Raw genomic sequence first — 144,179 nt, forward strand, 5'->3', positions numbered from 1 at the left:
TATAGCGAAGCTAAACGTATCGTCGGTCTATATTACTATAATACCGAAGGTATCCGGTCCTTCCGTAGTAAATAGTAAGTAGGCGTCGTACGTTAATACGGTTATTCCTAGATTCCGTACGTGGTAATTATGATACGTTTTAAACTAATAAAGTCCTGACTCTGCTAGTCCGTATAGGGGTAATACGATCTAAAGCAGCGTTCCTTCGGGGTTCTGGGTCTTCAGCTCTGCCGGTAAGCGTGCGTAGATTGGTCGGTTTAGCTTATCGTGCGACTGAGTATACGCCTGTGTAATATCGCGTAGCTCGCCTCGTACGTTGAAGTCTCGGATCAGGGTCGGTCCGAGGGCTAAAAGGAGTCTTTGGCTCATCCGCTGGATTATCGGTAACTGGGTCAAAATAGCCTCCTTTTCTGTATCTCCGTAGCCTTGTACTACGAGCCTGGACTTCTCGTACGGCTTCGTAGTTTTACCCTTGATCTCTCGTACGAGCCGTGTTTTGAAGATTTTCCGGCCGGTATGCTTGTTCGGGTCGAATCGAATAAATTCGAAAACCCCTCGTGCGGCGAGATTATTAATCTCCTCTGCGTCGGACTCTTGGAACGGGTATCCGGACGAGATAATAACCCCGTCTTGTCGGAGCTTGACTGCTAGCTCGTAATTCTCTTGTTCCTTTTTGGGTAAGGAATATAGCGGCTCGAGCGTTCCGGAGTAGGTATTTTCTGGGTCGTCCTCGGCCGCGTTGTACGTGAGCTACCGTAATTTCCTCGGCTATCGGTTTAGTATCTGGGGTATCTGCCGGCTGTTCCGGATCTGGTTGTGTATCCGGCTCGTTGCGCGGTTCTTCGGCCTCTTCCCGGTAGTACGGCTTGATTTGGGTCACTCGAAAGGCTTTTGGGCCGTCTGGGGTATCCACTCGGATCGTACGGTCTTCGATAGCTGCTATCTTGTATGGTCCGGTTTATCCTTCTTTTTCCCGCTAGACCAGGACTTTACTCCGGAGCGGGAGTGTTAGGATATCTTAGATAGCTGGTCTATTCCGGGTGTTTAGAGCTCGGTGGATATCGATATTTGTACGTATTTTCCGAAGCATCTTTATTACTTTCTGTACAGCTTCTCCTCGTGCTTGGATCTCCGGTAACGGTGGTGAGTTCCCGTCGATGCGAGGGTATACTCCGAACACGAGTAAGGTAGGTACTAGGCCGTTAGGGCCAGCCGTATCGTTTAAAGCTTTAACTGCCATTTGGAGTATTGTCTCGGCATCTGTACGATAACCGAGATCCTTCTATAAGATATCGAAGGCCCTGCGTAACGGAACGTGCGCTCGTTCGACCTTACCTACTGCCTAGTGGGCTTCGATAAGCATCTACTTATAAGTAATTCCTATTACTCGTACGTGGTCGCGAAACTCTCCTTAGAAGTGCGTGCCCGGATCGTACAGATATAATCAGGGGGTCCCTAGTATACGTATATCCAGCACTTGCAGAGGGCATTCTAGGTGTCTCGTACGCTAAGCGAATGTAGGAATGTAGCCGCTTGGAAGGACGTACTCGAATCGATTACGTAAAGTGCGTTCTGTCCGTTGACGTAGACGACGTCTACGATAATCTCGTAGTTGAAGTCGCATTCGTCCTGTAGCGAGAATTTGAATCTTTGTGGTGCCGGATCGTGCGCCTGGCATTGGGAGCAGAACTTCTAGATCTCGTCGAGAACAGCAGGGTCGACGTCGTCGTGGCCGGCGTTCTTTAGGAGAGTATGGAGCTTCTCCGTGCGAGGGTGTCCAAAACGTCGGTGGAGGTGTCGAAGCTGTCCTTCGGTGAAATGTAACGTCGTTTCCGTACGGCCGGTATTGAAGAACGGGTGTCCCCATTTCCTGATCACAGGGAGTGTCTCGCCGTCCTCTCGTACGATGAGGTTAAGGACATTGTTGTAATACGCTTTAAGCCGGTCGGCGTTATATAGCGAGAGTAGGAAAGGGGTTATAGTATCCAGGATATGGTACCTTGTTACTCCTAATAGGTTCCGTACGTCGATTGTTCTAATCGACGAGATAGGCTTTAAGCTTCCGAACTTGATCTCGGCGCTTCCCGGGGTCCAGTCGATTCGTACGTCTGGGTTCTCTCGTACGTAAGCCTCTACCTAAGGCTTTCCGACTGTTGAAAACAGGGCGGCGCCGGTATCCCAAAGCTCTCTTTAGTAAGTCTGGCTATACGGGCTACTAAGGTTGAATTGGTCGGCCCGTACGGTAGCTTCCGAGTAGATATCCTCGCCAGTAAACCGGTGGTAGAACGCGGCGTCCGTTAGGTAAGTAATGCCTTATCGTGCATCTTCCGGATCGAGGTACTCGTACTCCTCTTCGTCATCTTCTAGCTCTTCCTTATCCTCTTCCCAGTCCCGGACGAACGTTTCGTACTTGTCTTGGGAAAGGGGGCCTTGTCCGACACTATCGCACGCTTGGAGATATTGGTTCCTTGCTCGGGACTGCTCTTCGGCTGGGTGGTTTGTCGACCAACAGCCTTGCTTGTGGCAGATTCGGCAGGTTCCTCGTTCGAACTTCCGGTTCCTGTACGGTAATCTTGGTCGGAAGGTGCCGGCGGGTCGCTGGATCCTTTCCTGTCCTGGTGGTCGGCTATTATACGGTAATCTGCTGCCGTAGGCTGGTCGGTTTCCTTTCGTACGGTTATTTGTGAACCGTCTGTTAGTCAGGTACGTGTCCATAGCCGGGTCTCGATACAGTTCCTCCGTTAAATATCGTTCCGATAGCATCTGGTCCGCTGCTGTACTTAGCGATGCGCGAAGGTCCGAGAATAGCGCTTCACATGTTGGCTTCTGGTGGATGAGGGCTGGTGAAAGTTCCGGAACTCCTCGACAGGCTCTTACGACGGAGGTATGGAGAGCGATCTCTCCTTCGAATCCCTTTCCGAGGGCTCGTTGTGCGAGCTGGAGCTTATTTAGCAGGATTTCTAAGACCTCGATAGGTTGTTTCTCGGCGTTCTCACTTTTTACTCGTGCGAAAGAGGTTATTATCTAATCCGTAAAATATTATGCGTAATTTACTGTCGTACTAAAGTACGAGTCTATTAGATAGTATATCTCGTCCCATTTCTTTTCGGGTCCGATGTAGTTAAGATAGAATGCCTCCGCACGGCCGGAAAGAATGTTTAAAAAGACTGTATGGTATTGGTCTTCTGGTATATCTAGCCGTCGGCATGTTTCGATAAATATCCGTACTCTGTCGCAGAAGATATCGTACGGCTTGCCGGTATAATTCTTTTCCTTCCTCCACACCTTTGAGAAGGTGACGACCTTATTCTGATCGATTTTGCCGTTGTAGATAGCTCGGCTTGGAGGGATATCGTATTTCGTGATGTACGCTGGACCAGATAATCGTGCCGTCTGGTCCGGCGGTATCGGAGTCGGAGAAGGAAAAAGGATAATGTCTTGCGACGCTTGGGTACTTGGGAATCTCAGGGTTGGACGTCGGGCCTGGAGTGTTTGAGACTCCGGGATTGAACGTCGGCCTTAGAGTGCCCTGTGGTATCGCGGACGATTGCTCCGTACGGAGACCGGGTGTCTCTCGCTTAGGCGGCGGTTCTTCGACTGTCTGTTCTCGGGAAGAGTGTGGAACATCCTCTTTTCGGGTTTCCGAAGTCGGTTCTGCCGGTCGGTCTTATTAATATGTAGGATCGGCCGGTAGTACCAGACTTATAAGCTTAGCTTTAAAGGATCCGTCCGTTAATATATCGACTCCGTGTTCTTTAAAGTAATTAAAGAGCTCCTTCTAAAATATACGGTTAACTTAGCCGAACTAGTATTCGGTCTATTTATCGAACTTTATAGTGAACGACTTCTTAAGGGAGGTCCCCTTCATCTTTAATATATAATATTTTAAAAAGTATTATGCGAGGTACGTCGTAAGCAGTTCGGGTATTATTTTTTCGGAAAGTACGTTTAGAGGTTTAAATTCTTAAAAAGCGAGGTTAACGTTTCTTTTCTAAACTGTTAAAAGGATTCTAGTATTTTAGGATATTTTTTCGTACGTAAGCGGTTCGGGGTCTAAAGTCGTCGGTTTATCTGGGTTCGGTACGTCCGAGCTCGATCCCGATTCGCCGACCGCGATTAATTCTATTTAGTAAGGGTTATCGTTTTATAAATTATACGACAGGGTTATTTAAATATATAATTATATATAGCCTAGCTAGTTTCGCATATAATTTAGAACTTGGTCTCCTCCTTATAATATATACTCGGAAAAAGGGGTTCCTCCTCGTACGGTTAATTCAGTTCGGCTCTTCCTCCGAATCTCTAACGGGCGGAAATTCTCGGGGCTTTTTAATACGGTCGCCCTTATATCGGTAGGGGCGTAAAACCGTTTCTTTACTCTTATTAATTTATAATCGCTACGGGTAACTACTAATTAATATTAAATAGGCTTTCGTATATACGGTAATTCCGGTTTTAATCGGGGTTTAATCGTTCTTATTTTATTATTTATATTTATTTTTAGTACGAGCTACGAGGGGTATTATATACCCCTCTTAATAAAATAGGAAAGGGGTTTATACGCGTAAGTACGTGGCACCCCTTTTAGAGTAATATAAATAGCTTCAGTTCTAGCTGTTCTAATAATTTATAACATTTTAAATCGCGCGTTATAGTGTTAACTCGTTAAGTTTATAGCCTATTAAAAAGAGGAAAAAAAAGAAAGAAAATAGTATTATTTAATTAATTATAAATCAAAAGCTGACTAGTTTATATACTGATTTATATGTGGTGCTGTCAAGGGCTATCTAAATTTAGGGGTCGCCGTTGCATGGGGTGACCGTAGCACCGTCAGCTGGCTTATGCCACTATATTGCACGTATATAGCGGAGTTCCACTTTTGCGTGGAATAAAATGCCTTCGAGGGCAAGCTATTGATTGGCGCTGTAATAGTCTAAGAAGGATGCAGCTACATCTTCGCAGTGAGAGAAATGCGAAGGGCCTCATTGGCCTACTAGGCGCGCACCTGGTGTGGCTGTGTATAACAGGCAAACAGGCAACAAGCAACAGATAATCAAACCTTCTTGACCGTCGTTCTCCATGCAGGTTGAGGTAAACTCTGAACGGCGAATGGTCCGACACAAGAAACATTATACTGAATCTTAGCATTCAAATTAATAGGACACGTTATAGCCAGCTTAGAATGGACGGCACTCCGAAGCGTCCTCCTACCCCTCCACCTCTGCCCCCTGCACCACGCCGGCGTCCCATGGCCGAACGCCCATCACACTATATGGCCGATCTTGAAGCCGCAGGCCTGGAGGCTACACAGAAGATCTTGACGGCACCGCACATACCCCGTACCCCACCACAGTATCAGCCCATTCATTAATTCTTCTATGGCACTCTCAAAGACCCCCGCATACTGGCCGAAGTACTCGGGGTGGAGAATGCGCCAGTTCTGCGGCCTGCTAAGATCATCGGCTACCACCTGACGAACTGGGGAGACTACAAGGCTCTTGTAGATGGGGAAGCTTGGGAAGAAGTTGTGGGTTTTGCCTGTGAGATCACCTCGGCTGAGCACGAGCATAAGCTTGCCTACTATGAGATCAGCGCGTACCGGCTTGCTCCGTGTCTCATAGACTTCACCGACGGCCAAGAGCCCGCACAGGTCTGGGGAATACGTTCATGTATGCGGGGGATGCAGTGGCTCTGCAAGAAGGACGGTTTGATAGGAAATTGTGGGAGTGTCAGATGGGGACCAGACTGCCGGCAAATTGGCATGAGAGCAAGGGGCAACGGGACAGTGAACGAACGATGAGTGATGGCTCAAGGAAGCAGCCCCCAAGTAGTATACAGCGTTCACCTAAATCTAAATAGTGCAGCACTGAATACGAAAGAGGCTCCCTCCCCATAAGGCTATTTCTAGCATTCAATTGACACCGGAGAATCGCAATGTGCCGTGCAATAAGTGAACAATCGATCAATGCACATTCACCTCTCCTCCCACTCCAATAATCGCATCAACAAACGCGTCTTCTAGCTTATGATCTTTTCTGCTTCAGCACGACCTCGGTTTCTTTCCAGCAAACACCAACCTTTGAGCTCCCATCTCCCCATCTCACCGCGCTCTAGAAACCTCCATCTTCCTTCATTTAAGCACAATAAAACATCCTCCAAGTCACACGCATCTAGTCCCGCTTGCGCGGTGGACTATCTTTCATCAACGGTCAATTCCCATAACCATTTCACCTTTGCGACCGTTGAAAATGGCCCCCAGTCTGATCGTCACCCTTCGCGTACCTGTGCCGAAGCGCAAGCGAACAGACGAAACAGATCCAGAAGAGTCACCCAAGAGACGGCGTGGAAGGACCAACAGACAACGGGTGCTTGACAGTTCGGACGAGGACAGCGACGGCAACGGCGCCAATGTTGATGATCGCTCTGATCTTAGATCAAACCACGATAGCGATAACACAACAGTCGCAAGTGACGGCAAACTAGATGACAAGGTCGATGGCAAGGACGATACCGACACGACCAGCAATGATGCCACTCACGAAGGCGCTACTGACGAAAATGTTACCAAGAAGGATAATGTTCACGAAGATGCAGCTGCTGTTCACCAAGACGTTGCCCAAGAAGATGTCACCCAACAAGATGCTACCCTCAAAGAGACGACTGATCAAGAGATCAATCACGAAGAGCCCACTCCCGATAATGGCAGCTACGATACCAAGATCGACAGCAAGGAGGAAAGGACCACAGTCGTCATTGATGGCACCCAAGAAGACGTTTGCATGGAGGATGTCGCAGAAGAAGATACCACTCCCAAGCACGCGAACCTTCAGAATGCTGTTCACGATGTTCCCGTTCACGGTCGCGGCATGGCTCCTGAGAATGCGATCCATAAAAACACTGCTCAGAAGGATGGTGGTCATCAAGATATCGCCAATAAGGGTGTCGTCGATGGCGCTTATAAAAATGTCGCCCACAGTGACGATGTCGCCGCTGAGGGTAACAATGTCGCCGCTGATAAGACCGAAGTTGCCGCCAATACAGTGATCACCGCCGAAAGTGAAGCCGTCTCCGCCGAGGATGAGGCTAGCGCCGCTGAGGATGAAGATGGCGCCGTTGATCAAGCTGAAGTCGCCGCCAAAGAATCTGTCGCCGATCAGCCCGTTGCTGACCCATATCTCAACCCCAAGACTGGGGCCATAGCTCATCCAGTTATCCGGAAAGCCTTCCATAACTTCCGCAGGGCCTTCCCCAATGGCCCAGACATTTTCTATCAGCCGTTCACCCGCCACGGCCTTGGGGGTCTTCAGGCCATCACACGGAGCATGGCGGCACAGCATCCCGGTCTGCCTGTGCCCACCTTGGCCGACCTCGCCCATGCCCTAAAGGCATCTTATAAATGCGCCATGACCAGATCCTGGAACTCCCGACAAAAGCAAGCCGTCGAGCTGTTGAGCGACTCGAAACTGGACGGCGCCGGCAACTGGGAGCCGGATTGCTTCAACGATGATACCTCGTGGTTTCTCCAGGACCACCTCGCACTGATCCTCCTCATGTGGGCCAGAGCACGCGCGATAAACGCGACACTCGCCATCTGGACCAACGGCGTGCCCTGGGCCTACAGGCTCTGGGACCGCTTGGACTCGGCGCGAAGGAGAGACTATAAGGCCACCATCACCGTCTGGATATATCACGACGGTCAGCAGTCGTACGCCGGTCTGGGGCCTGTGGGGGGCGGGTGCGTGTCGATCAAGGCGTTGGGGTACACCGATGAAGAAGTGGAAGCCTATGGGCGTATAGTGCAAGGTTCTGGATCCATCACGGCACGGTCCTACGCCAGCTATCTTCACGACAAGCACTCGGCTCCTGCCGACGAGTCGACCCTTGGTGAAGCGTCGACCACCGAGCAGCCGGCTCCTGCTGAAGACCCGACTCCTGCTGAAGACCCGGCCCCTACTGAAGAGCTGGTTCCTGCTGAAGAGCCGGCCCCCGCCGAAGACTCGTCTCCTGCTGAGAAGTCGAACCCTGCTGAGCAGTCGACCCCTGCTGATGAGTCGACCCTTGCTGAAGAGTCGACTACCGCCGAGAATCCGGCTTCGACTGAAGACCCGGCCCCAGCGGAAGAGCTGGCTCCTGCTGACGACTCGTCTCCTACTGCGCAGTCGACCCTTGCCGAGAAGTCTGTCCCTGCGGCACAGCCGGTTCCTGAAGTACCGTCAGTCCCCGCCGAAGAAGAGTCAGCCCCTGCTGATGAAGAGATGGCCAATACTGGAGGAGAGTCGCCCTCAGACGAGAAGCCAGCTCCAGTTGAGAAGTCGTCCCCTGCTGGGCAATCAGCTCCGGCTGAAGTTCCGGTCTCTACACAATATGCAGCTCCTGCTGATCAGTCGTTACCTCCAGAAGACTCAGGCACCACTGAGCCGAGTCAATTCTCTTGACTCTCTGCAACACATCGCCATCACGAGCTCTCTCGATACTACACTGCCGCAAGACTCTGGATAAGGGCGTCAGGAGTAACGAGACACCAGTTGCCGCCACCGTATGCACGTTGCAACACTGATTGGGAAGTTGGGCATGGGGAGACAATTGGATTGATGTGGCGGGCTTGGGAAATGGCCAGGGGCACTTGCTATAATGAGGAAGAATGGAATCCGCAACGACGAACACATGTGCACCTGAGAATAGCTCGATATGGGTGCCCAGGCACACCGATCGCTTGGTCAATGAACGTATAGGCTTTCACATGGCACATCAATCGCTACTAGGTACTGAATTGGACCCTTTGATCATGGACCTTGAGATGTGCCAAAAGACTGAAATCCAGCGAGGCTGGGAGTGAACGAAAGTAGATCTCGTAGGGAACTTGAGCGGCGCTGGGGGTGGCTGGCGACCACTTGCTTTTTGAAACAGCGGTCTGGAGTCATGACTACCACTTTGAACACGCAGTTCCCGATATACCCCTCATATTGACTTCAATTGAGAGAGATATGAGGGTATGGAATCCGCTGTTTGGCTGATATGCCCGAGAAGCTTGACATGCGGCAGCGCAGATGTAATCCGAATGGGTCAAGTGGTCCCAAACTGACTCTGGACTAGAGATTTGACACCGAAGTATGTAGGGAAGGAACACTTAGTCGAGTGGCGCAACCGAAAGTTCTGCCTTGTGCCCGGAAGGACGAGATAGAGATAGCAGGTGGTTGAGAAGACGGGACTCTGAAACCTTGATGATCTCGGATTGCATCACAGAGCCGCCGACTTCGACGGATACTAATTATATTCTTTTGACAGCTCGTTCCTTTTCCATTAGTTGATCGGCTACTTACCTACCTATTGGTCTGCCAGCCCGCAAGTCGCGGAATGTGCAAGAGCCTCTCTCCACTTAGCCTGCCCCTACCAAAGCAGCCACGGCACACAGAAGAAAGACATAACGGCCTAGAACTTCGCCACCAAGGGAGCCACCGCTAACAAATAGCCAGCCGACCGACGAGAACCAATGCCGAGGAAGAATCCCCTAGATAATCACAAGGCATTAATAGCACAAGGAAATCGCGCACCCAAGACACGCCTAGTCTGGCCAGTGGTCGCAAGGCCAGGCTCATTTAGCTCATCCCAACTGGCTGGGAAAAGGTCGCGACGGCTGCGGCCAGGCATGTCGTCAGGCAAGGACCAATACCTGATGGCGGCGACACTCTGGGGTGGATGGCTCATTGGCTGCCCATCAACTTCGATGCGCTCATTCTAGGCGGGCCACGTATTGCAACGCCATGCGAAGACCGCAATGTCTGGCAGGCTGGTTGACTCGGTCGAAGAACCAGAGAAGAGTCTCACTTGGGGCTATGTGAGTGATGTGGGCGATAAGAGCCTAGAGACCTCGGCCGCCACGAACACTGCCTCCGATAAGAGAGTCAGTTTCCCAACCTCGTAGGCTCACTTGATCCGACAGGACATATGGAATAGCCAGCGGATATGAGTGTCCTACATATGAGTTCATCGGCCATAGTGCGCTGAGCAGTTCTCCATGGTTCGTTTGGAACGGGTCAGGCCTAGCCAATGATCAAACGCTTCCATGACACAGCCAAATGAGGGTTCGAAGTCGAATTCGTTCGGGTCACCCATAGATGACGATTGGCGTAGCGTGTCGGACTGAGCAATGACAGGCAATTAAAAGCAGTAAGACGGGGAACATTCATTCCTTCAAGAACGCGAAAAGCGTGTGACCCTGGGCGTGCTTTACGCGTGGAAACATGACGGTCTGGCCCCTGGTCTCCCTTAGAGCGCGACGGGAGCGTAGCCTTTGGTTCTGGTTTAATGGTTGTGGCCCGTCCGTCGACCGCCCCCCTTCTCCGCTCGCTCGCTCATGTCAATGCCTGGCCCCCAAGGAATCGTGACGCGATAATTGGCAATTAATGGCCAAGCCGAGGGAGCGGAACTGAACTGGGAACTTGCTTTGTTCGTTAAGCTGCTCCGAGATTCAGCTATTACTACGACGGATTGGTATATGGACATATAAGACCTGCATGACTCTAGTGAGGGTGAGACTGGACTTGACGCCCTGCCAGCGAATCATGTGCCGTCGAAAGGGAAATGGGCATATGCATGAGGTTCCTGCGCCGTAGCTAGAATTACTACGGCCACCCTGGTTGAAGCAGCGTTCAGCGTTCTTGGCTGCTTGCTTGGTGGTGCTTGGTGGTCCAACAGGCCACGGCAAAGTGCTGCGACACAGCCCGGATTTGCAGATTTGCATGACCAGCGAGTTGCAGCTAGCAAGCCCGGCAGGCCGACACCTCCCCCCACTAACCGCTAACCAGTGCTGTAACTCCACGCTAAAGTGGCACCCCCTTGGCCCTCCCCTAACTGGGCAGAACTGGGGATCCTGACCGCCTGATTGGGTCGAAGATGGGACGGAGAGTGGAAAAACACACATCGTATTGCAAATACACCAACACCACGCGTCTGCTACACGATCCCATTTCTCTGTTCGGGTGTCTCGTCTTGTCACTTCGATTCAACTTTAACCTGCAGGAAGCCGGTTTGAGGCCTGAGCGCATCACACCCATTGCCATTAGTTACCTTCCTTTTCCACGCCACGGTACGACTTGATTGTTACTCCATCTCCCGTCTTTTAGCTGCAATCTGCATATCGCGCGAATCCCTCCCCACCCTTGATTCGCTCAGCTTTTTAATTGACTGCAGCGCCCGTTGTGTCTCTACTCAGTCCCTGTCCTCTGCCTGCTTAACATCCAGCGCCTATTGCAACAGCGTCGGCCTGCTAGACCCGACGTGCAGTTTTCGAGACAGCTACACCTCATTGTGGGCTTTCAATCCAATCTCTCCATCCCGGGCCTCACCTGTCGCGACCACCCCTCCCCTCACCTCACGCCCTCTCTCTCTCTTCTTCCCATCTCTCACTCTCTCCACACACGGGACGGGATCGACTGCTTGCCTGGTTGCAATAAGACCTTGTCATTCCCTCTTCACACCATTTCGCCACTTTTCTCCTGCTGTTTCCCCTCTTACCCTGAAGCTGCTCCGACGTCCATCAATCGAAACAGCACCACAAAGCACGCTGGCATCCCAAGTGACAAAAGATAAACAAACACACGATCAGAGGATTGGAAGTCATTGATCCAACTCGAATCCCGCCGACTACTCACTGCTAAGCCACCAGTTCGTCCGACACCCTGTAAGGATTTGATTGATAGCTTGCTTCTGTTCGATTGAGAGGAGCTTGCAGGCATTATTACACGAGCTTCGTTTGGGAGCTCCATTGGGTATCTGTCTGGTAATTCCTTCTTCTCTCCTCCCAACGGTCGGCGACATAGACAATACGCTCCACAACACAACAACAATCGATCACAACACGACACAATGGCCACTCTATCCCGTCAACCCTTTGCGCCTCTCGACGGCACACGTTTGCAAACACTGACGAGTCTGAAGAACCGACAAAATGGTAAGTCGTTCCAAAAACCAGCCAGCACCTCGCACGTCCCATCCTATACAGGGGCCATTGCCCCTCTCCAGTCAGTCGTATGACCTACAAGCCCATGTCGCACGCAACAATCAAGTTGATGCTTGCAGCTGCACGCACTTAACTCAATCCCGCACCCATGCTCTCTGCGCGATTAATGAGCACAACGTCCCAAACCATGTTCAAAATGATTGTCTTCAATTGCCACGGTTCAACGATACTAAACATCGGATAGCTGTCTCTTCAGCTTCTTCAGGAAAGCGGAAGGCTGCCGATGTGGTCGAAGATAACGACGCCGAAAACGTCGACCCAGTCATTTTCTCGAAGCGAGTTAAGGGCTCCTCCGACACTTCTTTCCCGGCCAAGGACTTCATCAAGCCTGCAACTTTCTTGCTCACCAAGTCGGCTTCGACCAGCAACATTGTTAGCACCCCCAAAGTACCTGCACCTCGTCCTCGTAGTGTCCTGAACCCCAAATCGCCCGCCTCGAGGTTAAACACCGGGATTGCCAAATCCTCTCCACTATCGGCACCGGCCGGTCGATCTCCCACCCGTGGCAAGCGAGCCGGTCTTCTATCGTCGCGTCGCCGCACTGCTGGTCCTTACTCTCGAATCGACCCTCCCAGCTTTGGTCTCGGTGCATCTTCGTCGTCACCTGCTCCTTTCTCTCTGGACGCTGCTCTCAAGGGCACGATCCCAAGCTACACGAGCCGCGAAGCTTCGGCTACTCCTGCCGCGTCGGAGTCTTCCATCGCCCCTGTGTCTTCTACTCGCTCCTCAGACTTTGCCAGCCTTCATGAAGCTGGGCTGAAGTCGTCATGGTTCTTTGAGATCCACGAGGACACAGCCGATCAGGAGATGACCAACCTTTTGCAACACAGCACTTGCACCTTGGACATCAGCTCCGACGAGGAGAGCGAACGCCGTCAGCAGCGAGAGCGTGCAGAGGGCAAGGAGAATGTCCCTCCCGTCGACGATGTGTCTCAGACCACCCGACCTCGTGCTGCGAGACTTGCTGCTGCCGATGCCGACGATATGTTCGTTGAGAAGGAGCGAAGCCCGCTTGGCGAGATGGACGTCAAAGGCTACTTTGCTGATGGCTGCGATGAGACTAGTGTGGTGATCATCCCCGCCGACGAGGAAGAGGAACAGCAGCCAGTCAAGAAGGATCTCGGGTCTGTTCCCGAGATCAAGGTTGACGAGAGCGCAGTTCCTGAGCCTGTCGTCGAGGATGGTGCCAAGTCGCTCGACGAGCTGATGCGAAAGTCTGACGAGCCTGCACCAAGCGCGGCCTTACTCGAACCCATCGAAGGCACTGGCGAGAGCTTCGAGGTGTGGGAGAGCAGCAGTGCGAAAGACGAGACGGAAGCAGTCTCGTCCTGCTGAGGGAAGAGTTCTGAATCTTTGTCATGCGTCTTTATGCCTAGATGACTGGGATGACTTGAGATGATGTCGAATGAGTGATGATGTGAAAGTAATCTGACCTAATACAGTCGCTAATAATGAGTCGGAAGAGCCACGGATGGAAAAGGCGTCTTGAGGAGTTTCTGTTCTGCTAAGCGGCATAGCAACGGCTACGGCAGTTGCTTTTGGGATTACTGTTATTCTGGTGTTTTATCTGTATGGATTCTGTATATACTAGCGGGCCTTTGTTTGGCGTTGGTATCATCTGAGCTTGGTTTTTGTCTGAATAACAACTTGCTGCTTTGGCATCCTTCTACATGGAATTACTTCATCGTGACGCAATGCACTAGACTGAACAGTCCGAATAGTTACCACCATACAGATCCGTTGCTTTGTTCGAGTTGGTCTATCCTTGTGCGCCTCTACCCCTAAAAACAGAGGCAAGTTCTTGCAATGCTCTAGGTCTTATCATTCCAGGTAGTTTGCATGATGGCCCGCTGCATATGCATGTACACAATGCTCTGATACAGAATAAGCGCCATATTGGAATTTAGTTTGCTCAAATCATTCCTTGGTACTGCAAGGGCATCTTTTTGTTTGCGTGCGTTGTGACGCCCAGTCGCATCACCCAAACGCAAGAATCGGGAAGCGGGGGAACGCACGTGATGCAACCACCACTTAACGCGTCGCATCGCGGGAAAGTCGCGATGCCATTTGCCTGTCCCACCTTCAAGCGGCTCTTCAAACCTAGCATTTCAAGCCATTGACAGGCCGAAACGAGTCAGTGAAAGCGAGTGCATACTTTGGCTGTCTCAATACCAACCCTTTTTTTGCTTAGTCTCGCCAATTGTGTCTTTTGACCCTTCTATTGGGGCTGCAACCGCCCGCCCTTGCATTGAGCTGCAGCTATCCAGACTGCACTGCATACGAAGTTAGCTCATCTGAGCCCACCATCATCATCAACCACTGGCATTTCCTGTCTCGTCTGGTCTCTCTCTTGCATATAATGGCCTCAATCAACGATCTGGCCACCGCGGCTACTATAGCCTCCTCGGCCGTGGCACTGCAGTCCTCTCCCACGCAGAAGTCGTCTCAGCCCGCCGCCGCCGCCGGAGGATCCAACAACAGCAATACCCAATCATCCCCGCCCCAAGCAGAGCCGCTCACCCCCCTCTAGAGCTGATACCGCCATGCCACCTACTATGACTACTCCTGGGCCCTCTGGCGGGAAGGATGCGGCTCCTGATACACCGCCTTCCATAACAGTAGCTACCCATCCTCAGACACCAGGCCGACAACAAGAGCCGCAGCAACCACCTCCGCAGCGGCCACAACCTCCGACACAGTCGTCACCCGCAGCAGCCTCAGCAGCAGCATCGGCAGCACCAGCAGCCACCGTAGAACAGCAAACTCCTTCTCAAACCTCACCAAAGCAACAAGCGCCCGCAGCAGCACCGGTGCTAGCCGCCCCGCAGATCTCCCCGCAAGACGCGGCGTCGGCGCAGATCCCTGCACCCCCCGCGCCCGCGCCGGCTTCTGCTAATGCGGCAGACGCCGCCGGTGGAGCCGAGGATGGCGACGCCACGATGCATGACGCCGCCGACGAGGAGAACGCGGATAATGGCGCTGTGGCGGCCAAGGAGAGGCCCAAGCCTGTGCGCGGTGCTTTCATCGTCTTCGAGGGCATGGACCGTGCCGGGAAGACGACGCAGGCTAAGCTTTTGCAGCAGCGGTGCATTGAGGAGGGGCGCGATGTGAAGTTTATGCGGTTTCCTGGTGAGCAGCCTCTTCTTTTCCTCCTTACTTTTCTTTCTTTATTAGTACCTTGGGAAGGCTTGGAGTGTGCGAATAACATGACTGACTGACATGATGTTATAGATCGCACAACACCTATCGGCCAGATGATCGATGCGTATCTCAGGGGCCAGACCGAGATTGAGGACCATGTTATACATCTATTGTTCAGCGCCAACCGCTGGGAGGCATTGTAAGTTTCAAGTCCACAACTTTCTGGCTTCTTCCTCTTCCCCTGGCCGCCATGGAGCATGCATACTCTTGAAGCTTTGCGCCTTTTCCTTTCTTCACTTGACACCGTTCTTTCTACTTGAAAGCTAACCAGAAACTACTAGGAAAACCATCCAAACCACTCTAGCCGCGGGCGTCTCCATCATCTGCGACCGCTACTACCACAGCGGCATCGTCTACAGCGCGGCCAAGCAGAACCCGACGCTGCCCCTCCATTGGGCCAAGGCGCCCGAGGTCGGGCTGCCCCGGCCCGACCTCGTGCTCTTCCTCGACCTCGAGGAGGCCGTCGCGCGCGAGCGCGGCGGTTGGGGCGGCGAGGTCTACGAGAAGGGCGAGATGTGCAGCGGCGCGTGCGCGAGCTGTTCTGGGGGCTGAGCATGGGCGATCTGAGCCACACGTACCGACACCAGCGCCGGGAGTCGGCCTCGGCGGCGGCAGCAGCAGCGGCAGGGAAGGCTAATGGTGGGGCGGCGGCTGATATGGATACTGTGGTGGTGGGCGGAGGCGTAGACAACAGCGGCAGCAACAGCCTCAGTGCAAAGGGGCCGTCGTCGTCGATGATGATGCATGCGCCCGGGGGTGAGAGGGGCGAGTTCCGACAGGAAGAGGAGGATTTGCAGATCGTGGATGCCGACTTGGGCATCGAGGAGCTCGCGGACAAGGTCTGGGGGCATGTGCTGCCGCAGCTCGAGTCGGTGGAGAGGGGGGAGGTTGGGGATGTGGTTCGGGTCGTTCGGTGAGGAGATGAGGTACTACATACAAAAGCACTTGCTTTCATGTTTAAGAAGCAATGAGTAAAGGATAACTTATCTTGCGCCGTGTTGGCGTACCGATAAAAAGAAGCTTAATCACGATACAATGTGAATGATTGTCAGCTAATTCGCTGTACTAGGACTGCAGCAACTTGGTGTAATGAGTCCCCCTTGACTATATTTGCTGTGATGTTCATACCAGGGCCTGCCTGTCAAAGGGATGTTCAGTAGTGGTCACATTGGAGTGTTATTCTTGGTGCGACATGTGTCATTGTCAATTGATCCTCGACTATAAACAAGTAATCGACAGCTTCTTTATTCGTAACTGTCATTCTCCCATAGTTGCATTATCAAAGTATTTCCATCTGTTTGGTGGTTCTTGGTAACCTCACTTCTGTGACATTGCTATGCTAAAACTTCTAGGAAGGGATGTCGTTACCCCTGGTTTCTCTATTACGTTTATGCCTTTGCTGTTAATGATAGCTCGCCTGCTGATTGCATTCTCCATTGGCGACCTCTTTGACCTCTGTAATGTAGTGCGTGTGTCTACATGTTCTTGAATGTAGACAGGTCTTCTTTGTAACACATAGGATAATTGTCTACCACCAGACAAGAAGCACTAAGAGCTGTCATCGAAGGCTAAGGGGCTTGGCGCAAATCGGTAATACACGGGGTAGGCCTAGTCGTTTCAAGAGTCGCTGCTGAGGAACTCGGGCGAGTTGCCCGGATATCTATACACGAGGATCCATTTCTTCAAGGGGGCGATAGGCAGGCCACGACGGTCACATACCCAGGCGGTCGGCGTGAATCTTCTAAGTAACATTCTCGACGACGAGCCTAAGTTCGTTTTTGTGTATTTTCCTATTGTCGCCAGCCCGTAGAAGGTGAACACGCTGTTGGAACAGCTGGAACTGAAGCTGTCCATATTACTTTAAAAGGGGTGCCACGTGCCTACGCGCACGAACCCCTTTCCTGTTTCATCAAGAGGGGCATACGATGCCCCTCGCAGCTCGTACTGAAGTGCGAGTCCATTAGATGGTATATCTCGTCCCATCTCTTTTCGGGTCCGATATGGTTGAGATAGAATGCCTCCGCACGGCCGGAAAGAATGTCTGGGAAGACTGCATGGTATTGGTCTTCTGGTATATCTAGCCGTCGGCATGTTCCGATGAACATCCGTACTCTGTCGCAGAAGATGTCGTACGGCTTGCCGGTATAGTTCTTTTCCTTCCTCCACACCTTCGAGAAGGTGACGACCTTATTTTGATCGATTTTGCCGTTATAGATAGCTCGGCTTGGAGGGATATCGTATTCCGTGACGTACGCTGGACCAGATAATCGTACGGTCTGGTCCGGCGGTACCGGAGTTGGAGAAGGAAAAGGGACGATGTCTTGCGACGTTTGGGTGCTTGGGAATCCAGGGTTGGACGTCGGGCCTGGAGTGTCCCGTGGTGTCGCGGACGATTGCTCCGTACGGAGACCGGGTGTCTCTTGCTTAGGCGGCGGTTGTTCGACTGTCTGTTCTGGGGAAGAGTGTGGAACATCCTCTTTTCGGGTTTCCGAAGTCGGTTCTGCCGGTCGGTCCTGTTGGTGTGCGGGAGCGGCCGGTGGTACTAGTCGTGCGAGCTTGCTCTTAAAGGATCCGCCTATCGGTATATTGACTCCGTTTCCCTCGAGGTAGTAACAGAGCTCTTTCTGGAATGTACGGTTAACTTGACCGAACTGGTATTCGGTCCATCCTTCGAACTCTGCGTTGAACGCCTTCTGGAGGAACGTTCCTTTTATCTTCAGCATACAGTATTCTGAGAAGCATCGTGCGAGGTACGTCGTGAGCAGTTCGGGTGTTATCTCTTCGGAGAGTACTTCTGGAAGTTCGAGTTCCTAGAGAGCGAGGTTGACGTTCCTTTTCCAGACTGCTAAAGGGATCCCGGTATCTTGGGAAACTTCTTCGTACGTGAGTGGTTCGGGGTCTAGGGTTGTCGGTCTATCTGGGTTCGGTGCGTCCGGGCTCGATCCCGATTCGCCGACCGCGATTGACTCCATTTAGCAGGGGTTGTCGTCTTGCAGATCGTACGACAGGGTTGTCTAGGTATATAGTTGCATACAGCCTAGCTGGTCTCGCGTATAATTCGGAACCTGGTCTCCTCCCTATGACATACACTCGGGAAAAGGGGTTCCTCCTCGTACGGTTAATTCAGTTCGGCTCTTCCTTCGAATCTCTAACGGGCGGAAATTCTCGGGGCTCCTTAACACGGTCGCCCTTACGTCGGTAGGGGCGTGGAACCGTCTCTTCACTCTTACCAATCTGTGATCGCCACGGGCAACCACTAATCAGTGTTGAATGGGCTCTCGTACGTACGGTGGTTCCGGTTTTAATCGGGGTTTAATCGTTCTTATTCTATTGTTCATATCTATCTTCAGTACGAGCTACGAGGGGTATCGTATACCCCTCTTGATGAAACAGGAAAGGGGTTCGTGCGCGTAGGCACGTGGCACCCCTTTTAGAGTAATATGGACAGCTTCAGTTCCAGCTGTTCCAACACACGCCCCTTTACTTGCACTTTATCATCATCGCTTTTAAACACACAATCGAACCTTTTCTGTAGAGACTGGCAAAGGACCTCAAAATAAACTATAGCAGAGTGTTGACTAGTACATGACAAGAAGATTCCGTATTCTATATATCTTAGACAACGTTTCATACTGCTGTTGCAAGCAAGACGCTGTCGCCATTGTTTCTTGATGAGCTAAGCCATGAAAAGTTCTCTTGCTTCCAATGTTCCTCCTTAGCATGCCTGTCGCTTGTCTTTCACTGTTGAGGAATTGTTCGGCCCCTCGTCCCTTTGAAATGTCTCAAGAGTACAACTCGTTCACAGGGCCATATAAGCAGCACTCGATCAAACTTGTAGCTAGTGCACTCTCGCAGGAACCGGGATACGGTTAGTTAGTCCTGTTCTGTATATGATGATGACGATGAATGATGCCCATTAAATTAACGACTAAGCAGTCACTTCCTACGGGTCATTTCACTTCGGAATACAGGTTAATAACTTGATTCTCCTCGTAATCTATTTTCTTCTGAAATCTCGCAAGCAATGACTCAGACAGCAGTGTAATGGAGGACGGGCGGCGATCTCAATCCAGTAGTTTGACTATTCCATATAGCCTCGTCCACCCGTCAAGTAATTCTCCAACTTCTGAGCAGCGTCGTCATAAACATCTAAATCAAAACTGTTCCCCTTCATCAAGTCGCCCAATGAGTCCTCCCAACCCTCGCGCTGCCACGACCTCTCTTCTGGCGGGCCCAGATATGGGCTATCGCTGACGACCAATCCAAGGAAGTCCCATACGCCGTCGAATCCGGTCTTCTTCACGTCCTTGCCCTTGCCCTTGCCCTTGTCCATCATTAGTGAACCTCCGTGATGAGGCTGCTGCTGCTGCCGTCCCAGCAGGAAGTCACACTCCTCCCTGAGAGAACAGCGGTGCGCGTTCCGTAGGAGGCGCAGTACTTCTTCCGTCTCGAACCAGGCCGGGTATACTTCGAACAGGGCCAGCACCATATGTTCGTAGGAGCCGTGCGAGTACGCCCCGGGCCGGTAGCTGAGCGTTTCTTCGCGCAGATCGATCAACTCGTGCATGAATACCTCATTGACCGCGTTAACCGCGCGCCCTAAAGCACCGCAGTGCGCCATCAACTTGCTCTCCGTCTGCAACAAGTCGTTGTAGGGCCGGCCCACGAACTTTTTGAGCGACAGCGGGCTCCGCACCGCATTCTTCTCGACCTCCCGCCACAGCTCGACGGGCAGCCGAACGGCCACGACCTTGCGGGCGACCTTGGAGTTACGGATGTCGACGAGCAGCTTCGCCTTGAGCAGCAGCACGGCGCGAGGAAGCCGAGGTTGCCGAAGTACTCGCGGACCATGAACTGGGGGTCCTCGAGGACGTCCTCGTCCTCGAAGTCGAGGAACGCGGGCGCGAGGTTGTCGTCGTCCCAGTCGAAGTCGTCGTTCTGGCCCGACGTCTCCCACCACTTGACGAAGTCGTAAACCTCCTGGTCGCGGTCGAGCCGCAGCATCAGCGCCGGCACGTGGTCGCGCACGCCCATGTTGTCGCTGCGGCAGAGCCGGAGCATGTCCAAGAAGTGGTCGAGCGCCTCCGCGACGCCGTCCGGCGTGCACGCCAGCCGCGCCTCGTCGGCGACGGCGAAGCGCGCCCGCATATAGTCGCGCGTGTTGAGAATGCCCCAGAAGCGGCCCACGTGCGTCGCGAAGGCGTTGGCGGGCGTCATGAAGTCCTCGGTGGCGTGGCGGACGGCGTGGGCTTCCTGCGCGAGTTTGGCGCGCAGCTTGCTCATCCGCTTGCAGAGCTGCTTGTGGCGCGGGCGGTGCGCGACTTGGTGCTCGCCGCTGCAGTAGCGCACGAGGCGGCAGCCCGTGCAGCGCCGGAGGGCGGGGCTTTGGCGGACGGCGTCGCAGGCGTCGCAGGCGGCGCAGCGGTGCTGGAGGGGGCCGCGCGGGCCGTCATAGGCGGGGTGGTTATGAGCCATGGGCAGCTTTTCCGTCTCGTACTTCGTTATACTCACTGCAAAAAGGAGTTGGGGATTGGATGAGTTGCGGTAATATGTACTTAGGTATTTATCAGAAGAAGAAAGGACGGATGGGCAATAGCAAACGTGTTTCAGACCAAACGATACACCTTGGTCCGTGACACGCTTAAGTTACTTGACAGGGGTCTGTCTGTCTGGGGGGTTTTGTGTAGCGCGACAGCGCACAAGCAGCCGACAAGGATCTGAAGACGGGTGGGGACCCCGGGAAGTCAAAACCGACGACATGGACGGCAGGCCCGGTTTGGATCTTGTTGAATAGGACACAACTAACTTACGAGACACCAATAAGGATCAGAATAATTCAATAAGAGGTGCTGTTATTGATTCTTTCTTTCTATCTCTCTATATGTGTCGGAATACTTTACTCCTATAAGGGTTGGGACGGAAAAAAAACGAGAAACTGGGAACCAGACGTGCGAGACCATACGGACCTACGCCATTCGAAAGCGGCGGTTTCGAGCAATCGATTGCGCCTGGTAAGGTGTCTGTATTGTTTCTGGTGGGCGAGATATGGATGAGTGTCAACGGCGGTTGCCCATCGTTTTTTCAGGGCCGTTACGGCTTAAGTAAGCAATCTGGTGGGGAGCTTGAGAAAAATGAAACCCGTAATGATCACTGGAAGACTGCCAGAACGCATTACTGATTCCAGGTTCGTTATTGGGGTACTATTGCCCAGTTGCGATACATAATATGTGCGTCCTCAGGGGGTATCATCCGATGTAAATGACTTAGATACAGTTGCATTAATCTACTATTTGGAGGGATGTTGAAGATCATTGCATGACGAGTGCTACTAGAATGGAAAAGATTAAGTGATTATCATGTGCGCTTCGGTTCAAGTGTTGCTAGGGGTACTCCCGTGTATTGGCGGGTGATTTGGTGACGGACGGGTCATCCTAGAAAGTAGAGCCCTAGCCGTTACTGTGGCAAAATGGGCAAATCCTTGGGCTATGATAGGTCAATAAAGCATAGCAAACATTGTGTGCAGAGGGGAATAGATAAGATCAGGTTTGATTAGGGCTTCTTAGGGTACTTTCCCTTGTCGACTCGGATCTGTACCTGCAACCAATACGAAGGCAAGCACTGTTGACCTATGGATAAGGATGTATCGACGACAGCTACGGGTGTGTCATGCCCTAAACTGTTGTGTCTAGGCAGGGCGAGTGGGGTTTTGACAATTTTAATACGTGGGGGACGCGTCTCCTTGTCCGGGGAAGCGTGTTTGCACCCCCAGATCAGCCATCTCCGGCCTACCGACTACCTGCCTACCTACGGAGGATCAGTAAATTCCCGTCCACGGATGCTGATTCGGCCCCACACGCGCGCACCCGCCTACCCGCCTAATGTGTCGATTTTCTTGGGCGGATAAGCCTTACTGATCTGAGTTCTCTCCTACCTCCTTAAATATCTGCACTTTTCCCCACCAACCTCCTCCACAACCTTTCTTTCCCCAGGTTTTTCATCCTCTCCTTAAACCAACACAACACATCCACTTTGGCTTTGCACACCATTGCCTTCCATCCTCATCGGCTCTTACTACCATTGCCTCCCACCCTTTCCGACTATTGCTACCGTTGCCTTCCATCCCTCCGGCTACTGTTGCTACTTACTCCCCACCCTTCTGGCAATCAATAACTACTCCACATGTTACTTCACCTTCTCACCCGAAGTTATCAAGCAAGATGGCGGCTCAATTGCCTTTCGGCTTTCAGCAACTCTCATTCGAGCTTCAGTATGAAATACTAGGTTATACGAGCCTAGTCGCGCCCTACGAGCGGGTTTACTATACCAACACAGGCTTCTGCGTCTGTGTTTCTCGGCAACTGGCCCGAACAATTGGCCCGGTCAACGCCAGAGAGTTCTTCCTGGCAAGCCGGGCAGTCCAGGAGCTTGCTATAAACGTGTTCTATAGCAAGAATGAGTTTGTGATCGAGGCGGCACCCCCGACTGCTTTCGCCATGGCTCCGGCCCCGCGATTCCTTAGCTCGATTGTCCCACCACAGGGACTCGAATTAATGAAGACCTTGTCGGTGGATACAACGATGAACGACCCGGACTGGCGACGGGTCGCGGGACATGTGGCGCCGAGGATGTGGTCGCTTCGGGTCTTGACGATTGTTGCTAGATACGATGCCGATGACCGCATATATGACTTCGGCAGCATGCCGGTCTTGAATTACCTTCGACGCTTAGTCGAGGAGAAGATCTGGCCTGTAATGGCTTTGGATGATCGCTTTGAGCAGCTGGCTGTGCATTTGCACAGCGGCGCAGGAAGTGCAATCGCCGGCCGGGATCCACGAATGGAGCCCGTTTACTTCCTCGAGCGAGAGGACACGCCCGAGAAGTCGAGCTTCTACAAACGCATCAACAACAACAACAACAACAACGCAAGCAACGGCCTGGTCCGTTTTGCTCAGCGTAATGGCTTTGTTGAAGGCATGGTATATATCCTGAGCCCTAAGCCCTAAGCCCCAACTCACATCCCATCCCATGAACACCACCAACATATTGCAACTTCCTTAAGTCAACCACTCTTAGAAAGCGCGCCACATAATCACTTTCTTGTATGAACTAGACACTAACATCTAGGAAAACAGGTTCGGACTTCAGCTGTCGAGGAGCTCATCGAGGAGCGCCTCTAAGTGCCCCACGGATATGGACGCCTCGTTTCATGCGCACGTTATGCGGAACACAGATACACAAGATATGCTGGTGGAGATACTTGCTGGTCATAATAGGACGTTTATACGAATGTCTGTACCTCTATGGAGCCCGACCTGCACAAAACCATCTCCCAGATTCCCCGCACGCACCCTTTTTGGACTTCGCTGTCATACTCAGCGACACACACCTTTCTTTCTCGCAAACTGATGGGACATCAGAGAGGAAGGCGAAAGCGCAACTGTCGCGCATCTGTATAGATATAGAAAGGATGAGTACTTCAACAATAACAGCTTGACTACGCCGTTGTGCCCGCATCAAATCATCCATTAATGGCTGCTCTCATGTGTCGCTTCTCCGACGTCTATATTAACCGGGACTTTTGTCAACATCTCCACGATATCTCAACATCCAAACCAGCCTATAATCGATGTTGGAGTCCAGCCCTGATCGTCTCTGACTTCAAATATCAGCACCGCTTCTGATCAGAACGCCCACCACATCCGTCTTTTCCACTTCTAGATACTATTATCAGACACCAGCCACAACGGCGTGATTCCATCCATCGTCATCTTTGCGTTCGGGATCGGCACTTTCTGCGATCAACAGCTCGACTGTGTGATTCTGTCCATGTTCAGCAGCAAGAATAATCACTAAGTCGTATCTTTCGTTTATGACATTGACCTTGGCCACCGCTCCCAACCAATAGCTTACCTACATCTTCGTGATGATTCAGTACTGCCTCGTCTAGACAGATTCAGGTACTTGTCGGATTCTAGAATCCACTAGCCAGGCTGTTCCTTACTGCCTTCTTTACAGATAATCACTATGCTGCGACCCCTAATCCAAAGATGTAAGCCATTTGAGGATCCTACGGTCCTCTTCACTGAAGAGGTACTATTACACAATGTTTATTAGACATGATTCCTTATCGTTATCCACAGGATGGAGATAGTACCCCCCTCTCTAAGGTGCTGCTGTGCCTTTCGGTCTTGGGCCACTTCACTTGGTTGAACGTGGCCCCAAGCGGTCCACTGCAAATGCTGCCCCTGCAGCAGCAGCATATTTCTGCCACTCTTTGTTCTTATGTGCGTTCGCATAGTCACAGATACCCCGGATCACGATGCACAGAGCGTCGTCTGAGTCTTTCGATAATCTGCCACGGAAGGGGGCTTCCTTGATGACCTGGTAAGTAGGTGCCATCGTGCCACAACCCTTTCGCGCGAGTTTTTCTTCACGAGTTTTCTGACGTAGCAAAGTTGGCAGCTATCTAGATCTTCTTCATCTTCTTCATTGGCATCCTCTTCACCGCATTGCGAACTTGAGCGCACTACGGCAAGTTCTTGAGCACGGGACAACAAATACTACAGCTTGGATAGATCACTAAATGTGTGTCCATTCCATATCAAAGCGTTACCGCATACGAATCCGCAACCAATCCTCCAAGCAAACGATAATGAATTGAAAGAATCACAGGACTACCCGGAATCAGACCTCGATCCTGGACAGAAAGTCCTGAACAGTGGTAATCACGCTCTTGGTCCAACTGAGATGAGGCGAATGACCGGATGGGCTTCGGTAGAGGATGAACTCCCCCGTCTTTTGGCCTTGTAGTGCGGCCATCGCTTCTTGATACTCCTTGGGTAAGGTCAAGTCGCCCTCTAGGACTAGATAGGCGCAGGGCAAGGCCGCGTAAGCATCGTTGGTGAGTTTCGTCGTCAGGACGGGAGATGCGGTCAATGTGGCCGCCCATTGCTTGGCCTCTTCTTGGTCCATATCGTTGAAGAGGAACTTCTCCGGCTGGACCATGGTACCTAGTCCGGCGAACCCTTGTTTCTATTGATCAAGCAAAGAGTCAGTCTCGAAGAACCATTTCCATTACCGACCAGGTCTCCTGGATGGCATTCAGTCAAGTGTACTTACATGAAACTCCATAAAGGGTGGCACAACGGCAGATCCGTCCTTGGGTTGGAAGAAGCTGTGAACAGACTCGCCCACTGGGATCACGAATGCACCCATGTAGAGAATACCGACGATCCCACCCGGCTGCCCCTTCGCCTTTCGCACGTTGAACTGCAGCTCGGGTCTCGCTGCCTGGGTAGCTACCCAGCCTCCAGAGGAATGCGCAATGAGCAGAACCTTCTTCCCTTCCTTGCATATGACGGGCTCAAGAGCCTCGAGAACTATCGCGGTGTCCTCGTCGCCCTGTGGGTAGCCTCCTACGGGTGGCTCCCGATCGAAGTCGGGTTTGTTGACGTCGCCCACATTCAGCTTACTGAGATCGGCCGTGGGCAGCTGGGGGCAGTAAGCATCCATGCCTTCATCGTTCAAGGCAACAATCAGGCGCGCATAGGGCTTTGGCGAGTGATAGGAGCCGTGGCAGATCACCACGGCGACATTGTTTGGGGAACTCATGTTGATGAGAAGATAGGGGTGTGTAACTCAAAGGGAGACCTTGGAATCTCTCGAAGATACGATAGGCGTCGGGCAATGACTTGGGAGTTGACTGATGTAAAGAAAAGGGAAAGCCAAATGCCTGAGAAGAGTTGCGCTGCTTGGATGTGTTGGGTCAACAACCAACAACCATTGACTCGAGAGCCGGAGGAACCAATAGGAATCTGTCCGCTGCAAGGGGCTCGCTCGGGCGGGGTGTTCAGCATGGGTGGTGCAGTGTTGCTACGCCGCACGCCGTATTGCTACGCTGTATTGGCTGCTGTACCCACATGATTGCCCTGTTGTACACCATTGGCCCGGGTCTGGATTCGTATTTGTGGCAGTGCATCTTACCTGCATCTTCAGCAGATACCTAGTCGTGGCTGTGTTATTCCACAATCGCCGCCCAGCTGACATGACCGACATCTACCCCGACAGCGATGACAAGATGGAGCTTTCCTTGTACTTCCTGCAACACTTTGGAAATCGACGGCGATCTGGCTTCATCACGACTCCTTGGTATATTCTCGTTCTTTTACGCCACACCGCACTGCGCAGGCCTGTGCCGTCAGTGGGTGGTAATCCCGATCAAGCATGGAGGTGATAGCCTCCATCACCACGGTTATAGGCCTCTTTGAATCAGCATGGAAGGTGAAAAGGATGTGGGATGACTTCAAAGATGCCCCGAAAGATGTCCAGAAGATTGTAGCCGAATGTGAGGTCGTTGGGCAAATGCTCAAGGTCCTTAGAAACACGATGCAGGGCAAATTGGGTACCTTGGGCGAGTACAAGCCGGCAGCGCTGGAGGATATCCAACCATTGGTTGACCACGCACTGGGTAACCTGAAAGCAACAGTCAAAGAGACTCGGAAGGAACTCGACAAGGTATCGAAAAGGGCGGGAGGTTCTGTGCGTGATCGAGCAAAGTTCTTCGTGCGGAAGGAATCAACCTTTGAGCCTTTGCTAGATGAGATGAAAGGGCAGGAGGCAAGGATTGGAGTCGTGGTTGCCATCATCAATGGGTGAGTAAGCCGCATCGTTCACTGAAGCGGGAGAAGACGCTGACAGAGGAATAGTGTCAAGCTCGACGAAATCGCGGAATCAAAGCCGAAAAGCGTGGGCAAAGATGGACCTGACGTTCTAACAGCTCCAAAGAAGAGGGTACAGTACCCTACCAAAACACCTAAGGAGCTCGAACAGAATCTCTTGGCGGTGCTCGAAGCGGATGATGCATCCGCACTCGCGGATCTTCTCGAAGCTGGTGCATCGAGCGAATGCATCCTCAACGACCGGCGGGACCGGCCTCTCCATTTAGTGGCACGCAAGGGGAGTCTAAGAGCTCTCCAAGTCTTGCTGGAGCACCATGTATCGGTAGATGAGGCCAACGTCAACAATGCAACCCCCTTGATCGCCGCGCTCGACAACCACCAAGTCGAAACCTCTCTGGCCCTTCTTGCCGCTGGTGCAAGATCTCGCACGCGAACGCGAACGCACAAGACACCACTGCACTATGCTGCATGGGGCAACCTTCTGAAACCGGTTCAGAGGCTCCTGGCTGCTGGTGCGGACGTGAACGCTCGCGATGACCAAGGAAAGACCCCTTTGCACATGGCAGTTCAGCCGGTGAAGAACGGAAAGAGCCTCGGTCTGGACAGCAAGGTGCTCGAAGAGCTCCTGAAGCACGGAGCCGATCCAACACTGGATATGTGGGGGAGCGGCCTTACTTCGTTGCACATCCTTGCGGAAGCAGGGAAGTCAACAGAACTGGAGAGTCTGGCTAGGAAGGCTCGGTCATTGGATCTATTCTTAAGCGCAGGTCACGCACTTCCTTGCGCGACGCCGCTGCTACTCACCGCTTACCACGGCCATCACATCTCCGTGCAGAAGTTGTTGGAATGCCGTGCCAACCCTAATACATCTTTGCCGGCTCAAACGCGGCTACCTACTGCACTCTGGGCAGCGTTTGTTCAAAAGAAGTACGGCTCTGCTCGGAAGCTTTTGGATCAAGGTGCGGACCCGGACTACCGCCTTGGCCAGATGTTCGGGGGCATCTCCCTGTTACACCACGCGGCAAGCATCGGCGACACCAAAGCTATGGACCGTCTGCTAAAGTGCAAGGCATCAGTGGATATCCAGTCCTCCAAGCAGGTCACTCCGCTTATGACAGCGGTGGCAGCGAACCAAGTCGAAGCTGCCAAGCTCTTGGTGGAGAACGGAGCCAGTCTCAATACAGCATACAAACACTACAACAACGCCACGGCGCTGATCCAGGCCGCGAAAGCCGGCAATCTCCCCATGGTGCACCTCCTGTGCCGAAACGGGGCGAACTGGGCACACCGGAGCTCTGGCGATAACATGTCGGCTTTTCTGCAGTCCGTATGCCTTGGGTACGTGGATTGTGCCATATACCTGCTGGCGCTGGGTGCGGAAATCAACGAGGAGGGGGCAGATGGGCGGCGACCACTTCACTACGCCGCAGAAAGGGGCAGGACAGAAGTCGTGCGATGGCTACTTTCGATGGGGGCTGACAAGTCGGCCCAGGCTGGAAGCGCAGGGACGGCGGAAGCGCTTGCCAGGGAGAATAGGCACCATGATGTGGTAGCATTACTTGCGCCCGTTACATAAGATGAGAGACTATAGCGGATTCACTCGACTATGACATTGGTCAGCTATAGGACACAACTTGATCTTGAAAGCATAGCATGTTTCAAATTTCATATAATATAAACTTTCAAGACACGTGGTAACCCTGAAGTCTTCCTTCGTAAGTCTAGATTTAGTTGAACATAGAAGAGCTTCTAACGTTTCTGGGACGATGAGATCACACCAAAGTGCAAAATCGGACTTCGTGTCGGGCGGGATTCACCTGCCTAGGCCAGCAACTCCAAAGGAACGTCTCCCGTTATCGGCAGTCAACCCTTCATTATACTGGCAAAGAATTGGCAAAGTGTTCTCGTTCTGCTAGCTGAAGACGGCATATCGAGAAGGAATCATGATTTCACTGTGAGTACGGGTTGAACAGTCAGACCCCTGTCTTCAGTCCACAGGCGGCGTCGTCGGAGAATCCAGGAGACAGGGGATCCCAAGGACCTTGTTTGTATCAGTGCCACAGTCATTGTCTCGATTCGCACGAGAGGGTGATTTTCCTTCCTTTTCCAGACCCAAGAGACTACTACGGAGAGTCAGGCTTATTGTGTGACGGGTACAGTGGTACGGTGCGACAGGTGCAGGAACACGAAAGCTGCCATGTCTCAAGATCAGGCAATAAGTCCATCTCACTTGCCACAGGCCAGGCTGATGAATATCCTCACGAATGTCAGTACCCTCGCTGGGCAGTCTCCTCTTTCCTTGCCAGTAAGTACTGAGGTTATAAATAACGCTCCAAGTCTCTAGTTATCGATGAAGACCTCCGAAAAACCGGACCCACCCATATTTTATCCCGTGATCCCCTTCTGAAATGCAGAACTACCAGCAGGGGCAGAGCGCCTATGGCGCGATCGACTGCCCTCTTGCGGCACTTTCCCGAGTTTCGCAAGGCCGAGATGGCCGTCTCCAGCGTCATCCTGGGCCTGATCCCCGTCGTCATCTAGCAGCTCGGCGCCACCACCATCGAAATAGGGGCGATTTCGCTGCGCCGGCCGCTCTTGGCCGCCGTCCTTGCTCTGGGGTCGCCCACCGTCATCCCGAAGAGGGCGAGCGACTACACGCCTCAGAGCGTGGGCTGGAATGGCCAAAACAGGCCGGTCACCACCGGCAACAGAGAGGCGATGCGGAAACACAATCTGTGGCACGGCACCCTGCACTATGCCGTGTACCCGATCGCCCTGGCGTCGTTGGGGAATGTGGCCCCTCTGACCTACCAGCTCGGGTACCAGGGCGTCAGCGCCTTTGCTGTCGGGACCACCTTCCTCCCGATGCTTTGGGCCTTTCTCGCGCTGCTGATCCATGTCGTGGGCGCTTCCGCTCTCTATATTCGCTATGATATCCGGCCCGCATATCCAACAACGACCATCGGCAAGAAGATGATTATGATGACGAGGTGGCTGACAAAGGAGTTTGTCTACCACTACCGCGATAGTCGCCATAACGTCCAGTTGGATATCGTGGGGGGGCGGGAAGTGTGGTTCCAGGCCGTTACCTGACTGCTGTATACCGCAACGTCGGTCCACCTCGCGTTCGGCACCATGGTCTTCGCCAGCCTGTTGTTCAACAGCATCGCAGACGCGACCACGGTCCTGGTTCGGTTCATCGCACAGCGCCGTCGTCAACCGGCTGATCCTGGTGTACGAATTCATGCGCATCCAGCAGCTGGGGTTCATCTCCAGCGTGGACATAGCAGTAGGCGGGAGGCCGTAGAAAGAGACAAAGAAGAACTGTTGTGCGCACAGAAGCCGGCCGGGAGCTGATCTGAGTTTCGTACGGGTGGTGATGCCCGCTTACACGGCAGCTGTGGTGAATTCGTGCCACCACTCGGGAACTTCCTCATCAGAGCTGACCGCTTGCTCATCGAACTGGACACTATATGACTGCTAGGTGGCTGCGTTGGATCATGAAAATTTGTTGGTATAATGCGAATAAGGAGTGGATAACTATCCGTCATCCGACGACCATCGAAGAAGTCACTGGCCAGTCCACAGCACGAAATGGGGAGCCTTGTTCCAAACGTAGTTCCATAGTTGCTGACAAGGAGTTAATTACTTCAGCTCAAATTCTAACACTTGCTTTATGATGTTATTGAGTGCTTGCTCTTGGCTAGGCCTGCCAAGTACGCTGACAAAGGAATTTGACTTAGCTGGAGTGAAGGCCATCAATTACACGAATATGTAGCCAGTCTCACAAAGAGTAGTTACAGCGATATTGAATTACATGGTTAGAAAGGGAATGTCTGTGTTCCCATGGGTCCGAACCCTGGTGAGCTATCAATAAGGGCGATGACGAACAAGGGACAAGGCACAAGTGAACTGTTTTCGGGGCCAACCAATACAATGAGAACTGTATAAGTGCAAGACCTTCATAGACTTTATTGGTATCTTTGTTCCATATTAGATCCAGCTAAAAGCCAGTGAATGTTTTCGAGTGACTTCACAGGAAGCCAGCCCCCTTCACGCGTTGTTGCATCACGAATGCGGCGCGCGACGCCACCGCTAAGCACTGAGATGCCTGGGCCTGTTCAGGTGGTCAACCAGGCGACTAGGCGCCCAGGTAGCGCGCGCGTGCACGGTTACACGATTAGCGCGCTTCGCCAGGGGCACGTGCGCCCGGCAGAATACACACTCCCCCCCCCCCCAGGCTGAACTTCGGGTGTGCGGCGGGTAGTCCTTATAGCGGCCAAGAACAAAGGAATTCTTCGTTGAAGGCACTCCTGACGACCTGGGTTTCTGCTGCCGCTCGCACACTTCCTCACGAAGAGTGCGGGGCTCTGGTGACTCCCTTGTTTACAAGGGCCTTGTACCGGGAGTGTTGATGAGACTTCTCAGCGTTACCGCTACGGTGCCGTACGACCACAAGTCGGCTGGGACATGACCGACCGACTGACTACCATGCTCCGCCACATCCGTGGCCGAGTACTGGTCCCTCGTCGGCGAGATTGTGCCAACCCTCTAGGTCGTGGGCGCCGTGGGGTAGCAGATTATTACCTTGATCTCACGAGATCAAATCAAACCCTGTAGCTGCTAATTTTTTTCTTTCTTTTTTTCTCAGTTCATTCACCCTCTTTCTTTCTTAGAGTACGTAGTGTAGCCCATTATTATTATTATTATATATGGAACGCAAATTGATTATGGGTTGTGCTGGTTGCGCAGCGTCTTGCACTACAGCCTCAAACCTGCCAGTGCCGCACCACTGCCAACGTCACGATACACCTATTGGTGGCTTTCAGTAACACCAACATGTCAGTAGTGCGCGTACAACGCCGGAACACTGTTCAGGGTGTCGGCGCTGCTTCTCTTCGCCCATGCCACGGTAGTTTCGTGGTGCAGAAATGTAAGCTGCTGGCGGCGATGACAGTGTCAGGGGCGTTGGCAGTGTACGGAGGTGTTGGTGGTACTGACAGCCGGCCGCAGTCTAGTTTCTTCCCTTGTCTGTAAGCCCTCCTAGTTTGGGTTCCTCACGCGTGCCATCTGCTACTGTAACGCCGAGTTGTGAATATGCCCTTGGACAATTACGCTGTGGGTGGTGTTGGCGTAGTTGAGTACTGGTGGCCCATGGTGAGTTGTCGGGAAAGACTGTGGCGGTTGAGTGTCTTTCTTTCCTGAATCCCAGACGCAATGTTCCAGAGGGGATTCGAACCATGGGTCTTCCTCCCTCTGGTTGTTGGTGGCTGTTTGGCTCAGTGGTCACTTGTGCAGGTCTGGTATGTATTATAACTCCTGAGTGGTCAACTGGTGGGTTGGAAAGGTACCCCAGCTGCAACCGCACTCCTGCATCACAAAACCTCGGCGCCCAGGGGGGATTCGAACCGTGGAGCTCCAGAGGACTTTTGTGGCGGTTTGGCTCAGTGGTTAGTTGTGCAGGTCTGATAGGAATTAGAACACCTAAGGAGGTAGGTGGTCAATTGTTGGGTTGCCCAGGCACCCAGCTGCGGCTGCACCTACCCACGCGTACCTGAGCTCCTACGCGTACCTGAGCTCCCCCGCATGGGATTGCCACGCTGGGCTACTCAGCTACCACCTACATACCTTGTACATACTAAAATTGGAAGCCTTCACATCTTCAGTCACGATGAGCAGGTAAGCCTGCGTAATGGCGGAAGGCAAGGCATACAGATCCTCCTAGGCCAACGCATACTCATCGTTGCACGATTGGGTTCACATAGAAAGACTCTTATCTACAAATAAAAATAATAGCCTACAGTAGCAGCCCATAAGATGCCATGGGTGTTCTCAAGTGATCTAATTCCTTGGATGTTCAGTATCATAGTACCGTGTAAGTGCATGGTCAGCCAAAGAGGGGTTGCAGGTGGTCTGCTGCATCAATTCGTTGGGAAGGAAAAGGTGAGCTCCATGCATACACCTACATAAGTTCTAATTACAGAAGAATTCCTTGCCTAGCTAGGCCCGGCCCGGAACACTGTTGCAGCACTACTGGGTGACCACTTTGACCGGCTCCCCGGGCCCAGGACTTCTCGTACGTGCCACTGAGTCTGTAAATCCGGCTTCGGCCTTAGGTGGGGCTCAGTGACGCAGCCAAGTACCGCGCCTTCATGGCAAGGGAGAGACTGTAGCTGTTAATTTTTTAATTTTTTTTATTGCTGTCTTGGTACATTTTCTACGGTATGCAGATGTTTGAAAATATCTGCTCTGGATGGGGTTCGAACCCCGTCTGTAGTGACCTGCTGTCCCGTTTGATGTGTTCACTTAGCTCAGTGGTCAGTTGTGTGGGTTTCATTCTAAGAGCTACCTACCTGCAGTGATTGCGATTGTTGATTATTGGGTTTGATCGTGATATGTACGTGTAGGTGTGCCAGGGCCCAGCCAAAAGGCAGAACCTCGGGGAGCTTGCCTGCAGCTTGCAGCCAATTTGAGCAGCCCCACCCAAACAAGCTCTAGTTATAAGGGCTAAAAACAGAGAAATTTCCCGTGGAAGGTCCCGGGGGAACATGTTGGTTGACCTGGTCGCAGTGTTCTCCTGGATCAGCACCCGGGACTTCCTGCGTGTTACTGGGGGTCGTAAGTCCACGCCTGTGAATCCCATCTGAGCTGGCTCTCAGGACGAGGGTCTGTGTTACGGTGGTCTCTCAGTGACGCAGATGAGTACCGGATCCGTTCCGTGGAAAGCCTATAGCATTATCTTTTTCTTTCCTTTCTTTTTCTCTTTTTCTTTTTTTAAACTCTTTTCTTCTCTGCATGCGTGCATGCCGTGGAGATGTTCAAACGGTACGCTCAGTGGTTGATTCGAACTCGCCTGCTGCTGTCCGCCTTTCTTGGTCATTTGGCTTAGTGGCCTGTTGCTCGGATCTGATTCTGCATTGGACTTTGCTGGCTCTGGCCAGCATAAGCAGTAATTACAAGCATGTGCACACCACTGGGCGATACCAGGCTACACTGGCTAACACTTTCCCCGGTTCGTTCCATCTCAATCATTCACTGCCAGCAGCATTGCGCTATCTGGTACATTTACACGGATTATCTCGGCAATATCAACAGCTATCCGTAAAGGATGTCATATTATAATATATATAAAAATATCGGCTTTATTTAAAAAAGGGGGTCAAGTTCTGGAAGAGAGAAGGAGGCCCCAGACTTAATCTTCAAACTTCTTAACATATGCAAATCATCAATTCTCGTATCTTATGCAGTACATGGCTTCGACCTTCCCTAGTATGTACTGCCCATGACAGACAGGCGACCCCCGTCCGTTATTAGGATGAGACCATTGGAGTAGCTGCCGGCCCGGCTGGCCAGATATAAGATCGCACCACACATCTCCTCGTCTGCGCCCCATCGCCTCGCAGGGATGAACCGTTCATCTTCAATCGACTCTTCGGCCGGGTTGCGGCTGTTGATCAGCACCGAAGCTAGATCCGAGGGGTACACTGTCAAGGAGAAGTCAGCTTCAATGTTCCGCAACAGCGTCTGCTACTATTATGGTCCGTGGTCGACTAGGTACCAAGCTACACAGCTAAACAGAAGGAATTGAAACAAGATCCTACCTCCTGGAGCAATGGCGTTGACACGGATGCCGAACCTGGCCAACTGGGTGCTGGCATGCTTGGCCACCTGCATGATGGCGACCTTGCTGGTCAGGTACGGGGGCGACGAGGACCAGTAGCGGCTGAAGGCCGAGATGCTGGTGGTGAAGATGACCTGGCTCTGGATGGCGGACACATCTTGGCTATTACTACTACCACCATTAGCGGCAAGCGGCTTGCCCCATCCACCAGCCTTGAGCGCGTTCCGGTTCCCGGCGTCGAGCAGCTCGAGGAATGCCGTCATGGTGAAGAAGGCGCCCGTCACGTTGAGCGCCGGCGTGTCGTTCATCTCGTCCATGGCGAAATCGGTGAAGAGTGTTTGGCGCAGCTCCGAGACGGAGTGGTCCGGATGGAAGCGAGCTGCCGGGCCGATGCTGCCCGAGTTGGCCACGACCAGGTTCACGTAGCCGGCATCAGCTGTCACGAAGTCGACCGCGGCCTGCAGGTCGGACTTGGACGTCACGTCGCACTGGAAGGGGATCAGGCTCGGATGCTCCTTGGCCGCGGCCTCGAGGACCTCCAGGCGACGGCCCAGGATGTAGACTTTGGCGGCGCCGTTGAGGGCAAGGGCGCGGGCCATGGTAAGCCCGATGCCTAGGAGCTGTTTTTAGTCATTTTGTCCACACGAGCTGATAACGTATCCCAGGAACAAGCGACGGAAGTAAGACAGCTGACCTGATCCTCCTCCCGTAACGACAGCCACGATGCCGTCGACACGGAAGATAGTGCTTGAGTCGAAGGCAGTGTTCATGTTTGCGATTTGCCTTTTCTTCTGGCGAATAAATTACCTGGATTTGAATGCCGGTTCAGTGACGAAGAAGACAGGATTCCAATGTTGCATCGCATCCTGTTCAGTCGATATATATACGTACGTCCTAATGACCCTACTCTGTCCTACCGAGAGCCCCCTCACACCCAGCATGCGAGACAGCAGAAAGATGAGCTGCAAAGTCTCACTATCCCGATCGGTCGTTGAGATTAGAATCAAGGTTCAGCCCTTTCAGGGGTAGCGCCCGTGGTTGGCGGGCGGCCGACGGCGACCGCCGCTAAACTCGAAACGACATTGGCTTTAGTTTTGTTGCAGGGGTGGGTTTACGAAGGCGGCCACCAGTGGGGAGTTAGAAACGCACGAACACCGTCCCCAGACTTCCAACCAGTGTGTTGTTTTGCTTCTATCTCTTCAAGTCTTCTTTTCGCTGTCTCTGATCATCTGCAACCAACCTATCCCACGTTGGGCCAGCCATTCTTCGATATCATTGGCACCCTTCTGATCTCGCACCTTCAACGTTGTTTTGGCCCAATTGCCTTTCTTCCCGTCCTCAAGACTCTCGTAAATTGCGAATCGGCCCCATGGAGACGCAGCAACTTCGGAAGTACTGCAGACTGCGCAGAATCCTCGCTAGTAGCTGCGAAAAGCGCTGTTGTTGCAGGAAAAGCACCCTAGCACGGGTCACGTGCTCATTGACCTATTCCTTTTGTCTATATATAGCACGAGAACACTTCTCTCTTTTGTACGTATTCTTACTTTCCTTTAGATAGCACTTTATGTATCATCTGTTGCTCTCGATGGTGCAATAGCTGTCATTGCGTACTTGCTACAACATGAAGAGCTTGGCTATCCCCGCGACTGCACAGTTCTGTCGTTGGGACGATAGATCTCAGGAACTGCAAGAGTCGCTCCTCTTCAAGGCTATCGTTGTTCGTCGCCACCACCATCTCAAAGAGTGCAGATTGATAGGTCCCAAGGCCCCCCGATAGATTCTTACATTTCCTGCTCCCTTTTTTTTCCTACAAGATTAAACCAAAAATCTATCACGGCGCTGGGCGCTGAGATGAGCTGGCGGGCCGACCTGGCCCCTAGAGTACAGATCGCCGAGATGTCAAAACAACTGCGGTTATTGCGTTTAACCACAAATAGCACCTAGTTACTTCAGCCTATTCCAAAGCTGTTGGCCAATGCCTGGCAGCAATCCTTGCTGATAGCGAGAATCCCGGGCCACCCGTGGTCTAAGGTGTTTTCGACGTGCACCAAGGCAAGAACAGATATTAAAGCGCAGAAGCGACCCTTGCTCGATGATCGCTGAGCTAGAACCAGTTCCCTCCCCGCTCGTCCGTTTTGCTATTCTTAGGGTTCGTCGAGACGATCCGCCGTCCGGGGACGGTATCCGTGAACGCACCCTCAAATGTGCCGTTGATCGACCGCCGGCCTATCTCGGCGAAGCTGTCGTACTCGTCCTGGTCCTGGCCGGCGACGGCCGCCCACTCCCTGTCGTCCGGGCGCCGCGCGGGCCCCCAGGTCGCTCCAGCGCGAGACCGCGAGGGCCGGCTTGAAGCGCCCGGGCCCGTTGGCGGCGGCGACGCTCCGGTCCTCGGCCGTCTTGAGCTCGAACAGGTACTCGGTGGGGCAGCGCGAGCAGCGCCGGATGGGCCTGCAGCGGCCGCAGGTGAGGGGGGGAACGAGGCCGGCCGCCCTCCGGGGCGGCACCCCGAGCCGGGTCTGGAGGCCCAGCTTGGCACTGGCCGCCTCGACGGGTAGGTGGTCCAGGGCACACTTGGGGACCGACGTCAGCTCGCCGGCCTTCCAGTGGCTGCACACGCTGAAGTAGGGCGTGTAGTCCGCCCGGCTGAAGAGCAGCATGCGCTTCGCGGCGTCCGGCAGGCCGCCCGCGACGAAGACCTGGGACGTGACGCGCATTAGGACGTGCCCCTTGTTGGTGATGTGGTACGCACTGCTGTGGGTCCAGTTGGAACCCGACTCTTTCCATCGTCGGCCGAGGGACTGGTGTGGGATGCCGTACGCGGGCCCCAGGGCCCAGTGCCGCTTGGCGAGCTGCACGAACGTGAAAGGTAGCGTTCGCCCCTCCGTAATGCGTATCCGCGGCGGCGGGAGCATGGCGTTCTTCCGATTTAGGCACTCAAATAAGGGGTTGAGGACATTCTGAGGCTTCAGGCTCTCGAACCCCGGCTGTATCCGCAGATGCCACTGGGCACATGGGAAGCAGAATAGGTGTCGGGGCAGCCTTCTGTCCATGGCGAGCAGGAAATCGAGACGGTCAGAATGGTTCGACGGGTCCCGGAGCAGCCGGTACGGCAACGAGCCCAAGCGCGCCGCCATGGTCCGGCATGTGGAGGAGAGTCTGGCCACGTCCAGCGCGGACAGATACTCGGCCACGTGCAGCCACAGTTCGGGAGACAGAGAAGCCAGCATCGCCGTGCCGTCTGGTTTGGACAGGTCGTACTCCAGGGAGTCCCTGTGGTGGTGCGCCTCCGCGATCGCGTCGAGGTCCTCGTTGTACGTTAGAGCGTGCAACATCTCGGTCACATCCTTCCGCTCTCCGGTGTCTTTGTCCAGAAGGCGGTGAGGTTGTGTTGGCGCCCGCTGGGCCTTGGTCGCTTGAGAATGCTGGGGGCTCGCGGGTTGCCGTTTGCTGGCCGAGTGCATGCTGCTGCGCCGGCTCGAGATGCTGGCTGAGTCGTTTCGCCAGGGTTCCGCCAGCTTGTCCGGGTCGGGGCTGGCAAACCCAATCTTCGACTTCTTCTTCTTGGTCAGCTTCCCCCGCCTGCCCGGCTCTTTGCTTGATCGCAGCCCCATCATGGCCCGAAGGCCGCCCTTCTTCGTCGTGGTGTCGGCCATGGCAAGAGGATGGACTCGAGCGTGTCGCTGATCCGGTAGAATACGCCCCCTAAGGGTGCGATGCTCCAGGTCTTCTGCAGGTGGTCCGGGGGGGGGGGGTCTCCACTCCGGCGCTGGAAGCCTAGCTGACTCAACCAAGGTTGAGCGGGAAAAAGGATACAGGGCTTGGTCAAGGCTGGGCATTTGTGGGGTGAAAATGATTCCAACGCTCAGGGGCGTAAATCGATGATAAAGAGGGAAATGGTCACGGGACTGAAGTAAAAAAATTCATTTGGGCTGCTTGACCGAGGAAGCCTGAAGACGGTCGTCATCGTGGAGTAACTAGTGCCACCCTTGGTCGTGCTCGCGCGTCCCACACTCCGCCCCATCCGAGATTGCTGTCGGCGCTCAGGCGGATGCATCACGCACTAGGGCCCTAGTAGCCCCGGATCGGCCCGGAACATGTTCCCCATGCTTCCTTGGATCCCGCTTGTCCCGTGGCTGGACATCTGGAGATCTGCTCTTCCCGCTGGAGCCGAGAAAATGTCGGATCCCCTATCGATAAGCCCATTTCAGCATCCCCACCGCCTCCGTCAACTATCATCATTCAGTTCATCCCGTGAGAACAGCATCGCTGCATATGCGCGGGTGACTATAGCGCCCATGAAGTTCGGAATACACACCCAAAGCGGACTCTTAAAGAAACTGACAGCTGGGGGTGAGAATCAGTAAACGGATTACTCGAATCTGTCAATGGGGGCAGGTGGGGGGGGCAGGGGCTGAGCTACTGCAGTCAGCCAGCGCTTAGCTACCTAGGTGGAGCCATGTACTCAGTGCGCAATGAATAACCTTTAGGCTGTATTGAAGTGTCGGACTGTGAACAATTGCATCATTCTGCAGCCTATTCGAATCCCTCTCGGGGGGCAACACCACTGCTTTAGTATGTGTAACGTCGCCACACATAGAATGCCGATCAGACACCTATCCGTCCTGTTTGACCTATCCACGTAGTCTGTTGCTGCCGGGCTAACTTGACAGGAATAGAAACGTCAAAACGCCAACACTCGGCCACGTTGTAGTCATGCAAGTCATGGTAGGACTGGCTGACAGGGAGGGGGGCTTACGCCCCCAAAAGTTTGCAAGTCGAGCCCGCCTGAAGACAGGCTAGGAAGGATTTGCAATAGGCGCGGGCCTGGTAGGACTTTCATGGGTTTGGGGTTCATTGGTATTAACCAATGACCACTGCAGCTGGTGTACACCACTTCAACCATCACTTCAAGGATCCCATTCATCTAAAGCGGGCTATGCCTATCGCTTAGGTACTCTGAATTGCAGCAGACACAGCCCGATGCACTTGGTTGCACATGTCTCTTGGGTCTATAACGATGCAGAAGAAGCACATCTGTTCTCTCCTAACCCTATTGTCTTTTTCATACCACAACGAACAATTTGACAGTGATCAAGCTGCCGATGGATTCTGGCAGCTCATCATCCGGTACTGTCCCGGAGACAACGGAACAAACCATATCAGAGACAGCATTCTATGCAAGTTCTATTCATCAAAGTTATAGCTAATCACAGATTCTATATGACAATCCGTCTAGCTTGAGATTGGGGTGCTCCCAGCTAACCTTCTACATCTGGTACAGGCACTAGCGTGGGTCTTCTTCGCCATATGCACCATCGCATTGGCCGTTCGGCTGTATATCCGGCATGCCTGCTTCCGCAGTTTCCTAGTCGATGATTACCTTATGGTTGTCGCCTTATCCATCCAGTGCATCGCAGCCGTACTGGTCCAGGTCTACATCCATTATACGTACCAGCTCCAAAGGCTCCAAAAGGAAGACTTGTTCAAGCTCGGCCCGGATGCCTTGCACGACTCCTACATGGGCTTCATGTACATGGCAGTCTGTATGGTGTTGATTATAGTCGGAATCGGCATCGTAAAGCTTACCTTCCTGCTGTTTTTCCGACGCCTAGGTGCCAAAGTCAGATGGTAAGCCAATCTCAGATTCTATTACTTGCTATCCCAGTTTTTCTCAGGGCAGCTAACATAGAGAGTTGAATAGGTTCAACATGATGTGGTGGGCCGTACTGTTCTTCACCATAGCTACCGTAGTGACCCAAATCGGGATCCTTCCTTATTCCTGTCTCTTTGGAGGTGCCGACAACTATTTTGGCGGTTATTGCACCAGTCCAGCGGCATGGCACCGGTTTTTCTACATTGTCCTTGCCTCCGCCGCGATGGATGCTGTATCGGATTTTCTCAGTACGTATTAGGTCTTTCGTTTTCCCCCTTCATGGACCAGCAGGGCAAGCTACCTTTCCAGTTGATCCGAGTCATCACCCCCCCACTACATGATCAGTCCACCTAATCCGCGTCGCCGCCATAGTTCTGTCCCTCCCCGTGACTATCCTTTGGCGTAGTCGCATCGATATACGACAGAAGATCGTTCTTACTTTTGTCTTTTGCCTGACCTTTGTTACCATCGCGGTTACAATCGTCCGCGCAACCGTCAACGAGGGAGAGTTTGAATCAGCGATACACAACTCGATAGTGAACAATGTATTAACGTCTCACTGGTTTTGGTTTTATTGCGAGTTGAGCGTCGGTGAGTTGAATATTATTTCCCAGCGACATGGAGGCCTCTGTTCCCGACCAAGTACTGATGTCTCATCATGCTAAGCATTTCTAATCTCATGCATCGTATCATTCCGGTCGCTCTTCATCCAACGAAGGAACAGTGCCTTGGACCGCCAGCGGCAGAAGAGGCAGCCCCAGGCGGCTCATCAAGGCGCCCTTCATCGGGATTGGCGCTCCCGGATGCACCGCTTCCATAGCAGTCTTCTCGACACGTGCCGAGAACTGGACGGATGGCAATATAGTGATGATACTGGGCCGTCCTCCAATGGCGTGCGCCCGCTCCCTGACGCGCCGGCAGGCCTCATGACAGTCGACTTCCACGATGACGCCAATTGGAGAAAAGAGGCACCAGCAGCGCCGACCAGCTCTGCCCTCTCGTGAGAACGTTTCGACTCAGCGCATAGCTTGATACCAACTCAAGTTTGACACATGTCTTCAAATGTAGTCTGTTTGTCATGCATCTCGGAGCTCTAACGTGAAAAGAGCCTGCTCATTGGTCCTTTGGCTTAGCTGTTCTCGAGACTTTTCTTTGTAATCTTGTTTTTAGTTGGAAGAATACTATTATCTTGGTCATGTATCTGAAGCAGACCCCAGGCAAACCCAAGCTTTCTGGCCAGAAGGGCAACAACCTCATAGATTGACTTTTTTAAAGTCCAACACTGGTTAAGCATTTGCGAGTCTCATCATGGCAGCTTATGCAGCAGCATTCATATGCTGTGCAAGTTGAGAGATCAACTACGCTGTATTGGTGTGAAGCTCGACAAGTTGAATAGATATTGCGCTCTTAACCTAATGTTATCACCTACCTCTTCATATCAAACATGTAACTTGGTAATAGCCGAAGAGTAGACTAACCCCCCTACAAAAGGTCATGAATGCTAACAGGAACGCGCCAATACCAACCCCCCCTGCACGTCGCCCTGCGCGACAGCCCAACCAATGGCCACTACGAGGCACACCATAAACACAGCAGAGCCGCAGAGGAAGAAGACGAACGTGTCGACGACGCCCTCGACGAAGGCGATACCCCAGCCAGTGGAGTTCCCCTTTTGGGGGACAAGGCCTGAGCTTCTCGCGTGGCTTTTCTGGGGGCTCGCCGGTACAGGTCCGACAGGACGTCCGCATGCGTCGGATGCTCGAAAAAGTCCACCAGGAGATTTGATATAAGGGCTGTGATGTCGATTTAGAGAAATTGATATAATACCCCCAGCGTGAGATCCCATCCTGTGAGATGATGGATGATACTTGTATTGAATGCATGGCAACTGCATCGCCACTGCCGCGTGACGGAATATGACAAAGAGGCTATTAATTCAACGAGGAACTTTTCATTCGTGACTCAGCTTTTTCCTCATCTACACGCATTGAACATGCTTCAAGCCACGGCGACAGTTTACCCAGAAACTACTGTACGACCTCATTGAACCAATATTGATAGACCTTGAAAGCGAACCAGAGCGCCGTGCTTGCGGAGAGCGCCGCGGAAATGCAGTTGTAGTGTGCTTGGTCTACGGCACCAAGGGTGCAGCTAGGTCGGAGCCGAAGTGATTCCATGGCCCTACACGCGTTTAAATCATCGCAACATGCCCCCTGTCTATGCCCGTCTGCACATCCTCCTCGCACGGTACCACCTCAGCCACATCGGAGCTAAACCGGCAAACATAGCGTTCCTTCTCCTGCAATGCCTCCGTGGCGTCATCCACGCTATAGTCCTTGTCCCGTTCGTGCCGCAGGCCCTTGATGCTCCGTGCTATGTCCGTCGCGAACTCGCTATCGTGGATGGACTTCCGGCGGTGCTGGCTCGGCCACACGTAGCTCTGAACCTCCCTAAGATGAATGTTCCCGTGAACCGGGCGCGGTATCAAGACGCCGTATTTCCAGTCGGATCGTGCCCTATGATCGGCCCGGCACTGCCAGGCAAGCGGGCGGTTCTGCGTGAAATGCACGCGCCTGAGCCCCCTAGGCCCTGGCTGACGAAGCACCCGGACAGCCTGGGCGCTAGTCAGGAAGATAGCGTCGAGCTCGAGATCCGAGAGAGCCGGTAACTCCGCTAGCAGTGTCCAGGCGCGCCCTAGGCCGCGATCTCCCTCAACATCGACCTCAGTAACCGAGAGCTCGTATCCGGGGTCCAGCGGCACCTCGTCGTTGGCGGGCAGCACGCGCAGGCTAACCTTGGAGACGAGGCTCGCTAGTCTCGGTGGTAGGTTTTCGAAGAAATTGACGCACTCGCCCGTCTGAGCGAATGCGAACGTGTTACGCGTCCAGAATATGGTGGACGCCTCCTCATACCACTGCCAGCATACCAGCAAGACTTGCAGCTGCCCGAAACGCGCGCACGGGCACGGCAGGGACCAGGTCTGGGGATGGGCCGCGGCCGTAGCCGCGCCGTCCAGCATAGCGTGCACACCCACTTATTCGTCTGTTCGGGTGCCCAGCGGCTTAGCCACGGGTCGCGCCAAATGGGGAGTCGGCTGAGCTGCGTGTCCAAGTCGGTGTTGGGCTGCATCCGCGACGCGCACGTGTACCGGGACCGGACCGAGCGCTCGAATCGCGGCCGGATGCTCTCGTGCGGCGGCACCTTCCGCCGTTTCTCGCATTCGGCCTGGTGCTTCACGTCCCACTTCACTGGTCGCACCAGCAGCTGCGCGAAGATCTCGTTGCGCACCTCGCGCGGCAGGCCATGGAAGAGCTCGCCGAGCTGCGCGCTGCCAGGAGTGGGAGTGTCGTCGTCATCGTCGTCATCGGATTTCGAAGTGGCGCTCTCTGTTCCATTGTCGTCGGGGATGAGGTGCTCCCACTCCCAGCGTGAACCGGGCTCGATGCGTCCTGAACGGCTTGCACGTTTTCTGTGTCGCTCCATGGTGGTTGGTGTTCAATCGTGCTCAGTAAAAAGGACTTTGGTCTGCGAAGGGACCGGGACAGCCGAGACATATTTAATCCAATTCCGAGGCCTTAGCTGCCCTCGCTCCGCCTCATATATGGTTTCCGCGATGCATGCGGACGAGTCATGCCCCATGAAAGAACATGGCATCCCCATTGTATCTACGAGCGCTATTGGCTGTTGGGTGCCCACCTATTAAGGCGCTGTCGCGGCTGCGTCACTCAGCCAGCCGGGCAGCGTTGTAGCGTCTCAGCTTTGCTGATGGAGCCTCGTTCGATCAATCCAGGCCCGCCGTGGACCTTGGAGCGTTGGGCGCGTCGGGCCCAACCGCCCGACGACCATGCTCGAGCATCACCGTGTCACCCCAATGTTGCAACGCAGGGTCACTTAAACCTTCCCAATCAGTGCCCACTCCTGCTCTGTTCAGTGTTGCCTCGTACTCCATTTCCTCTTTCCTACGATTGACTCTTCTTTGGTCCCCGATCTCTTTCGCACTTTTCGGTGAATGGTGCAATAGAGCACCTAGCGCTACTGCGTTTCCATGCAACAACGGCTTATGACTAGAGTTCGTCAACCTTCTCTCGTCCTCGGCCATCGCCTGTGAACGTTTCGTTAGATAATTGCAGTGTTACTAGTAATCTGGAAGCCGTACCTGTGTATTCTGGAAGAAATGCGTCTAATTGCTTTTCGTACTTTCCCACGTGTTGTATATCTTCATTATCAATGACGCTGTCGTCTGGAGGAATCCATAGGAATGCATTTCTTGCCATCCACCCTAACCATGTTCTCCAAGTCGTTCACGACTGGAATGGGAAGTGGACCGTACGGAGCGCACTATTTCTTCACAGCAGAATCACCGGGGTATTAGCAGTAGGGAGGCACGGGAGCAGAAGGGGCGACAGTAGCGTTTAGAGCGTTTGCTTATGGGTTGGAACTGGAAGTGTGCTTCGACATCAGCATAGACAGAGCTGCCTTGTGTGATTTGACGTATTACCATGTGCTACGTCTTTACCCGAACTGCGTATCGCTGAGACTCGTTCGAAGGTCCTCCAGCATTCCCACCATCTTCTTCGCCAGGGTGTCCTGCTGCAACTTGTGTCTATAGACCTTGTAGGAGTCTGGCGCGCGCCTCGCCGCATTCTGTACAGCCTTTCCTTGGCCGACGGCCTGTGACAGTTTTGCACCGTTCCCCCCCGGTCCGAGAGGGCATTGCCGTGGCTGTCTCAACATAATCGGCGCCATGGGCCTTCAAGCCGCCACCCAACCGTTCCGACATACAGCTCTCTGCAACGACGCATCCATCGCGTCGTGGTCGGGGTATGTGGGTGCTGGCTGGGCACCTGCATTCGTCGCGGCGGCTGGTGCAGTGTTCGTCGTCGGCGGGGCTCGGTGCGGGCGGGCTGCCGATCCACCGTCGATAGGGAACTTCGATTGCCTGCCCTATGATCAGCGTCACACGGTAAGTCGCGAGAACCTTGCTTACCTTGCGGCCGTTGCGGTGAAGGCAGCTGCCTCGCACCCACCTGCCTCCTGGGACTGAGGGGACTATTGGGAATGACAGTCCCGCCATCCTCGTCGGGGATATGACGTCGTAGAGAGACAGAGTCTCCGCCGCACCAACAGGAGCTGCTGCGATATACTCGGGGTCGTTTGCGTACTAGGCATCCGCGTCGCTATCCTTGTCGGCAACAGCATTCGCGTCGTAACTGGCGTCGGGCGGGGCCTCGGATCTAATCGCTTCGACTTGGCCAGTCGATCGCGTCGCTCGGCCGTGGCTCGGTCTCGCATGTCAGGCGACTGATTGACGAAACTGCTGCTGTCAGCAACGGAGTTGGATAAACTCGACGCAACGGTAAAATTGGGAGATGGGGACAGACAATCCTGTTGAGGTCCGGCACCTGCTGCCCACGCAGGACATGCATCGCCGTTTCCATCCACTTGCGTCGGGTTTTAGTACGCGAGCGCTGTAATAGCGTCTCGCGGAACGGTAGTTATAACCGCACAGCTTGGCTTGCGGACTGAAATGTTGACGACATGACGCGCTCGAGTTGGGCTCACCTCGCTAGGGAAGCTGCTGATCCGGTCCCAGAACCCATGATGGCAAGATGGATTTCAGGCCCAGCTTCTCTTCGGCGTGTCTTGACGAGGGAATGTTCTTGCGCAGCAGGAGGATTGGGCAGTTGGTCCTAATGGCGCGGGGTCGCAAACCGGCTCTACGCCCTGGCCCGCTAGACGGTCCTTGCCGCTAGTTGCGCTAGTGCGCCATTCCTAGGTATATACTCTTTTGACTCTGCACTCCAAACTCTGTACTCCATAGCTCAAACAGTCACGATCGTTAACAGCTCTTCTTCTTCGGGCTGGATCATATCAGATTCTGGGGTGGATCACGGTAAATAGAATAGCATTCAAAAACGAGGGTTCTTCTAATTGACGAACCCACTAACTAAGAAATAGACGAGGCTTTATATACAATATTAATCAGGCGCAAAGCGCCATATTCATGTACTATTCCACCACCCGTTTATCAACTGGAACGTGCTCAATTGCTTTTCATGTAGGCTGTTGGGTCATGATCCAAAAGGTGCTACTGGAAGAACAGAAGCGCTTTAGTGGTTCTGCTCAGGGCAAATGTCCATTTTGAAGTAGTCAGGGCCAGTGTAGCGTTGGGTCTGGACGGCGCCATTGTCGTCGACGACGAGCTCCGATGCGGGGATCTCGCGGCAGAAGGTGAGGTTGGAGCGGCTGTTGAGAGGATACCAGACGTCGAACTCGAGGCCGCCGTCGGCTGTTTTCTCGACAGCCCAGTGGTAGGCGTAGTTGGTGACGTTGCCGACTACACAGTCGTTCTGGTCCGCGATCGCAGGCAGGTAGTCCGGTCCTTGGATGTGGGCACTGCACTCCGTCGCGTCGATCACGCCGGGCTCGCTCGAGATGCCGAACTTGTAGTTGCAGAAGGTGCTGTGGGGGACGCAAGCGGCCTGGAAACCGATGATGTACTCGGCCTGCTGTTGTCTAGCGCCGACAGCGGCGGCAGAGGCCGTGGTAGCGAAGGCGGCGACAGTGGAGAACTTCATCTTGGCTGATTTCGTTATTGGCGAAGAAGATATGCTCGGACAGGTTTGTTTGTAGAGGAGGTTGATGGATGTAGTTGATCGGTGTGTTGTTTAAGAAGATTGATGGGTAGGTCGATCGACTTATATATGCCAGGTTGGGCAACAAACAAGGGCTGCCCGTGATCCCATACCTTCTTCCATCTGGTTGGTCATCATGGATATCGTCGACTTATGCCCCATCACCAGCACACCGTCGCCGTCGGCAGATGGGGCTGAACGGGACTAGCGTTGGCCGATCATCTCGTATCGCAATTGAAGCTGCCCGTTCCCGGCTAGTGCCGGTTCCTGGGCTTTGCGATGGAGATCAACATCATTTGGCCCGGCAAGCCGGCCAGCTTTCTTCGTATCGAGGTATGTCGTTTAACCAGGGGCCGTATGTTCGGGTAGTTCTAGTATATTCTATCTAGCTCTCAATTGCCACTATGCCCAGTTTACCATTGACCGCCCACTGAAAAGAGCCCAGTGCTAGTGAGATGCCCTGAAAACCCGTGGTAACGTGTAAAAAAACGGGAGACCCCCTAAGATGCTGTTCACACTAGATCCAAGCCACACGAAATCACGGCCGTGGCTTCTGGCAACTTGGGAGAGGACGGGATCTAGAGTTGCACGGAATAATGTAAGGCGATGGGCTGGGTTGGGTTAAGGAGGACCTTTTGATACAATCGACGTTGAATGACAGCTTTCCTCAACACTTGCCAGCATCGCAGTCAAGAGGAGCGTTGAATGGTAAAAGTGGAAACACATGAATGTCGTATGCTGAAGAGAATACGAGGAACATGACTGCTAGTGGCTCCACGTATTTACCCGGGACCCTTCTCGTATTTAGTTCTTCCGATTCTGCTGGACCTCGCCTTCCCATGCTACCCACTTCGTCCCAATATCACGGCCCACCTCCTTCTTCGAGAAGACAGGCAAGTTATTGAAGTGAGAAACTTGATTGGATTCGTATCGACTCTATAGACGAAGATTCTAGTTTAGGGAGGAAAAGAGAAAGAGAAATGAAGCTATCGTGGGCTGGTTGGACTAGATAGCCCCTCCCCTGTGCGCACTGCGATTCTGTGGCGCCGTGGTTCCGTGGCTTCCGGTGGTGGCTCGTGCCGGCAACTGCCGTTGTCTGGTTTCTCACTCGTCGTCGCACTGTAGATGTGACACGCCCAGCCTCTTCACACTCTGCATACAACCTTTTTGCCCTGGGGCGATAACCGGTTCCGTCTTTTCTCACAGCTGGCGCAGTGATATGTTAACAGGAAACCAATGCGTGCATCCTATGTCCCTCGCATTGGATCTAAAGATGAGCCTGTAGCGCGTGTAGCTTCAGTTCTATCATAACATTTCTCCCACAGGAAAACCATGAATTCAAAAATAATTATACTCCATACCAATCTGAAGATTCAGATATATCCTAGAAGACTATGCTAGATTACCACTTAAGTTATCTCTTCTCTCTGGGCTTTGCGATCGGGTAAGCTTTCAGTTCATCATACTTCCAGCAAAGACATCGTCTCGCCAGCACCAAAGGCCCGCCCACGCAGCACCAGGCCCCACGAGAATTTGACCGAGTGCGACGCCTACCGCAGCCTTCAGAGCACCGAAAGTTTTGACATAGCCCAATCTTCTTAGGTCCCAGATGGCGTACAGGTTCCCCAGAATCCATACAGCACGTGTTAATTCTTGCCCCGAAGGCAAAGATAGCGGGCACGCCAGGAACATCAAGGGGGTCGTGACCGCGTCCCGGAGGGTTCCAAGGAGAGCCTGGCCGAGAGCGAGGGGTGCACCACTGGCAACATGTGCCGCGGCCTGGACGCCGAAGGCACACGCGTATATAGCTCGAAGATGTGACATGTCGTGGGGTTTGTACTGGTCGAACGCGGCCGGCTCGTCGGCACCATCTCGACTCTCAGGCCTTCCGGTTCTCTGCCCACCCCCGGAGAATTTAGTTAAGCCCCAGACCAGCGCGGGGAAAAGTGCCGAGATTTTCCAAAGGGCTGTCAGTGGGTTGGTAGGGGCGCTCTGGTATCTGCCGAGCATGTAGGTGACGGAAGCCACTAGACCGCTCACGGCAAATGCTTGAAGTATGGATTTAGCGGCTGGGGTCGGGATATATCGGTCTGGTGGGGCATCGAAGGCCAGAAAGGCGTGCAGCAACGCGTACGCAGGAATAGCTCGGCTCGTGCCTAGTCCGCAGAGGCCGAGGGCCATGACGCTCGGCAGCCCGAGAACCGAGCCCGGTGGCCGATGCGGTGGCCCTCGATCGTATACATTAGCAGTGGTGCGACATGCTGCCATGAGGAACCCATGCTGCCAGACGCGGGCCAAGCGGGTGGTGACACGCCCGCCAGCACCAAGGAGGACAACATAGCCCCGGCATAGATATATCGAACAATCTTGGAAGTCTCCGGCTTCACCGGTGAAGCTGGACGCTCGTCTTCGAAGGGAATGGCGCGAGGCCGGAACGGCACGGGCTGGTACTTGATTTTCGCGCTTCCGACGACCGAAGCTGCAATGTTGGCAATAGGCCAGTGGGAGCTGGGAAGGAGGGCCATGGCCCATGTAGTCAGGGCTGTCTTCAGAGGATTCTCAGATGCCATCAGTGCTTGGCGTTGGTGGGATTTCTCGACGAGGGTTCGGGCACGCTTGTCTCGGGCCGACTGCATCTGCGCGAAGATACGCGTGACATCATCGTCCTGCATGCTTTCCAGGCCGTGGCGATGGACGTCGCGGGCTTCGATCAGGGCGTTGATGAGCTCGGTGGCGGATTCGATCGCCCCGTTGCCGCCTTGGCCACCAATGGGGTTAGGCTGAGTTTCGGGCATTAGCGATGCACGTAAGGGGACGTAATCGTAGCGTGTCCACCACACCCTTGGTGTTTTCATCAGATCACGTTGATGCTTACCTTATGCGCAGAGTCGCCCAGGAGGACAACCCGTTTAAAGAACCAAGTCTTATATACCATCTCGTGCAGTGGCGTCAGAGTCGAGCTGAGTTTCTTTTCGTAAATGTCGCCAAATCTCAGCGTCTCGGTGATCGGCATGTCGGCGTACTCTTTCGCAAATTGCTCGTCATCCTCTTTCGTATACTTGGGGATGCTTTTACCGTGCTGTATCTCTGGTAGGCGTACGAAGACGAACCAGTAGACACGGCCCTCAGGCCCTGCGCTGATCAGGGCGGAGTGCCCTTCCCCCATCACGAACGATTGGTCTTGTTGAGACCAGCCAACGACATGCTGAGCAATGCCGAAGCTGCATTTGTAGTAACAAGGAATCTCGTCTTCTTGATTGGGCGGGAAGGCGCTAGAGTGAGCCTCTTGCGCCATGCGATTCATCCCCTTCCTGACTGAGCTGTGGATGCCGTCGGCTCCGACTGCAATGCTTCCGTCAAAGATCTCTCCATCCAGCGTTTTCAGTCGAACGCCGCCAGCAATGTGCTCGATACAACCAACTTTCTTGTTTAAAATGACACGATTTTGGTCTTTCAGCTGGCCATAAAGGGCCTTGAGCAGCCACTGACGGTCGAAAAATAGCATGGGATATCCGAACCTGCATAAACCATTCAGCTAAACGAGGCTGGGAGCTGGGGTGATGCAGAAACCTACCGCCTCTGGATATGCTCTTGCACGTGAGTAAGAGTGGAAACTACCTTTCCTGAGCTGTCCCGGACATTGGCGTATACCAACGGCTCCTGCGACATGGCCGCAACAGGCTCAAAGACACCGATCTGGTCCAATATCCGCAGCCCATTGGGGAAGAGGCCGATGCTTGCACCAACTGCTGGTGCAACATCGTGGTAGGCTTCCAGCACGACGAAGTCGATATCGAATTGCTGAAGCATGTTGGCTAGCGTCAACCCCGCAACGCCCCCGCCAACCACGATGACTTTGAAAGGCTTGTGAGCATCCATTAGGCAGAAAGTTCCGAATGAGAAAGATGAATGTGGTGTTGGCGTTTCGCTTTTGGCCTGGAGTTTATAGCTAACTCCTCAATTTTGCGAAATCAAGTTTCACGGATCAAAGGGAATGTGAAGTATGTAATATATTCAAATGAATATGAGAATATCTCTCGGGATTCTAAAGACAAAACTTCCCCGTAATACGGTTCGGTGACCCCAGCATCTTGACAGTCAGATCCACAAAGGAGAGTGGAGACCATCAAGTCATGTCGAAGCGACTCGCGAGGCTACAGTTGTTTGCATAATGTTCCCACTTGAGTCGTGAACGTTAATACCCACGTTGGTCTTGATTCAAGCTACTTTCAGGCAAGATAGGAGACTTCTTTCACCGGAAACTCCGTGTCGGCCGCGGCGTTTAGAATTGAGCCCGGTTATTATGGGACATACAGAGTCCGGACTTCTCGGGATATCGGAAACCCTATGCCGCCGCTGATGGCCGTTTGCGTTGGTTCTTCCTCCACAATGATTACGGCACTTGGGCCTATAGGGTTCAGTGAACTAATCTAGCATGGCCCGAAGGGTGATGCAGAATTCGACGGGTCCTGCTGTACACTTTTGGTTATTACATTTTATGGGGGCTGCCGTAGAAAGTGTTAACCTGATTCCTATTATATATGCTTATTATGTTATGTGAAAGCACTATTGAAAAGACTAGACTTCCACTCCCCTAGAACGCAACACGATGGTGTCGTGACTATGGACCATTAGCCGACAATATCGTAAAGGGCATTCGCAAGAGCAGTAGATGGCATACAAGCTATATTTAGAAAAAGATAACAACAAAGTACGAACTGCCCTGTGAGCGGTGGCAACCGGCGCGAGGTTCCGTGCCTCCCGGATGAAAACCTGGTTTGTGGTAACGTGCTCGTTTCATCCAAGTCCAGTCTCGCGTCTCCTACAGTGGGAAAATAGACCGAGCCGATAAGGCATCAGGCTTCGAATCAGGTTTTCTTCAACTTACTATGCGGCCTTCATCACTAGCTAGGTGCTTCAACGCACGCAAACTATTTCCTACTCGCTTTGCTTCTCTGGGATACACGTACAAATATCTTGTGTTCAAATACGTCTAGGCGCTTCAGTATCCATGCAAACCTCGAGTTCCCAGCTAGCTAATGTAGACCGCAGAAAGCACAAAATATGATGCGAAAGTGTCGGCCAACTATTATCACGCAATGTAATCAGTGTCGAGAAGCACGTGCGAAGGCCGCGTGCAGCTTCTCTCCGCAACTCCCCCTTCTCGTCCGTCAGATTCAGGGCATGCACCAGAGCAGCTCGCAAAGTGTGGTAAGCGAGGAAAGACGGTACCATGGCGAGCTCTCCAAGCACAGCCAGCTTTTGTAAGAGCCGTGTGATCTCTGTGGCAGCCGCCGTTATGTCATGAAGTGATGATTGGGAGCGGGCGGTAGATTGCAGGCCCACCGGGTCCAAATAGCGACGATGGAGCGATATGCAAGCTGCGTGGTAAGACACCCAGAGAACAATTTGCGTTCGGTGTGGTCGACTCGTACGTGTGAGTAGCAGACAGGGGTCGATGGTCTGCCGGAATGAGTTGAGCGCAGTGTAGGCTCTTAGAAAGAGACCTTCTTTCTCTGCCCACGAAAGGGTCTGAAATGTGGGCGAGTATATAGGGTCAAGACAATCTTGTTTGATGCGTACTAGCTTGCAGTGTGACTCGAATGCCACAGCAGCCGTGTTCGTGGCATCGGGCGGGAGCGTAGAGAGGTAGCTGGGCGCTTTGCTGACATCCCAGAGCATACGAAAACTAGCACCAAGAGCCGGAGTGCCATATCCATCGACAAAAAGTAGCGACCAAAGAGTCCTTACGCTGGCCTCGCGTGCAATATTATCCAGTGACTTCACCCTCTCCGCGGGTAAGCGATGGATTTGGCCAACATGTAATGTGCTTGACAAACCAATTGCCATGTCTAGAGAACATGCTGTCAGAAGAAAAAAACAAAAAGGTGCAATGAGGATAGAGTACCAGGGGGGGCATGAGGAACTCACAGTAGTACAACAAACCTTGGGAAGACTCCAATATGGCATGCTTGTAACAGCTTATGATGAGCAAGCCCCTTAACACGGAGATGCAAGGATGCTCCCGGCAACACTTCAATATAAGACTCTCGGCATAATCGATCAGACATTCCGCTTCCCCATGCATTGTACGAGGTGAGCAGTGCGCTGCGATGCCGAACACGGTACTGTATAGAAACTGCAAGGCGGGGTCATTCTCTGGGAAGAGAGCTGAGAATTGCAGCCACGACTCCTCAACAAAGTTGTAGTACGGATTGATTGTGTCCAGAAATACCTGTTTCAGGTGCTCCTTCAGCTCTGTATCCTGTGCGATTTGAACTATCGTCGCCGCTGGTTCGGAGGGTGGTTGCAAATCGGGAATTTCGAATGCGGGCAAGGACTTTCCAAATGGGATATTGAAATACCCGGGGCCAACAAAGAGGGGTTCATCATTCAACCCGGGAGATGTCGGCCAAACAAGCGATGTGAACTCGCTCAGGGCTTTCTGAGACGGGTTGTGACTCGGATTCTTCGTCTCTGTCCCCCCATATTTGATGGTGTCCACAGCTTTATCGTTACTCTTATCTCGTCCGATTACAGCTGACGTTGACAGTGTGCGAACCTGATTCTCAAGGGACTGCACGTACTTCCGGTCCCAATACTTCCCTCTTGAGAAAATCGCCGCTGTTAGAGTGCCGACCAGTTTCTGTGGGATCGCAGAATCTCACCTCTTTGAATGTCGCACCCGTCCATACCCACAAAGTAATCCCCAAGTTCCGCATGACTCGCAAATAGGCCGTTGACCGTCGCACTGAAGTGATCTCGGTTACTGTTAGAGGTATTTGAGATGGGATTCGGCGGCTCACCTTTCTCTTTTTGTCGCGACAAAGGTCGCATGCAACTGCAGTCCGACCCATTTTGACAACGCGTCAGGTCGTTCGTCGCGGAGTCCGAGGTTGCCAGGAAAAGCAATTGCTTAAGTACGGAGTAGATAAGCTTTCTTCTCCGCGGAATATGATTGGCGGCTTTGTTACATCCGCCGTCTCCGTCTCCATAATTTCTGCCTTGAATTCCACTTGCCTAATTCTGACCAAGCGTCCACGCGTTCTGCACGCATCGATATCGAGACCTTGTGGGGTTATGCATTGCATCCCGATTGGCGGCTATGCTACATCCGCCGTTTCTCCTCTGTCCACCTGCCAAACCAACTTGCTCAATTGAGTGTGGAGCGCCCTACTTGCTTCGATAGGAAGACTTCGTGGATGCAATATTGTCCAGTCGTTTCTCCGTACCATCATGATCAACATCGGATTCGGTACGGCCGGCGAGACTTGTAAAGTCGTGATGCTTTCAGACATATAACGACATTATCCTCGTGCTTACACGACCGGTCGTGAATATAAATATTACTCAAAAGCCACCCCATAAGCAGGGCAAGGACATAAGGACTCAGACACACTCGAACTCTCAACCCAAATTTCAGTCTTATTTTTTTCAACTTGATATATCAAAAAGCCCAAGATGAACGCTTCTACGAGACGAACCGATGTCCTTGTATGTGGCGCTGGCCCCGCGGGACTTCTTACCGCCATTGGCCTCGAGCAACAAGGCATCAGTACTTTCGTGATCGGTACAGTTCTTCTCTAAACTCTATACTTGTCTCCTACGGCTTCTGACAATCCTCCAGATAAAAGATTACCCGACGAGCAAGCAGCCGCAGGGCGGGCAACAACCCTCTACCCCCGGTCGCTGGAGTTTCTTGAGCAGCTGGACGTAGTCGACGACGTAACCCAAGAGGGGTTCGTCGCCCGCGCTGATGCCACCTTCAATCATGGTCTTCGAATTACGCAACGGGGATGGCATGAGATATACACGGGCATGCGAGAAACCCACCACGACTACCTGGTCAACATTCGCCAGAGATACTCGGAAGATATCTTCAGAGCCAAATACGCTAGTGTCTCCGGGAAAACTATTTCTTTCGGTTGGGAGCTTGTCAACTTTCAGGTGGAGAAGCTTGAAGAAGACGAAGACAACGTTACTGTCATCATTGCAAACCACAAGCTGGGGCAAGAAGCACGTATCCGCTGGTAAGGATTCAATTCATTCTTGCCGTTGAATAGAAGTTGGAGCTCACACTCTTAGCAAATATCTCCTGGGAGCTGATGGCGGGAGCTCCACAGTACGTCGGCTTGCGGGCATTGCCATGGAAGGAGAGGAGACTACCATGAAGTGGATTCGACTCGACGGCAAATTGATAACAGATATGCCTGATGCGAATCTAGGGTTCTCTGCCATTGAAACCAAGACCCACGGCAATGTGCTCTGGGTGAAGCTTGACAAGGATGCTCACCGCATTGGCATTTCGTTGTCGCCGCAACTACGGGAGAAGTATTGCGATGGCATTACCCAGGAGCAAGCTGTGGCCGAAGCGGTTCAGTCAATGCACCCTTTCAAGCTTGACGTACAACGCGTCGACTGGTGGACTCTCTACAGGTAAGGGTCCCATCTATTTCTGCTCGTCGGGTAATAGTGCTTATTCAGGTGTTCATAGCATCAAACAAAAGGTTGCGGCCACCCTCCAACACAACAACTTCATCTTCCTCGCAGGCGACGCAGCACACACGCATTCTTCTGGATTCGCCCAGGGTATGAACACGGCGGTCCACGACGCGACAAACTTGATCTGGAAACTTGCCGGGACTCTCAAAGGCTGGTACCCTCCTTCCACAGTGCTGCCAACCTACGCAGCCGAGCGTCACGCGGCTGCGAAGAAACTGATTTCTATCGACATGGCCGGGTCCGCCGCCATCTCCGGGTCCATCCCAGCTGGGTACGGCTCAGAGGGCGCAGATCCTGACGCTATTCTTACCCGCATAGTCGCGGACAACCTTCCTTTTACCCTGGGGCTCGGGGTTGCCTACGGACCATCCTGCATCAACCAGACTGTGAACACCACGTCGGTCGAGCCAGGCGTCCGCGCGCCCGACGCTCTCGTGCGCCACCCCGGAGTCCGCCTCCCTCGGAGGCTTCAAGAGGTCGCGCTCGCTAGCGGCCGCGGAAAATGGACCGTTCTTGTGTTCGGAGGCTGGCATTTGGTCACCAAGGAGAGAGTGAACGCTCTTCGGGAGGAGATCAAGGAAGGAGGGCTCGGCAAACCGACTCAAGAGATGTTGAATCTGGCCACTGTGATTATCGGAGTGGCGGGAAACGCATGGGATGCATTCGGTGGACCGGCAATCGGCCGGCTCTACTTCGATTCGGAGGGAGAGGCCCACGCCAGGTATTGTATCTCACTGGACGATGGAGCTATTGTCGTGATCCGGCCTGACGGTGTCTTTGGTTTCGCGGCCCGACTGCAGGAGCTAGCGAAGGTGCGGAAATACTTTGATGGGTTTTGTGCGTAAGACGTTGGTTGTCGGTATCGCAGTCAACCAGGGGCTTGGCCTCTTGTATATGTCTTAACACGTTACGAAGCACTTTTTTCATAAGTAGCAACCTACGGCTGTTATTGTTCTGTTCTATTTTCTCTTTATTCGGTTGAGGATGGCCATGGTGAAATGCTGGTCCAGGGTACGCGGCGATCCAACTCCTGCTCGGTCCGAACGAAGGCGCCTTCGACGGGTTCGCGTTTTCCCCTCTTCCTACCGATCGTGGTGTGATTGTCAATGGTGTGTCAGCGCTTATGCCGCGCGCTAACAGACATGGCGCTTACTTGGGGGAGGTTTTGGGAAGGTGGCTCGCGAAAACCAAGGATAGGACGTACAACTTTTCTTGGACGAGACTAGGCAAAATACTTGATTACCTACACAGGTTCATCTTTCAAAGCTAACCCGCAGCTTGCTCAATAGCGATTCCTAACCCACTTCCTCCCGCGACCTGATAATTAGTCAACAGCAGGCTTTTGTCGCCGTCCAGTGTAGCCGCTGTCAATGCGTCCAACATCACTACTTTCAACGCCACGCCTCCTGGGGACATTGCCAGAATTGACATCTTCTTAAATCAAACCGAACGGGCGCATTCCTTTCCACTGCTCTTTATTACGACACACTACCAGCAAATGTCTGCTTTTGAGGACGAATCCTATAATCAGCATGATGGCCACTTTATCACCATCTTGTACGTATTAAATCCCATTCGGCCAGTAGGAGACCTCTACCGTACTAGGGCGGGGTAGACTTACTCTTGGTTGTGGTGGGTTAGCACGGATGGATACCGTCGAACTTGCCCATTCAGCCCATCCACCTTACCTATGCGACGGTTCTTGGATGTCGCTCGTCGCCCCATGATTTCAGTTGCATGAACGGGGACGGTGTGGAAGGAACATACAGTAGTGCGAACCCGAGTTTGGCGAACAGGAGTATGCGCCTAGAAAATGCACTGACATGATTGGTTTTCAGGACCACTACAGACGAGTCAAGGAGAACCCAAGTTATACGAGGAAATGGCCCCATCTCCACCCCAGCTTTCATCAATCTAGCTGGATTCGACGCGGAGCGGTGATGATTTGGGCAATTGCGGGGTCTCGGCTGGGAAACATTTTTCCGTCCTCTTGTTCATCGTCTCATGGCCGCAGAACCATGGATTCGCGATATTGCCGGGCCTCGAGAGGCGCAAATTGCCGCCCGTCGGAGTATCTACTATTGTTAATCCGTCCGTTGCAGCATCAAACCTCGAGGCTATATATACGATGCTCAGTCCGTCCTCGATTCGTGGTCTCATCGAGCTCACAAGGATTCAACCAGCTCACCCCTTGGCCTATTGCTGCTCCCATCTTACACAATGAGACTCCAAGCGAAACTCCTCATCGCCTCGGCGATAGGCGTCCTGGGACAGTGCCCTCTGCCATCTTCCTACCAGTGGACCGATAGCGGTGTACTGGCCGAGCCCAAGTCGGGCTGGGTGGCGCTCAAGGACTTCACCGTGGCGCCCTACAACGGGAAACAGCTCGTGTACGCGACGACACACGACGGCGGGTCGAAATGGGGCTCCATGAACTTCGGGCTCGTCTCTGACCTCAAAAAAGACTTGCGCTCGGCGCCGCAGAACGCCATGAGTCGGTCCACGGTGGCGCCGACACTATTCCACTTCCAGCCCAAGAACGTCTGGATTCTGGCCTACCAGTGGGGCCCCACAACCTTCTCGTACCTGACCTCGTCGGACCCCACCAATGCCAACGGCTGGCAGGGGCCCCATGCCCTGTTCGAGGGCCAGGTTCAGTCCAGCACGCACGCTATCGACCAGACCGTTATTGGCGACGATACCCACATGTACCTGTTCTTCTGCGGCGATAACGGCAAGGTTTACCGTGCCAGCATGCCAATCGGCAACTTCCCGGGCAGCTTCGGCACCCAATACGAGACCATCCTAAGCGACACTACCAACAACCTATTCGAAGCCGTACAGGTGTACAGCGTGCCCGGCCAAGGATATCTCATGATCGTTGAGGCCGTTGGGGCGCAGAACCACCGATTCTTCCGCTCTTTCACAGCGAGCAGCCTAGGCGGCACCTGGAAGGTCCAGGCCGGAAGCGAGAGCAACCCCTTCGCCGGTAAGGCCAACAGTGGTGCCACCTGGACCAACGACATCAGCCACGGTGAGCTCGTCCGCACGAGCGCCGACCAGACCTTCCCCATCGATCCTTGCAACCTCCAGCTGCTCTACCAGGGGCGCAGTCCCAGCTCGGACAATGTCGATTACAACCTGAAGCCCTACCGCCCCGGTCTGTTGACACACAAGTAAACGAAAGGTAGAGCCAGTTTACCTCTTGATGGTTGTCTTGTAAGGTGGCTTGGAATGATTTACATCTGCCCTACCGTATCTTATGTATCTTACGATTATATAGGTCAGCTAAAATCACCCATATTCTAACTATAAGAATTGGAGCATGAACAGTGCTTGCCGCTACTAAATCATGTTTTGACGACGTACGTTATATTGAAGAACGCAGTTTCGAAAGATTCTTACCCATCTCAATGCCAGTAATTATGGTGATTTTGTTGAGATTCGGTTACCAATGCACTGTATTCGCCTATCCGCCGGCCAGTCTCATCATCTACCACACCATAGTGCTGATTGGACAGCCACGTTTGAAATTGCCGTCTCGCGGGGTCGTCTGCCGTCTCCTACGCTGTCCAAAGATCTCGGGGGATCTCCAACTTTCCATAGTCTAGCTGCCTCAATCAATAGGCGAATATCGATATCGCACGTTTATGGGCCTTGAAGACCCTGATGGGCGGCGCTCGAGACCATCTGACAGTGTCCCCTTGCCGACGAAGGTGCTATAGGTAAAATCAGTGTCCAAAAGTCTGCGCACGCACCACCTTTAGCTAATCCCCTCCCCCCAACACCACTAACTTTTGAATATTAATAACACACTCAATTTACTAGCAAATATGATATAATTTAAACCATTAGATTAGTAATTAAATGGGATTTAATAATAACTATACCAGCCCCTTACGCGACGTACAGCAGCAAGGCGCCGAGGCAGAGATCTTAACAGCTTATAAATCAGGCTCGGATCTAGAGCAGCCCACGCCGACTGGACTACCTCTCTCGCATACGCCTCGTGTGCTATATTTTCCTTCAAGGATTAAAAGCTAGGCTTTATTTCATAGATCTTTATTTTAAAAGCCTTTTAAACTTATTTAATAAGGTTTAAATCAAGTGAATATATAAGTTAATTAATAATTTAAATACCCCTAGATTTTAAGAACTCTTTAACGGCGTAAGATTAATATATACGCGCGTTATTTTATATAAAGAGGTCACCCGGCTTATAAAAGAGGACGAGAGCAGCCTCTAGAACCTTAATATACCGGGTAAAAGTAAAGCCACCGCCGGTAAAATCGAGATCTCCCCTATAGAATATAAGGGGAGAAGTCCCTGCCTCTTCCCCCCTCTACTACACTATTACCTACACTATAAGGCTAACTCGAAGCTTAAAATAACCTATAAAACTAATTAAATCTTTCTTATAACGTTCTCTTTTAAATTTAAAAACCTAGTAGCTTAGTATAGAAGGTTTATTTTAAATCGTATATTTATTTAAAAAGAAGTAAAGTAATAGCTATTTAAAGCGCTTTAAAAAAGACTAATAACGGTAAAAAGAGAGTCTCTCTTTAACGTCCTCTTTCGTTAATAGGATGCGCTTCGAGGCACGCTAATAGCTAATCCTACTTTTCTAGAGATTACGCCTTACCGTATTAATTAAAAAAGAGCGTGGTTTAAAGCCTAGTATAATATTTATATTTAAATAAAGCTCTCTTTAAATAACACGAGGCTTTTTATATATTAATTAAAATAAATAGCGCTTTTATTAAATTAATAATTTATAAAGACGATTAAATCTCGGCTTAGTATTTTGAGTTTTTAAATAGAAAAACCGCCTTACGAGGTTATTAATAGTCTCGTAGCGACGCATACTAAACGCGTCTATAATAGCCTTTTTTTCGACGCCGGCGACGGAGAGCGCCGCGATAGCCGCAACCGCCTCGAAGCTGTATTCTTTATTTAGCTTGCGATTTACGGTTAAAATGCGACCGAGTTCACTTAAATCTATACTAAATTAATAAAGTTATTTAAAAAGTAAATTAAAAGGTATTATTATTATATTATATAAGATTTCCGATAGGGGTGATTCGTGCGTAGACTTTTCGACACGAACTTTACTTACCTTATAATATTTTAATCCGATACTATAGTCTCTAACTAGTTATAACTCTATGTATATAAACCGGCTGTGATGCTATGTGCCGAAATCACATCGCCGAGTAACTCTATGCATAGCTTTAAATACGAGAAAAAACAGGTGATATTTCGCTCGAGGTGGCAGTGAGCATGAATATACCTTAAATACACATATGTTATTATTAAGAGATATCTCTCCGCACTTCTTTATAAGTCTACTAGACTCTAGATGTATTTAAATCCTCTTATAAACACGTTGTCCACTTTTAACTAAGTTTATGAAAACCTAGCCTTTATTCGAGCTTTAAGAGATGAATAATTAAAGAGATTAAATAATACACCTTTTTACTTTATTTAATAAGTTATAAGCACTCGCGTTTTAATATATATTTTACTTTTTTAAATTAATAATTTATATTATTTTATTATTTCTTACGAATATCGAAATATATAAAATTTAATTAAAATATAAAACGTATAAATTATCGTTACTTTTATTACTTTATAATAGTAAGTAAAGACTTTTAAATTTACTTTTTTAAAACATTTTAATTAAGAAAAGAAAAGAATTTAATTATATAAAATATACTATTATATATTATATTAAATCTTTATAAACGCTTATAATATATTAAAAACATGATTTTAAAAATAATAAATAATAAGTTAAATAATTAAATTTAATAATATTAAAAATAATGAATAATAGGTTATATAATTAAATAAAGAACGAGGAAAACTTAAAAATAATATATAATATAATTTATCGAGCGATTAATAAAGGCTCTACTAATATATTACCGGATTTAATAAAATAATATAATATAATTTTTAAAATTATAATAAATAAAAAAGGTTATATACTTATTACTTTTAATAATATACGAAATATATATTTAAATAATTTTCGATTTTAAGTATAAAACTTTTAAAAAACGATCTTTAACTAAATAGTCTTTTAATATAACTTTTAAATAAAGTACTTAAAAAGTTAGTTAATAGATTTTTTAAATAATTATAATTTATAATTATTTTAATATTACTTAATAAATAAAGAGGAAACTTTCGAGTTAAAAATAAAACGAATTTTATTAATTAAAAACATTAAAGTTAAGATTAAAAAAAATAACGATCGAATTAACCCTTTAATTATAGTTACGAAAATCTTAAATATAAAAACTACTCGAAATATTATTTACGATGTTAAAAAAGCTAAAAATAATACTTTTATTATAATATTTATTAAACGAAGCTCATTTTAAACTTTTATTTTAAAGAACGAGAAAAAAACATTTAAATAATTTAAAAAACTTCGAGTAATAACTTCGATAACTTTTATAATAATAAAGAGTTAAAACTTAAAGATACTTATTTTAATTAACCGAAAAACGATATACGCGATAATTTATAATAATAATAAAAACTTAGTTTAAACGGCTAGCGGTTTTTTTTATCTCGATTTAAAAAGATATTTTAAAAAGCCCTTATTACTTATTAATGATAAAGGTTAATAAGCTTTAAAAATAAATCTTATTATTAAAAATACGGTTATAAACGAATTTAATTATATTAAATAATTTATAAGCTTAAAGTTATTTTTTAAAGTAATTAAATTCGCTTTTATAAATAATATTAATGAATAAGTGAAATAATAAAATATAATATACTTTAAAGCTTATAAGTTAAATAATTTATTTGTTATAATAATATATTATTGTTAAGTACACTTTAATTTTATAACTTAATTCGAAACGAATATTAAAACTCCTTAGTTTATAAAGCTATAAATAAGTAATATAGCGGTAGTTATAATAAAATTACTTTAAATAATAAAATATTTTAATTAAAATTAAATTAATTTAATTATATTAGTTTTAAGCTTTTATAATATTATATATATCGTAGTTTATTATTATATTAACTATATTATTAAGTCGGCCACTTTTTTTATATTTTACCACTTTTATATAAATTAATTTCACTTTAACGTTTTAAATTAATTAAAATTACTCTTTATTTAATTTATTATTTAATTTTATTTCTTTTTTATATATTCGCGTATTATAATTTATTTCGCCGTAAATATTATAACACTTTCTACCGGTCGCCCTCCGCTTCGACGAACCCCTCGTTCCGTATTTATTAGTCGTTAAACGCTTGTTTTTTACCTTCTCGTTTTATAACTTTTAAAGTCTTTATATAAAAAAGGCTCTTTTAAATTAAACGCGCGGTTTTTTAACTTTTTAATGTTTAAAAGTTATTAAATTAACCTTTTATAAAGTACGTATTAAATTCTTTTTAAAAGTTATTTTATTTATTATTATACTTAATTTTAAATCCCTTAACCGGTATATTATCGAAAAAAGCTTTTATAACCTTTTAATAAATATCGTATAATATTCTCTTAATAATCCTCTAAAAATATACCGGTGAATTTATTACCCCTGAAAAGATCTTAATAAACTAAAGGAAACCGATAGAAATTATAATAATAATTAAAGGTCTATTATATTAAACTAATAGATATTAATTATAACTAGAAAGTAAACCGAATAGAAATATAATAAAGCTTATCGAATATCGTTTTATAAATTTATCGTATACTATTAATAGAAAAGTATTTCGAATAATTACTCTATTAAACCGGGTTATTAAATTAATAAATTTAAAATTACTATTTCTTTTAACAATTAAAAATCAAGGATTATAATAAAGGGACCGCGACTCTTTTAAAATACCTACCTTTACCCTCGTTTTTAATAAATTAATAATCTTCTATATTAAAAGTCTAGGAATAGTAACTCCTTTAACCTACCACGCCTTATAAAGAACCGTAAAGATAATATATAATAATAAAATATTTAAATAAATAATGTCGACTTCCGAGAAACCCTAATATAAAGTCACTTCTCGCCTTATATATATCTTTATAAAAACCTCCTTTTTTTAATTAATAAAGTCCTCTTTATTCTAAATTACTTAAAGTTTATTTTAACGTTCAAAGGTTATTCGAAACCCTTTAGGTTTAACGTAGAAATATAAACGAATATTCTTAAATAGACCGTCTCTTTATAATCTCGTAGTGTCCTTATATAAATTATCCACTTTATTAAAGGCGTCTTCTTTTTAATTAAAGTTACCTTATAAAATATCGTCATTAATAAAGATATTACCTATAGGTTTAATTTTTATCCCTTTTCTTTTATATATAATATTAACTTCGATTCGTAAGTTAAATAAGACGTGTAATTCTTTTAGGTATATTACATCCTTTTAATTAATCTCCTATACTCGCGATTCTTTTATTATAATAAACTAGAGTTCCTTTAAAGTCTTGGTTAAATCTTAATCTAAAAGACGGTAAATAACGTACTCGTTATTTTTAAATCCGCAATCCGGCTTTAAATTAATAATAATTATATAATTCAATATTAATTCTATTAATATAAACTTTTAATTATTTTCGTCGTATTATAAAACAAGCTTTAATTCTTTATTAAACTACCTACCTATTTTAATTAACGGTCTTTTCCCGGCTTTAAATTAATTATTTATACCTTAAGGGTAACCTTTTTAATATATCTTAACGGAATAATAGGGATATTAAATCTTACCTCGTTTATAATTATAATATAGGTTATCGTATTATTTTAAAAGTAATTAACCCTTATATTAATACACCTTATAAAATTCCATTTTAAAATAAATTTCTATGAAATTATACCGTCCGGTATTATAAAGAAAAATATCTTAACGGATTAATTTCCGATTTAAATTTTATTAACCGTATAACCTATAATTTTAATTACTCCTCCGGTAATAGAAAACCTAATTATATTAATCGTATACTAAAATATAATAAAGTTATTCCTATTATAATAACTTTCTATTATAATATAAATACCGGCTTTAATATCGATGAATTTATTAATATATTCCCCGTTTTTAATATAGTTAATAGAAATAGTAATTGTTCCTAAAGGGAAAGAAATTAATAAGGTACTTATAGAATCTCTAAGAATACCTAGCTCCGATATAATAGTTATTAAAATCTCTAGGTTAATAATATTAACCTCTATTTATATAATTAGGAATATATTAATATAATTATTATTAATAACTTTAAAATTATAAATATTTTTATTAATAATTAAGCTATTAATTATTTCTTATATTCTATTATATTTATCGATTATTTCTTTTATAATAGATATAAATATATCGGTAAAATCCCGATTATAAAATATTAATTCCTATTATAAGATCTTAAACTTTTTAAAGGCGTTTATTATAATACATTCCTTTTAAAAGGTTATTATTTATTCTTTAAACGGAGACTTTTATTAAAGTTCGATAGAATTAATTATATAAATCGTAAATTCTTTAGGATTATCATGAATTTCTCCCGCGATTCCTATTTTTCTTTTCTTAATAATCGAATTATTAATATTTAATATTATATCGTTAGAGATCGAAACGTTAAGAGCTTTAAATCTATTTTAATTAAATATCTTTTTTATTTAAATATAATTAATATTAATTAATATCTTTATAAGGATTAAATTCTATAGTAATTATTAAAGCAGGGATAGTAATATTTTTTTAATTATTCCTATTAATAACGTTAGCGACGGGTGTTTATTTTATAATATTAAATTCCGGGTTCTTTAAGATAATTAGTTGATTTTAAATTTTGACCTTCCGGAGCTCGAAATCTACTCGCTTCGAGGACTATATATGTTCGATATTTCTTAACTTAATAACGTACTTTAAAAGAGGGATAATAAACGGTCTTTAATCTTTTTAATAGATTAAATAGATTTTATTAAAAATAAAGTCGCCGATAGGGTTCCGGTTAAAATAACCTATTCGAAATAAGGTATCTTTATAATCGAAATAAAATATATTATAGGTTTTATAATACGTTTAATTCGGGTAAGTATTAACTCGATATCCCATATTACCGTAGAAATAATAAATTATATTATATTTAAATTTATTTTTAATTATAAGGTTTTATAATATATATATTTTATTTCGATTTTTATAATTATTCCCTCGGTTAACCGATCCCGGATACCTTTAATTATTAAATATATTAATATTTATCGATTACGTTAATTCGTTATTTTTATTATTTTTAACGATATTATTAAAATTTAATAACTTAAGAAGTTATTATAAGATTATTTAATATTCCTTTATTAACGTATTATTATTATTATTAATTAACTTTTTTAATGATTAAATAATTATTTTAAATCGGACTTAATAACCGTTATAATATTACGTAATTCCATTTTCTATAGTTTCTTTTAAATATCGGAAAGGATAAAGATATTATTTTAATATTATCGTTATAGAACCTCGGCTTCCCTCACCGATATTTTAACTTCTCGCTTGGTTTAGGAAAGATCGATCTTTATAAAGAGCTTAATTTATTTAAAGAACGATTTAATAATCTTAATATAATTGAATTCTTTAAAGGTAGATTAATTACTACTTAATACGTATTATTTAATATTAAGATCGATTCGGCGTAATATCTTAATTACTATCTCGTCTTTATCCGTACCCTTATATTTCGGGGTTAAGTTAAATTCTTTAATTAACTTATTATAAGTATAAATATAATAATAAACTATAGTCGAAGAATAGATAATAGGGTTATATTCTAATTCGAAGAAACGATATTAAACTAAGTTTTAAAACTTAAAGTCTTAAACTTTATAATATTCTTTAACCGCTTTAAATATCTCTTCTTATATAATATAATTCTTAATAACGTTCTTTATTACTTCCTTAATATTAAAGGAAAAATAATATAACGGGAGTTCTTACTTTCTATTTTTATTAAATATAATATATTAACGAATATAGTTTTCTTACTTTTAAAGAAAGCGGGAAATTTTATTACTACCGAAACGTAAAGTAGGGAATTACTCCGGACCGGGAAGAGGATAATAAACTCTTTAAATAATCGTATGTAAAATAACCTTTATCTCGTTGACTTTAATAGAATTATTTATAATTATTAAATAATTAATAACGATTACTTCACCGTAATTAATATCTTATACCGGTAAAGAGAATTTAATAGCAATTGAATTATCGTCTAGCTTAAAGGATAAATTATATAATAAATATATTATTAACGAAGGAAATAAAGGTAAGGTATATAATAAATAAGACGGATCCGCCGTTTTTAAAGCCGTAAAAATTAGGGATAGTGTAGATAATTCTTTATACCGAGAAGATTAAGGTTACTCGTAATCCTCCCGTAATATTAATAAATAACTTAAACTTCGTATCCCTCCTTTTAATCTCTTATACTTTCGAAACTTTTTCGAAATACTTCTTTTAGGACTTCTCTATTTTATTATCCTTTTCTCTTATAATTAAATAAGATTTTCCACTATAATACGTAATATTATAATAGATACTTTAATTAAATAAATTAATTCTTTTAACGCTTTATTTAACTCTCGCTAGGTTTCCCAGCGACTAATAATTAATACGAGAGAGTTTAACATGCTATTAACTGAAATATGCTCAGGTAGTAAAGCTCGTTAGGTTAAGGACCTCGTTAATTAGTGATATATTATATCTAAATATTTTAAATTAATTCTAATTAATTTAAACGCTTATAGTTTATATTCGTTCGCTTATCGTATTACGTTATTTTAAATACCTTTAACCTTTTAAATATTACTCTTTAAGGCCTTTTTATATCTTTTATAATTAGTCGGTTAATCTTTTAAAGTCTTTCTTATACTTCTTTAAGATTCTTAAATACTATACTTTTAATTTCTCTATTATCCGCCCTTCTCGTTATAATAGTATCTCGCAGTGATCAAGTTAGAATCAGGAAGGGGTAAAAGCGACGCCTGTGCGGGAAAGCTATGAAAATATATAGCCCGGTATATAAAAGGAGTGGACTAATACGATAATACCTGGAAGGATTCGTTTTTTAATTAATATAATACCTATTTATTATAGGGGAGCTATGATAACTTAAGAATATAAAATATAAACTTTTAATTATATTTTTATATTATTACTATATTTTTCTACGATAATTTATTACTTTTTTTTATATTATTTTATATCTTAAAAACCGTTTCGCATTATTTAAAATAAAACGAAGAAAATATCGATAACTCGATCGAGCTATTAAATAATCGAAAACAAACCTCATTATTTAAATTTACGGGGTCGAATTAACCTAGCCGAACTTTCGTAAGAGGGACGCGGCTAAGGCGCTACGATATAAACGATCCGATAGTTATTAACGCCGGTCGCGCCGGCCTCGCGCAAAGTTAATACTACCCGCGTAATAATACGGCAGCGTATAACTAAGCGCCTTAAACGCGACCTAGTAACGTTAATAACTTAAAAAGAGATATCGAGGAAATATTAAACTATTTAAAGAAACTAATTACTAACTTAATAGCTCCCGGCAAGGGACGCGAAGAGATTTTTTAAGTAATTAAACACCTCCGCACCGACGCGACCGAGCCGCGACCACACCTTAATAATAACGATAACGCGCCGGTAACCCGTGGAGAGCTACGGAAGATAATCGGAAAAGCTATCGCTTAAGTTATATAAAGCTTTAATATTATATAAACGAAATTATAGGTTTAAATTATAACCTCGCCGCATAGTAACGACCCCGCCTCTTAATAGCCGAAAGTTATTATTTTAGCCCGCCGAACTTACGAAGTAATAATTAAAAGCGTAAATTAATCGAGTAATATATAAAAAAGGAGGTTAATAAATATAATATAGAGCGTAAATACGGTAATCGGGCAAAGCGAGGTTATCGTAATAAAGAAGCTATTTAACGGCGATATCGTCCTTACTTTTAAAAACGAAGCGAAAAAACATATAAAAAATAATAACTAAGTTTTAAACGTTTTCGGAAATAACGCGCAGCTCGCTTATAAAAAGCTCGTAATTATTATTAAAAAAATCCCGGCGAAAAAGCTACGGGATACTTATAACGAAGTTACGTTATTATATAGCCTATTAATAAATAAATATAATCCGAAAAAGATCTCGAAATATAAGCGTAGCTTATTAAGGAACCTTAAAACACGCTACGCTTCTTTTATTTTATATATAAACTCCGCCTAAGCTATAAAAAATCTATATAATAACGGCCTTATATAAAACGCGAAGATTTTCGATTACGAACCGTATAATACTAGCCTCCGTATTTAATAATACTTCCGTTATTACGGCTACGGCTACGTAATAAAATACTATAAAAAATAGTAACGGTGCGGCTATTATTTTACGGCAGCTCACCTTAAAAGGGATTAAGAGTACCCGTAAAAGGGATTACGAAGTAAGAAGCGCTATATTAACTACGGTAGGGAATACACGGCATAGAATTATAGCTACCCCGTAGCGATCTAGTAAAAAGAACGCGTAAAAAAAGCCTATGCCTACCGATCTCGTCAGTTCGAGGTCCGCAGTACCGGCGATAGCTCGGCCGGAATAGGACGCCTATCGCCGCCGGCGACGTTTCCCATTAGCGAAAGGGAAGGGTATACCGTAGTTTCTTAAAAACGAGGCCGCCCACGATTCGATTCGACGACGAGCAGTTAAAATAAAGAGGTTCGTTTATTAAGCCGGCGAAGCGTTACCGCTTTACTATTAGCGTAGAATATTATTATAATTTTATAATTATAAGCTTATAAGTAATATATTAAAACGTTATAATATTTAAAATAATATAATACTCGTTTTAATTAATAAAAAAAAGTATAATATATTAACGCTTTAAGAGGTATAAATTAACCTTCGTATAAATACGTTATATTACCCGGAGGCGGCTAGATATCGAGTAATTTACAGCAAGGGCCGTATAACTATTTATATATATAAACAATTCGACCTCGCTAAAATAAAAACAAAAGCAGGCCCCGACTAGGCCGTAGTTACGATACCGGCGAAAGGACTAAGCAACTTCACCATATGGTCAATATACTCGCTAATCCAGGAAACCTCCCGCTAGCGAAGCCCCTTTAGCGACCTCGACGCGGCCTCGAACCCAAGGCGACACCTATTTATTAAAAACTTTAATATATATTACCCGCTATAGGACGTATATAAGAGAAAGTCGTAAAGAATAAATAGCCTCTTCGTATTTATAAACCGTTAAAATCTTAAACTAGTTACGCTATACAAAGAAGTTATAAAACGCTGCTACGGTTAAAAGGAGTCTATTTTAAACTTAACCTAAATAATAAAAAGAATAATAATCTTATACGAGAGAAACCTTAATTTAAAAGGCTTTAATTATAAAACGTAAATCGTTTATATCGAATTAGAAATTAACTCGTTACGAGTAAATAAAGTAAAAACGGAGGGATAAAATTAGATAATACTAGATAAAAGCTTAACATAAACAAAAACCGGGTTACGTCTAACCGATTTTACCGAGCTAATAAGCCCGGAAGAGCTTGATCAAGCTATCGATAACCTTATAAAAGCCTTATAAGAAATCGCCGACGTAGTAGCGCCGAGAAAAACCCCTTTTATTAATAGAGGCGCGCCTTAATAGTCACTAAAGGTCTAAGAGGCGTAAATAATTATAAAATAACGTTACCGAGTTTATTTTAAAATACCCTCGTAATATATTTAAAATTAATATATTAAAGTAAAGGCGGACTTAAAAAGAATCGTTAAAATAATTAAAATAAAAAACTAGCGTTATATAGTCGCTACTACCTCCCACGATTTTAAATTACTCTGGTCGCTTAAATAATAAGCCCGATTACGGAGCTGGACGCCACTATAAACTATAGGAATCCCGGAGCTAAGGCGTAAAGAGAGAGCCGCGATCGAGGCTCGAACCTACGCCGAAAAGGCCGCGCTCCTCTTAAAAAAGTTCTTTTTAAACCCGGAGGCTAACTTACGAGACCTAGAGGATATATTAGATTACTAACTAATAACCTTTAATCTTATTATTATCGAGATAGAGGTTATAGCCGAGGAAATAAAGGATATTATTAAGTAAACAGGACTTTAAAAAGCTTTAAAAAAGGACTTACTATTTTTAGGCTTTTTTAAGGCCTGCGGAGACCCCTTTTACTAAGTATTAACTAATTTAGCTACGGCGAGCTTCCGACTCGCCTATTTCCTAAAACGGCTCCGTATTGCGAAGGTTATCGTTATCTCGAAACCGAATAAAATAACGGCTATAAAATAAACCCCTAACGAATAAAGGCCTATTTCGCTACTTAATATAATCGGTAAAGTTATAAAAATAGTAATAAGTCGGCGATTTATTAAAGTAGTTAAAAAGAGCTCGCTTTTATTTAAAGGCTAGATAAAGAACCGGTTATAGCGTTCTATTGAGCTCGTTATCCGATTAATTACTAACGTTATCCGTATAACGTAGTAATAAAAAGGCGTCGCTTTTCTCCTTTAATTCGATATTAAAGGCGCCTTTAATACGGTTAATTATTATAAACTAATCGTTATATTATAAATAAAAGGATTATTAAATTAGGTTTACCGATAAATTAAAAGCTTTATTACGGAAAAATCGGCTCGCCTTTATTTTAACGGCGAGTTATTAAATAGAATTTAACTCTACGCTAATATACCGCAAAGCTCTCCGCTATTACCGATCCTTTTTATCCTTTATATTATTACGTTATATAAAGAATTCGTAACTTACGAGCAGCTTATTATTATCGGGTTCATAAACGATACAAATCTTATTACCGTCGGACCGGACCACGTTACGAACTACCGTATTTAAAAAGAGCTTAAAAAACCTATAGCCGCTAGGCACGTACGAAAAAGATAGAGTTCGAACTTAAAAAAAGCGAGCTTATCTATTTTATTAAGGCGCGAAAAGCTTATACGCTATAAGTACGACTCAGAAACGCTATTATTTTACCGGTAATTTCTACGAAATTCCTCGGCGTATAGCTTTATCGGAAGCTATAATAAAAGGACTATATTTCGAAAATTAAAACAAAAATAGCTGCACAGACCCTAGCTTTTATTAAACTAGTAACGTTAACGTAGGGATGCTCGGTACGAAAAGTAAAAGAACTCTATACGAAAGTAATCCGTAACGTACTCGCGTACGGTACTTCGGCTTAGCACCAAGTTAAGGATAAAGGAAAAGGGCTAGCTCTTAGCCTCACGACAATATAGAACTCCTACTTCCGGACCGTTACAAGGGCATATAAAGCGACCCCCCAATACTACCTAGAGACGGAAGCGGCGGTACCCCTTTTCGATCTCTACTTAAACGCGAAGGCAGCTAGCTTCGAAGCTCGCACGGAGGTTACCGGCAAAGCACAGCTCTTCCGTGGCGCCTATATTAAGGCGGCTGAGATTATTAATAAAGAACGCACCGTAAAAAGGAAACGGCGGAGGTCTCCAGGGGTTAATAAAGCCTATACGGCTATATAACTAAGCGATACTTAATTAGCGTTAATTAAATATTAATTTAATAATTAAACGGTCGAATAAGCGTTTAAAAAGAAATAGGAATAAAAATAATTCTATACTATTACTTCTTTACGAGGCCGCCGCGAACTAGCTATAAAATCGCTACTAAACTAAAAAGCGTACCGCCACTACGACGATATATTTAAACACGAAGCGTTAATCTTAATATAAGTACGTACTAAACGAATAAGATTTAGGTCGTTCTTATTTACTTATTAAGTTTTAAATATCCCTACGCCGCTATATAACTATAGCGAAGGCCGGGAAATAATTAAATACCTAATTCTATACTGCGAAAGCTTTAAAAAAAACCGAGAATAGTTAATAAAATAGCTCGCCTTTTACTTATTATAAACTCGCCGCGATCTCGCTATACTTATTATAAAAAAGGATTTTATTAAAGTAATTATAAAGTAACTCTTACGGACTAGCCGGCTACCTCTATATAAGCTTACAATAAAAATAAGGGGACCGCCCGAATCTAGTTAAATCTCTTCAGGCCCTAAGGTAAAAGCTACTAGGCTAATAAGTGAAAACTAATAAAATAACGTCGAGCACGCGAAGTAAATTATAATATATAATAGCGTATATTTTTAATCCAGCTTCGGCACGGTTTATTATACGAGGAACTAGGTAGATATACCGAAGGCCTTCGGCCTACGGCGTACTATTAATAATAATAATAATAAGCCAGCTGACGGTGCTACGGTCACCTCATGCAACGGCGACCCCTAAATTTAGATAGCCCTTAATAGCACCACATATAAATCAGTATATAAACCAGTCAGCTTTTGATTTATAATTAATTAAATAATACCATCGTCTTCCTTTTCTTTTCCTCTTTCCGATAGGCCGTAAACTTAACGAGTTAGCACTGCAACGCGCGATTCAGGATGTTATAAATAGCTCGTTAATAAAACAAGCCGCCGAAAAGCATAATGTCCCTGGAACAACTCTGAAGGCTCGGATTCACGGCCGCAAGACTATAAAACAATGGAATAAGTCCTTCCAGGCCTTAAAAACAGCGGAAGAGTCTTAGATCGTGACTTAGTACCTTGTATAGTATGATCTAGGCTGCTCACCGGCGTACGTTATTTTCCGGATATTCGCCTAACGGATTTTTTAAGCTAACGGGATTAATATAATCCTCGGTAAGCACTGGGTTAAAAGATTTATTGCTCGCTATCTATCTATCGGTGCTGCTCTTTTTAAGAGGATGGATTTCTTAAGGCTTAACGTAACTTCCGTAGAAAAAATTATCGAGTTTTTCGAGCGGCTTAATAATCCTATTCTAAAATCGATCCCTCTAGAGTTTCGGTTTAACGTCGACGAGATCGGTAACTAGCTCGGCTATGGAACGAATATAATAGTTATTAAACCTATTAGAATAAATAAAATACTAGTTGTAAACTCCTTTAACCGAGAATAGGCTTCTGCGGTCGAATATAATAACGCTTTAGGCCGAGCCTTGCCTCTTTTTATTATATTTAAAGGTTAATAGGTCTAGTAGTAATAGTTTCTAGAGGAGGAGGACTCGCTAACGGATATTATAGAGGATTAGGTCTTTGCGGTATCCCCTAAAGGCTAGACTAATAAAGAGCTGGCCCTGGTATAGCTAAATAAGGTTTTTATCCCTCATATAAAGCTTGAAAACGAGGATTAGTAGCGGCTTATTATTCTGGATAATTACGCTAGCCACGTAAGCGAGGACTTTATTATAACGTGCTTAAAGTATAAGATATAGCTTCTCTTCCTTCCGGCACACTCGTCGCACCTATTATAACCCCTAGATCTTAATCCCTTTAATATGCTAAAAGATACTTACCACCGGAAAGTAACCCTATACTATATAAGGCTTAATAATATAAATATAAGTAAAAGGGACTTCCTCCGATACTACGAGCTAGTTAGAAGGTTTACTTTTCGGCCGTATATAATAACTGGCGGCTAGGCCGTAACTAGTATATTCCCTCGCGATATTAATAAGCCCCTCAATAGCCGGAACCGGAGGATAGAAAACTAAGCAGAAGCAGGACCATCTAAGCCTCCCCCCGACGTTTTTAATAAACAATTCTCCTTTATAACGTTGCTAACACTTACGATTAGCCGCCAGATTAAAGAGTTAACGGATACGCTTAGTAGTAATAATACTATTTTCGATAGCGCGACGCGCCGGGTTTTGTTCCGGAAGCTCTAAAAGAGTCTAAATACTTTGAACGGCTAAATCGGCTAACTGGAGCACGAGAAGTCAGTTTTAAAAAATAATTTAGAGAAAGAAAGAGGTAAAAAGAGGAAAAGAGTAATGCCTAACCCTAACCAGAAGTTTGCGCGTATACGAGATGCCATGGTAGTTAAGAAGGAAATGAATAGCGTTGCACCGGAACCCCAGGCTGTTACTCCTCCATCGTCGGCGCCGGAAGCCGTTATAATTAAATCTGACTCTGAATCTGAGATTAAGAGTGTTATAGAAGCGTTTCAGGACTGAAATAATATTTTTAGGATTTTGTATTAATTTTTAATTAAATTATTCGTATTATTATTGTGTAGTATTGTTGTTGGTTTTTGGGGTCGCCGTTGTATAAGGTGACCGTAGCACCGTCAGCTGGCTTATTTTATATCTTCGCTATTATATCTATTTAATTATTATAAATAAATATCCGAAATATAATAAATATATATATATATTTATTAATTCTTTAAGAAAATTATATATATATTCCTTAATAAATTCCTCCTTTTCTATCCTTAGCCGATGGTTTAGTAGTTTCTTAGGAGTGCACGGTTCAACTAGACCTTGACTTTGTCACACTAGCCCTGCTACAATAGTAATTTAAATAACGCATTAAACGGCACTTAAGGTTATTAATCCTTAAGATCCGGATAGATAGAGACCGCAGTATCTTAAACCTCGAGGACTAAGTAGAAAGCGAAATTTTATAATAGGTTAAAGAAGAGGGTATCGATATCGAAATAATACCCTTTAGTATTAAAGAGTTTAACGGTAGAGTAGAAAAGTACGGCGGGATTATATAGATTAAAGTAAATTATATAAACTTTTAAACGTAGCTTTTTTCTAACCTTTAATTTAAAGCCGAGTAAATAATAACATACTTATATAATATAACCCTCGTTTATTATAATCGCTGGATTTTATTAAAAAAACGACTAGAAAAGTAGTTCTATCTCTATTATCGCTGATATTAAACCCTAGGATATTTATTTTAAAATATTAATTATCGACTTAATTAAACCGGTATTTATACCTACGGTTATAAAACTTACCCTTTAAAAGCTAGATATAAATAAATTAAACGAATTAAAAATAATTATTATAAAATAAATATTAAAACCTATATTAACTATCTTATTAGCTATATTACATTTAATATCTACCGGATCTAGGTCCTAGAGCTAAAAAAAGTAGTTGTCTCTCGAGATATAGTTTTCGATAAATCGATATATTAAATACCGGAACCTAGTAAGGTAAATATAACCTCCGATTAAATAAAGGCACTCTTAAAATAACACCTATCGTAACTGCTATTTAATGTATAGACCCTCCCAGTCCTAATAAAACCTAGAGAGGGACCGCCTATACGGGCAACATCTCTTAACGACCTGCTTAAGAGTCTTACCAACGTAGGAGCGGTGGCAGCTCAATGGATACTGAATCAACCCGGCTGCACGTTGGCATCGACGAACTTGAGAAGGCGTCGTAATGCATATAGAACGACGCTGGGGGGCGGACGCTATGAAGGGTAACCACCTAGAAGAGCGGAACACAGATGCAAGAAGGAGGCTTACAGAGATCCTCATTCTTCTCTTATACCACAATATATTATACTCCCTGCTCACCTAATGGCCAAGCCGCTCGCCCAGTGTGTTAATGAACCCACAACGCTCTAGTAATCTGTCCCTCTGGAGTTCCCGTTGACCCTGTCGAAGCTGTTCGCCACCCATTTCCCCGTACTTCGTGCTGTCTACCATAGGATGCTGCATTTCCATCTGGTCGTCAGCGAGGAATCCTCCCCAGCACCGGCATCTGCCGCCAAGTGGCAGCTTTCCGTACCCCACGGACCGCCAACAAGCTGCACGTTGATTGCGGGTGTTGACAGAGAAGATGCCGCATCAGCCCCTGTCGGGAACGCCTCGGGCCAAGAAAGGGCAGCATCCGCACCGTTCGGATCGGCCGCATAGGCAAAGTTCAGGAAAGCGGCGAGAAAACGGTCTGCCAACGCGAGGTCCGCGTCCGCCAGCGTCTCCCGCGGGAGCAAGTTATTGTAAAGGTACTCCAAGTCGCTGCCGTGCACGGCGCCGAGCCACGGCATACCCGCGGCGCGAAACATTGGCGTCAACGTGCTCTGGTTCAAGTTATACAAGCGGACGCCCGCGACGGAGAGACAACGGCGACATATCCGTGGACCGCTTGCTGGCCTCGGATGCGAAGTCGAGCGAGGAGCACGTGAAGAGCACGTCGCGGAGGATACGCGCCGCGCGGAAATAGTGCACCGAGACCGCAGGATCACTCGCGGCCCTGCGCGCCTCGTAGTTGCGCACCTCGTTGTCAAAGTCCGACGCCGGGTATAGCGCGAAGAGCCCGGCGTAATCGTCGTCCGTTAGTGCATGGGGGAAGCGGCGGATCGCCGTGATAATGTCGGCCTCGGTTTGAAAGTCGGTGGCCGGCCCCGCGTTCGTACCGCCGTCGTCCTGCGTCCAGCCGTGGACCATGGGCATCTTAACGAATCGGCCAGCTCTGTAGAGGACAGACTGCCGGTCAGGCAGGAAGTCGTCGTCGACGGAGGGGATGAAGGTGAAGAGCCCGGCTGGCGGGTGGTTCTTCATCGCGTATGCCATGGCCGTTTCGGTCAGCTTGTCCATGGGCACGTCGCGAAGACATTGCAGGACCTCAAAATCATCGCCGGACGCGTCACAGCCCAACTTGTTCGCGACAGCGCGGGTGTGTAGCTCCACCGCGTCCGACGTCATGTCCAGTGCGGTCCCTGGAGGGCCAGACATGCACCAAGCGCGGTCGAAGGGCACGCCACGCGCGCCGCCGTACGATAGCAAATGCAAAGAGGTGAAGGTGCCGCCCGAGCTGAGGCCGAACGAGGTAATCCTGTTCTGGTCGCCGCCGAACGCGGCGATATGGTCTTTAACCCATTGGAAGCCGGCGCGTTGGTCGCGCATACCCACGTTTAACGACTGCTGGTCTTTGAGGACCGGCAGGCGCGCGAAGCCGAAGATCGTGACCCGGTAGTTAAGCACCACGTGGATTACGGGCTGACCAATTCGCGCCGACTGCGTCATGAGGTGCGTCGGATCGACTGAGGCTTCTTGGGAGTGCCCTTTAACAACGCCTCCACCTACAAGATGGACGACGACGGGTAGCTTGTCATCCGACTTTGTTCCTGAGGACGGGTTATGCGGAGGTAAAGGCAATCCTCGCTCTGGTCCGGGGTGGCGCCGAAGAAGGGCGGGATGGCATCGCGGATCTGAGGACATGCCGGGGCAGGGGCAGTTGCGTCAATCTCGCTACCTTTAGGGGGTACATAGGGGTTCTAGGGGAGCGAATCGCCGGGAGCCTGATGTATCCACGCCGAATTTGACGCTGTTGAATTCCTCGACCGACTCGCGGACTAAGCCACGATATTGCACTCCTAGGCTATCCACAGCGACGACGACGGGGTCGTTGAGCGTTGCGGTGGTACGGGAGGCCAGTGCCAAGAGTGCTGCTGCAAAGCGAAGAGTGCTCCCCATTTCGCAAAGGAGTTATGATCAAATCGAAAACGGGCTACTTGGTGTATGATGATTGATAGGAGAAAACTTTGGAGTTTTCTCCTTTGGGTGGGGGACCCGATGCTTCCGCTTCCTTGCGACGAGAAATGACAAACAGTCAGAGACTTTTCAGAGGCCTTGGAAGGGAGGGGTGCGCCTCACAAGGCAGCGATTCTACCCCGCTCCATGTACTGTTACGTGTATCCGCATGTCTGTATGCAACATTTTATTATTAGATTGGCGCAGCGAGCACGGAACTGACAAGGAACCAACAAGGACGGCAGAGTGCTTGATTCAAGCTGGCATTCTTGTTCATTGCCAACTGGTCAAAGGTAGAGAATGACAAATCATCTCCCCTAGCCAGGGTGACACGGCGTAACCCAGTCCTGTAAGATTTCTCCGACCCAATCAACCACACGAAAGTGCTTATCTTGTATCACCTCGACCCCTATTGGCCCACACAGTCACCTAGACCCAACCAAAACAAGAGAGGATCGCTACGGTGAGCCTTAGAAATCGCAGTTGTTGATTCCCATCCCAACAACACCAACGCCGCCTCGCTTTGCCTCTTTTCTCTTGAACAGACAAATGTCTGTATCGAACTCGGTCGACCCATCTCGTTTGCCTACTTCATCGGCCTCTTTCAGTACTATTCCGCATGATGGGGCAACGCAGGAACAAAACAAGAGCCGTGAATACCTGTGTTGACGGTGGGCATCGGTGCACTGAGGGCCCTGATGGCGAAGAAGAGGAGTGTTAGGAACTTCATAGTGGTTTTACACGATGGGCAATTAACGGATCTGGGATATCTGTGGGCGCAAGTTGTGTGAGCTGTGAGAACTTTGACACCTGATAAAATCTAGGGAAGATGATGGGTCAGCATCAACGTTATATATCCGGAGCAAAAGCCGAGTGCCTTCCCACCCATTTTCCTTTTTGAGGCAATGAACCTTGTTGCAGCCCCAGGCGCAGAGGGATGCCAGAAACGGCATGTCACACAGAACTTTGGCTTGTCGGATCATGATCAAGCTATGAGCCACGGGAGGGGTTACAGTACGCATAATACACACCTACCATGCATGTCGGTCCATGGCATGAGATCTACAAAGCACGCACACACGAAGTCAGGCCGCCATTTCTGATCCCGCACTTGTTTCCACGTCAACTTTCTACTACATAATTCCCAGAAGCTTCTAGAGCTCAGCATCCGAGAAGCCTTCACAAGCGTCCTGTTTTGTATCGCTTCGTCTTCCAGTTTCCACGTCTCCAACATTAGACATGTCTCCTCGTGCCGTCGAGAAACATCAGTATCGTCCCGTCGGACTTGAAGACGGGAGCGATGACGAGGAAACGGCTGCTTCACTCGTCCCCCTCGAATCCAGATGGCGAAGGAGGTTCTGCTTCCTTCTCCTATCATCTCTCACCGTTTTGACCACACTCACGATGGGCTTTGCATACCATGTTTCCACATGGGAATGCCCGCCGCTCAAACCAGGTGTCATTGAGCCGTATAGTACGTTTACCAAGCTTCCCAGGCTTTGCCTTCTTCTGACATCGATGATCTCCAGCGCCAGCACCAGTGTTGTACGTCAACAAGTGGCTCAAAGGAGATCCCGACACTCCCAAGTTCATGGGCAAGCCTCGGCCGGAGATGGATCAAGCATGGAATGACCTGCTCTCAGCTACGGCCATTCGTCTTTCTAGCGAGGAGCTTCTGCTGGCTAACAATGCGACTTCCGTGGAGCATAAAGATGGTGGATTTGTGGGCGGACTGGGCATCTCTCATTTACTGCACTGCGTGGTATGTTATCGCTCATGGACAACTGACAGTCATGCCCGTGGGTGACCAAACGACTGACAATCAAACGCCAGAAACGAATTAAACAGTACATGCACCAGGAGTACTGTACTACTACAACGATGGATTTGAGTCTTGGGACGACTTGTTCATGCACGCGGATCACTGTCTGGAGTCTCTCCGCCAGGCCATCTTGTGCCAAGCTGACGTGAGTGTCGTTACCCTCGAGTGGACGCCGCACAGTAGATTCAAGCCGAGTGTGAGAGTCCCGCAGCCCAATGCCTGTGTAGACTGGGATGCTTTACATGGCTGGATGTCCGGAAGAGCTGCAAGTCTAGAAGATGTTGTGGGTCCGCCTGCGGGCATGTTTGAGGATGCAACCGACTAGAGGGTATTGGATGTCATTGCAAGCTTTGCCTTATCCGAGCCAAGAAAAAAGGGAAAAAAGAGGGGGGAAACACCAAAAAGTGGCTTATCCAACTGTGCCCGGGCTTCAAGTTACGTGACAATGGCAAAGTGCATGCATAAAGCCAACCACCACCATCACTCCACATTTGGGGTCGTACCTAGGCCAGAACATTTATTAGAGTCGCTATCGTTTTCATAGTTACGCCAGTGGTTAGTTTGAATGCCTGCATGCATTACTGCATAACTCTTCTTGGCAATCTGCAAATGGTAGGAATCGGCATCAAGGCAACCAACCAAATGTCCGCAATGAGCAAGTTGGTGATGTTGCTGCTGTTGTTGTATTAATTGATGACGTGGTGGGGGCCGCATACGTGGATATTGACCGAGCTGGACATCTGGTGCAGAAATTTGGAGTAAGCTGACGGCATGAATGCACCTGCATGTAGGAGACCATTGTCGAGTGCTTATCCGCCCGAGCCGATTGGCTGTCGGGTTACCATAAGTTGGTCAGTGTATTGGTGTAACCATACTGTTGCAAGCCTCTCTGGTCATCGCTTGATAGCCTCGACCTTTCTGTTCGGCATGTTCCCTCATGAGCCTTACCCGTGGAAAAGAAACCCCCCCAACCACGCGTATCAAACAGTTCAATATCGAAAGACTCGGCAATACAATACATACTACCCACGAGTCCCATCATCCTGTGACCGCAGCAAAGCACATCAAGGTTCCCTATCCTGTTTATCTCGTGTTAGTCAAGATGTATGATAATCCAGCCGGCTTGATTGCAGCCAGCATCATACTGTGGCTACTGACGGTAATATGCGTCTCCTTGCGATTTGGTCTGAGACTCTGGGACAGGCAGTCGATTCTTACCAGTGACTGGCTTATCCTTTTTGGCTGGACCTTCGGCACCGGCTTAGTTGCCATGGAAATATATGGCGTAGCGATCAAATCGCTTGGCCATAGAGTCGGTGCGACACTGGCGGACCCAACCGCCGTGACCGGCCAGATCAACCGTACAAAGCATGTGAGTGCCCTCAATCTGATAACTGAGTCGTTCCTTGTTCGAGTGTTCCACTCATGTGGCCCCTCTCCATACACAGATCCAACTGGCGCTCCTTTTGCTAGGCGTCACTGCTCTCGGCCTCATCAAATTGTCCGTCTGCTTCCTTTACTGGCAGCTGTTCGCCAAACTGTCCAACAACCTGGCTCTCCGACGCTTCCTTATATCCTGGATGGTCGTGATCGTAGCATGGGCCGTCACTTTCGTCATGGCAGGCCTGCTGGAATGCGGAACCCACCTTACCGCAGTCTTCAGTCCCACTGGATATCTGGAACATTGCGGTAGTGCCATGAATGGTGGCTATGCCATGGTGGGAACAGACATTGCCACGGACTTTGTTACTCTGATCATTCCCATCCCTATCGTGATGGGATTGCAAATGAACTTACAGAAGAAGCTGCTGGCCCTCTCCGCATTCCTCATTGGTGCACTGTAAGCTCCCTCCCAGTTGAACTCCCCTATGGCATCCGTACTGACCAGAGTGGGCAGGTCTGTGGGGGCATCGGTAGCTAAGGGAGTCATCTACATTCGTTCTAGCATGGGAACGTACAGTGAGGACGGCATCAGTGAGTGTCTCGGCCCCTCGCTCGTGATCAACAAACGCTGATGTATCCAAATCAGTCATCATCACAGGCCTGTCTATCTGGAATCTGGTGGAGATTGAAGTAGGCATCATTGCGGCTTGTGGCCCCCTGCTCCGACCCGCCATTACTCGCGCCTTGTCAATCCCCTCCTTCTTGTCCTCGAAATGGCGGGCTTCCTCCAAGATATCCGACCACAAAGGTTCGGATGACTCTCAGCACTTCCACCAGATGCATGGGAGCGAGGTCGAGTTGGCGATGCGTGACCGCAGGAGCTCACAGGCTTACATGTAGCACTTCGATCGTCTTCCCGAGTGCACGGAATTGTCACTCGTCCCTTTTGATGGCAACGCTTTCATGAGGAACAAGAGTTTGACTGCTGCTTTTGGTGCTTTGCTCCTGTATAGGGCTGTGTTTTGGTCGACACGTGGGTTTTACTACTTTTAATAAGCTTCATCGAATACATTCATTACTTGGTTCTTTTAATCATATTATGGTATCTGCTTGAGTTTAGAGTCAAGTCAGCCTGGCCTGGCTATACCCATCATACTGCTTTGACTTAACCCAGACACTTGACAAGGGTGACGTGCTTTACCACGTCTACCTATGGCAAACCCCTTAGCAAATTGCACGAAAAATACCCTTCCCGAATAATAACCGATAGTTACTAAAAAACCAGATACAACAGATGTGCTTGGCCGCAAATCAGGCGGTAACCATAATAAATAATCACTACGCCAAGTTATCTAGCTTCGATTATTACTGATACTATAGCTAAGGCGTTTAACCTCGCGCTGTGGAGGTGATAACTAGCTAAGCTAGTTATTAATAGGGATGGTTCCGAAATTGGTAAGAATAGATAAAAAATCCGGACTGAACGACAATTTGGAGTAGAGGGTGCCTTTGTTAAGGGTTTATAGCGCTCGGCCCGTCGCGGCGTCCTAGAACTTAACCGTCTTATCGTGCGACGCCGACGCTACGAGCCTGCCGTCGGGCGAGAACGCCATCGATTTGACCTTATTACGGTAGCCCTCGAGCGTTTAGTTCTCGGCGCCCGTCGCGGCGTCCTATAACTTAACCGTGTCGTTGTCCGACGCCGACGCCACGAGCTTGCCATCGGGCGAGAACGCCACCGAGCTGACGGAACGGCTGTAGCCCTCGAGCGTCTGGTTCTCGGCGCCCGTCGCCGCGTCCCATAACTTGACCGTCTTATCGTCCGACGCTAACGTTACTAGCCGGCCGTCGGGCGAAAACGCTACCGACCGGATTAAATGGTTGTGGCCCTCGAGCGTCTGGCGGCAATTATTTTACTTATTATCTACTACTAGTTGGCGTAAGATTTATTATAAAATATTATATTTAAATATAATATAAACTATACTCTATTTCGAGGCGAAAAATAGATAGAATAAATATACTTAAAAAAGGGCGAGCTAAATTATAAATATATTAACGAAAATAAAACGATTCGTATTTTCGAAAAAAGCGTTAAATTATTTAATAATAATAGCTTATTATTAAAAAATTATCGATAACTCGGTTAAACTATTAAATAATTAAAAACAGACTTTATTATTTAAATCAACGAGGTCGAATTAATTTAGCCGAATTTTTATCGAGAGGACGTAACTAAAGCGCTACGGTATAGATGACCCGATAGATAATCCGATAATTATTAATATCAGTCGCGCCGGATTCGCGTAAAGCTAGTACTATTCACGAAATAACGTCGCGACGTATAACGAAGGACCTTAAACGCTTTAAACGCGTCTTAATAACGAAAATAACTCGAAAAGAGGTATCGAAAAATGATTAAAATATTCAAAAAAAACTAATCGCTAATTTAGTAACCCTTAATAATAAACGTGAAGAGATTTTTTAAATAATTAGGGAACTTCGTACCGAAGCGACCGAATTACGACTGCACCTCGACGATAATACTAACGCGCCGGTAACCCGCGGGGAATTATGAAAAATAGTCGGAAAAGTTATCGTTTAAGCTATATAAAATTTTAAAACTATATAAACTAAGTTTTAAGCTTAAATTATATCTACGCCGCGTAATAGCGATCCCGTTACTTAATAACCGAAAATTATCGTTCTAGCTCGCCGAAACCGCGAAATAATAATTAAAAGCGTAAATTAATTTAATAATATTTAAAAAAAAAGGCTAATAAATATCGTATAAAGTATTAATACGGTAATCGGGTATAACGAAGTTATTACAATAAAGAAGCTATTTAATAACGATATTATTTTTATTTTTAACAATAAAACGAAAAAATATATAAAAAATAATAAATAAGTTTTAAACGTTTTCGAAAATAACGCGTAACTTATTTATAAAAAACTCGTAGTTATTACGAAAAGGATTTTAATAAAAAAGCTACAGGATATTTATAACGAAACCGCGTTATTATATAGTTTATTTATAAATAAATATAACTTAAAAACAATTTCGAAATATAAGTATAACTTATTAAAAAATCTCGAAATATGTTACGCTTTTTTTATTTTATATATAAACTCTATTTAAATTATAAAGGATTTATATAATAACGGCTTAATATAAAATTTTAAGATTTTTAATTACGAATTATATAATATTAGCTTCTATATTTAATAATATTATCGCTATTACGGTTATAATTACGTAATTAAATATTATTAAAAATAATAACGATATAATTATTACTTTATAATAATATATTTTAAAAAAAATTAAAAATACCTTTAAAAAAGATTACGAAATAAGAAATATTATATTAATTACGGTAAAAAATATACGGTATAAAATCGCGGCTACTTTATAACGATCTAATAAAGAGAACGCGTAAAAAAAACTTATACTTACCGGCCTCGCTAGTTCGAAATCCGTAACACCGGCGGCATTTCGATAAAAATAAAGCGTTTATTATTACCGGTAACGCTTTTTATTAACGATAAAAAAAAGTATATAATAATTTTATAAAAAAGAGGCCGCCCGCGATTTAATTCAGTAACGAGTAGTTAAAATAAAGAAACACGCTTATAAAGCCGGCATAATACCGTCGCTCTTTTATTAATATAAAATATTATTATAATTTTATAATTATAAACTTATAAATAATATATTAAAACGTTATAATATTAAAAATAATAATAATATTTATTTTAATTAATTAAAAAAGTATAATATATTAATATTATAAAAAATATAAACAAACTTTTATATATAAATTATATATTATTCAAAAATAACTAAATATTAAATAATTTACGGCGAAAGCCGAGCGGCTATTTATATATATAAACGCCTTAATATTACTAAGTTAAAAATTAAAGCAGGCCCTGATTAAACTGCTATTATAATATCGACGGAAAAAAGTAACCGCTTTATTATATAATTTATATACTCGCCGATCTAAGAAACTTCTTAATAATAAAGCCTTTTAAATAACCTCGATACGATTTCGTACCCCGGGCGATACTTACTCGTTAAAGATTTTAATATATATTATCCGCTTTAAAATATATATAATAAGAAATCGTATAAAATAAATAACCTTTTTACTTTTACGAACTAATAAAATTTAAAATTAATTACGTTATATAAAGAAATTACGAAACGATATTATAAATAAAGAAATTCTATATTAAACCTAATTTAAATAATATAAGGAATAATAATTTTATATAAAAGAGACCTTAATTTAAAAAGTTTTAATTATAAAGTATAAGTTATCCGCGTTAAATTAAAAATTAACTCGTTATAAAGTAATAAAGCGTAAATAAAAGGATAAAACTAAATAATAATAAATAAAAGGTTAATATAAATAAAAAACGGAGCACGTTTAATTAATATTATTAAATTAATAAACTTAAAAAAACTAAATTAAATTATTAATAATTTTATAAACGATTTATAAAAAATTATTAATATAATAATATTAAAAAAAACCTTTTATATTAATAAAAATATACTTTAATAATTATTAAAAATTTAAAAACCGTAAACTATAACGAAATAATAATATCGAGCTTATTTCGCGATACTTTCGTAATATATATAGAATTAATATACCGAATCGAAAACGGACTTAAAAAGAATTATTTAAAAAGCGAAAACGAAAAATTAACGCTACGTAATCGCCGCTACTTTTTATAATTTTAAAATATTTTAATCGCTTAAATAATAAGCCCGATTACAAAGCTCGACGTTATTATAAATAGCGGGTATTTTAAAATTAAAACGTAATAAAAAAGTTATTATCGAGGCGTAAAACTATAATAAAAAAGCTACGCTTTTTTTAAAAAAGTGCTTTTTTAATTTAAAAACCAACCTTATAAACTTAAATAATATAATAAATTACGCCCCTAGTTTTATTTTTATTAAAGTAAATATAACGGCTAAAAAAAAATATTATTAAATAAACGGAATTTTAAAAAATTTTAGAAAAAGATTTTTTATTTATTAACTTTTTTAAAATATATAAAAAACTTTTTTTTTAAACATTAACTAATTTAATAACCGCGAGCTTCCGGTTTACTTATTTCTTTAAATATTTTTATACGGTAAAGGTTATTATAATTTTAAAGCTAAATAAGATAATAACCGAAAAATAAATACTTAATAATAAAAACTTATTTTATTACTTAATACGGTTAAAAAAATAATAAAGATAGTTATAAACTAATAAATTACCGAAATAATTAAAAAGTGCTCGCTTTTATTTAAAAGCTAAATAAAAAACCGAATATAACGGTCTACTAAGCTAGCTATTTAATTAATTATTAACGTTATTTATATAACGTAATAATATAAAAACGTCGCTTTTTTTAAATTTTATATTAAAAACGCTTTCAATATAATTAATTATAAAAAACTAATTATTATACTTTATAAAAAAAAACTACCGGATTAAGTTTATCGATAAGTCGAAAGCTTTATTATAAATAAATCAATCTACTTTTATTTCGATAATAAATTATTAAAAAAAATCTAGCTCCGCATTAATATTTTATAAAGCTCCTCGTTATTACCGATCCTTTTTATTCTTTATATTATTATATTATACGAGGAATTAAAAACGTACGAGCAGCTTATTATCCTTAAATTTATAAATAATACGAATTTTATTATTATAAAGCCGAATTACGTTACGAATTATTAAAACTTAAAAAGAATTTAAGAAACTTATAACCGCTAAGTATGTATAAAAAGGATAGAGTTTAAATTTAAAAAAAGTAAGCTTATCTATTTTACTAAAGCGCGAAAAGTTTATATGCTATAAGTACGCCTTAAAAACGTCGTTATATCGCCGGTAACTTTTACGAAATTCTTCGGCGTTTAGCTTTATTAAAAGCTATAATAAAAGGATTATATCTTAAAAATTAAAGCGAAAATAATAATTTAAATATTAGTTCTTATTAGGCTCGTAGCGTTAGCTTAAGGATATTCGGTACGAAAGGTAAAAGAGTTTTATATAAAAATAATACGTAACGTATTCGCGTACGGAGCGTTAATTTGGCATAAAGTGGCCGATATTAAAAAAAGGCCAGCCCTTAGTTTTATAATAATCCAGAACTCCTGTCTCTAGATCGTAATAAGGGTATATAAAGCGACCCCTTAATATTACTTAGAGATTAAAGCGGTAATTCCTTTCTTCGACCTCTATTTAAATATAAGGATAACTAGTTTCGAAATATATACAGAGGTTACCGGGAAGCTATAACTCTTACGCGGCGCCTATATAAAAGCGGTAGAGATTATTAATAAAGAACGTAGCGTAAAGAGAAAAAGATAAAAAAGACTTTAAAAGGCTATTAATAAAGCCTTTACGATTTTATAATTAAATAACGCTTAATTAATATTAATTAAATAATAATTAAATAATTAAACGGTCGAATAAGCGTTAAAAAAGAAATAAGAATAAAGATAGTTTTACGCCGTTACTCCTACGCGAGGCCGCTACGAACTAGCTATAAAATCGCCGCTAAACTAAAGAGCGTGCCGTCGTTATAATAATATGTTTAAGTACGAAGTTTCGGTCTTAATATAGACCCGTACTAAAAAGATAAGATTTAAGTCGTTCTTATTTACTTATTATATTCTAGGCGTCTTAACGCCGTTATATAATTGCGATAAAAAACGGGAAATAGTTAAATACTTAATTTTATATTATAAAAACTTTAAAAAAAAGTAAAAATAATTAATAAAATAATTAATACTTAATCCGTTACGAACTCGTTACGATTTAGCGACGCTTATTATAAGAAAAAATACGGCGAAGGTTATCGTAAAGTAGCTTTTACGGACCGATCGATTATCGCTATATAAGCTAATAATAAAAATCGAGAAACTATTTAAACCTAGATAATCTCTTTAGGCCCTAAAGTAAAGGTTATTAGGCTAGTAAATAAGAACTAGTATAATAATATCAAATATATAAAGTAGATTTTATAATATTAATAACGTGTATTTTTAATCTAACTTCGGCACGGTTTATTATATAAAGAACTAAGTAAATATACCGAAGGCTTTTAACCTACGGCGTACTATTAATAATAATAATAATAAACTTAATAATAATAGGTATATTATATCTTTAGTCGAAAATACTCCTCGATTCGCCGAGGATTAATTTTTAAAATCGCTATCCCTAATACTTAAACTTAATAAATATCTATCCGTAACGAACTATTTATTATTTTAAAATATTCTATAGCTAACTAATGGTGAACTACTTTCTCGTCGATTTAAAACTAGTTACTCTCTCGTTTCTCCGGATCGAGAAAGAAGTCGCGGAAGGATAAATATAATAATCGGATCGGTTATTTAAATAAATCAGGAATATTAAGAACGGAGTGAAGTAGGTCTAAGTTGTCTAGGATGTCGTCCGGAGTCGTATAGAATAACTAGGCTAGGGTAACCGCAGATAATAAACTAGCGAGCGTAATTATTAAATCGACTAGAGTACGAAAATGCCCTAAGGTTTTTTTTTATTCTCGCGCTATCCGGTTTATAAGTAGCTATTCTAGAACCGGTATATAAATAGTATTAAGCTTCGATTCTTAACTCTTAATTTACTATTTTAGAACTCTGTTTAGTTTCTTTTACGAGTTGCCACCTTTGCGATTACCGATAAAGTAATAGATAATAGCGGCAAAGATGAATAATGGCACCGCCATCTTAGTTAAAACCTGTAAATCACCCTCGTTTGGCCATATAAAGGGTAAGTATCGGCTATCTAATACGGAAATATTATACTAATCCCTGATTTATATAAGTTTATATTTAAGGAAAGCGTATATATATATAATTTATTAACGCCCGGGTGGCGAAGCCGAAAGGGTAATTATCGCTAATTTATAATATATTCTTAAATCGCTTTTTTATTACTTAAAGCCCCTATATATTCTAATTTCGGCTTATATCGTTCCTTTTCCGTTAGTACTACTTTCTTAAATAAGGCCTTATATATTAATAACGTTCCTTAATAAGCTAATTTAAAAGCCCTTCTTTAAGTGTCTAATATCCTACCCTCGGTAATTAAAACGGCGCTCGCTATATAAAGCATAGGATAATTAATATTATATTAATAAAATAATTAATATATATCTAGTCGGCCTATCGCTATAATAAATTATATAATTAGTCGAACGGTGTTTATATTAAAGAACTAGTACCTATCGTCCGATAATAACTTGCCGCTTAAATAAAAAAATAAGTTATTCCTATAAGTATTTATATATTATAATATCTTTATTCGATATATTATTTATCTATTATATCGGAAAAGGAAATTCTCTATTATTTCTTTCGCTTATTTGTATTCGTATTAGTTTATCGGTACCGCTTCGATTCGATAAAGGTATATATTTAATCGAGCTATCCCTATCCAAAGCTGGGCTAAAACGTTAGTTTCTTTTTATAAAAGATTATTATATAATTTTTGTATATATTTTTTTAATAAAACTATATCGACCTTTTTAGAATACCCTCGACGTATTCCGGCAGGTTTATATTATCCCGCTTAGTCTATATAATATTTAATATTATTAATTTTACTCCGGGGGTCATTACTTTTAAATATATGCCTAGTTATATTATAGTTTTAACCTCTCTTTTTATATAATTTATAAGTGGATTTTCTTTATTTATTAATAATTAAGCGATAATTATACTATTTCCTTTCTTTTTAAGCTTTTTAATAATTTTATAAGCTCGGTAAGTACATTATTATCTCGATTATTAACGTAATTTCTTTAATATAAACATTACTACTCTATTCCTTATAAATAATAAAATATTCCGGTAATAAAGCTTTAATAACGAGTATAATATATTTACTATAATAATTAACTCTCCCGTGTACGGGTTCTACTCCTCTTTCACGCCGAGAGTAATAATACGGGTCTTAAGTATCGGGCTCGCTCTCGTAATCGTCCTTATTTCGACGGCTCCTCTATATCCTATTAAACCGTTCCTTATCGAGTTATTTACGGCGATACGTACCGTCTAATTGGGGGCTTTAATATTAAGCCTCTCTTCTAGCTTATTTATTATCGTCGGTACTCGGCTTTTTTATAATATTAATATATACGATTAAATAATTTCGAGTTTCTTTATAAATATATATTTTAATAGGTTTATTATTTAATAAAATAATAACCGATAAGATTTCCTAGATCTCCGTATACGTGCTATACTACTTTATAGAAGGTTTATCGAGGGGAAGGTATAAATATCCGCTTATATTTTAATCGCCCTTCTTTAAAACCGATCCTACGTCGTAATTAAATGGGCCTCTACTTCGGCGACGCTCGTTATTATCGTTATAAACGTGCTTATAATCGCTTACGCTCCTATTTTTTAAACTCTATTAATAGGCGCTACTACCTTATATTTATATTTATATATCTAAACGTTAAAAACGTAATCTATTACCGGTATTACCGTAGCCGCAAAAAGCTACCGAGACGTGGTAAAGGAAAGCCCCTTAAATTGTCTTAATTTTATAACCGCCTCTAGCCCTTTAATTGCCGCCCGGGCGATATATTTTTTATATTTAAATTTAGTATTTATAATAACCCCGAAGATTTTAATATAATTTTTAAATTATATAGTTCGTCTTTTAATTATAAAAAACGTGGAATCGGTTTTATATAAGTTATAAGTAAAATAAATAATAACTATTTTATCCGCCTCAAATATCGCTCCGCTCTTTCTTTCCTATTCTAAAACGTCGTTAATAATAGCTTCTATCCTTTCGCGATTACTCTTTACCGTTAAGCTCGTAACTTAGGCTATAAAGTTATATACGAAAGCGATAACTCCTCCGTAGCAGTCGATCTGTCGTTATACTAAATCTATATTAAAAAAAGAATAAAATTAGAGATAGGGGAAAACCTTAAGGCAAGCTCGTTTATAGTAAACTGCGGCTCTTTAATATATACTTATTTATTAAAATCGTTACCGTACGGCATAAATAGAAAGTATTAATTTAATAAAGCAACTGCTTTAATATTTCTTAAGCTTTTATCTTTTAGAAAAGTTTAATGTCGAAAACCTTATTATACACTCTTTTAATATCGAAGCTTACGAGGTTAAAAATCCTATAGCCTCGTTACGTTACGTAAATTTATTCTTATAAAAATATAAATACTTATTTTATTAATTATTGTTTCCGCGTTTTAAAATAATTAATTAAAAAAAGCTTAAATATCTTAATTAAATAAGAGATCCTTTCCGTAATAACCAATTTTATTACTTTACCGAGTATTATTAATAATAAAATTAGCCGTTAAACTTTTATTATAGTATAGTTTTTTTGCCTAGCTTTTTAAAAAGTATAATCTTCGTGTAACGTTATTAAATTAATAACTCTCCCTCTTTTAACGATATACGAAATAACGTTAGAACTTGTTCTTTAATTATTAGCTATATTTCTTTTTAGATAACTATAAGAAAGCCGTCCTCCCCGAGTATTTTTTACGATTTAGTTACGAATAATTGCCGTTTTACTTTTTTTATCGTAATAATATATATTTCGATCGATGCTTTTTATAAACGGTCCTTTTTATTAATAATTTCGTTCGACAGTAAAAGGAAAAACTTGGTAAATAGTTTTTCCGCCTATTTTATATAATTAGAAATGCTCGTCCCGTCTACGTGAATAAGCTAGGGGATTTTTTTAAATACTATATTGTTGCCCGTTTTAAAATACTTTATTATTTTCTAAATATTATCGTTATTTACGAAAAACTCGTTCTAGTATTTCTTTTTTTATTATCGAATAATATCGTAATATTACTTTATTATTACTTTAGCCGTAGCTTTTAAGTTATTTCTAATATAGCTTACTCTTTTTTTAATCTAAGCTCGGTTCCTTTAATATATATAAATACGCCGGAGTTACGTAAAATTAATGGTCTACTATCGCTTCGCGTATAATAATAGCTTAGTTTTAAAGGTTAAAGTATATACTATTTCTAATATAACCCCTATTAATTAGTCCGTTTATTATTAAACCGTGCCGCCCGTAAGGATTATAATTAAAGCTATTAAGATCTTAGCGTTAATATTTTTTTACGAGGCGTTCTTAAAGAGTAATCGCTTTTAGCCGCTTAACGTTATTATTACTGTCTTAAATATTATTTTAATAGTTTAATAATTAGACCCGTACTTCGTATTTAATACTTTACACTTGATTAAAAACTTTTTTATTTCCTCTAATATTAAAATAAGGCCGATAATTATATTATAATCTCTTTTACTTTACGTTTTTATACCTCGAGAAAGTAAATGATTAAAGCCGAATCTAATTATAAAATAAATAATCGAATTCGCTTCTCTTTATTTTATTATTCGTATTTCGTCTCCTCCTTATAATTAATTATATCAATTAAAATCCCTTATAATAACTAACTCTATTATTATCCTTATCCTTTTTTTATTATCTTAATAATAGTGCGTAGTTTTTTATACGTTTCTTAAAACGCCGGGGGGCCTTTTATAAAAACGTATACGAACGCTATTAAAACCGCACGATTTAATAACCGCACGATTATTATAATAATATTAAAGGACTTAATTAAAACCTACTTCACTTCTATTTTCTTATTAATTTAGAATATACTTCGGATCGGCTACCTCCCTTCTCTTTAAATTAATAAAACTATTTTAACCTACTTATAATATTTTATAAGTATCGTTAAAAGCCGCCTTTAAGCTATCTTAACGTAAAGTTTTTAAATCGAGATTATTATTATATACTATATATATTCGTCGTTAATAAAACTATAATATATAACCTTCTACTTTTTAATATTATTTTAAATAATTCGGAATATTCTATTTATATTAAGCTAAGTAAAGTTTCCGGCAATACTTGCTAAACGACTCGTATAGTTCTCCGTACGGGATATACTTTAAAACGGTTTTTTAATAGCCGTAGTAGCTATGCCTTTATTTCGTATATTATTCGTAAATTTAGATATTTTTATTTTAAAATATTTTATATTTTACCTATTAGTAGTTATAATGTTGCTCCGGGCGATCCCGGCGCTTAAATAGTTTAGTATAACTCGACTCGACGCCGGTATAAAAAAAACCCTGTTTTAAGAACTTTCGAGTATTAGCCGCCTTAATTAAGTATATAATTATAAAGCCGTATACTTTACCGTTATCCTTTCTATTTAATTAAACTATTTTAACGATTATTATTTCGTTTTTTTATTCGAACGTTTCGATTACGCCGTCTTTAATCTCGTCGTTTTCGTTAAAAATTACTATATATTTAACGTTATTAACTTTAATTAAATAAAGCTCGTCTCATAAAATCCGGGCGCTTAAAGTATTCATTTTTTTAATTATTTACTTAATTATTCGGTATTCGGCTTGATTTTAATAAATAATTTTAATTCGTTAAAGCTTCTTTAGGTTTATTATTACGGCACGATATCGCTAATCTTTCTACTCGCCTCTTAATCGAATCTCTTTCTTAATAACGGATCGGATCGTTCTGATAATTACTTTAATGTATCCCTCGTTATTTATATATAAGGTATTAATAATATAATAAAGAGTATCGGTGAAGGTTGAGGGCGTGGTATTTATTGACGTAAGCGTACGGACGTTGCTTAGCTGGCTTATCGGAGGTATACGTGCGATCTGGGCGTATAAGGCTTGTGGGCTTATCTGAGCGCTGCCGCTGACGACTGCGCTGTTCTTAAGGTCTTCTAATTTCTAGGTAACGTTTTAAAGCTCGGCGGTAAGCCGCTAAATAGTTACTTGCTAGTTATTAATAATATCTTTTAGGTCTCGGATCTCGTTTTAGGAGTTAGTCGCGAGCTCGTAGATGCGCTGTAGTACCTCCGGGCCCGATGGATATATTGTTACTCGAGCTTGTTTCTAGTCTATTATCGCTTTCGATCAAAGATAATACTTTTCGTGCTTTAGCGCTGGGCTTCGCCCGCTTCGATCGTTTAACCGTCGTCGCGATAGAGTTTAGTGTGTTTATTATGATCTTTATTTCCGTACGGTCCTCTATTATCGCGCAAGACGTCCGCCACCTCTTTATACGGCTTCCCTCCTTTAAATAAATTGGTAATTTAATAATAGTAATAAGGTCTAGTATAGATATTTTCCCTTTTTTAAACTTTATAATAAATACATATACACATATAATTTATTACGCCCGGGTAGCGAAGCCGAAAAAGTAATTATCGCTAATTTATAATATATTCTTAAATTGCTTCCTTATTACCTAAAGCCCCTATATACTCTAATTTCGGCTTATATCGCTCCTTTTCCGTTAATACTTTCCTAAATAAGGTCCCGTATATTAATAGCGTTCTCTAATAAGCTAGCTTAAAGGCCTTTTTTTAAATATTTAGCATCCTATCCTTAGTAGTTAAAGGAGCGCTTGCTATAAGGTACGAAAAAATTAATATTATATTAATAAAAAAACTAGTTTATATCTAATCGGCCTATCGTTATAATAAATTATATAGTTATTCGAACGGCCTTTATATTAAAAAATTAAAACTTATCGTCCGATAATAACTTACCGCCTAAATAAAAAAATAAGTTATTTTTATAAATATTTATATATTAAAGTATCTCTATTCGGTATACTATTTATTTATTATATTAAAAAAAAGTATTTCACCGTCTCTTTCGCTTATTCGTATTTATATTAATCCGTCGATACCGCTTCGAATCGATAAAAATATACGTTTAATCGGGCTATCCTTGTTTAAAGCTAAACTAAAACGTTAGTTTCTTTTTACGAAAAACGATTATATAGCGTTTATATATATTTTTTTTAGTAAAACTATATCGATCTTTTTCGAATATATCCTGACGTATTCCGGCAGGCTTATATTAGTTTTTCGCTTAATCCGCGTAATATTTAAAATTATCGACTTTATTCCGGGAATCTTTACCCCTAGATACGCGCTTAGCTACGTCGTAATTTTCGCTGTCCTTTTCGCATAATTTATAAGCTAGTTTTTTTTACTCGTCGGCAGTTAAATAATAATTATATTATTTCCTTCCCTTTTAAGCTTTTTAATAGCTTTATAAGTTCGGTAAATATATCGCTATTTAAATTATTAATATAATTTCTTTAATATAAATACCGCTACTTTATTCTTCGTAAATAATAAAATATTCCGATAACGAAGCCTCGGTAACGAGTATAATATATTTATTATAGCGGTTAATTCTTTTATTTACGAGTTTTATTCCTTTTTTACACCGAGAGTAATAACACGGGTCTCGAGTATTAGGCTCGCTTTTATAAACGTTTTTATTTTAACGGCTCCCTTATATTTTATAAAACCGTTCTTTACCGAGTTACTTACGGCGATACGTACCGTTTAATTAAAAGCTTTCGTATTAAACCTTCTTTTTAATTTATCCGTATTATGGTGCGAAAGTTATAGGCGGAGTTGGGAGGACTTCTCCCGCGTCCCCCCCTTAAGAGTACCTATATAAAACTTTAGGCTACTAGGAAAGAAAGAAGGACAAGCGTTAGCTTTGTCCTTACCCACCCCATACCTGACGATATTGCCAATACCTAGGTGTGAGATTTTCTAGCACCTTTATAATCCGTTACCGTCAATACCCGACTTTTTTACGGTATTAACGCGTACAGTTAAATAGTTTCGAATTTCTTTATCGATATATCCTTTAATACGTTTACCACTTAATAAAATAGCGACCGATAGTATCTCTTAAATTTCCATATCCGCGTTATATTATTACGAAAAAGGTTTATTAAAAGAAGGGTATAAATATCCGTTTATATCTTAATCGCCTTTCTTTAAAACTAGTCTTACGTCGTAATAATATATACCTTTATTTCTATTACGCTTATCGCTATTATTATAAACGTTCTAACCATTACTTAAGCCTTTATTTTTTAAATTCGGTTTATAAGCGCCGCCGTTATTTTATACCTATACTCGTATATTTAAACGTTTAACGCGTAGTTTATTACCGACGCTACCGTAGCCGTAAAAAGCTATCGTACCGTAATTAATAATAATCCTTTTAGTTGTTTTAATTTTATTATAACCTTTAGCCCCTTAATTACGGCCCGGGCAATATATTCTCTATATTTAAATTTAACGTTTATAACTACCCCGAGAATTTTAATATAGGTTTTAAATTAAATACGCTATTCTTTAATAATAAAAGGCGTCGAATCGGTTTTATATAACTTACGAGTAAAATAAAACATAACTATTTTATCCGCCTCGAATATCGCGTTACTCCTTTTTTCCTACTTTAAGATATCGTTAATAATAGCTTTTATACCCTCGCGGTTATTCTCCGCTATAAAGCCTGTAATCTAGGCTATAAAGTTATTTACGAAGGCGATAAAACCCTCGTAATAATCGATCCGCCGTTATATTAAATCTATATTAAAAAAAGAATAAAATCGAAAATAAAAGAGAGCCTTAGGGTAAGCCGGCCTACGGTAAGCTATAGCTTTCTAAAATATATTTATTTATTAAGATTATTACTATATAGTCTAAGTAAAACGCTTTAATTTAACGTAATAGTTTATCTAGTATTCCCCGCGCTCTTATCCTTTAAAGAAGCTTAGCTTTAAATACCCCGTTATATACCTTTTTAATATTAAAACTAATAAAGCTAAAAATCTTACGACCTCGTTAAGTAGCATAAATCTATTCTTATAAAAATATAAATACTTAATTAAGAGAAGTTTAAAAATCTCGATTAAATAAGAAATCCTTTTAGTAATAACTGACTTTAATACTTTATTAAATATCGATAATAGCGGAATCGGCCTCTAAGCTTTAGCTACGATATAATTATCCTTACCTAGCTTTTTAAGCGGTATAATTTTCGTATATCTTTATTAATTAAGTAATATCCCTTCCTTAAGTAATATACGGAATAAAATTAACGCACGATGTTTAATTATTAATTAAATCTCCTTTTAAATAGCTATTAATAAACCGTCCTCGCTTAATACTTTTTATAACTTAATTATAAATAACTACCGTTTTACCTCCTCTATCGTAATAATACGCATCTCGATAAACGCCTTTTATAAGCGGTCCCCTTCGTCGATAATCTCGTCCGGGAATAGGGGAAAAATTTAGTAAGTAGCTCTTTCACTTATTCCGTATAATTAAAAATAATCGTCCCGTCCGCTTAAGCGAGTTAGGGAATTTTTTTAAATACTGTATCGTTACTTACTTTAAGGTATTTTATTACCTTTTAAATATTATCGTTGTTTATAAAGAACTCGTTTTAATACTTCTTCTTTTATTATCGAATAATATTGTAATATTACTTTATAGCGGCTTTTATAGTAACTTTCAAATTAATTTTAATATAATTTACCCTCCTCTTAATCTAGGCTCGGTTTCTTTAATATATATAAATACGCTGGAATTACGTGAGGTTAATCGTTCACTATCGCTTCGTATACGGTAACGGCTTAGTTTTAAGCGTTAAGGCGTGCACTGTTTTTAATACGACTCCTATTAACCGGTTAGTTTATTATTAAACCGTGCCGCCTATAAAGGTCGTAATTAATACTATTATAATCCTAGTATTAATATCCTTCTAAGGGATATTCTTAAAAAGGAGCCGGTTTTATCGATCCGGGTTTAATATTACCGTTTCGAATACCGTCTCTATAATCCGGTAATTAAATCCGTATTCCGTGTTTAACACCCTATACTTAATTAAAAAATTCTTTATCTCTTCCGATATTAAAATAAAATCGATAATTATACTATAATCTCCTCTACTCTACGTTTTTATACCCCGAAGGAATAAATTATTAAGGCCGAATTTAATTATAAGGTAGATAATCGGATCCGCCTCTCTTTATTTTATTATTCTTACCTCGTTTTTTCCTTATAATTAATTATACCGATTAAAATCCCTTATAATAATTATTTCTATCATTAACCTTATCCTCTTTTTTATTACCTTAATAACGATACGTAACTTTTTATACGTTTTTTAAAACGCCGGGAAGTCCTTTATAAAAACGTATACGGACGCTATAAAAACCGCACGATTTAGTAACCGTACGATTATTATAATAATATTAAAGGATTTAATTAAGACCTGCTCCGTTTCTATTTTTTTATTAACTAAGAGCATACTCCGGATCGGCCACCTCCCTTTTTTCCGGATTAATGGAACTATTTTAACCTATTTATAATATCTTATAAGTATTGTTAAAAGCCGCCCTTAAACTATCTTAACGTAAGGTTTTTAAATCGAGATTATTATTATATATTATGTATTTTTATTATTAATAAAACTATTATATATAAATCTTTATTTTTTTAAGTTATTTTAAATAATATGAAACGGTTTAATTATAGTTCGATAGGTATAATTTCGAATAGTTTCGATTAAACGACTTATATAATCTTTTATACAAGATATACTTTAAAACGATTACTTTATAGTTATAATAATTATACCTTTATTTTACGTATCGCTTATAAATTTAAATATTTTTATATTAAAATATTTTATATTTTACTTATTAATAATTATAATATTATTCCGGGCGGTCTCGGCGTTCGAACGATTTAATGTAACCCGATTTACCGCCGGCGTAAAAGAAGCCTTCTTTTAAGAACTTTCGCATATCGGCCGCCTTTATTAAGTAAACGATTATAAAACTATATACTTTCTCATTATCTTTCTTATTTAATTATATTACTTTAGTAATTATAGTTTCGTTCTTTTATTCGAACATTTTAGTTACGCCGTCTCGTATATTATCGTTTTCGTTTAAGACCGTTATACGTTTAATACTATTTATTTTAATCGGGTATAATTTATTTCGTAATATTCGCGCTTTAAACGCGTTCGTTTTTTCGGCCGCCTGTTTAATTAAGCGATGCTCGGCTTCGTTTCGATAGATAATTTTAATACGCTAAGGCTTTTTCGAATCTATAATCACGGTACGGTATCGCTAATCTTTCTGCTTACCCCCGGTTTAAATCTCTTTTTCGATAACGAACCGAATCGTTCCCGCCATTATATTAGCCCGTTATTTGTCGTTTATATAAGAAATATCGATAATATAGTATAAGGTGTCGGTAAAAGTTAAAGGCGTCGTATTTATCGATATAAACGTGCGTATATTACTTAACTAGTTTATCGGCGGTGTACGCGCGATTTATGCGTACAAGGCTTACGGGTTAGTTTAAGCGTTAATGTTTAAAGCCGGGCTGTTTTAAATAATCTCTAATTAATCGCGGATTTATTTAAGCTCTTCGAAAAGACGGCGGTTCTCGCTTTAAGAGGCTTCGTATCGCTGGTTTATCTCTTAAATAGTGGCGCTCTAAGCCACCACGATCTGCTTCAGGTCCTAGATCTCGGTTTAGGCGCGTACGACGAATTCTAAGATCTTTTAGAGGTACGTCTTGGCTGCCGGTCTATCCCGAGCCTTTTCGTTCGTCTCTGTTACCGTAGCTTCATTATTCTTAACTATTAATCGATCTAATGCCTCTTAAATTTTCGCAGTCGGTTTCGTAACGCGAGTCGTCCGTCTGCTAGCCGCCGTTACGGGCTTCGTGATAGTCGTCGCGATTAAGTTTTACGACCCCACCACGATCGATTCCTCCGCGTCGGCCGCCATTGTTTTACGTCTCCCCGCGCCACCTCGGCTGGCTACGTTCACGATGTTTCCGGCTCAAAAAAAGAATAATTGTACGTCGGAGTCGTTCCTCATAGTACTGTCGCTTAAACTCCAGTCTTATAAGCGTACAGTCGAATTCGAAATCGGTTTCCGCTTTGTTGAAATCAATTATCTGTTAAAGTTAGGCCCACCTCCGTCTTAGCGCTAATAGATACTTTACTAAATTAGCGCGGTACCTGGGTTATAAGAGGTACGTACTAGATAAGCTAGCGCTATTATTTAAGCATCGTTTAATCGCATAACTCCTCGCTTTTAAATATCCGGGGAAGCTATAAAAAGAGGAAGCACAGTTCACTAATTTCATCGCTTACTGCTTACATTAAAAACAGGCCCTGCTTAGTTATTTATATGCATTATATTAATGCGTCGCTATTTAATTAAATAACCGCACTAAAAGTTTATAGTTATCTCTCTTTAATAGTAACTAAAATAAACTCTACGCGCAGACCACTATATTTAACTCTAGGGTAGACAATAGATGAGATATTTATTATATATTAGTACTACTATTAGCGACTAAAGGTTAGAGATGCATAATTATTATTACTAAAATAGCGGGGGCTTAGTCTAGGGGTCGCTGCTTAGGCTATAGAGTATAACCTTACCTAGTATACTTAGTATAATAGTAATAACTATCTTATAGTGTAATAAATAAAAGAAGTATAGAGATAAAGGGAAAATAATCTCATAGTTTATTTATAACGAATTAAAGAATATAAATAAACGACACGCCTTAAGACCCTTTATTTATAAAAATAGTAGAAATATAAGAGATATATTACGATCTCTTAACTAGTCGATAAAGCCTACACGTTCTTAAGCCCCTTAGTAAATCGCACGAAAAATACCCTTTTCGAAGGACAGCCGATAGTTATTAAAGAACTAGATATAGTAGATATGCTTGGCCGGAAATTAAGTGGCAGCTATAATAAGTGATTCCCACACTAAGTTATCTAGCTGCGATCCTCGCTAATATTAAGGCTAAGGCGTACAGCCTCGCGTTATAAATATTAGAACAGCAGGAACTGAGGTTTTCTATATTACCTTAAAAGGGTTGCCACGTACCTGCGCGTACGAGCCCCTTTTTATTTTATTAAGAGGGGTATACGATACCCTTTAGAACTCGTATTAAAAATAGATATAAATAATAAAATAAAAACAATTAAACCTCGATTAAAACCGAAATTACCGTATATACGAGAGCTTATTTAATATTAATTAATGGTTACTCGTAGCGATTATAAATTAATAAGAATAAAGAGACGGTTTTACGCCCTTATCGATATAAGGGCGACCGTGTTAAGGAGCCCCGAGAATTTCCGCCCGTTAGAGATTTAGAGGAAGAGCCGAACTAAATTAACCGTACGAGGAGGAACCCTTTTTCCCGAGTATATATTATAGGGAGGAGACTAGGTTCCGAATTATACGCGAAACTAGCTAAGCTATGTATAATTATATATTTAAATAACTTTATCGTACGATTTATAAAACGATAACCCCTATTAAAATAGAGTTAATTATGGTCGGCGAATCGGTATCGAGCTCGGACGTACCGAACTTAAATAGACCGACGACTTTAGACCCCGAACTATTTATATATAAAGAGGTATTTTAAAATATCGAGATCTTATTAATAGTTTAGAAAAGGAACGTTAACCTCGATTTTTAAGAGTTTTAACCCCTAGAGATACTCTTCGAGTCCGAGGAGATATGGCCTAAATAACTCACGACGTACCTCGTACGATACTTCTTAGAATATTATATATTAAAGATGAAGGGGACCTTCTTTTAAAAGTCCTTTACTATAAAGTTCGACGAATAGACCGAGCACTAGTTCGGTTAAATTAATCGTACGTTTTAAAAAGAGCTTTTTAATTACTTTAAAAAATATAGAATCGATATATTAATAAACGGATCCTTTAAGGCCAAGTTTATAAGCCTAGTACGACCGGCCGTTCTTAAATACTAACAGGATCGACCGGCAGAACCGATTTCGGAAACCCGAAAAAGGGATATTCTATACTATTCTCGAGAATAGATAGTCGAATAACCGCCGCCTAAACGAGAGACACCTAATCTCTATATAAAGTAATCGTCCGCGATATTACGGGATATTTTAGGCCCGATGTCCTACCTTAGATTACTAAGTACCTAAGCGTTGTAAGATATCGTCCTTTTTTCTTCCCCGATTTTAATACCGCTGGACTAGACTATATAATTATTTAGTCTAGCGTACGTTACGGAGTACGATATCTTTTTAAGCCGAGTTATTTATAACGGTAAAATCGATTAGAATAAGGTTATTATTTTTTTAAAGGTATAAAAAAAGAAAAAAACTATACCGGTAAGCCGTATAATATCTTTTACGATAAAGTATAGATATTTATCGAAATATATTAACGGCTAGATATATTAAAAGACTAATACTATATAATTTTTTTAAATATTTTTTCCGGCCGTGCGGAAGTATTCTATTTTAATTATATCGGACTCGAAAAGAGATAAAACGAGATATACTACCTAATAAATTACGTATAATATTTTACGGATTAAACAATAATTTCTTTCGTACGAGTAAAAAGTAAGAACGCCGAGAAATAATTTATCGAGGTTTTAAAAATCCTACTAAATAAGCTTTAGTTCGTATAACGAGCCTTTAAAAAAGGATTCAAAGGAGAGATCGCTTTTTATACCTCCGTTGTAAGAGTTTATCGAGGAGTTCCGAAACTTTTATTAGCCTTTATTTATTAAAAACTAATATATAAAGCGCTATTTTTAAACCTTCGCGTATTACTAAGTATAGTAATAAATTAGAAGATATTAAAACGATACTTAACGGAGGAACTATATCGAGATTTAGTTAAAGATATATACCTAATTAATAAACGATTTATAAATAATTATACGAAAAAAAACCGACTAGTTTATAATAATAAATTATTATATAATAGCTAATTATTAAAATAAGAAAGAATTTAGCGACCCGCCGGCACCTTTCGATTAAGATTATTATATAAAAACCGGAAGTTTAAATAAAAAACCTATCGAATCTATTATAAATAAAGCTATTAATTAATAAACCACCTAGCCGAAAAGTAGTTCCGAGTAAAGAACTAATATTTTTAAATGTGCAATAGCATTAAATAAGGCCCCTTTTTTTGAGATAAGTATAAAACGTTCGTTTAAAACTAGGAAAAGGATAAGAAAGAGTTAGAAAATAACGAAAAGGAGTATAAATACCTCGATTTAGAAAATATACGATAAAGTATTATTTATTTAATAGACGCCGCGTTCTATTACCGGTTTATTAATAAGGATATTTACTTAGGAATTACTATATAAGCCGACTAATTTAACCTTAATAGCTCGTATAATTAAAATACCGGCGTCGTTTTATTTTTAATAGTCGGAAAGCTTTAGGTAAAGGACTATATATGAGAGAACCTAGACGTACGAATCGATTAGACCTCGGGAAGCGCCGAGATTAAGTTTAAAAGCTTAAAGTTTATTTCGTCGATTAAAATAATCGATATATAGAATTTATTAAGAATAATAAAATATTATATCCTAAATATTATAACTTTTTTTTTTATTTTTATTATATAATATTAACCGGTTTAAAGCGTATTATAATAATATCTTTAATTTTATTATATAAAAGGATAGCGAGATACTCTTTATAATTAAAAAATAGGAATACCCGTTCTTTAATACCGGCCGTACGGAAGCGACGTTATATTTTACCGAAAAATAGTTTTAACACCTTTATTAACGGTTCGGATACCTTTGTACGGAGAAGCTCCATACTCTTTTAAAGAACGCCGGCTACGACGATATTGACCTTGCTGTTCTCGACAAGATCTAGAAGTTATGCTCTTAATGCTAATCGTATAATCCGGCGTCATAAAGATTTAAATTCTTATTATAGGATAAATACGATTTTAATTACGAAATTATTATAAACGTTATTTATATTAACGAGTAAAACGCACTTTACGTAATCGATTTAAATATATCCTTTTAAACGGTTATATTCCTATATTCGCTTAGCGCACAAAACACTTAAAATACCCTTTATAAGTACTAAATATATATATATTAAAGACCCCTTAATTATACCTCGTATAATCCGGGTACGTATTTTTAAAAAGAGTTTCGCGACCACGTATAAATAATAGGAATTACTTATAAATAGATATTTATTAAAGCTTATTAAGTAATAAATAAAATTAAACGAATATATGTTTTATTATATAAAATTTTCGATATTTTATAAAAAGATTTCGGTTATTATATAAATACCGAGATAATACTTTAAATAATAATTAAAGCTTTAAACGATACGGCTAGCCTTAATAGCTTAATACTTACCCTACTCGTATTCGAAATATACTTTCGTATTAACGGGAACTTATTACCGTTACCGGAGATCTAAATACGAAGAGAAGTTATACGGAAAATAATAAAGATATTTCGGAAAATATGTATAAATATCGATATTTACTAAGCTTTAAATACCCAGAATAAACTAGTTATTTAAAATATCTTAATACTCCCGCTCCGGAGTAAAGTCCTGGTCTAGCAGGAAAAAGAAGGATAAACCGGACTATATAAAATAATAGTTATTAAAAACCGTACGATCCAAGTAAATACCTCAGACGGCTTAAAAGCTTTTCGAGTAACCTAAATTAAGCCGTATTACTAAGAAGAAGCCGGAGAATTACACGATTAATTAGAATTATAAACAGATCCGGAATAGCCGGCAGGTATTTTAAATACCGAACCGATAACCGAGGAAATTACGGTAGCTCTTATACGACGTAGCCGAGGACGACTTAAAAAATATTTACTCCGGAACGTTTAAGCCGCTATATTCCTTATTTAAAAATAATAAGAGAATTACGACTTAATAATTAAGCTTTAATAAAACGAGGTTATTACCTCGTCTAGATACCCGTTTTAAGAGTCCGACGTAAAAAAGATTAATAATCTCGCCGTATAAAAGGTTTTCGAATTTATTCGATTCGACCCGAATAAGTATACCGGCCGAAAATTTTTTAAAACACGGCTCGTATAAGAAATTAAGGGTAAAATTACGAAGCCGTACGAGAAGTTTTAGCTCGTAATATAAGGTTACGGAGATATAGAAAAGGAGGTTATTTTAACCTAGTTATTAATAATTTAGCGGATGAGCTAAAGATACCTTTTAGCTTTCGGACCGACCCTGATCCGAGACTTTAATATATAAGGCGAGCTACGCGATATTATATAGGCGTATACTTAATTATATAATAAACTAAACCGATTAATTTATACATATTTATTAATAAAGCTAAAGACTTAGTACCTCGAAGGAACGTTATTTTAAATCGTATTACTTCTATACGGATTAATAGAGTTAAGATTTTATTAGTTTAAAATATATTATAATTATTACGTATAAAATTTAAAAATAATTATATTAATATACGACGCCTATTTATTATTTATTATAAAAAGACCGGATATTTTCGATATTATAGTAATATAAATTAACGATACGTTTAGCTTCGTTATAGCCCCTTTTTTTAAAAAAGAGGAAGAAAAGCTAATAGAGGAATAATTTTATGCGAAATTAAAGAGTATTTTAACCGAAAATACGCCGATCGAGTTTAATAAAGGTAAAATTCGATTAGAATTATATAATATCTTTTTCGAATAAAAGGGATAAGTTAATTAATTAAAGCTTATCGACCTTAAAGTTATCGATAAAAACTAGTAACACGTTTTTTAGCGTATAAAAAGAGCATATTTAATATCTATTTATTAACTAGAGGTAGCGTACGACCTGTCTACCGCCGCTTAAATATAAACCCTAAAAGATAAAGATATCGAGAGCCTAAATATACGGATTAACTAGTAGATCTAGAATCCGATACGCGGCTTAAGATATATCCCGCTTAATCTTTACCGTACGAAAATATATATTTTTATCGACGGTTTTTTCGCGAATAATAAGGACTTGACGTCCTAGCTCGGATATTTAGTTATTTTAAACTAAGAGCTTAGCCGTATAAGGGATTAATTCGAAATTTAAAGTAATATTATTTATTAAAGTTCGACGAAATATAAAAGAATTACTCGAAGCGTATTAGCTAGCGAACTATACGGTATAATTTCCGGTATCGATAGCGGTATCGTACTTAATACCACGTTAAAGAGAATCGTACGGAGCTTTAGATTTTAAGAGGTACTAATAATCCTTTATATAAACTCGAGATCACTTTACGAATACTTAGTTAAACTAGGAACGACGAACGAGAAAAGACTGATAATCGATATTATATCGCTTTAAGAATCGTACGAAAAAAGGGAGATCTCGGAGATCTGTTAGGTCGACGGCCGAGATAACCCTGTAGACGCCTTTATTAAGAAATTTTTAAATAGAGCCCTTAAATAGCTAGCATTAATTAATAGGTTAACTGTACGCGTAGAAACGTACGTTAAGAGACTAGACTTATACGGCGAGTAAAAAGAGAGGAAAGAAAAAGAGATATCTTTTTCCCTAACGGGGTGTAACGTATTGCGATATACGATAACGCCCTTACTATTATTACTATTTTTATTACTATTATTACTTTTAATTAATAACGAGGAAGTAATATATATTAACGTATAATAATTTTACTTATTATTATTATTACTAAGGGACCTGCTATTTGATTAAGTTAACGTTAAGAAGGTATAGTATCACTTATACGGCTTAAGTAGGTACCGAATATCGGATTAGCGTAACCTATCCGTACGAAACCTTTACGAAGGGAAGACTCGTTTTAAAAAGGGGAGCTGCCTAAATCTATTATTAAAACAAAGACTGCCAGTATTAAAACAGTAAGAACTAAGGTTTTTTATATTACTTTAAAAGGGGTGCTACGTATTTACGTGTACGAACCCCTTTTTGTTTTATTAAAAGGGGTATACGATACCCCTCGTAGCTTATACTAAAGATAGATATAAATAATAGAATAAGAACGATTAAACCTTAATTAAAACCGGAACCACCGTACGTACGAGAGCTCATTTAATAATAAAGGTAATAACTAGCTAAGCTAATAACTAATAAAAATAGCTCTAATATCGGTTAAAATAGATAAAAAATCCGGATTAAACGATAATATAAAAGAATTAATCCCTATATTAATAGTTTACCGCTCCGCTATACGACGCCGACGCTAGCAGCTAGCCGTCGAGCGAAAACGCTACCGAATTAATCGCACCGCTATGGCCCTCGAGTGTTTGCTTCTCGGCGCCCGTCGTAGCGTCTTAAAGCTTAACCGTCTTATCGTTCGATACCGACGCTACGAGCCGGCCGTCGCGCGAGAACGCCACCGAGTTAATTTAACCGATATAGCCCGCGAACGTTTACTTCTTTTAACCTATCGCGGCGTCCTAAAGCTTAACCGTCCTATCGTCCGACGCCGATACTACTAGCTTCCCGTCGGGCGAGAACGCCACCGACCTAACCGAAGCGACGAAACCGCTATGGCCTACGAACGCCTATTTCTCTTGGCCCGTCGCCGCGTCCCAAAGCTTAACCGTCCCGTCTTCCGACGCCGACGCCATTAGTTTTCTATTATACGAAAACGCTACCGAGTTAATTTAATCGCTATAGCTCTCGAGCGTCTAGCGGTAGTTATTCTACTTAGTATTTATTATTAACTGTTTTAAAATCTATTTTAATATAAAAGTTTAAAATATAATACAGATTACGCTCTATTTCGAGGTAAAAAATAAACCCGACGAATAGATTTAAAAAGGGCTAACTTAAATAATAAAAATATTAGCGAAAATAAAGCGGTTCGCATTATTAAAAAAGTTAACGAGTTATTTATTAATATTAAACTTAATATTTAATTAATAGCTTAGTTAAATAAGTTTAAGGGTAACTTATTATAAAATTATTTTAACGTAGTTAAAATCTTTAAGCTTTTTAAAACTATATTTATTAAACTAAGCGCTTTTAATTAATATAAAAAATTAAAAATTAAAAACACGTATACCTTATTATTGCAGTACGTGTGGACTAACCACTACGCCACAAAACTAAAAGCTTCGGAAATAACTAGATAGGTTATTTCTATCTAATTCTATACTATAAGCGTTACCCCGCACGGGAGATAACCGTCGGCCGTAACACTATGCCTCCTCTTTAAAGGCATACCCTTATGCTTTAGGGTAACAAGTTTTAGGCGCATATGATTTAGGCTAAGTATAGAGAAACCCTAGGGCTTCTATATAAGGAATATATAAGGCCCTACCCGCTTATTAACGATGTTACCTAGGTAGCTAAAGAGAGCCCCTATTCGGCAAGTATGAGAATCGAACCCACGTCTCTTATTTAGTAGGTTTATCTAGTTATTATATTATAATACGTATAGACTAATTACTACGTTATAAAGCTAAAAGCTTCGGAAATAACTAGACAAATCATTTTTATCTAATTCTATACTATAAGCGTTACCCCGCACGGGAGACAACCGTCGGCCGTAATACTAGTGTTAGGACCTAGCCTAATTATGCGGCCTAGACCTATAAATCAACCGGCACGGAACTACGATAACCCGACCAGGCTACGATATTACCGGCGTTAATAAAGCCGCCAGTTATACTAATATAACCTCACTTATACTCCGCGACCGATTACCACCCCGCGCGGGGATACCACGATTAATAATAGGACGGATAAATACCTAAAGGAATAAGAAGCGTAACTAATTATACGGGTTACGTAATAGCTTATAGGATTATTAGCTTAGGAGGAATAAGCTACTAAGCTAGTGAGCCCGGGAGGTTTAGGGGATTATTAATTAAGTTAAGGATAAATTACTAAACTAGGAGGAATTAATAAAAAAGGGATTAAATATATAATTACGAACGTTTTTTATATATTTTATATAAATATTTTTTATTTTAATAATTAATTTAAGTATTAATTTAACTTATTAATAAGGTATATTATTTTAACGATTTTATTAAAAATACCTTTAAATTAATACATTTTAATTACTTTTTATTCCTACGGCTATTATATATTATATTAATAAAAGCGGACTTTTATTACACGTTTAAATACTCTCTCGTATTATTAAATATAAATCCTTTAATATATCTTACTAGGTTTCTTTTTAAACTTTTAATAATGTTCGTTATATTTTAATTACTTTTATTTTTACGAGTTATTACTTAAACCTTTAAGTAATAATACTTATAAAAACTATATCTAAACCTAGACTTAATAATACCCCTCGTTACGGGAAGGCCTCTATTATTATCGCAAGTACCCCTTAGCGAGATCCCGCTATAAAAATAGATAGCGACGATAATAACGACGGCCTTACCCGATAGGTATTAATTAAGCGAATTAAAGAACTTAAATAAAAAAACATTAATTATTAATATTATTACGCTAAGCTCGAAAAGGAACGTAATACCTTTTTAATAAAGGAAAACCTAAAATAGATACCCGATATTAATAAGTTACGCGAAGAAGTATATCTCTTCTATACCGCCGCTAATATTATTTAAACCCTTATCGCCTTAAAAAAACGGATAAAGATTAGTTTATCTACGCCATTCGATAAAATAAGCGAGAATTTCCGAGGGTTTTTCGTTTAAGTTAAGGCTTATTAACGGTTTTATAAAAGAATATTTAAAAACTTTACTTAGCGAGTTATTTACGCCGCCTCGTTCTTTAAAAGTAAAATACTTAGTTCGAACCCTACCTCGATAAACTCGTAAAAAACGATTAGTAAGTCGAATTATACCGCATAAAGGTATAACGTATTTTTAAAAATTACGATAGCTTCAAGGACGCTTTTAAGTTACTTTTTTAAAACCCCGACGAAAAACGATAAGCAGAAAGAGAGCTTAAAACTTTTAAGTAAAAAGGATTAGCTACCTCCTATACCGCCGAGTTCTAACGCATTACGGCTCGGCTAAACTATACTGAAGCTATTAAGATTATAATGTACTATTAAGGATTAAAGGAGAATATTAAGGACGAACTTAGCCGGCTTAATACCCTTAATAATTTCCTTTTATATATAAAGTTTATAATTAAGATCGATACTCGTATATATAAACGACGCCGCGAAAAGTAAGGCTAATAATAATGATAAATTAATCGAATTTAAATTAATATAAAACGACCGCGTTATTACTATAATATATAGTTTAAAAACATTATCGCGTATAGCTATTATAGTAAACTTATAAATCTCGACACTATTAAATATAATAAAAACGATAAGAAATATAACGTTATTTATTATAATTATTAAAAGAAAGTGTATTATTCTTAAAAATACCGAGCCCCGAAGAAGGATTTTCGGAAAGTCTTAAACGGACGACACGTTAACGTTATAATAAATAAAGACGCCCCTATACTAGCTATTAAAGGAAGTAGCGCTATTACCGAACACGGCAGCTTATCCTGGATAGCTTATTACGACGATAGGTATATTCTTTACCGAGCGGATAAGGAAAGAACCGAATAGTTCCCTAAGGCCTTAAAAATAAAAAGAAGCCCTAACCGGAGCGTCGCTATAATAAGTAAAGATTTCGCCCTAATTTACGATCTCGTTCTTAATAACTCTAATAATAGCGATAAAATTATTAATTAATAAAAATAACCTGCTAGCTATAAACGATTAATTAGTATATTAATAAAGGAACTCGTAAACGAGATTACTAGATTTAGGAATTTTAAGAATAACGAATAGCTAGCTATTTTAAATATCCCTTATTTAAACTTAAAATACTTACGCTAAATATTTATTACGGTAGGATTTAATTAAAAAGTCTACGGTAACTACGTAATAAGCGATAATTCTCGGATCTTTTTTATAAACAAAGTATACTTTACGATCTTATAAATTTTATACGTATACGACGCTTATATAAAATATTTCGCGGAAAAATTTAAAAACGAATAGTTTTTTTAACGAATTAATAAACGAGCTATTACGAACTTATACCCCGATTATATAATCGAGAAGGTTAAAACGTTAATCCTTAATAAACGACGCGTATACTTATTAATATAAAAAAACTTAAAGTGGCTACGAAAATATTATTTAGAAGGACGGGATTAAAAGGAGTGTTTCGAGGACTAATACCTCGAATACGCTTAGGAAAAATCGCGAGCTTATAAACGTTTAAAGGAAAGTATTTAATACTTTTAAAACGTATAGGTACACGCTTAACGGGAAAATCCCTTTATTATAATTAGGGATTTACAAAGCGCTTATAGATTTTAACGAACTTAATAAACTACCGAATTACCCGAAGAACCTAAATTTTAAGTATTAGGAATAATATTATATATAAGGAGGGGTATAAAAACACCCCGCCGGCGTATCGAGAAGCTTTTTATAAAGAAAAGAGAGAACGATAACGACGATAGAACGATCGGTCGTAAGAATTTATTACTTACTTAAAAGAATATCGGTTAAGAAATAAACGCCGCTAAATATAAAGGGATAATACTAAGCGGACTGAAAAAGGTCCCTGTATCAAATAATAAATAACTGAGTTACTTATAAGTATATTATTTTAATAATAAATGTAAAAAGAGTTTATATTAAAGAGTTACTCAATAACGGAGCGTAAAGAAACTATATCTTATTACGAATCGTTAACCGTCTAAAACTAGAATAATAGGAGAAAAACGCCCTATACCGATTTAAAACCGTCAATAAAGGATTTATAATTTACGAAAATAGAGAAGTATAGAAGGAAGTTACGAATTTTCCGGTTAATATCGGAAAACGTTACGAATAAATCTCGTATAATATTACGGACGTTACAAAATACGATATAATTTTAGGAATACCTTAATTACGGGTAAATAATTTTAAAATTAATTAAAAAATAGGCTAATTTTAATAAGATATATTAAAAAAAGGTTTAATTAATAAGTAGCGGTTTAAAAAACAACCCTTTAATAAACCTAAAGTATTTAAAATATATATTATTATTAAAGAACTTAAACCGAACGTTGTAATAATTATACTAAAAAAGTACCGGTAATTCGAAGCTTTTTTTAATAAGAAACTAGAAATAAGTTTACCGTTTTATATACGGTAAGATTACGAAATACCTTTTAAAAATAGGAAAGAACCTTTATTCATACCTATATATAAATTTAACTAGGAGTATAAATAAGCCTTAAAAGAGTATATTACGGAGAATCTTAAGAAAAGAGTTATACGATTATTTATATCGCCAACAGGCTTCCCTATCCTCTTCGTCCCAAAAAAGAGTAAAAACGGGAAACCTAAGTGGCGTATATATATCGATTATTAAAAGCTTAACGAAATTATTATTAAAAACCGGTACCCTTTGTTTTTAATTAGTAACTTACGGGATAAATTATTATACGCTAAAATCTTTATAATATTTAACCTTTTTAATATATATAACTTAATTCGTATTAAGGAAGGAAAAAAATAAAAAACCGCGTTCTAAATAAAATATAAATATTTCGAATACTAAGCTATGCCGTTAAGATTAATTAACGTACTAACCAGTTTTTAATTAATAATTAATTATATTTTACGAAAATACTTTAATAAGTTCGTTATAATATACCTCGACGATATCCTTATTTACTCTAAGAACGAAGAATAGTACCGAGGGTACGTAAAGTTAATACTTTAAAAGCTATAAAACGTTAATTTATTAATAAATTTAGAGAAAAGCTAATTCTATTAATAAACGGTTACGTTTATAAGATACGTAATATTCCCGGAGAAATCTGAATAAAGTAGTTAAAAATCGTAATAGTTAAGGAGTGGCTTACGCTTATAAGCGCTATAGAAATTAGATCTTTTTTAGGATTAATTAATTATTACCGGATTTTCGTTTCCCGGATTTAGTAGGATAGCGACACTTTTTACGAACTTAACGGAAAAAAAAAAATTATTTAAATAAACAGAAGCGGAAAAAAACCGCTTTTTAAATAATAAAAGAGTAAATCTTTAATAAACTAATACTTCGCGTAATAGATCTAGCTAGACTTTTTAAAGTCGAGACCGACGTATCGAACTATATAATCGGAGGGTAACTAAGTTAACGGGACGATAACGGAAAGTCGTACCCTGTCGCATTTTTTTTAAAGAAGTTAAATAAATTAAAGCTTAATTACTAAATTTATAATAAGGAGTTAATAGTTATCGTTAAAGTATTCGAAGAATAAAAATATTATTTACGCGGAATAATAGAATTAGTAAAGGTTTATACCGATTATAAGAACTTTATAACGTTTATTACCACGAAAGAGCTAAATAAACGATAAGTATAATGGTCTAAATTCCTTTTTAAATTTAATTTCGTTATTATTTACCGGAAGGGTAGCGAGAACGGTCGCGCCGACGTATTAAGTAGGCGACCTAACTATTAAGAAGAAGTCCCACCGGAGACTAGAACTATCTTTAAATAAGACTAGGATAGTAACCTCGTATTATTACGATAATTAAACGTTACGAACCGCGTTTAGTATAGCGACGAACAGGTTACTAAGTTTAGATAGTTTAATTAAACCCTCGATTTTATTAATTACGCTAGGGATTACCTCGAAAACCGCGATAACCTCGTATTTTACCGAGATAAAATCTATATCCCCGAGTAATACCGGAAAGACTTTATTAAAGATTTCTATAAACACCTCGCGTATAGATATTAAGGAGTATTTAAGACTTAGAAGCGAATTACTAGGTAGTTCGATTACGAAAACCTTAAGCTAACCGTGGCTAAGGTTATTAATAGATACGATTTATATAATAAGGCCAAGTCCGTAAGATATTAACCGTACGGAGAACTATAGCTAATTCTACTACTAGACAAGGCTTAGAAAATAATCGAGCTCGATTTTATAATTAAGTTACGCTTATTAGAGGAACTACTAACCAAGGTTAGTTACGATAGTATCTTAATAATTACGGATAAACTCACGAAATATACCTATTTCTTACTATATAAGGAGTTTAATAATACTAGCGACTTAGCCTATACTTTCCTCTATACTATTATTAATTAATACGGGCTATTAAAAACGATTATTTCTAATCGAGATAAGCTATTTATAACTAAGTTTTAGAAATTATTTATAATATAACTCGGTATTAAATATAAATTGTTTACGGCCTACTACTTTTTAAACGGACGGACAAACCGAGAGGATAAACTAAACTTTAAAATAATACTTATAATGCTATATTAATTACGAGTAAAATAATTAGGTAACGTTATTACCTATAGCGTAATTCGCGTATAATAGCGTAAATAACGAAACTACGCGTATTTTATTATTTTAGGCGAACTACGGATATAACCCGGAGATTACTAAATAACCTTTAAAAAGAGAGCTAGCACTAATCGCGACCGTACAAGTCGAGAAACTAAAAGAATTTCAAACTGCTCTATAATAGGACCTTACTTTTCTTTAAGAACGAATAAAGAAATACGCTCACTAAACTAAGTTAAAGGGATTAATTTTTAAAAAGGGAGAAAAAGTTTACTTTTTACGACGTAATATTAAAATTAAACGATTAAGTAATAAATTAGATTTTAAAAAGATCGAATTATTTAAAATCGTAAAAATTATTTTAAAAACTAATTACCGATCATTATTACTTAAAATAATACGGATATACCTTATATTTTATATTTTATTATTCGAATTAGTTTTTAAAAACGCGAATATTAATATATAGCTAGAAGTTCAAATAAATTAATACGAATACGAAGTTAAAGAAATTATTAATAAAAGAAAAAAAAGGACGAGGTTTTTAATACTTTGTTTAATAGAAAGAATACTTATTAAAGGATAATACTTAAGAATTTAAAAAATACTTAGAAAACGCCGCTAAGGAGCTCCGGAAGTTTAAAGCAGGGACGGGAGCGAAAAGTTAATATCCGTCCCGAACTAGTTAATTACCCCGAAAATATTAAAGTTATAGATATCCGCCACGGCCTTAAACTCCGCGCGCTTTTACGTTTCTAACTCGTTTAAGGAACGAAGGCCACGCTTCGCTATCTTAACACCGCGAGTTATTAAGGACTCCCGCTAAACCCTAATCCGCTCTAGACGGAGGAAAGCTTCTTAGGCGTTACGATGAGCTCGCTTTAGAGCTTTGCTAACTTAACGAAGCGAGTTGTTTAGTTCCCTGCTCCGTAGTACGAAGGCGACGAGACTCGTTTACGATACGGGAGACAGCCGATACTGACGTCCCGAATTATCGCAGGACACCCCAAGGCGAACGTATTCGCGGTAACGACCTGAACCTTCCATCATCTTGCACGTCTATTTTCGGGACGAATATAAAGAACAGGGTATAACTTTAATATTAAACTCGTTAATAAGCGTAATAAGGTTATAATATTATTTAGTTTTTTTAAACTTTAAATAATAAAAAGATTTTTTAATATAATTAAATATTATAATAAATAATATATTATAATAAAAATAAAAGGAGGGATTTATTAAAACTTAACGAAATAGGAGAACCAGGGTATTTATAAAACCCGGCGCTTTAAAAATAAAATAATTAAAAGAAGAAGAATAATATTACGACCTAGCCTAATTATACGGCCTAAACTTATAAATTAACCGGCACGTAATTATAATAACCCGATTAAGTTATAATATTACCGGCGTTAATAAAGCCGCTAGCTATATTAATATAATTTTATTTATACTCCGCGATTAATTACCCCCCCGCGCGAGGACATTATAATTAATAATAGGACGGATAAGTACCTAAAGGAATAAGAAGCGCAACTAATTATACAGGTTACGTGACGGCTTATAGGATTACTAGCTTAAGAGGAATAAGCTACTAAGCTAATAAGCCCGAAAAGCTTAAGGGATTATTAATTAAATTAGGGATAAATTATTAAGCCAGGAGGAATTAATAAAAGAAGGATTAGATATATAACTACGAACGTTTCTTATATATTTTATATAGATACTCTTTATTTTAGTAATTAATTTAAATATTAATTTAATTTATTAATAAAGTATATTACCTTAATAACTCTATTAAAAATACTTTTAAATTAACGCACCTTAGTTACCTTTTATTCCTACGGTTATTACATATCATATCGATAGAAGCGGACTTTTATCGCACGTTTAAATACTCTTTTATATTGCTAAATATAAACCCTTCGGTACGTCTTACTAGGTTTCCCTTTGGACCCCTGATAGCGTTCGTTACACTTATCGCCGTTGAAAATCTTAATACCTAAAAGTTTTAAATAATAAACTTAGTAGCGGTAGGTATATTATATTTCTAGCCGTAGGTGCTCCGTAATTTATTAATAATTAATCTCGAAAAGTATTATCCTTAGTACTCGGATTCAATAAATATTCGTTCGTAATGAGTTATTTATAACTCGTAAATATTCTATAGCTAGCTAACGGTAGATTTCTTTCTTACTAATCTAAAACTCGTTATTCTCTCGTCTTTCTAGGGCTAGAAAAAAGTCGCGAAATGAAAGGTGAAGTAGCCGTATCGGCTTGGTGGGCGACTCGGGAACACTTAGAACCGAATGGAGAAAATCTAAAGTAACGGCAACCGTATTCGAGGGCGTATCTAGTAGCTGTACTAAGGAAGCTAAGGTAAGGGGTTTAGCGAGAATAATAATTAGCTTAATAATCGATTAAAACCGTTTAACGATATGCTTTCTCTACTCGCTTAATGTATCGCTAAGGAGCTTGTTTAATATAAGTATATATATCGCCTCGAGCTAAGAGTTTTAAGCCGTCGCCTAGTAGCTTATAATCTCTTATAGTTAGTTTATAAGGTCCCCGAGTTTTCGATCAGCGATAAACCGATAAACGGTAGCCGTAAAAATAAATAGCGGTACCGCCATCTTAACTAAAATCCGTATATCGTCTTCGCTTGACTATATAGCGGGTATGTATCGGCTTTCTACTACGAAAGCGTTATAATTATTCCTTACTCGCGTGAGCTTATTATTAAAAAAGGCTTAGATATTATACTTAATTATAGATATAGCGACTTTATAAAAGATAAAGTCTTAGTATACCTTTTTAATTATAATAAAGCTAAAACGAATAAGAAACTCGGGTTTATTAATAAGGAAGATTTTAAGCCGGGGCGATTATATACTTTTCGAGTTCGAAAATAAGTATATAAAGCGTTTAATATCCTTTTTATATTTATACTTATCTAGGGTATTAACGATAATTAGAAGAGCGCGGTTTTAATAAGTAGCTCCGGAAATTTTTAATAGCGGTTAAAATATAAGCTTTTCGATTATTCTCGTATCGCTTTCCTAAAAATAATAGGATTAAAATTAATAATAACTTAGATATATAATATAATAGCCGGTTTATATAAGTATAGTTATATTATTAAAATAAAGAAGAATTTAAATAGGCCGCCGCGATCTCTTTTATCTCGTTTAAAAAAGAAGTTAGTATTAAAAAACTTACTTATAAAGGTAGTTTATATTAAAATACGTAAAATAATAGATTTACCTGTTCCCGCTATACCGTTAAGCTAAAATATTATTTTTACGTTTAAATCTTAAATCTATTTATAAATTTTACGTAAGAGCTCGACTCGGGTATTTTAAAAATAGGTCGGATTATGTTCTTCGGTGTAGGAGTTAAAGGCTGCTCCTTGTGAGACGGCCAATTAGTTAGTATTAATATATATGTATATTAATTAGTTTAACTAGGTTCGTGTTCTAGCGCGTGGCAGGAACGAAGGCCTAAGGGGCACAGTATAGCTCATTAATTTAGCCACACCTCTAGCCACTCTAATCCCTTCTCGTCTAACACGCCAGGCACTAGTCCTAAGAGTATAGTAAAGAGAAAAATAAATAACTAACGAGGAAATAATAAAAGAGGAGGGAGCGTGAATATAATTAGAGGGGGTGTGCCGAGTTTTAGAACCGCTAAATAAAGCGGCGGGCGGCTAGGCAAGTGCCGCTAAACACGGCGGGGTAGGCCGCGACACTGATATTATATATATACTTTTTATTATCTAATTTATAATATTTAAAATTAATATCGAAAAGTGTTTTTAATAAATAAATATTTTATTTTAATAAAAGTAAGTATTTAATTATTTATTTAAAATTAAATAAAGTTTAAAAGCTATAAGTATTAGCCGTTCTTAAATACGATAAATTAAAAATAAACGTCTAAAAAGATATATTTAACTTATTAATTATTTTATTTAAACAATAAAGTATTAAACTAAATACGTTAAATTTAGATTTAATAATTTTTTTTATAAAAATAATAAAATACGCAGTTTAAAGAACGATAAAGAATTTTAATTTTATAATATAATTTATTAACGCATTAATAAATAACGATTTATTTCGAATAAGTAGGCTTTAATAATAAATAGAGTATTATATTTAAAATCGAAAAAAATAAAAAACAATAAAGAAGTATATTAAGCGTAATAATACCGTTATTTCTATAATCTTTTATAAATTTAATCGAAATATAGCTTTAGTAATTATTTAAAATTAAGAGGCGATAAAATCTTTTTATTCGCGATTTAATATATTTATTAAAATAACTAATTTAGTTTAAACTTGTTTTATTATTAATTTAGGTATTAAATGTCGGTTTTATTATTTAATCGCTTAGTAGGTTATATTCGCGAAACTAATTTACGAAATGATATTAGCTTTAAGCGATTAAAAACGACGGAATATATTAACTTTATAAAATAATATATTTAATAACTGTTAATTATGTTTAATTATTATGTTAAATTTATTTTATTTTTTTATAATAATCGGCGTATATTATAACGAGTATTAACTCGATTATGTTCATTATAAAGCCGAATGCGTTAAAACTTTATATATTTTTATTTAAGATATTATATTTAGTTTTAATATTCGCGATTAATATAAATTAGTCGGAAATAATACCTATGTTTTTATAAAAATCCCTTTAATAATTATATTAACGGTTTATTCGCGTCTTAAAATCCTCGTTACGGTTAATAAAGCGTTTAACTTAATACTTGCCGACGTGGTCGCCGCCGCGCGATTTTAAGAAAAGATTAGCCATATTTATTATAATATTAATGATAAAAAGGATTTTTTAAATATTTAAATTAATTATATAAATACGTAGGGTTTCCTTTTTATTAGATTTAATTTATATTATAAATATCGGATTGCGCGTCGAGGTTCCGTATTATAAAGTCAGTCGCTTAAAATAATTCGGGGATGTCGTACACTTTCGTTATAACTCTTTAATTATTTCGATTCGAACCTTCTCACGCCGTTTAAATTACTAAAATGATATAATATTTTCTTAATTAATTCGATATTATAATTATAAAGATATTACGCATTAAAGTTTAATTATATAACTAAAAAAAAGCGTGACCGACTTACTAATATAGCCGACTTAGTAATAAACCACGTTAGTCGATATAATATATATATAGTCGATAGATTTAATAATTATTACTAAATTCTTTTTACTCGTTAAAAAAAAGTGCTAGCTAATATTTTAATCCTAAGTTATATATATATAAAAATAAACCGAATAAAAAGTTAAAGTAATTAATATTAATAAAAGAAGCGAATTTATATAAATAATACACTTATTAATTAAACCGTTACGAACGAGAGTTTAATTATAAAAATAGTTTTACACGCTTTTTAAATAAACAGTAAAATCAAAAAAGCCGGACGAGTAGTTTTTAAAAAAAGTATCCGGATTTATTTAATAATATTGAATTTTCTAAAAATTATTTCCCTTCGTAATAAGAAGCGTAGTACGAATCTCAAATCTCTTGCCGTTAAAAGTTAATTCGAATAAATAAAGCTTTTATAAACGAGTTATTAACGAATTTAAGCTTTTAAAGTTTATAAACGCTCTTTATATTAAATATTTAATATTATAGTAATATAATATTTAATTATTTCGTTAAGTTAATATACTAAACTTAAAGAAATAAAATTTTAATTAAAGGTAAAGAAAAAAAGCTTATTAATTTCGATAACTTTTATAAAAAGTTTTATTAAATTTATAAAACTTAAAAGAGAAAAAGATGATTAAAGTCGAAGGCGTACGATTTAATTAAGATTTAAATAATCAGGAACTAAGTTTAAATATCGAATTCGATATAGTATTTTTTAAATCGATAATTTAAAAGACGAAAAACTAGTTAAGTAAATGAAACCATATAACGTGGTTTATTATTATTCCGCTCGTATTATTATTTCGTTTACTTTTATTATTCGTTATCGTCTTTAAACTTTATTACGTAATAACTTTATAACTATAATATTTAATATTTCTTAAAAACAATTATATTATTTTAACGATTTAAGCGATACGTATAGATTAAATTCTTCATAATTAAAAAAGCGCGGCTAAAATATATAACGTTTCGAAATTTATTCTACGCGATTAATTACGTGGTACCTAATTTTAATGTAATAATTAATATTTATAATTTAATTTAAATTAAATAAGAAAAGAAGTATTTTATCATTATATAATCGATTTAAATATTAAAAGCATACCTTTAAATATAAATACAACTAGTATAAAAATATAATTAATATTTTTATAGAGTTACGCGGCGACGACCGCGTCGATAAATACTAAGTTAATCGTTTTATTAACCGTAGCCTAGATTTTAAAACTAGAATAAACCGTTAATATAATTATTAAAAAGCTTTTTATAAAAATATAAGAATTATTTTTAATTAACTCGTATTAATTATAAATATAAAGGTTAAATATAATACTTTATATAAAAATATATAAAACTTCGATAAAACTAGCTTTATAATAAGTATAATCGAATTAATACACGTCGTAATACGCCACGATAAAGAACTTTAACATCATAATATAATTTGTTAACGCTTTAATAAATAATTTAATTTCTTTAAAATAAACACCCTTAGAAAATAAATAAAATATTATATTTAATAGTTAAAATAAATATAAATGTAAAGAAATATATTAAGTATTATAATACCGTTTTCTTTATAATATTTTTTAAATTCGATCCAAATATACCATTTATAACCGTTTAAAATTAAAACGTAAAAAAAACCCTTAGTCCGCGCTTTAACATATTTATCGAAGTATTAAACCTAGTTTAAACTTATTTTATTATTAGTTTAATTATTAAAAATCGACTAAATTACTTAGTTATTTAATAAGTCGTATTTACGAAATTAATTTACGAGGTAATATTAGTTTTTAAGGATTGAAAACGGCGAAATATATTAGCTTCACGAATTAATATATTTAATAGTCGTTAATTATTCTCGATTACTAAGCTAAACCGACTTTACTTTCTTATATTAATCGAGGTTTATAGCCGCGTATTTTATTATTTTTATAAGAAATAATACTAAATCTAGATTTATTGTATTATTTAAACGAAATAATTAATAAATTACATATATGTTTTTAAACGCTTATATTTCACTCGTCGCGTTTAAAAAAGAGTTAATATTTATAACTTTTAAACCTCGTTTAACTTTTTATAAACGATTAAGAACTTTACTTTTATTAAAAATAAAATATTTATTTATTAAAAACGCTTTTTAATATTTATTTAAATATTATAAATTAAATAATAAAACGCATATATAATCGTATATAGAATAACTTTTATAAATGATCGAATATATACAGAAAATATAATATTAAGTAATAAATTAAATAAAACATAGTTTTAATTAATTTAAAACGTAATTATTATATGTACTTATATAAAAATATAAAATAATTATAAACTTAAACGAAATAATAATAAACTACATTAATAATATTATTAAAAAGCTTTAATAAATATTATAAATAATGAAATTTATATTTTTTAAAATGTTTAATACCATCGCTATAACTACTCTCGTTAAAGTCATTATTAAAGCTTTTAATAAAGTTAATAATAAAGATGTTATTATAAAACGTAGTAGTAAGAAATATTTTAATATAAAATTAAAATAATAAACGAAGTATCTATTCCTTTTTTAAAAAATATTACTAGACTTATAGCCTTAAGCGACTCGATATAAAATATAGTTAAATAAATAAAAAGAGACGTAGTTAACTCGAAATATTTAAAGAGTATTATAATAATATAAAAGTTTTATTAAAAAAAGCTATTAAATAATAAAAACTACTTTTATTTATTAAAAAATAGATTAAATTTAATAATTAACTTCACCCTCTTTATTTTAAAATTTAAGGCTTTATTTATATAATAATTCATAATTTAATTAAAGTTTTTAAATTAAATTAAATAACGATTAAATTAGAAAGGAAAATATCTATTAATAGTAAAAGTTAAAAATTAATACTACGATATTTATTTAATAAAGAAATGTATAATAAAAAGCTAAATAATAATATTAATTAATAAAGTATTACGGCGCATTAAATAGTTTACGGTAATTTTAAGAATTATAATTAAAATAATTAACATACTTATTTAATTATAGTTAATATTATAAAGGTAAAGATTCTTTTAGTTATAACGACTATTAAAAACTTTAAAATATTACTAAGGATTAATTATTACGTTTAGTAATTAATAAGTATTAAAAATAGCTTCGAAATTACTTATAAACTAAATAAAGCCTTATATAACTTATAATAAAACTTTTCGTACTAGGTTTTAACTATTTATTTAATAATAAAGAAGCTTAGATTTAATTTTTTAAATTAAATAACTAACGTACCTCATAAGCGAGCTACGTATATAAACAAGCTACGTAAATTTTATTCTTAAGCCTTATACGCTATAAATTAATTTAATTATAACGCTTATATCTAATTAAATATATTAATAAGTATTATTTTTAAAGGATTTTATATTATTTTAATAAGTACGCGTATTATACCCGGGCTCTCTATAAATTTTATAGCGTTATAAGCGTGTCTGAAACATCCTCGTATAATTAATTTTTTAATACGATTCGTTTTATAACTATTTATTAATAATTCTTTAAAATTAGAAGTTTTTTTTTAGTTTATATATGAAATAATCTTTTATTTTAGCCGTTTTTTTTATACGGCGGCGCCGGCTAAGTATCTTATTTATTTTTCGAAGTGTCGCGTTCTTACTTTTTAAAAAAGTAACTCGGTATATAACCTACGTTATAACCTTTACGATTTAATTAAAACTAGTTAAAATAAACGTTAAAAAACTATATTATTATTATATAATACGGGTTTAAACGTATTCGGTTTAAAACTAAGTTTTAATTAAATTATTTAAAGTTTTTAATTTTTAAAGAATAAATAAGCTAAAAAACGTCCCTAAAAGTATTAAAATGTATAGCTTTATATTTAATTATAAAATAATATATTCCGGATCATACGAGACGAGTCTTATTTCTCGAAAGCCTCCTTTAAGATATAAGTAATATACGCCCGTATAAAACCTTTAATTTCTTTCTCGTACGCCCTTATTAATATATAAAAATAGCCGATATTAAGAGGTTAAAGCTTATACGACGAATAAGAAGGTATATGGAGTATAATAATCGAGTTATTTTCCTAATAAAGCTCGAAAGTTATCGAGTAGTGGTTTTCGTAATCGTTTAAGATTAAGAAGCGATAACGACCTTTCGTATAAAACTTAACATATTAATTAAAATATCGAATTTGGTCCTCGCCTTTTTGATTCGTAATCTAGCTATTTTTAGTAATTATAAGCACTTAGTCTTTCGATAATAGGCTGTTTTTATATTAAAAAAAGAGGTGCGTTTTCCCGGTTAAAATAATATATAAAAGGATAGCGTAACCGTTTATTCCGATATCTTAAATAATTATAACTTATTCCCGGGTTTTTTATTATATTACCTTAGGCTTTTTCGTTAATCGAAGGAGCTTTTAATTATTTTAAACGAGATTTAATTTATAAAAAACCCGGTCTCGTTAAAATTATTTATATCCTTTTTTTATATTTTATATAAAAATAAATTATACACGATACGCGTTAAGATTTTTATAATGAATTTTTTAATAATCGAATTTTCGATTAAAACGCGTCTAGAAGTCTAGTTATTATCGTATAAAGTTAGAGGCTTAATTAACGTCGACGCGTTCCGCGTTATATAAATTAAGTAATCGATTCGCTATATCTTTTATATAACTTAACCGGGAAAAAACGATCGCGTATTTAAATTAATAATATATCGAAGAATTAATTCCTTTTTAAAATTAAAAAGCTTTCGAGAGTTTATAGAGATTTTAGATCGTGATCGAATTACGCGTCGTTAGCTGCGTAACGTCGACTTTAGGACACGATATATCGCTGTAGCTTTTTATATACTTAATTTTAAGTTATTTTAAAAAGTTTAAAGCGTTAAAGTAAACCCTTTTTTATTTTTTAATTCCATAGTTATTAAAAGAGAAAAGTTAATTAAAAGTGCGTAGCCCGTTTATATATATAGCTCACTTATAAGGTATATTAATCGAGTTAATATTTATAGTAATACGCGCCGATTATTATAAAAAAACGAAATCGGTGAAATTTAATAATTAAAAAGAATTAATAGCTATTAAATATATAAATTTATAAAACTAATATATTTAGTTATTATTAAATAAGCTTTAGTACGTACGTATAAATAAGGGTTTAAGTGGTATTATATTACTATATTTTCTTATTTATACCTATTTATAGTACTAATTACGAGGGGTATCGTATACCTTTTTTAAAAAAAAAAAAAGGTTCGCACGCGCAGGTACGTAGCACCTTTTTTAAAGTAATATAAACAGTTTTAATTCTAGCTATTCTAATATTAATAGTTTTTTATTTTAATAATAAAATTAGCTTATCCCTTTTTTTAAATACGGGCCTTCTTTTCCCGAGGGTTTCGTACGAATGAGTTACATTAATCCGGTATTCGGTGCTTATCTAAGCCGTATTAGTAATATTATATCTTTTTAATATTAATTTTATTAAATAATAAATCTTTTTAATTGATTATTTTAGTTATTCGATAATAATAATAATAATAAGGGAAGTTATTATATATTAAGGTATATTATTTCTATTTATAAATTAAAAAAACGGTTTAAAAATAGTAATAATAATAATAATGCCGTTATAATCGTGATACGTTACACTTTATCGAGGACGCATAAGTCTAACTTTTCGATATACGTTTTTATACGTACGGTAAAATTATTTATCGAGATTATTTAATTGAGGGCCTTATTTTAAGATACTTTAGTATAGGCGTTTACCGGGTTATTTTTCTTATCGATATAATAGATTCATAAAATCTCCTTTTTCTCGTATAACTCTCGAAAGGATATAATATCGATTATAAGCCCTTTTTCGTTTATTATACCTAGCTTAACTAAGTAGTTATAAAAAGACCTCGAATTTATATAGAGGGTTATTAATATATTTTAGAATTTTAAAGTTGGTACGATTCTTTTAAACGTGGTGCTTAGTATAATACCGTTATTTATACCGGAAGTCGTACCGTATAATTCGCTAATTAATACGCTCCGTATAACTCTTTTATATTTCGTCGAGTTTTAATAAATATTATTACTTTAAATTTCGAACTAGTTTTTTATATAATTTATTTCTTAGTTTAATAAGATTAAGTATTTAAGTTAAGAAGTTAAATCCTGGTTATTTATAAACGAGCCGTTAATAAAAATATATATCTTTATATAATAAATGTTAAGCGAGATATATCTTAAGCTACGGATCGGGTTTTAAATCTATTTATTATTACGCTCATTTAAGCTCTTAATATCTTTATTTTTTAACGTTTGTATTTAAGCGGCGATAAATAAGTTATACGTTATTTTTACTTAGTAAATAAATATTGGGTATACTTCTTTTTTTAGTTAAAAACGTATTATTAGTTTTTATTAATAGCTTTCGAGCCGATAAGTTTTAATTAATTATTCTATTCCTTTTATTCGAAAAGGATATTATATAATTCTAATTAAATCTTTCCTCCGTTAAATTTTATTAGCATACTTTTAGTCATGATGTTTTTCGGCTTTATACGAAATCGGTACTCTACTAGCTTTTCTTCCTCTTTTTACGAAAAAAGGGTTATAACGAAACTAAACGTATCGTCGATTTATATTATTATAATATTAAAAAAATCCGGTCTGTTCGTAATAAATAATAAGTAGGCGTTATATATTAAAACTATTATTCTTAAATCTTATACGTAATAATTATAATACGTTTTAAATTAGTAAAGTTTTAATTTCATAAATCCGTATAAGGGTAATATAATTTAAAGTAATATTCCTTCCGGATATTTATTTTTAAGCTTTATTAATAAACGTGCGTAAATTAGTCGGTTTAACTTATTATGCGACTAATTATATACTTATATAATATTACGTAGCTCGGTTTATATGCTAAAGTTTCGGATTAAAATTAGTTTAAAGGTTAAAAAAAGTCTTTAACTTATCCGCTGAATTATTAATAATTAAATTAAAATAACCTCTTTTTTTATATTTCCGTAATTTTATATTACGAGCTTAAATTTCTCGTATAGCTTCGTAATTTTACAGTTAATCTTTCGTATTAGCTAAGTTTTAAAGAATCTCCGGCCGGTATATTTACAAGGGTCGAATCGAGTAAATTTAAAAACTTTTTATATAGCGAGGTTATTAATCTCTTCCGCGTCGGACTTTTATAACGGGTATCCGGACGAGGTAATAATTTCGTCTTGTCGGAGTTTAATTATTAGGTCTTAATTATTTTTTTAAATAAATAATACGGCGGTTAAGACGTTCCGGAGTAGATACTTTTTAGGTCGTCCCCGGCTACGTTATACTAGAGCTATATTATAATGCGTTTAAACTAACCACTACGCCGTAAAGTAAAAGCTTCGGAAATGACTAGACGGTTATTTCTGCCTAATTCTACGCCTTAAGTGCTATCTCGCGGGGGACTAACCCGCCGACCGTAATATTATACCCCTTCTCTAAGGGTGTACCTTTATACTTAAAGCGATAAACTCTTAATAACCGTATAATTTATTTAAGGTTAATATAAAAACTTTAAAGCTTTTATATAAAAAATTAATTCGTATAAGGCCTTACTTATTTATTAATAATCTTATTTAAATAATTAAAGAAAGCTTTTATTTAATAAGTATAAAAATCGAACCTACGTTTTTTATTTAATTCGTATATTTAATAATTATATTATAATACGTTTAAACTAATTACTACGTTATAAAATAAAAGTTTTAAAAATAACTAAACGGTTATTTCTATTTAATTCTACGCCTTAAGTGCTACCCCGGGGGGACTAACGCGTAGACCGTAATAAGCTACTGTAATTTCCTCGGCTATCGGTTCGGTATTTTAAATATTTACCGGCTATTCCGGATCTAGTTAAATATCCGGCTTGTCGTGCGGTTCTCCGGCCTCTTCTTAGTAATACGGCTTAATTTAAGTTATTCGAAAGGCTTTCGAACCGTCTAGGGTATTTACCCGAATTATATAGTCTTTAATAATTATTATTTTATATAGTTCGATTTATTCTTCTCTTTTTCGCTAAATTAAGACTTTATTTCGAAGCGAGAATATTAAAATATTATAAATAGCCGGTCCGTTCTAAGTATTTAAAGCTCGGTAAATATCGATATTTATATATATTTTCCGGAGTATCTTTATTACTTTTCGTACGGCTTCTCTTTATACTTAGATTTCCGGTAATAGTAATAAGTTCTCGTTAATATAAAAATATGTTTTAAATACGAGTAAAGGAAATATTAAGCCGTTAAGGCTAGCCGTATTATTTAAAGTTTTAATTATTATTTAAAGTATTATTTCGGTATTTATTTAGTAACCGAGATCCTTTTATAAGATATTAAAGGCTTTACGTAGCGAAACGTACGCTCGTTTAACTTTATTTATTAATTAATAAGTTTTAATAAGTATTTGTTTATAAGTAATTCTTATTATTTATACGTAGTCTCGAAACTCTCTTTAAAAATACGTGCCCGGATCGTGTGAAATATAATCCGAGGGTCTCTAATATATGTATATTTAACACTTATAAAGGGTTATTTTAAGTGTTTTATACGCTAAGCGAATATAGGAATATAGCTATTTAAAAGGATGTACTCGAATTAATAACGTGGAGTACGTTTTGTTTATTAAAGTAGACGACGTCCACGATAATTTCGTAATTAAAATCGTACTCGTTTTATAAAGAGAACTTAAATTACCGAGGTGCTAGGTCGTACGATTAGTACTAGGAGTAGAACTTTTAAATCTCGTTGAGAATAATAAGGTTAAAGTTATCGTGGCCGGCGTTCTTTAAAAGCGTATACAGCTTTTTTATACGAGGGTGTTTAAACCGTCTATAGAGGTGTCGAAGCTATTTTTCGATAAAATATAACGTCACTTTCGTACGGCCGGTATTAAGGAACGAGTGTCTTTATTTCTTAATTATAAGCAGTATTTCGCCATCTTTTTATATAATAAAATTAAAAACATTATTATAATACGTTTTAAGCCGGTCGGTATTATATAACGAGAATAGAAAAAAGGTTATAATACTTAGGATATAATACTTAGTTACCTTTAATCGATTCTATACGATAATTATTTTAATCGACGAGATAAGTTTTAAGTTTCCGAACTTAATTTCGACGCTCCCTGGGGTTTAATCGATTCGTACGTCTAGGTTTTTTTATACGTAGGTTTTTATTTAAGGCTTTCGGGCTATCGAAAGTAAGGTGGCGCCGGTATCCTAAAGCTTTCCTTAGTAAGTCTAGCTATACGGGCTGTTAAGGTTAAATTAGTCAGCTTATACGATAGCTTTCAGAGTGTAAATATCCTCGCTAATAAGCCGGTAGTAGAACGTGGCGTCCGTTAAGTAAGTAATACCTTGTCGTATATCTTTTAAATCGAGATAATCGTACTCCTATTCGTCGTTTAGCTCTTCTTTATCCTTTTTTTAATCTTAAACGAACGTTTCGTACTTATTTTAAAAAAAGGGGCTTTATTCGATACTATTATACGCTTAGAGATATTAGTTCCTTACTTAAGATGACTTTTCGATATTATAGTTTATCGATTTATAGCTTTAGTTATAATAAACGCGGCACGTTCCTCGTTAAAGCTACTAGTTCTTATACGATAACTTAAGTCGAAACGTGTTCGTAGGTTATTAATTCTTATTATATTTTAATAGTCGATTATTATACGGTAATTTGTTACCGTAAGCTAGTCGGTTTCCTTTTATACGGTTATTTATAAACCCTTTATTAATTAAGCACGTATTTATAGCTAAGTTTCGATATAGTTTCTTTATTAAATATCGTTTTAAGAACCTTTAATTTATTATTATACTTAGCGATACGCGAAAGTTTAAGAATAACGCTTCGTATATTAACTTTTAATTAATAAGGGCCGGTGTAAGCTCTAAAACTCCTCGGTAAGCTCGTACGATTAAATATTAAAAGCGATCACTTTTTCGAAACCCTTTTCGAGGCTCGTTATATAAGTTAAAGCTTATTTAGTAAGATTTTTAAGACCTCGATAAGTTGCTTCTCGGCGTTTTTACTTTTTATTTATATGAAAGAAATTATCGTTTAATTCGTAAAATATTATTCGTAGTTTATTGTTATATTAAAGTGCGAGTTTATAGGGTGGTATATCTCGTTTTAGTTTTTTTCGAGTCCGATATAATTAAAATAAAATGCCTCCGCACGACCGGAAAGAATATCCTAAAAAATTATATAGTACTAGTCCTTGAATATATTTAACCGTCGGCATGTTTTAATAAATATTTATATCTTATTATAAAAGATATCGTACGGCTTACCGGTAACGTATCTCATAAGCGAATGTCCCACACAAGCGAATGTCTCACTTTTATAAATTTCCTTATAGCCTTAACCTTTTTTTATATTCTTTTACGTCCGAAAATGCTATAACTTTAAAACGAGAGTGATATAATTCTAGCGCTTTAAACGCTTTAAAAAGATTTGATTTTAAATATACGAAAGGTTATATTAATTTATTACGTCTTATTAAAAACCTTATAGCGTAAACGAAATAGTTAACCTATACGACGCGAAATATTTACGAATTCTCGAAAGTTTCTAAATTTTAAAAAAGATGCGATTATTCGATATATTATTAATTTAAATACGCGATCGTTTCTTCCCCGGTTAAATAATATAAAAGATATAACGAATCGATTATTTAGTTTACGCGACGCGGGACGCGTCGGCGTTAATTAGGCCTTTAATTTCGTATAATAAAAATTAAACCTCCGGACGCGTTTTAATTAAAGAATCGATTGTTAAAAAGTTTTTTATAAAAATTCCGACGCGTATCGCGCGTAGTTTACTTTTATACGGAATATAATTTATAAATACGAGATTTAAAGGGAGGATATTTATAATTATAACCACCTCCGATTAACGCGAAAAGCCTAAGGTAATATAATAAAAGAATCAAGAATAAATTATAATTATTTAAGGCGTCAGATTAAACGGTTACGCTATTCCTCCGTATATTATTTTTACCGAGAAAACGCACGTCTCTTCCTAGTATAAAAATAACTTATTACCGAAGGATTAGGTGATCGTAATTATTAAAAATAGCTACATTACGAGTAAAAAAGGCGAGGACTAGATTTAATACTTTAATTAATATATTAAGTCTCGTATAAAAAGTTGTTATTACCTCTTGATTTTAAATAGCTACGAAAGTTATTACTTAATAACTTTTAAGCTCTGTTATAAAAAAAACTCTATTATTATATTTTATATACCTTTTTATTTGTTATATAAGCTTTAACCTTTTAATATCGGTTATTTTTATATATTAAAAAAGGCGTACAAAAAAGAAATTAAAGGTTTTATACGGGCGTATATTACTTACATCTTTAAAAAAGACTTCTTCCCAGCGTTTTTAAAAGCGTTCTAAGCGATTTTTACTGTTTCGAATATATAAAAAAGCTTTTAAAAAATCAGACTCGTCCCGTATAATTTAGAATATATTATTTTATAATTAAATATAAAGCTACGTATTTTAATACCTCCGGGAACGTTTTCCGGCCCATTTATTACTTAAGAATTAAAAACATTAAATAACTCGATTAAGGCTTAGTTTTAAATTAAATACGTTCGAAACTGTATCGTATAATATTAAAATAACTTTCTAACGTTTATTTTAACTAGCTTTAACTAGATCGTAAAGGCTATAACGTAAGTTATATACGGAGTTACTCTTTTAAAAAATAAATAAAATATTTAGCCGGCGCCGCCATACGAAAAAGAAACGGCTATAAAGTAGAGAATTATTTTATATATAAGTTAAAAAATACTTATAATTTTAAAAAGATATTAATAAACAGTTATAAAACGAATCGCGTCGAAGGAGTAGTTATACGAGGACGTTTAGGATACGCTTACCGCGCTATAAAATATACGGAGAGCCCGGGTATAATACGTGTACTTATTAAAATAATATAAAAACCTTTAAAAATAATAATTATTAATATATTTAATTAGTTCTAAGCGTTAAAATTAAATTAGTTTATAACCTATAAAGCTTAATAATAAAAAGTGCGTAGCTCGTTTATATACGTAGCTCGCTTATAAGGTACGTTATATATTATTGATTATTAAAAATAGTATAAATTTTTAACTTAAATAAATATACGTTACGATTTCTTGAATCTAATCTTTGTAATATACGAATAATGAATCTAATCTTTGTAATATACGAATAATAAAACACTTTACCGAAGTTATCGGAATAATTATATTAAAAAGGCTTAATAAAACGAGAAAAGCTATTACTTAAAGCGTTAAAAATAAAATACGACAATTTATAATATATAAAAACGTAATTACAAAGTTAATACTTAAAAAAGGTTAAGCTTTTAATAATATTAATAAATTAAATTTAATATATTTATTTAATTAATAATTCTTATAATTAATTTATAGTTAATATATAAATAGGGAATTAATAAATAAATTAGGTTTTTTTTAAAAAAAAGCGCCGGCTAACTTTTTTTATAATAATAATTTTAAACTCGAGATTATTATAATTATATATATAAAAATAGTCGAATAAATAATATTAAATTATTTAATATTTAATATTTTATATTAATACGATTTAAAGAAATTTATTAAATTATTTATAAAATTAGAGACTAAATTTTAACAATTCGTTATAACTTCGATATTTATTAAATATATTTTAAAATATTATTTATATAATTATTTAAAAAAAATAAAGAGATATAGTTTAAAGTGAACTTTAAGAGAGAATATATTAAAGGTATATAAAACACGTTAAAGAAATAAGTTATAATATTTTAAAGTGAGATCTTTAATTAACGTAATAGACCTAAGTACTTTCTAGTTAAAAATATCGAAGGAGAAGATGGTTTACCACTTCTGTTCGCTTAACTTATCCTGTACTAGCTCGTAAATTTTCTATCCGCATAAGCGTTTAGAGAATTTAAGACGGTGGACCAGATCCTTGCCTTAACACCTCGGCCGGGTGAAAGCTATAAGCTCCTGGAATAGGCGTATAATAAGCTCGACTAGCCAGTCTTTCACGAATGGTCCGCCAAAGGGCCGAAAGACAAATTAAAGAGTTCTAATTCTTAGGGAACCTAGTCCTCTGTATAGGCCGTACGCGCTAGCTTTCCCGAAGGTATGGGCCTATATGCTTTTCGACGCGAAGTATTAATTAAAGTGGATAGTACGTGCCTTCCCTTTATCGATTTTATATCGTTAATTAACGCGGTAATTTTAAATAACGGCTATTTTATAAGCTAAATTATAAAAATTTATTATATATAAAAATTTAAGAATTTTAATAAAATATTAACGTATCTTATAAGCGAATATCTTATATAAACGAATATCTCATTCTTTTATACCCCTTTCGATATAATATAAATTAATTTCACCATAACGTATTTAATATATTAAAATTAATCGGAATTCTTATCTTTAAATATTTCTATATTATTCTAATAAGTACGCGTATTATACCCGGGCTCTCCGTATATTTTATAGCGTTATAAACGTATCTTAAACGTCCTCGTATAACTACTCTTTCGACGCGATTCGTTTTATAACTATTTATTATATCTTTTTAAAACTACAGTTTTTTTTTAGCTTATATACGAAATAACCCTCTATTTTATAGCCGTTTTTTTAATACGGCGGCGCTAGCTAAATATCTTATTTAGTTTTTAAAGTATCGCGTTTTTACTTTTTAAAAAAAATAACTCGGTATATAATATATATTATAACTTTTATAATTTAATTAAAATTAATTAAATTAAATATTAAAAAGTTATTTTAATACTATATAATACGGTTTTAAACACATTCGGTTTAAGATTAAACCTTAATAGAGTTATTTAAGGTTTTCAATTTTTAAGGAATAAATAAGCTAAAAAACGTCCCTAAAAGTATTAAAATACGTAACTTTATATTTAATTATGAAATAATATATTCCGGATTATATAAAACGAGTACTATTTTTCGAAAGCCTTTTTATATATTTAAAACGGTAAAAATCGTTTAAAACGTTTTTAAAAACGTTAATAGGAAGTCCTCTTTTAAAATATAAATAATATATGCCCGTATAAAATATTTAATTTCGTTCCTATACACCTTTTTTAATATATAAAAATGGCCGATATTAAAAGGTTAAAATTTATACGATAAATAAAAAAGTATATAAATTATTAAGTAATAACTTTTATAACTATTTAAAATTAAAAAGTAATAATAACTTTTTATATAAGACTTAATATATTAATTAAAGTATTAAATCTAGTCCTCGCTTTTTTATTCGTAATTTAATTATTTTTAATAATTATAATTACTTAATCCTTTAATAATAAGCTATTTTCGTATTAAAAATAGAGGTATGTTTTCTCGATAAAAATAATATACGGAGGGATAGCGTAACCGTATAATTCGACGCCTTAAATAATTATAACTTATTCCCGGTTCTTTTATTATATTACTTTAAGCTTTCCGCGTTAATTAGAGGTACTTATAATCATTTTAAACGAGATTTAATTTATAAAAAAGCCGGTCTCGTTAAAGTTATAAATATCCTTTTTTTAAATCTTATACTTATAAATTATTTTCCGTATAAAAATAAACTATATATAATACGCGTTAAAATCTTTATAAAATATTTTTTAATAATTTATTCTTTAATTGAAACGCGTTTAAAAATTTAATTATTATTATATAAAGTTAAAAGCTTAATTAACGCCGACGCGTCTCGCGTTACGTAAATTAAATAATCGATTCGCTATATCTTTTATATTATTTAGTCGGGGAAGAAATAATCGCGTATTTAAATTAATAATATATCGAATAATCGCATTTTTTTAAAATTTAAAAGCTTTTAAAAATTTGTAAATATTTAGCGTCGTATAGGTTAACTATTTCGTCTATGCTATAAAGTTTTTAATAAGATGTAATAGATTAATACAGCCTTTTATATATTTAAAATTAAGTCTTTTTAAAGCGTTTAAAGCGTTAAAATTATATTATTCTTTTTTTAAAGTTATAATATTCTCGGATATAAAAGAATATAAAAAAAGGTTAAGGCTATAAAGAAATTTATAAACGTAGGATATTCGCTTATTGTTACGACCTGACCCAAACAGGCGGCCGGGACCCACACCGTCCGGCACGGAGCAAGGATGACCCGAGGCGCTTACGAAACCCCACACAAAAAGCCAGTCTGCGCTGACGCCCCACCAACGATGACAAACCCACGGCACCGCCACAAGACCCCGACAACCAATACCACAGCGACGGTACACAACGACGAGCCAGCTAAGGATGGACTAGGGAGGGCAGACAGGAATTGACAAACAACAAGGGATGGCCCGAGGCCGCGTGCAGATAAGATAAAGGGAGCTACGGGATCACGACGCTCCCAGTGATCCAGGAGCTACGGGATCACGACGCTCCCAGTGATCCAACTCGGATCAGGGAAGGAGGGATTGGATATATAACGATAAACGTTTCCTATGTATTTCATATAGACACTCTCTACTTCAGTGATCAATCTAAGCATCAATCTAACCCATTGGTGAGGCAAACAGCCTTAACGACCCTATTGTGAATACCCTCGAGTTACGCACCTTAGTCACCTTTGTTCCTACGGCTATTGCACATTGTATCGGTAGGAGCGGACTCTTATCGCACGTTCAGATACTCTCTCGTATTTCTAAACATAAACCCTAGTACGTTTTACTAGGTTTCTTTTAGAACCTAGATAGCGTTCGTTACACTTGTGTAAGACATTCGCTTATAAGATACGTTACTTAATAAACTTAATTAATATTAATAAAATTATAAGCTTTTTTAGTTTAAAACCTCGGCGTAACTTTATTAAAGATTTTTAATCGGTATTTATAAAGAAAGACCTTAATTTCCCGTTAATATTACCGGTGAAATAAAAAGAAACTTTACATAATTAATATAAATGTAGCAAAGTTATATTATAAATTAAGGCGCTTTTTTATAAAATAAATACGGTCGGCTTTAAAAAAAACTATAAATATTTAAGAACTTAAAAAGACTAGCTTTATAAATAAAAGAATTAATTAATAATGAATATATTAAAAACTTATTAATAGAATTATAGCCGCGTTTTATATTTCGGAAATAAATAAGAAATAAAAAAAATTAACGCCGTGTTTAATTTAACTATATTTATTATATAATACTTAAACGCGCTCGTCTCGCCGTTTCTTTATCGAACCGAGTAATAACGCGTAATAATATATAAGTTACGACTTTATACGACTTAATTATATTACGAATAAATAATTATTATATCGTATATTAAGAAACTTTACGGGCTTTTAATAACCGCTATTTTATTATCTTTTACGGTTGAGAAATAAAGAAATAAATAATATATACCCTTATTTATTTTATTATCGAAATTCTTACTTAACTTTTTTAAATTAGAATTTTAATTACGAAAAAATGAAAACATATTTACGATTATAATCGGCTTTTTTACTCTTAAAAATATAATTTTACCGAATTTTATTTCTTATATACCTTATAAATTATTAATAAAAAAGAATAAAAAAACCACTATTAATATTACCTTAATAATAAAGCTTTCTTATTACGATATAATTTAATTAAATTTCGCCACGCCGTTATTCATACCGGATATTATCTAGCTTATTTTCATAATACCCTATTCTCGGCGAGTTAAAAAATAAAGTAATTTTTTAACCTCTTTACCTAAAAACGTTATATCTTACGTTACGTATCTAAATTTATTATAAGCTAGGAGGACTCGATCTCGATTCTATACTTATATCTCTTATATTTATTTATTTTCGTTTACCGACCTAATTTAATTTATTACCTCGATAATACTTACGAGATTAAAAGGCTTATTATTAAGTTCGAAACAAAATAAACCCTAAATATAAAAATATTTAAGTAATAAAATCAAATATAATTACCGCTAGGCAAGCCTATAAAATCGATTTTATGCTTAATTACGGCTATAAATATTTACACCTTCTCGAGAACTTAGAATTAAAAGTAAGAAATCCTTAGTTAAGTAATTATTAACGCGTAAAAAAATAACGACGGTCTTTATAAGCTTTCCTTTAATACGCCTCTTTTATTATAATTAAAGTTTCTCTTTAATAATATATTTAATATTATTACTTTATTAAAAATATTTAATATGTTTTCGTTTATTTAAAATAATATAGAGCTCTCGCTTATTAATAAACTCGGCGAAGACGTGCTGCTACTCGATATACTTGATTTACGGCTTAAATAGCTATCCGTCGACTTTAAATAATCTTTTTTAATAAAAACATTTTTAGTTTTTAATACGAATTAAGATTCCGTTATATTAGACTCCAAAAAAAAATCAAATAAAATTAGTCAATATAGTTAATATTATTATAAAAATACCGGGGCTACTTAATAAAAAATAAGATATTTAATAAATAAAAAAGGGTTAAACTATTTAATACTTTATTAAATAATAAACCTTTAAAAATAAAAATAGCTTATAAGAAGTTATAATTAATATTAGTTTAAATATAATTAAAGATTTTAACGCGAGCTTTTAAGGTAACGACGTTATTATTAGGTTAATTAATAAGTAGCTACGAAATAAAAAGAGTAAATATTTTATTAAATAGTTAAGTCGCTTTTAAAAAAAGAACTTATAGCTTAAGGTAGTAGATATTAAGTAAGAGCGTATTTTAAACTTTAAGAAAGGCTTTTTAAGATTATAAAAAAAAGTTAAGAAGCGGCGCGCGCGTAAACTATAGACCCGACGTTAAAGTGGGTTAAATATTAATTAGATAAGCTAGATATAGAGGTTTTCCTACAGGCTTACTTAATCTACTTATATTCTTATTAATATACGGATTTAAAATTATTAAGGCTAAATATTAGAGATATAATAATAATATCAATAATGCTTTATTTATTACCCCTCTAGCCTATTAATTAATCTTATATAAAGAAATAAATAGCTATTAATAATTAATAGCTTATAATTACTTATAATAAAAGCTATGTTTAGTATTTATATAGTATTTAAATTAGGGGTAAATAAATACCCTTGTCGATATTTTATTGTTAAAATATTAATTACTTACTTGATTCTATTATAGATAAAATATATATTAAAGGTGTAATAGCTTTATATTAAAATCCTCGGGCGCGATAAATAATGAAATAATAAAAGTCTTATACTAGTGGCTAGCTTGTGACTAATTATTTATAATAATATAGCATTAATTACTACTTAATAATATTAATATATAAATTATATAAAAGTTTATATATATATTTTAATTTATATATTATTTACTTTTATTAGTACTCTTATTTTATAAATTTAATATATAATAGTCTAATATTAAATACTAGGGTATTATAGTACGTATATAAGCTAAATTTAAATACTGTTACGATTTACCTTTATATATAAATTATTCGTTAATTCTATTATATAATAATATAAAGGGGTATAAATAAGCTGTTTAACCTTATAACGTAAGCCACTTATTATAGTAATTATAGAGCTTAAAGGGCGGCGATACCGGGGGACGATTACGCGTCTATTATATATACCGGCGAGCTAAGGGGTATATACATATTCTTTAAGTAGTATAAAACGATAGGAATAAAAGTAATTATAAGGGAATAGTAATAGTATATATAGTTAAATATTTAGTAATTAAATCGTTAGCGAGGTTAAAAAATAAATTAGGCGTAAATTATTTAAAAAATATTTTATATTATTTTTTATAAAGCTTTTCTTCTTTTATAACTTATATTATAAAATCGTTATAATAAAGATAATAAAAAGTTTTTAAATAATAACTCTTCTTTTTTTATTGATTTAAACTTTATAATATATATTTAATATATATAACATATCTTATAAGCGAATATCCTATATATGCGAATGTTTTATTTTTATAAATTTCTTTATAGCTTTAACCTTTTTTTATATTCTTTTACGTCCGAAATTGTTATAACTTTAAAAAGAGAATAATATAATTCTAGCGCTTTAAACGTTTTAAGAAGATTTAATTTTAAATATACGAAAAGCTATATTAATTTATTATGTTTTATTAAAAACCTTATAGCGTAAACGAAATAATTAACCTATATAATACGAAATATTTACGAATTTTTAAAAGCTTTTAAATATCGAAAAAGATGCGATTATTTAATATATTATTAATTTAAATACACGATCGTTTTCTCCTCGGTTAAATAATATAAAAGATATAGCGAATTAATTATTTAATTTACGTAACGCGGGACGCGGGGGTATTAATTAAGCCTTTAATTTTATATAATACTAACTAGACCTTCGGACGCGTTTTAATTAAAAAATTAATTATTAAAAAGCTCTTCACAAAGATCTCGACGCGTATCGCGTATAGTTTATTTCTATACGGAATATAATTTATAATTACGGGATTTAAAAAGAGGATATTTATAACTTTAACGAGACCAGCTTTTTTATAGGTTAAATTTCGTTCGAAATAATTATAACCACCTCTAATTAATACGGAAAGCTTAAAATAATATAATAAGGGAACTAGGAATAAGTTATAATTATTTAAGGCGTTAAATTACACGGTTACGCTATCCTTTCGTATATTATTTTTACTAAGAAAACGTACCTCCTCTCCTAATACGAAAATAGCTTATTACCGAAATACTAAGTAATTATAACTATTAAAAGTAATTAAATTACGAATAAAAAAAGCGAAAACTAGATTTAATATTTTAATAAATATATAAAGTTTTAAATAAAAAGTATTTACCGCTTGTTAATTTTTAAGCTTTATTATAAAAAGAATTCGATTATTATACTTTATATATTTTTTTATTTGTTATATAAGGTTTAACTTTTTAATATCGGCTATTTTTATATATTAAAAAAGGCGTACAAGAAAGAAATTGTATATTTTATACGGGCGTATATTACTTATACTTTAAAGGAAAACTTCTTATTAATGTTTTTAAACCCGTTATAAGCGATTTTTATTATTTCGAATATATAAAGAAGCTTTTAAAAAACAAGACTCGTCTTATATAATCCGGAATATATTATTTTATAATTAAATATAAAACTATATATTTTAATACTTCCGGGGACTTTTTTTAAATTATTTATTTTTTAAGAATTAAAAACTTTAAATAACTTAATTAAAGCTTAATTTTAAACCGATATATTTATAACGGTATCGTATAATATTAAACTAGCTTTTCAACGTTTATTTTAATTAGTTTTAATTAAATCGTAAAGGTTATAACATATATTATACACCGAATTACATTTTTAAAATATAAGAACGCGATACTTCGAAAAATAAATAAAATATTTAGCCGGCGCCGCCGTATAAAATAAAAACATTTATAAAATAAAAGATTATTTCATATATAAACTAAAAAAGACTTATAATTTTAAAAAAACATTAATAAATAATTATAAAACGAGTCGCGTCGGAGGAATAGTTATACGAAAACGTTTAAAACACGATTATAACACTATAAAATCTATAAAGAGCCCGGGTACAATACGCGTACTTATTAAAATAATATAAAAGTATCTAGAAATAAAGATTTTAATTAATTTTAATATATTAAATACGTTATGGTAAAATTAATTTATAATTTATTAAAAAAAAGTATAAAAGAATAAGATATTCGTTTATATAAAATATTCGCTTATAAGATACGTTATTATAATTCGTAAACGCTTTATAAATTTTTTAATATATTAAAAGGGTTTTGTTATTACGTATATATCTATATATTTTAAAAGTATTAAGCGTTTTTTTTTTTAATGTTTATAGGCTAGCGATTTTTCTTAAGCGTGCTTAAGGTATTAATCCTCGAGATACTCTTTTTAATCCCGTCCTTTTAGGTAATACCGTCGTAGTTATCGTGAGTTTTTTTATATTAATAAGTACGCGTATCGTTTATTATAGATTAATGTCCGGATTTTTTTAATAATATAATTATTAGAACAGCAGGAACTAAGGTCTTCTATATTACCTTAAAAGGGGTGCTACGTACCTACGCGTACGAACCCCTTTTTATTTTATAAAGAGGGGCATACGATACCCCTCGTAGTTAATAGAGAAGAATAGATATAAATAATAGAATATAACGATTAAACCCCGATTAAAACCGGAATTTATACGTACGTACGAAAGCCTATTTAATATTAATTAATAATTAACCGTATCGATTATAAATTAGTAAGAGTAAAGAGACCGTTCTACGCCCTTACCGACGTAAGGGCGACCGTGCTAAGGAGCCCTGAGAATTTCCGCCCGTTAAAGATTCGGAGGAAGAGCCGAACTAAATTAACCGTACGAGGAGGAACCCTTTTTTCCGAGTATATATTATAGGGAGGAGACTAGGTTTCGAATTATACGCGAAACTAATTAAGTTATATATAATTATATACCTAAATAACTTTATTATATGATCTATAAAATAATAACCCCTACTAAATAGAGTTAATCGCGGTCGGCGAATCGGGATCGAGCCCGGGCGTATCGAACCTAGATAGACCGATAATCCTAAACCCCGAACCGCTTATATACGAAGAAGTATCTTAAAATACCGGAATCCCTTTAACAGTTTAGAAAAGAAACGTTAACCTCGCTTTTTAAGAACTCGAACTTTTAAAAGTATTCTTTAAAGAAACTATACCCGAACTATTTATAACGTACCTCGTATAATACTTTTTAAAATACTATATATTAAAAATAAAAAGAATTTTCTTTTAAAAAATATTTAATATAAAGTTCGAAAAATAAATCGAATATTAATTCGGTTAAATTAACCGTATATTTTAAAAAGAGCTCTATTATTACCTCGAGAAAAACGGAGTTAATATACCGATAAGCGGATCCTTTAAAAGTAAGCTCGCACGATTAATACTACCGGCCGCTCCCGCACATTAATAGGACCGACTGGTAGAACCGACTTCGGAAACCCGAAAAAAAGATATTCTATACTCTTCCCGAGAATAAACAGTCGAATAACCGCCGCCTAAACGAGAAACACCTAATTTCTATACGGAGTAATCGTTCGCGATACCACGGGACACTCTAAGCCCGACGTTTAACCCTAGATTCCTAAGTACTTAAACGTTATAAGACATCGTCCCTTTTCCTTCTCCGACTCCGATACCGCCGGACCAGACGGCACGATTATCTGGTCCAGCGTACGTTACGGAGTATAATATTTTTCCAAGCCGAGCTATTTATAATAATAAAATCGATAAGAATAAGGTTATCACCTTTTTAAAAATATAAAAAAAAAAAAAAACTATACCGGCAAGCCGTATAATATCTTTTATAACAGAGTATGAATATTTATCGGAACATGCCAACGGCTAGATATATTAAAAGATTAATATTATACAGTCTTCCTAGATATTTTTTCCCGGCCGTGCAAAAGTATTTTATTTTAATTATATCGGACCCGAAAAGAGATAAGACGAAATATATTATTTAATAAATTCGTACTTTAATATAATAATAAATTACGTATAATATTTTATAAATTAAATAATAACCTTTTTTATATAAATAAAAAGTAAGAACGTTAAGAAATAATTTATCGAGGTTTTAAAAATCTTATTAAATAAGCTCTAGTTCGTATAACGAGCCTTTAAAAAGGGATTCGAAAAAGAGATCGCTTTCTATACCTCCGTCGTAAGAGCTTATTGAAAAGTTCCGGAACTTTTATTAACCTTTATTTATTAAAAGCTAATATACGAAACGCTATTCTCGGACCTTCGCGTATTATTAAATATAATAACGGATTAAAAGATCTCGAAATAATACATAACGGAAAAATTATATTAAAACCTGGCTAAAAATATATACTTAATTAATAAATAGTTTATAAATAACCGTACGAAAAAAAACTAATTAATTTATAATAATAAATTACTATATAATAACCGACCATTAGGATAAGAAAAGATCTAACGACCCGCCGGCACTTTCCAATTAAGATTACCGTATAAGAATTAGAAGTTCGAACGAAAAACCTGCCGAATTAGCTATAAGTAAGGCTATTAATTAATAAACTACTTAGCCGAAAAGCAGTTTCGAACAAGGAATTAATATTTTAAAACGTGTAATAGTGTTAAATAAGGCCCCCTTTCTTAAAATAAATACGATACGTTCGTTTAGGACTAGAAAGAGAATAAAAAAAAGCTAGAAAATAACGAAGAGGAATACGAGTACCTCGATCCGGAAAATATACGATAAAGTATTATTTACCTAACGGACGCCGCGTTTTACCACCGGCTTATTAACGAGAATATTTATTCGGAAACTACCGTACAAGCCGACCAATTTAACCTTAATAGCCCGTATAGCTAGACTTATTAATAAGAGCTTTAAAATACCGGCGCCGCTTTATTTTTAATAATTGGAAAGCTTTAAATAAAGGCTTACGTATAAAAGAACCTAGATATATAAATTAATTAAACCCCGGGAAGCGTCGAGATTAAGTTTAAAAGATTAAAGCTTATTTTATTAATTAAAATAATTAATATACAGAACTTATTAAAAATAATAAAATATTATATCTTAAATATTATAACTTTTTTTTATTTTTATCATATAATATTAACCGGCTTAAAACGTATTATAATAATATCTTTAATCTTATTATATAAAAAAACGGCGAAATATTCTTTATAATTAAAAAATAAGGATACCCGTTCTTTAATACCGGCTATATAAAAACGATATTATATTTTATTAAAAAATAGTTTCGATACCTCTATTAATATTTTAAATACCCTTATATAAAAAAGCTCTATATTCTCTTAAAGAACGCCGGCTATAACGATATTAACCCTGCTATTTTTAACGAGATTTAATAGTTCTGCTCTTAATATTAGGCGTACGATTCGGTATTATAAAGATTTAAATTCTCGTTATAAAACGAATACGATTTTAATTACGAAATTATTATAAACGTTATTTATATTAACGGATAAAACGTACTCTACGTAATTAATTTAAATATATTTTTTTAAGCGGTTATATTCCTATATTCGTTTAATATATAAAATATTCAAAATACTTCTTATAAATACTAAATATATATATATTAGGGACCCTTTAATTATATCTCGTATAATCCGGGTATATATTTTTAAAGAGAATTTCGAAACTATATATAAATAATAAGAATTATTTATAAATAAATACTTATCGAAACTTATTAAGTAATAAATAAAATTAAACGAGTATATGTTTTATTACGTAGGGCCTTCGATATTTTATAAAAGGATTTCGGTTATTATATAAATATCGAGATAATATTTTAAATAATAATAAAAGTATTAAACAATACGGCTAGCCTTAATAGCTTAATATTTACCCTGCTCGTATCGGAATATACCCTCGTATTAATAGGAACTTATTACCGTTACCGGAGATCTAAGTATAAAGAGAAGCCGTACGGAAAATAATAAAGATACTTTAAAAAATACGTATAAATATCGATATTTACCGAGCTCTAAATACTTAAAATAAACTAGCTATTTATAATATTTTAACACTCCCGCTCCGGAATAAAATCCTAATTTAGCGGGAAAAAAAAGGATAAACCGGACTATATAAAATAGTAGCTATCGAAAACTATACGATCCGAGTAAATACCCTAAACGGTTTAAAAGCTTTTCGAGTAACTTAAATTAAGCCGTACTACCGGGAAGAGGCCGAAAAACCGCGTAACGAGCCGGATATATAACCAGATCCGGAATAGCCGGCAGGTACCCTAAATACCGAACCGATAGCCGAGGATA

General features: G+C 39.7%; 21 protein-coding genes across 21 annotated transcripts; 12 read left to right on the forward strand and 9 right to left on the reverse strand.

Annotated features, from left to right (window-relative positions):
• Window positions 1–5,182: 5,182 nt before the first annotated feature.
• On the forward strand, window positions 5,183–6,114 carry PG994_014456 (poly(A) polymerase pla1; the record flags this gene model as incomplete). The annotated part of the gene is made up of 3 exons (XM_066865865.1): window positions 5,183–5,339; window positions 5,394–5,669; window positions 6,023–6,114. The coding sequence occupies 3 exons, from the start codon at window positions 5,183–5,185 to the stop codon at window positions 6,112–6,114; spliced, it is 525 nt and encodes a 174-aa protein (XP_066708994.1).
• Window positions 6,115–6,248: 134 nt separating this feature from the next.
• On the forward strand, window positions 6,249–8,435 carry PG994_014457 (uncharacterized protein; the record flags this gene model as incomplete). The annotated part of the gene is made up of 1 exon (XM_066865866.1): window positions 6,249–8,435. The coding sequence occupies one exon, from the start codon at window positions 6,249–6,251 to the stop codon at window positions 8,433–8,435; it is 2,187 nt and encodes a 728-aa protein (XP_066708995.1).
• A 3,430-nt stretch (window positions 8,436–11,865) lies between these two features.
• Window positions 11,866–13,354, forward strand: PG994_014458 (uncharacterized protein; the record flags this gene model as incomplete). Its single annotated transcript, XM_066865867.1, has 2 exons — window positions 11,866–11,950; window positions 12,204–13,354. 2 exons carry the CDS (start codon window positions 11,866–11,868, stop codon window positions 13,352–13,354), a joined length of 1,236 nt encoding a protein of 411 aa, XP_066708996.1.
• A 1,208-nt stretch (window positions 13,355–14,562) lies between these two features.
• Window positions 14,563–16,137, forward strand: PG994_014459 (thymidylate kinase-domain-containing protein; the record flags this gene model as incomplete). Its single annotated transcript, XM_066865868.1, has 3 exons — window positions 14,563–15,148; window positions 15,251–15,359; window positions 15,525–16,137. 3 exons carry the CDS (start codon window positions 14,563–14,565, stop codon window positions 16,135–16,137), a joined length of 1,308 nt encoding a protein of 435 aa, XP_066708997.1.
• Window positions 16,138–19,301: 3,164 nt separating this feature from the next.
• Window positions 19,302–20,695, reverse strand: PG994_014460 (uncharacterized protein; the record flags this gene model as incomplete). Its single annotated transcript, XM_066865869.1, is given in 2 exon segments — window positions 19,302–19,982; window positions 19,994–20,695. The coding sequence occupies 2 exon segments, from the start codon at window positions 20,693–20,695 to the stop codon at window positions 19,302–19,304; spliced, it is 1,383 nt and encodes a 460-aa protein (XP_066708998.1).
• A 1,742-nt stretch (window positions 20,696–22,437) lies between these two features.
• On the forward strand, window positions 22,438–23,223 carry PG994_014461 (uncharacterized protein; the record flags this gene model as incomplete). The annotated part of the gene is made up of 1 exon (XM_066865870.1): window positions 22,438–23,223. One exon carries the CDS (start codon window positions 22,438–22,440, stop codon window positions 23,221–23,223), a length of 786 nt encoding a protein of 261 aa, XP_066708999.1.
• A 1,681-nt stretch (window positions 23,224–24,904) lies between these two features.
• On the reverse strand, window positions 24,905–25,831 carry PG994_014462 (uncharacterized protein; the record flags this gene model as incomplete). Its single annotated transcript, XM_066865871.1, has 2 exons — window positions 24,905–25,252; window positions 25,340–25,831. 2 exons carry the CDS (start codon window positions 25,829–25,831, stop codon window positions 24,905–24,907), a joined length of 840 nt encoding a protein of 279 aa, XP_066709000.1.
• A 612-nt stretch (window positions 25,832–26,443) lies between these two features.
• PG994_014463 (ankyrin 1) lies at window positions 26,444–28,474 on the forward strand (the record flags this gene model as incomplete). Its single annotated transcript, XM_066865872.1, has 2 exons — window positions 26,444–26,871; window positions 27,010–28,474. The coding sequence occupies 2 exons, from the start codon at window positions 26,444–26,446 to the stop codon at window positions 28,472–28,474; spliced, it is 1,893 nt and encodes a 630-aa protein (XP_066709001.1).
• An 863-nt stretch (window positions 28,475–29,337) lies between these two features.
• Window positions 29,338–29,991, forward strand: PG994_014464 (uncharacterized protein; the record flags this gene model as incomplete). The annotated part of the gene is given in 2 exon segments (XM_066865873.1): window positions 29,338–29,430; window positions 29,443–29,991. 2 exon segments carry the CDS (start codon window positions 29,338–29,340, stop codon window positions 29,989–29,991), a joined length of 642 nt encoding a protein of 213 aa, XP_066709002.1.
• Window positions 29,992–34,164: 4,173 nt separating this feature from the next.
• On the reverse strand, window positions 34,165–35,289 carry PG994_014465 (short chain dehydrogenase; the record flags this gene model as incomplete). The annotated part of the gene is made up of 3 exons (XM_066865874.1): window positions 34,165–34,382; window positions 34,500–35,132; window positions 35,214–35,289. 3 exons carry the CDS (start codon window positions 35,287–35,289, stop codon window positions 34,165–34,167), a joined length of 927 nt encoding a protein of 308 aa, XP_066709003.1.
• Window positions 35,290–36,717: 1,428 nt separating this feature from the next.
• PG994_014466 (uncharacterized protein) lies at window positions 36,718–38,172 on the reverse strand (the record flags this gene model as incomplete). Its single annotated transcript, XM_066865875.1, has 1 exon — window positions 36,718–38,172. The coding sequence occupies one exon, from the start codon at window positions 38,170–38,172 to the stop codon at window positions 36,718–36,720; it is 1,455 nt and encodes a 484-aa protein (XP_066709004.1).
• A 2,803-nt stretch (window positions 38,173–40,975) lies between these two features.
• PG994_014467 (uncharacterized protein) lies at window positions 40,976–41,176 on the forward strand (the record flags this gene model as incomplete). The annotated part of the gene is made up of 1 exon (XM_066865876.1): window positions 40,976–41,176. The coding sequence occupies one exon, from the start codon at window positions 40,976–40,978 to the stop codon at window positions 41,174–41,176; it is 201 nt and encodes a 66-aa protein (XP_066709005.1).
• Window positions 41,177–42,363: 1,187 nt separating this feature from the next.
• On the reverse strand, window positions 42,364–43,655 carry PG994_014468 (uncharacterized protein; the record flags this gene model as incomplete). The annotated part of the gene is made up of 2 exons (XM_066865877.1): window positions 42,364–42,961; window positions 43,099–43,655. The coding sequence occupies 2 exons, from the start codon at window positions 43,653–43,655 to the stop codon at window positions 42,364–42,366; spliced, it is 1,155 nt and encodes a 384-aa protein (XP_066709006.1).
• Window positions 43,656–46,282: 2,627 nt separating this feature from the next.
• On the reverse strand, window positions 46,283–46,750 carry PG994_014469 (uncharacterized protein; the record flags this gene model as incomplete). Its single annotated transcript, XM_066865878.1, has 1 exon — window positions 46,283–46,750. The coding sequence occupies one exon, from the start codon at window positions 46,748–46,750 to the stop codon at window positions 46,283–46,285; it is 468 nt and encodes a 155-aa protein (XP_066709007.1).
• A 1,509-nt stretch (window positions 46,751–48,259) lies between these two features.
• On the reverse strand, window positions 48,260–50,686 carry PG994_014470 (monooxygenase; the record flags this gene model as incomplete). The annotated part of the gene is given in 4 exon segments (XM_066865879.1): window positions 48,260–49,068; window positions 49,083–49,587; window positions 49,683–50,325; window positions 50,382–50,686. The coding sequence occupies 4 exon segments, from the start codon at window positions 50,684–50,686 to the stop codon at window positions 48,260–48,262; spliced, it is 2,262 nt and encodes a 753-aa protein (XP_066709008.1).
• A 1,104-nt stretch (window positions 50,687–51,790) lies between these two features.
• Window positions 51,791–52,657, reverse strand: PG994_014471 (uncharacterized protein; the record flags this gene model as incomplete). The annotated part of the gene is made up of 1 exon (XM_066865880.1): window positions 51,791–52,657. One exon carries the CDS (start codon window positions 52,655–52,657, stop codon window positions 51,791–51,793), a length of 867 nt encoding a protein of 288 aa, XP_066709009.1.
• A 1,611-nt stretch (window positions 52,658–54,268) lies between these two features.
• PG994_014472 (FAD binding domain-containing protein) lies at window positions 54,269–56,154 on the forward strand (the record flags this gene model as incomplete). Its single annotated transcript, XM_066865881.1, has 4 exons — window positions 54,269–54,377; window positions 54,435–54,837; window positions 54,893–55,243; window positions 55,302–56,154. 4 exons carry the CDS (start codon window positions 54,269–54,271, stop codon window positions 56,152–56,154), a joined length of 1,716 nt encoding a protein of 571 aa, XP_066709010.1.
• A 1,375-nt stretch (window positions 56,155–57,529) lies between these two features.
• Window positions 57,530–58,489, forward strand: PG994_014473 (alpha-L-arabinofuranosidase precursor; the record flags this gene model as incomplete). Its single annotated transcript, XM_066865882.1, has 1 exon — window positions 57,530–58,489. The coding sequence occupies one exon, from the start codon at window positions 57,530–57,532 to the stop codon at window positions 58,487–58,489; it is 960 nt and encodes a 319-aa protein (XP_066709011.1).
• A 17,414-nt stretch (window positions 58,490–75,903) lies between these two features.
• PG994_014474 (lipase) lies at window positions 75,904–77,680 on the reverse strand (the record flags this gene model as incomplete). Its single annotated transcript, XM_066865883.1, has 4 exons — window positions 75,904–76,282; window positions 76,335–77,256; window positions 77,325–77,415; window positions 77,519–77,680. 4 exons carry the CDS (start codon window positions 77,678–77,680, stop codon window positions 75,904–75,906), a joined length of 1,554 nt encoding a protein of 517 aa, XP_066709012.1.
• A 1,296-nt stretch (window positions 77,681–78,976) lies between these two features.
• On the forward strand, window positions 78,977–79,884 carry PG994_014475 (uncharacterized protein; the record flags this gene model as incomplete). Its single annotated transcript, XM_066865884.1, has 3 exons — window positions 78,977–79,211; window positions 79,267–79,536; window positions 79,586–79,884. 3 exons carry the CDS (start codon window positions 78,977–78,979, stop codon window positions 79,882–79,884), a joined length of 804 nt encoding a protein of 267 aa, XP_066709013.1.
• A 777-nt stretch (window positions 79,885–80,661) lies between these two features.
• PG994_014476 (uncharacterized protein) lies at window positions 80,662–81,842 on the forward strand (the record flags this gene model as incomplete). The annotated part of the gene is made up of 4 exons (XM_066865885.1): window positions 80,662–80,931; window positions 81,008–81,399; window positions 81,457–81,533; window positions 81,589–81,842. 4 exons carry the CDS (start codon window positions 80,662–80,664, stop codon window positions 81,840–81,842), a joined length of 993 nt encoding a protein of 330 aa, XP_066709014.1.
• Between the last annotated feature and the right edge of the window lie 62,337 nt (window positions 81,843–144,179).

The sequence above is a fragment of the Apiospora phragmitis genome, assembly GCF_038363925.1.
Source record: "Apiospora phragmitis strain CBS 135458 chromosome Unknown utg000013l:1.0-2965645.0:1.0-2969333.0, whole genome shotgun sequence".
Taxonomy (NCBI): Eukaryota; Fungi; Ascomycota; class Sordariomycetes; order Amphisphaeriales; family Apiosporaceae; genus Apiospora; species Apiospora phragmitis.